General features: G+C 39.1%; 2 protein-coding genes and 1 long non-coding RNA gene across 4 annotated transcripts; 1 reads left to right on the plus strand and 2 right to left on the minus strand.

Moving 5' to 3' along the window:
- Window positions 1-4,989: 4,989 nt before the first annotated feature.
- Window positions 4,990-83,760, minus strand: TMC1 (transmembrane channel like 1). Its single transcript, XM_087717003.1, has 21 exons — window positions 83,699-83,760; window positions 82,819-82,932; window positions 57,970-58,020; window positions 56,794-57,103; window positions 55,534-55,671; window positions 53,632-53,722; window positions 49,540-49,621; window positions 48,176-48,282; window positions 45,635-45,733; window positions 34,197-34,339; window positions 32,580-32,724; window positions 30,734-30,928; window positions 21,104-21,283; window positions 20,251-20,403; window positions 18,805-18,933; window positions 14,979-15,046; window positions 9,290-9,529; window positions 6,340-6,465; window positions 6,105-6,183; window positions 5,898-6,000; window positions 4,990-5,237 (listed from the first exon to the last, which is right to left on the minus strand). Exons 2-21 carry the CDS (start codon window positions 82,919-82,921, stop codon window positions 4,990-4,992), a joined length of 2,790 nt encoding a protein of 929 aa, XP_087573129.1. The 5' UTR covers window positions 82,922-82,932; window positions 83,699-83,760.
- A 14,065-nt stretch (window positions 83,761-97,825) lies between these two features.
- LOC148045418 (uncharacterized) lies at window positions 97,826-106,659 on the minus strand. Of its 2 annotated transcripts, XR_015696722.1 has the most exons (3): window positions 106,106-106,659; window positions 103,408-103,593; window positions 97,826-98,751 (listed from the first exon to the last, which is right to left on the minus strand). It is a non-coding gene; the product is annotated as an uncharacterized LOC148045418 (long non-coding RNA). The 2 variants fall into 2 exon arrangements; XR_015696721.1 differs by lacking the exon at window positions 106,106-106,659 and having other exon boundaries at window positions 103,408-105,231.
- A 26,461-nt stretch (window positions 106,660-133,120) lies between these two features.
- On the plus strand, window positions 133,121-143,749 carry ZFAND5 (zinc finger AN1-type containing 5). The gene is made up of 6 exons (XM_014057387.2): window positions 133,121-133,274; window positions 136,664-136,820; window positions 137,037-137,148; window positions 137,491-137,591; window positions 141,444-141,569; window positions 142,131-143,749. Exons 2-6 carry the CDS (start codon window positions 136,670-136,672, stop codon window positions 142,277-142,279), a joined length of 639 nt encoding a protein of 212 aa, XP_013912862.1. The 5' UTR covers window positions 133,121-133,274; window positions 136,664-136,669; the 3' UTR covers window positions 142,280-143,749.
- The last annotated feature ends 430 nt before the right edge of the window (window positions 143,750-144,179 follow it).

The raw sequence follows: 144,179 nt of genomic DNA on the forward strand, positions 1-144,179 counted from the left end.
CAGCATAACTCTAGAACGCCTCCAGCAATTTCAACCAAACTTGGTACACAGATGACTTAATCTCTGGAAAAAATACTGCGGCAGTAGGACAACCCTAACACCCCTCTGTGTGGGGTGGTGGGTGGGTGGGTGGGTATTCCAGCATAATTCTGGAATGTCTGGGCTGCCAAAACAAAAAGAAATGAATTATATCAATAGTGTCAAATCACAGTACGTTTTGACAGTCATAGTGTGCATTAGTGTGATAATGTTAGGATACAGCCTGTTGTGCCTTAAGATGGCATCTACTGTACAGCACAGTGGAGTTGCCATGGTAATGGCTTCACGGTACTCCATAAGGGGACTCCAGCCTAATACAGAATTAGGATAAATAAATATCTGGCAGTGCCAGGTTATCGGCTAGTTATGTTATAATAACTCTACAATAAAAGTAGTAATGTCCTACATGGTTTGCTAGCCTCATCTACGTATTTTGAAAAGCTAACAATGTTTACAGTGTTTTGGTGAAATTGATATGAGTTCTAATTTTTCTTTTTCTTTTTTTATTGAGGCTTCCCAATTTTTTTATTTCAAAACTTTGGAGGATTTTCTGGATTCAGTATGATGCAGGACATGATACTTAGAAGAAAGGAACATCTGGAGTTAAAAATCCTCTCTATTCATCAAGAGTGTTTTGGAACCAATTCTCTGAAAAGCAAATTAAAATGCCTTTTTCCTTCTTCTTTTTTTTTGGCAGACTTGATTTGCATGTGTTTCAGACTCAAGTAGGCATGCATCATCCACAATCGTTTCTAAAATTGTAGAGTTCTGTTTTTGTTTGTTTCATGAACAATACAAGAAAGCAAAGAAAGAATGACTTTGTTTCCCTCTGCAAGCCAGGGAGCCCCAAAGAGATGATGGCAGATGGACACTTTGAAAGCCAGCAAACTCTCAGCACTCTCTTAGCTAAGTCATCATTGAAGTTTCATTGTATGGCAGCTTCAAACTAGCTTATACAGACAATGCTCTACATATGAATAGGTTATGTCCTGAGAGGTTGTTCGTAAGTCTGTTTTGTTTCACAGTCCAGCTAGCATAAAAAATATGTACCTTACTAGAGCTGAGGTGGTGCAGTGGTTAGAATGCAGTACTGCAGGCTACTTCCACTGACTGCTAGCTGCAGTTCAGCACTTCAAATCTGACCGGCTCAAGGTTGACTCAGCCTTCCATCCTTCCGAGGTGGGTAAAATGAGGACCCAGATTGTTGGGGGCAATAGGCTGACTCTGTAAAACCACTTATAAAGGGCTGTAAAAGCACTATGAAGCGGTATAGAAGACTAAGTGCTATTGCTATTACTATTACAGACATGGCAACATCTCGGTAAAACCAGATGGTGCCCATAACTCCAACCTTGAAGGTCTCAGTCAGGAGGTGGGAAAGGGTTAGTTGCTGATGCACCATGCACCAGAAACTAACTTTTCCACCTTCTTCCAACTTTCAGGTTCAGGCAGGTGTGTTTGTATGGATGAACGCTTACAACTCAACAGTTCACCAGTCAAGTAATGTCTGCATAGGTTCTGAACCATAATTACCAGCTTTGCAATGGTCTCATTTCACTGAGGAGGGGACAATCTATCTTATCTTGGAATGCTTTGCCCCCCTGCTAGAATGAGGCAATCAAGGTCCAAGGTTGAAGATTCCTGCCAAGGTTAAGACCATGAAGGCCAAGGAGTCTTTGTTTGTACCAAGTGGTGATGAGACAGTTAAGGAGTATCTCGAGGTCAATTGAAATGAAAATGGAAAAGATCATTCCACTCTGTACAGGTGTGCAGAGGGCAGAAACAAACAGGAACAAAGTATAACCTTTTAGTGATTGCTTGCTTAATTCTGCACTATATACTGAGTCGTTACTTGAAACGATAATCTGATAGAGAGTTCTATGCACTAAGGGGAAAAGATACTATCCAATTTATTTTCATTCGTCTTCCAGTAGAACGGCCAGCCCTACATAACTGGGATATTTTAACATATATATAAATTAACTTACATTGGGGTGGGCAATAAGGTAATCAGACTTCTGGAGACCAAGTTGTTTAAGGCTATAAAAATCAAAAAGGGCTGTGAAGAGCGCTGGAATAATCCCTTTAAACTTGGCCTTCAAAACGGCAAATGCAGATCAGTGGTTTATAAACTGATCCACGGTAACCCAAACTTTACCTATGCAGGTGATCCTCAACTTACAACCACCGTTGGGACCAGAATTCCAGATGCTAAGCAAGGTGGCTTTAGAGTGAGTCCCACCTGATTTTATGGCCCTTTTTTCATGTCTGGTAAATGAATCACTGCAGTTAAGTGAATCTTGCCATTGTTAAGCAAATCCAGCTTTCCCCATTGACTTTGCTTGTCATAAGCCAGCTAGGAAAGTCACAAATGGCAATCACAGGACCCTGGGTTGCTGCGACCATCAAAAATACATGTGTCAAGCTCCAAGGCCTGGGCTTGCCATAGCAGGGCGGGAAAAAGTGTTAGATAAGCTCCCCGTTGGGAGAGCAAGTGCATTCAGAGAAGCGTTGTGAGAGTTGTGTTGGAGAACACGCAAACCAGCATACAGAGACACTGCAGTTTAAATATGCTTTTACTTTCATGGAAATAGAGGTATCAGAGTCCATCAAACAGTCCAAGTCATACACAGACATAGACAGTCAGTCATCAATGTCTTTCAGTTAAGGGATAATCCAAATAACATAGTCCATAATCATACAAACAGCCCGGTACTCAAAGTTTGCTAGCAGTTGCAAAACTTACAATAGCTCACGGCACTTTCTAACAGCCAGCTTCCAAAATACTCAGATCAGATTAGCCCAGCATCTAACAAACAGAGAGCTAAGAGTCATTCTGGCTCCCTCTTATGGACGATTGAGGAAAACAGCAACCAATCACATTTTACAGTATGATTTAAAGAAACAGGTATAGCATTGTTACATGATTTATATATTGCCAACCCAACCGTTACATTATATTCCTAACAAAGAGCACGGGTGATGGGGGGTTTCAGGACCACCATCACTGCGACCACCGGTGATGGGGAGTGTTGAGATGGCTGCAACAGCGACAGAGGTGGCCCAGCTGTGTGGCATGGAGGCATGGCGTGGATGGCCACTCCTAGTCACGATAGGTTCTGTGGCCTCAGCAGCAGTGGAGACAGCAGCAGGGCTCAGCTGTGATGCGTGGAGGTATGGCAGCATGAAGAATGCGACAAACAACTGTTCTGGCCCAACAATCAGCTGGGCTGGAGCTTCAGCACATGACAATCACCAGGGCAAGGCCAGCGCAGGGAAGAGGCTTGACTTGCCTACTTAGGGGCACTGGATGCTCCCAGTACTGACTTTGCATCTAACAGACTTGCTAGCAGACTTTACTGATGGCTGTTTTGCTGCTGATGACCTCACTGCATGCCAGAATCTGGCTGAATAAGCCCAGTTTGCTTCCTCATGTGTGTGGCATTTTCCTACTGTGTCAGTCCAGAGCTTGGACTCTTGAGAACATATCAGTTGCCAAGCAACCAGATTTTGGTTTTGGGATATGCTGCAATAGTCATAAGTACAAGAACCGATCATAAGTCACTTTTTTCAGTGCCATCATAACTTTGGACAGTCATTAAATAAATAGTCACAAGTTGAGGACTACCTATACATGATGGAATCAAAACTGCCTTGACTGAGCGGGAAAGAGATCTTGCAGATACGGTGAATTCCAGAAATAGGGACCTACTCTACCAAAGATAAATTCCATCCTTGAGATCATTAGGAAGGGAACTGAAAACAGAACTATTCACAGACTATTGCCCTTCTGCAAATCTGTGGGGAGGCAACATTAGGGACTGTCTCCTTCTGTTCACTGCACTTGAAGAGACAAATCATAGATCTGGAAAATTTGCAAAAAGGGAACCACAAAATGAGTATAGGCTTTTTCTACAAATACATTTACAATGAAGAGGGGAAAGGGACACACAAGAGAGCAGGCTAAAACTAGACATAGCATAGATATAGTGATGTACATAATGGTTTTTTGCTTCCCAGATTGAAGCTCAAAGATCCCTGGAAGCCAAATGTAAGGAAATGCCAGTTCAACTGAAATATTGTTGCTGCTGCGGTGGTACAGTGATTAGAGTGCAGTACTGCAGGCTACTTCTGCTGCCTGTCGGCTGCCTGCAATTTGGTAGATCAAATTTCACAAGGCTCAAGGTTAACTCAGCCTTCCATCCTTCTGAGGTGGGCAGGGGTGGGTTCCAGCTTCCACTTCCGGTTCGCTCAGGGACGCGCTTCGGGTGCATGCACGCTTTGGGTGTGTGCATGCGCAGTAGTAAAAAAAGAACTTATGCGCATAAGCAGAAAACAAGATGGCGGCACCTACAGTGGTGCCAATAGAACCAGTTCAGGGGCGTGGCAGGCCAAGTTACTACCTACTTGGCCGAACCGGTCCGAACTGTTAGGAACCCGCCTCTGGAGGTGGGTAAAATGAGGACCCAGATTATTGGGAGCAATATGCTGACTCTGTAAACTGCTTAGAGAGGGCTGTAAAAGCACTGTGAAGGGGTAATAACTCAATAGTGCTATTGCTATTGTGTTCCCAATATGCCTTTGGTCCCCATTCTGGCTGGGGACTTCTAGGAATGAAAATCCATCTTACAGTTGCCACTTCTGAAAAACACTTGCTTAAATACCGGTAGCTGAGAAGCAGCAATAGGTGCATATTACCGCTCTCCCAAACAGGCTTGGGAGCTTCCCAAATTCATCCAGACTGTTTTCTTGAAAAACTGGACTAGATCTCTGGCTTGATCCAGCTGGTTTCTTCTGATACATTCTACGATGCTTCATTTAGCAATCTTAGCTGTGTCACCTCAGATATTCCTTCTGGTTCTTCCTGACGGTTAATACTGGATAATTACTCTTACTCACTTTTGAACTGCAGCATTGCATATATCGAAACATATTGCTGGAAAGTTTTTCTTATTGGTAATTTTGAGGTGATCCTGGTATCCTTGGCTGAAAGGTTCCACCGGGTGGAGTTCCAGAGTGGCCATTCATGCCTTTGCCTCGAAGTCCTGGTGCTTGTGTCACTGCTATGTGGGGGGGAGGTGTGGGTCCACCCCCTCGTCCTTTGCAGGGAGGGGAAAGGTTTCCATTGGACACACCAGATCTTTCTTCCTGCTCTTGAGGTGATTTCTTCTTAGACTCCTTCTCTGCTTTGTTTTTATCTGAAATGGTGTGGGGAAGAGAATTGCTGGTTTTTAAAACCCAGAATACGAATGTGAATTCCTAACTAAAGCCCTTCCTAAATTCTCTTGTGGTTTCTTGCAGCATAAGTTAATGAGGACCAGAATCCACCACCAGCTTAAACCACAGGTGCAGAATCTGTTTTGTCCTTTTAGTGTCACATCATAGACACTTTAATGTCAGAACAAAAAGTAAATATAATTAAAATGAAATTAATTAAATATATTAAACACAATTGCCCACTTCATGTGTACTGCATAAATTTGTGCCCCTTACTTAACAATATATTTTATACAAACACACACACACACACAAACACACACACACACACACCTATACCTATACCTATACTACTTGGCCACCACAGGTGCTCCCAAGACAAGTCATCTTGAACTGGCCACACCAACCCTGGCCATGCCCACCCCAGCCCCCCGGTGGCCAAACACAACCCTGATGCAGCCTTCAATGAAATCGAGTTTGACACTCCTGGTCTAGAATGATGCTGCTACCCTTACAGGTTGGCTTCTGGAGTTTCTGCTTTGGGGCAAGATGGACCAATGGGAAATAATGATAAGGAAGGAATCATTCCACAGAAAACTACTCAGAATAAGGGCAGGAACAGATTCCAAAGTGTTCCTCACCTTGGGCTCCCTTGGGATTGTTCTGAGTCTCAACAGAGACTTCTTCATTGTCCTGTGGTTGCTGAGCTTTTTGCTTGTTCCTCCTTTTGTTTTCTTCTGCTTGCTGGGAAAGAAGAATAAAAAGGAAGATCTCACAGTTAAATCACAGATAGAATCTCTGTCTAGCGAGCAAAAAGAAAATCAGCCCCGTGTCTTCGACCTTCTTACATTTTGCAATTTCTTCTTGAGCTCCAAATTCATAGCCTGATATCCTTTCGATGTAGCATTGAGATAGTAGATGCTCAGCCTAAAGTGGGGAAAGCATATATTTTATGACAGTCAATGACGATGACAATGACACTGGTATAACAACTGTCTTCAAGTTGAAAAGATAAAGTTTAATTACTTACAAAAGGAAGGGAGAGAATAAACATTCTGACAGGAGAAAAAAAGTTGTACATACACCATCAGAAGAATGAAAGGTAGGATCACACCAGGGTTGGAGACCAGACTGAAAACCTTCTGAAACCAGGAAGGGAAATCATGCTCCAGAGTTTCTCCGATGACTTCAAACATTCTGGTTTTCTCACTATTAACAGAAATAATACAGAGAGATGTAAATAAAAACCAGATGAAGACTGTTTCAAATTAATACCAAATAAAAAGAAATGGCATTTATAATAATAGCAATAGCACTTAGACTTATATACCGCTTTACGGTGCTTTACAGCCCTCTCTAAGCAGTTTACAGAGTCAGCCTATTGCCCCCAACAATCTGGGTACTCATTTTACCCACCTCGAAGGATGGAAGGCTGAGTCAAATTTGAGCCTGGGGAGATTCGAACTGCAAAATTGCAGGCAGCCAGCAGGCAGCAGAACTAGCCTGCAGTACTGCACTCTAACCACTGTGCCACCCGGGGCTCAAAAATATTATTACATCATTCTGGATAGTTGTTGGATACTAGTGTGTTAAGGAAGAATCCTGTCATGGAGACTTTCTTCTAACATAGGAATTTGTTGAAAGGGGATAACCATTTTAGCACAAATTTGGCAAGAAAAACAGCATTTTAGCTGTTACTGGTTTGTATGAATCTTAGATTACATATTTCAAAGAAATTTGTGGAAACTGTAGTCTTTGTTTGAAAGAGTTCCAGTTATGAACAACCCATAATTTTAGGAAGCAAACTATTCATTATTTAATAGTTGTTGTGGTCAAAATAATTGCTCCATATAGGTCTGTAATGGAGAACCTATGGCACGCATGTCAAAAGTGGTACACAGAGTCATATCACTTGGCACATGCGGCGTCGCCCGTTCTTCTTCCAGGTTTCTGGCACACAGGCGCTCATGACAATCAGCTGGCCTTCGTGCATGTGGTAATGCTGGAAACAGGAAGAGCAGATCTTCTGTTTTCTGGCATGTGCATGTGCGCTGGGCAGCTGATTGTCGGGCATGCATGCGTGCCAGTAACCAGAAGAATAGCTGACTGATGTACATGCGCGCGCCGGAAACCAGAAGTTCATTTTCTGGCACACACATGCCCCCTGGGCAGCTCCTCTTCCAGGTTGTGTCCCAGACTAGCGCATGCGTGCATGCACTCCCTTTTTGGCACTCAGTGCGGAAAAGATTCGCCATCACTGATATAGGTGAAAAGTGGGACAGTATAGTGGTTAGAATGCAGTATTGCAGGCAAATTCTGCCCACAGCCTGAAGTTTGATCCTGACAAGGCTCAAAGTTGACAGCCTCCCAGCCTTCCAAGGTGAGTAAAAGGAAGACCCACACTATTGGGAGCAATATGCTGACACTCAGGAAGTACTATAAAGCACTATGAAGCAGTATATGTGCTACTGCTGTTATTTTCAGTTTGGATTTCTCTCTATTCATCTATTTATCACTGTCTCCTAGGGCTAGGAAACAGGCAGTGGCAAATCACTTCTAAAATCTTGCTAAAGAAAGCCCTTTAGGGGTTTAGCCAGACAATTTCCAGGAATCAACACTGACTCAAAGATGTGTGCCCATAAACACACTTTCCCACACATGACTATGAAAAGTGCATGGAACATTTCTGCAGATCACCAGTGATACCAGAGGTCAGAAGAGTACTACAAATTCTTACAGCTAGGAGCACCTAGCCTTCAAACATTGTCAAAATCCTTACATAGACTTTTTAAAGAAGTTCATTTTTCTAAAGGCAGGGAACTCTAACTCTGTGACACCGAACAACGATATCAACATTTCTTTTCTCCTGTCAATTTTAAGATAGATACTATAATCTTTTTTCTCAAGTTAAATCTTTTCTATGTCTTCTAAAACTGAGGAAAAAGCTTATGAGTCTGTATTGTGTAATCACATATTACACTGAAAATTGTACATAAGAAAAAGCCACAATGATCTCTGGGGTCAGCTTGACAAATCTTTCCCCTCTTGTAATGATTTTTATTTTCTGTAGCTTGTTAAAACCAATTATACAAAGTATTATTAATAATATTTCTTAAAAGGCTATACTAGCAAGTTAACAAATACTTGGAGCCTGAATACAACTGGTGTGTAACCGAAACTAGTGGTGGGATTCAAATAATTTAACAACCAGTTGTCTGCCCTAATGACCAGCTCTATAGGCGTGGCTTGTGATTGGGTGGCGTGACCAACTCAATGTCACATCCAGGGTGCTTTGCCTTAGCTGTAACAATGTAATAAGGGTTAACTGGAGAGGCAGTTTCTGTAAGCAGGGCAATAAAGATTAGGTTAGAAACAATACGAGAATGTTTCCTTACAGGATTAGCCCTGTAAAGTGGGAAAAAACAAAATGAGATTTCTTCCACAACCCTTCTCCAAACTTAACAACTGGTATTCCCGAATAGGTGTGAACTGGCTGAATCCCACCACTGACCAAGACTCTTTTAAAGTGTTTGGAAATCCTTCAATTGCCCTTATGATCAACAACCAGAAACCCTCCACTTTTTAAAACTAGTTGTAATTTTAAGAAAATTATATGTGCTCCCATAAAAACTATGAAACATAGACATAGATACAAAGACCCTGAAGCCAAATCTAGCAAAATATCCTAACTATAATATGCTCTCTACTACCTCTGATTTTTGTTTGTTGGCTTGTAGGTGTCCTTTCCAACAAATAGATGGATTTTATATTGTAAGCATGATATCCCCTTGAGGCTGGTAAGCATCAAGAGAAATTTTGCTGAGCATGTAGGTACCCATATATTTTCTGTTGAAAATCAAAGGTAACATGGTAACTCAGACATGTAGGTTACAAACTTCAATGCATTTTACTCCTGGATTCTAATAATGTAATAAGAACTATTCATCTTGTAGGAATCTACCCAATATTATTAGTTATCTATTGATTGGTCCCATATCAGTTAATGAAGAAAAGGATACTTGAAGCAATAGACCTGAATGGACCACAGTCAAATGATGGTGGGATGGATACAATGGTATAGACAACGGGTAGAGTAGAGAGGAATAGAATGAACAAGAGCATCGCCATGTAGAAGTTGTTGGATCTTGAAGCTTTGAAGACTCTTTCATGGGGAACATTGCAGCACATCACAGCCCAACACTGAAGGTACATAGACGTATGGAGGCGGAGAACATTGATAGCAGGAAGACATGGTGCATAAAAAGAACCCATCCTAGAAACAACAATAAGGGCAACAATAAGGGTGACCAGATTACATACTGGTCACAAATGAGCTTTTGTGACCTTTCACCCCTTTCTCTGCTTACTGACTTGCTTACAAAACTTACAAGTGTGAGTCTTTCTTTTTTCTGGATCACATGTACTTGATCCACCAGAGTGGGGAAACAGAGAATGCTACACGTCTCATCTCCTAAGAAGGTATATCTAAGACGACCAAGAAGAAGGGCCTTTTCTGTGGTGGCTCTCTCCCTATGGAACATCATCTCTACAGAGAAAAGATTGACACCCTCCCCCACACACACACACACAATTCGGACACTCTATTGCAAAGCCCTGAATATCTGGTTCTGCCAACAGACCTGGCGAACCCAGAGTGGGATGGATCAAGTGGCTTATTTGATTGACTGATTGTTGCTTCCAGGGGAGGGGATTAGTGCTTTTTATTGTTTTTTTTTAATACTGAGTGTTTTTTTAAAAAAATCTTTGTAAGCTGAAAATGAGTTAGGGATCCATATAAATTTTCTCAATAAAAAATTAAAAAATAATCTTTAAAAAAATAAAAAAATAAAAAATAGTCTACTAATCTACATTATTTTATTTGCCCTGGGATTCTTTTCACAGATGCTGTTTCCAATGTTGTGATATAAGGTGATTGATTAATACACTCTATACTTATTATCTCACATGCAAGATCATGTTTTTATTCTAAGTTCAGTTGACTTAGATGAAGTCCTTTTATTATTGTCTAAGATATTTTAGATTTTGTGATTGAAATAAATGAATGGAAGGTTCAAGCAAATAAATAAAAACTGTGTTGACGAAACTGGCCATGCCAGCTTTTTGTTAAACAATGACATTTTTAAATTGCTTTCACACACCACTATCCATTCCTGCACATGGAGATTTCCAAGGATCGTAGCAATCAATAGTGTGGACAAATTAATAGGAGTTGTTCATTTTCAGAAGGGGTAAAGACCTGAAGCTTAATTTCAAAATATCTTGGAATTGTTTGTCTTGGCAACCCACTAAATCGGGAGAAAAAGAATAGGGGAGGAAAATAAAGGAAAGGAAGATAAGATGAAGAAGAGGGAAGAGAGGGAAGTTAAAAAAAAACTGGCCAAAGAAAATAAGAAAAAGAATTCATGGGCCACAATCACTTCCAGCTCTGACTGGTCTACTTGAAGCTTCTGCATAGGAGAAGAAAATTAAAATAAAAACCTAGGGTTTCAATGCATGACTGCCATCTGGACCACCAATCATAGCCTTTGAGAATAGCCGGCTCCTCTCTCATTAAGTACCATTATGTAACACCTGACTGAAATTAGAAATGAATATGGTCTCTGATAAAAATAGAAAGGTGTAACAAGAGCAATACACTCCACTTTTATTTATGGCAGCTAATACAGAGAACCAGCAATGTTCCTTGAGAAGGCATATATTTCAGTCAATCGCTACAGGTAGCACATTGATATTTGTAACATGGTTAAATTAAACAAAGTGGTGTTTGCTCCTTTTCTCTCCTGTGTCATGTGGTAATAAAATTGTGCAAAGTAGACTGAGATCTGACAGAGCTGAAATACCATTCCTCCACAAAAGATGTGATGGTGAGGAAGGACACTAGACATTCGATTTTGACATAATTTTTGAGGGGGTCCTTGGTGCTCTCAACTTGATTTATCTGACCTTGGCCCTGATGATGTTACTTAGTTTGGTACAGTGGTGTGATTCAATTTTTTTACTATCGGTTCTGTGGGCATGACTTGGTGGCTGTGGCATGGCTTGGTGGTTGTGGTAGGGGAAGGATACTATAAAATCTCCATTCCCTCCCCACTCCAGGGGAAGGATACTGCAAAATTCCCATTCCCTCCCCATCAGAAGGGACTTGGGAGGCAGAGAATAGATGGGGCGGGGCCAGCCAGAGATGTTATTTACCGGTTCTCCAAACTACTCAAAATTTCCGCTACTGGTTTGCCAGAACTGGTCAGAACCTGCTGAATACCATCTTTAGTTTGGTAATGAAACATGTGCAAGGAAACAACCAATCTCAGATATCACAAAGCACCCCGCATTTCAATCCTGAGCTACAAATATCTTCCTGTATGACTAATTTTTTACTAGACATTTAGTAAAATTCAAGAAAATAATCACCTTGTTTCAATAGTTAATGCCTAATTTTGGAAAACAGATATAAAATTTCTTGTCATGAATATGTAGCCTCATAAATCATAAGCTTGATGTCAGAATATTGGGGTCCCTTATGTTGAGCGCTAAAAAGACAATAATATACCTCACTACTTCTTTCTAAATGCATTGTCTGAACAGCATATAGGTGAAGTGTCTCAATGGATTCACAACAGCATCAATGCTCATTACAATTTAAGAAGGTCTGTGCCGAATTGGTCTAGAAGTGATTGATGGGATTGCTAATTCTGGCTGACCTATTACAATATTAGTATATAATTGTTCAGTTGCTCAGGGAATTTAGCAGTTCACCATCCAGCTTCTCTGGAGGATGTGAACATTCTGAGTTTAAGTGAGGTTAAAGCAAGCCAAGGCAGCCCAAGTCCTAAGGCACATACTGCCCTTAGTTTAACTTCGTAGAGGATGGTTTTGGACGACCTTTGGATGTGAGCAATTCAGACCTCTAACAAGACTGGCTAATGTCAGAGGATGTCAGAATGTGAGAAAAAGGGGCGGCCATAAAAATGAAAAGGTCAGGAAAAAAGGTAATTGCATTTATAGGTAGTCCTAAACTTACAACCATTCATTTAGTAACTGTTCAAAGTTACAAGCGCCTTGTAAAAAGTGACATATGACATTTTTCAAACATACGACCACTACAGCATCTCTGTGGTCATGTGATCCAAATTCGGACACTTGTATTTATGATGGTTGCTGTGTCCTGGGCTCAAGTGATCACCTTTTGCCATCTCCTGACAAGCAAAGTCAATGCGGAAGCCAGTTCACTTAACAACCATGTTATTAAGAACTGCAGTGATTCACTTAACAACTGAAGCAAGAAAAGTTGTAAAAGGGAGTTGTAAAATGGAGCAAAAAATGGAGCAGCATCACCCGTTCATCTTCCGGGTTTCTGGCACGCATGCGGGCATGACGATCAGCTGTTTTTTCACCTGCTGGTCTTCCATTTTCCACCATCCAGCTGATCGTCACATGTGCATGCACATCAGTAACCAGAAGTCAAGCTGTGCAGTGCTCATGCACATTCTAGGAACCAGACATTCATTTCCTGAGACCGCATGCCCATTAGGCAGCTTCTCTTCCTGGGTGCATCCCTGACACGCACGTGTCCTTCCTTTTCAGCCCTCCGTGGTGAAAAGGTTTCGTCATCACTGACCTATAATATATTTGCTGCTTGTTTTAGACCTGCTTATCAATAGCATGTAGCATGCCCACAATAAATCAGGCTAGAAAAAGATTACTACTCAGTCCTATGAAAGCTCTCCTGGGTAAGTCTACTTGCCAGGAAGGAGAGTGGGGATGAAAATCCAAGCTCAGTTTACTTTCTTATGTCTTTTGCCAATATTTACACAACTTGGTGAGTGACATCCTTCAGAGGAGATGGTCCACTTTCCTTTGAGGTTCTCCCTGAACTAACAGAGTCTACTAATGTTCTAGTGAAGTCTGTCTTGACAAAAGAGACTTTGTGTTATAGCCCAAACCTTTCCCTGTGTAAAGGAGCAAAGGGGGAGATCTGCCAATAGGAGAAAATATTTGTAGCTCAAAATTGAACTGTAGGGTCCTTGGAGCTCTTTGGATTTGGTGGTTCATTTGCAGACATTTCATGACCCAAATAGGGCACGTCACCAGTGCTAGAAGAGAGTTCTGTTTGCTCTCTTTTTATATAGTAGCGCAGTGGCGGCTAATGTTTTCGGCACTGAGTGCCGAAACTGGAACTTGTGTGAGCATGCACCAGAGCACCAGAACCCAGAAGAGAGCAGCTGACTGGTGCGCATGCACATGGCAGCCAGCTGCTCTTCCAGATTCCAACATGCGTATGCGCACCGGACAGCTGGTCTTCGAAGATGAGCATGCCAGAACACAGAAGAGAGCAGCTGGCCAATGTGTATATGCACAGGAACAGCTGCCTGGTACACATGAAGAGCAGCTGGCAATGCCGCTCATGCCCACAAAGACGGCTCTGCGTGCCACCTCTGGCATGCATGCCATAGATTCGCCATCACGGCACTAGTGACTTGCCCTTTAAGTGTGTGTGCGGACAGAGTGTTCTGGAGATTCTTGATATATACTCCTTGATAAACAGCAGCCTTATCAAGGAACCACCAAGAACATTCCTAGCCACAGTGACAGAACAAGCCACTTGTCCTAATAAGAGAGCAAATCCCACTTTCTTCTAGCACTGATGATGTTATCTGGTTTGGTAATGAAGTGTCTGGGGGGGAAAAACCAACCAAACTCAGAGAGAACCAGGGACCCAACAGAGTAGACTGTTCTTCCTAATTTTCATTTCCATTCTACTGAAACAAATGGAAAAGAATCGTGTTGGTGAAATGACTGTAAAATCTAGAGCAAAGGATGGGTAGAGTAACCACAACCAGACCCTGACAATCTGGAAGCATTAGGGAAACATCAGAGTTCTTGTCACCCAGCAGGCCTCAAAACTCTGGTCATTGGGCTCCTTCCCATGGTGGTTGCTATGGTGGGCTTTGAAGTCTGGGAATCATCTTGAAAAATGATGCAATTATACCACATCATTGTATCTACTGAGTTCCTAAGGTTTTACCCTCAAGGGCCGAGCAAATGTCAGCAACAGCACTGGTTATAAACTATTTATTAATCATTGCCATGAACATTGCCAGTCACATTCATAAGGCAATGGAAGCACAGAAAAGTAAATCACAGAAGGAAGAAACTCCATTTCTAGAGAAATGCTGTGACCTCTGTGTCAATTCTTTGGAACAAAATTAATGTTCCATTTTCTAACTTCAAGTGGTTAATGAATGAAAACAGTGGTATTAAATTACTTGGAAGGAGAAATGGCTTTTGTTTGAAAGATGCCAACCAATATCTTTCTAACTTCAGAGGCAGAACCAGATCTTGTGCCCTGTTCATACTAAGTTACTTCATCACACCCAGCAGGGAATTTCAGATCCCACAAAAGTCAAATTGGCACCATGAAATGGAGACTCCAAAGCCAGATTACAATTGTGATTGCGTGCCCATATCTAGAGACTGAACAAACAATTCACTCTCGTGTTACAATCCTATTCCCATGTTGTATTCTCTACAACAGGGGTCTCCAACCTTGGCAACTTTAAGGCTTGTGGACTTCAACTCCCAGAATTTCTCAGCCAGAAATTCTGGGAGTTGAAGTCCACAAGTGTTAAAGTTGCCAAGGTTGGAGACCCCTGCTTTACAAAATCTTTTTGGGGGATCTTTTGCATTTCCCAAGTTGCACTAACCAGATCATGCCTTGATTGAAGATTAGACCAAGCACATTTCCACTAATGTCAAATTCTGAATACGAAGGCTAAGAAGAAAGAACAGAAAATTTTCTTAGATTTGTACAGTAACACCATTTAGGATGATGTGAAAAGCAAAATTATTCCACCACAGTTGTTTCGCATTAGGGTTTCCTGGTGCCAACACATATTGTTGAAAAATAGTTTGTCCCCCGAAGGTAGACATTTTAAAGCCGGATTTTGCATTATGTTGATAGAACTGTTTAAGTACACAGACTTCTTTAAGGTTCTAGTTTTAAAAAACTAGAAACACGCTATAAATATATTATTTATAGTTTATAGAGAGGCTGTCAAATAAGTCAATCAAATATTACAATTTCAAAACAGTCTTCACCAGGATTGCTTGAAGGATTTGAAGCCGGGGGGAGGGAGGCAAATGGCAGCCATAATAGTACAATGGACGCTGTCTTTGTGGGCATGTTAGTGTTTCAATAGCGCTGTTGTGGCCCTTATCTTTATGATATTTTTGGACACCTCTATTATTAAATGATGTGGATAAAAAGGTGGGGACATTCCCCCCCTCCATATCTACCATGCAACAATGTACAAAATTGAACGCCGATGCATCTCTCCTCAGTGCATTGTTTTTTTCCTGAATTTCTCTAAAAACTAGTAATGGCTTCCCTTTTAACCCGCTTTAAGATCAATCCATATGGGATGCGGTGGCTCAGTGGCTAAGACGCTGAGCTTGTCAATCAGAAGGTTGGCAGTTCAGCGGTTTGAATCCCTAGCGCCATGTAATGGAGTGAACTGCCTTACTTGTCCCAACCTAGACGTTCAAAAGCATGTAAAAATGCAAGTAGAAAAATAGGAACCACCTTTGGTGAGAAGCAATGGTGAAATTCAGATATTTTTACTACCAGTTCTGTGAGCATGGCTTGATGGGCATGGCAGGGGAAAGATACTGCAAAATCCCCATTCCCTCCCCACTCCAGGGCCAGCCAGAGATGGTATTTGCCAGTTCTCTGAATTACTAAAAATTTCCACTACCAATTCTCCAGAACCTGTCAGAACCTGCTGAATTTCACCCCTGGTGGGAAGGTAAGAGATTTCCATGCGCCTTTGGAGTTTAGTGATGCCGGTCACATGACCACGGAGACTTCTTTGGACAGCGCTGGCTCTTCAGCTTTGAAACGGAGATGAGCACCGCCCCCTGGAGTCAGGAATGACTAGCACATATGTGCGAGGGGCACCTTTACCTTTTAAGATCAATCCATAAGACTTATTATATTCAATCCAGAAATGAACTGGATCAATCCAGAACCCATTTAGCATTTCAGGTTTTATTAAAAATGGGTTTGAATAAGAAAAACATGTAAATAATCCTGACTAGTTATCACAATTTTCTAGAAGAGGCTTCTTTATCTTTCACAAATCCCTGATGAATAAAAAATAAATAGAAAGAAATAATGGGTAAAGCTCCATGTTAGAAACCAGGAGATGGTGACATCTAGTCCTACCTTAGACATGAAAGTTGCTGGGTAACTTTGTAACAGTCACCTGTATTACCTCACCTCACCTCACAGCTTTGTTGCTGTGGGGAAAGTAGGAGGAGGAAGGGATATTAAGACATATTTTCTACCCCAAGTTATTTATAAAAATAATAAAGGCAGGATAAATGTTTTTTTTTAAAAATCCACAAATGGAGTTTTTTGTCAGCCTACAATTGAAGTGTTGGAGATATAAAAATCCTTCCACCTGCTATATCTTCTTGTCACCCAGATTTTAAAAACACAGAATCCAAACAAAAATATTCTTTGTTTCTCAACTTTGGCAAGTTTAAAATGTATGGACTTTAACTTCCAGAATTCTGCATTCTGATTGACGAATTTTGGGAGCTGACATCCAAACCTACCCAGGACAAACACCTGCCTATAATAAACATAAAATATTTGCCTAAACTCAAATATTTTTTGTTGGTAGATCAGAAAAGCGCATGCTAATCCCTCAAATGCCCTGCCAAAAACTGAGCAAAATGTACCGATGTTACATCTCAAGTAAGGAATTAAGCTGATTATCCTTGATTCATTTGGCATCATTAAAAAGGAAAAGCAGCAATAGTTTTATGCAATATGTATTTCAAAGAGTGAAATGAACATAGTGCCTAACATTTGAAATACAAATTTTAATTTCCAGAAATGGAAAATCCTACCGTTTGCTAGTAACTTGATGATCTAGGAGCCCTTAGAACAGGGGTGTCAAACTCACGTCATCACGTTATCCTTATCTGACTATTGGGACTCTTTCCCTCTTTCCTAAACCGGGGGTGGGCGTGGCCAACACGTGACGCATCCAGCCCATGGGCCATGAGTTTGACACCCCTGCCTTAGGAGAATCCTAGGCAGAACCTAAAATTATGATAAAACCCTGTATTTCCCCTCATATTAGTTTGTTAGCCTATGATTAAATATATATTCCACCACATGAATGACAACCATTTTCTCCACTCTTCTTCCTCTTTCTTTTATTCACCTTTTGACTATCTTGCAGGACAAAGTGTTCTGCATTGGGGTGTTTGAACATTAATACATTAAGAGAAGAGTTATCTCACCATGCCAGTGATGGTTAACCTTTTTGTCACCGTGTGCTGAAACCCACACCCATAATGCAATGCTCGTGTGACACCCCCCATAATGCAATGCTCGTGTGGCACCTCCACACCCCTGTGCATGTGGGTGTAAGCCCACATATTCCCCCCGCACATGTGTGCACGACCCCCCCATGCCCCGTTTTGAGCCTAGTAGGCATCCCTGCAGCCTCCTGGGACCAAAAATGGGCTGCGGGGGGCACGCTCCCCCCGTCCCCATGCGTGCATGTGGGACCTCCCCCCCCCCACTTCGTGCATGCATGGCAGAGACCCAAAAATCAACTGGCTGGAGAGAAACACACATGCATGCATGGTGGAGTTGGACTGGGGCTCGCATACCCACAGAGAGTCCTCTGTATGCCACCTGTGACATGCATGCCATAAATTCATCATGGCACTATGCCATTCTGAAAGTTTCCAAAGAGATCCTGCTGGTAAGCTCAGTGTCAAAGTACTGCTCCAACAGTTATATCATTTATTTTTTCTTTATTTACTTATTTGCTCACATGGAAGTCCATTTTTTTCCAGAAATACTGTCCAAAGCCAGTTTGGTCTAGCAGTTAAGGCACCAGGCTAGAAACCAGGAGACTATGAGTTCTAGTCCTTCCTTAGGCATGAAAGCCAATTGGTTACCTTGGGCCAGTCACTCACTCTCTCTCTCTGTCTCAGCGCAATCCAGCCTCACAGGATTGTTGTTGTGGGGAAAATAGGAGTAGGAAGGTATGTTTGATGTGTTCGCCACCTTGAGTTATTTGTAAAATAATAAAGGTGGGATATAAAGAAATAAATAAAAATATTGAGATGAGATTCATATCTCCGTATGCAATCTGAGCTTAAATCCTTTTCTAGTAAAAATGTAAAATTGGGAGGCGGGGGGAGCTTCAACTGACATTAATACAAATGTTTTCCTTTCTCACATTCTTCCCACCAAAGGAAGTTGAATTTGTTGAGCATAGGAATGAATCTGGCACTTTTAAGTCAATGGTACAATATAAAACTCTTATCTCAGCCTGTAAGGTACAATAACATTTTTCCTAATGTTCTCATAATACGTAACTCTTTCAGAAGGATTTGTCTTCACAGCCCCAGCAAAATTTGTTTTCGGCCACCCAGTCGCTTGCAAGATGAAAGGCTATGTAAATTAAACAAATAAAATAAAGTCAAGGTTCCCATACTTACAAAGCCATATTCCAAGTCCCAACACCAGCAGTGATTGAATACCCTGACAAAAACGGCTTTTAGGAAATCCCCAATTAAAATTGTGATGTAGGTTGTCACAGTGTCAGAGATTGTTAAACGCACAAATTCCTGCAAGGAAAAAATGTTTTCTGTCTTTATTTAGGAAAAGAAGTGAAGAGCATTATTTTTTTCGCTGGACTGATCTGCTTCTGTCTCCACCCCCCATTTTCTATTTAAGTCAGGGATATCCAGCCTTGGCAACTTTAGGAGGTAGATTTCAACTCCCAAAATTCACCAGCCAAACATGTGGTCAAGATTGGACATCCTTGATTTAAGTAAAGTAGTTAGCTTGAATCTTACACATGTGGATTTGGTTGTTGGTGCCTACAATTTATTTCTTATTTATTTCCTGAGTTTCCACTGAAATTTACATACAGTCATGTAGCACTGCAAGATCAAATTGAATTAATAATACATAAATAAATTAAATAAATACATAAATAAATTAAATAAATACATAAATAAATTAAATAAATACATAAATAAATTAAATAAATAAACAATGCTAAAATTGTTATGTGGCCTGGAGTAAGCAGACTCTTTCGGAAAAGTTCGGGAATACAATTTCCTTATGGCGCTATACTCTCAAAAAATGGATTCATTTATGGCAGTTTAATCTTCCTAGATATATTAATACATTGATATGCTCCCCAATTGTAAAATTCAAAGGTGGCTGATAGAGATAACCAAAGAAGAAATAGAATTCAAACCAGAACTATTTCTTTTGGGAATCATAAACAATAAACATAACAAGGGGATAATCTACTTAATAATACATATTATGATGTTTGCCCAAAACTGAAAAAACAAGGAAATTCCACAAGAAGAGAAAGTAATTAGGAAAATTCTGATTTGTACTGAAATGGATAAATTGACATGGGAATTAAATAACAAAGACAAATCAGAATATTATAAGATCTAGGATAAATTTTATCGATGGTTGGAACAAAAAAGAAAGACCCAAAATAAGCAATGACTAAGATTTATAGAATGGAGATTAGAATTATGTATGAAATCATAACAGTGAAAATGTATAAGACAAGAACAAAGCAACATGGGTAGAAATACAATATCCTTATATTTGTAAATACTGCATAGACCAATTGTAAAAAAGCATGGTGGTTATAATATTTAACTTTATATTCTAGTATGTATGGCAAAGACATTGCCAGGACGGTTACACTGTGTCCAATGTTTTAATGTGTTTAATAAAAAACTTTTTTTAAAAATGTGCTCCCCAATTGTATTTTCCTTCTCTTGCTGTTCAGCACCACCTAAAGTGATTCCACCAGGGACATTATGAAAGAGTTGCGATAGAAACTTACAACAGCAGAAGCAACTAATGGTAAGCAAACAAACATGATTTCAATATGAGACCAGCTTTACCTGACCAACCATGGTTTCCCAACAAGGACCTCTGGGAACATCTGCAGGGTTGACTTGAACAGGGGGAGTTGTGATGTTTTCTGGCAGGGTTCCATTGTACAAACTAGCTAGCCAGATTGTCATGTTCTGTTTTACAATCTTCTCTTCTTCCAGCTAAAAAAAGAAGACCCGTTTTTCCCCTGGATCACAAATTCTATTAATTAACATAATTCAGAGGCAGTGTGGGGGGAAAAACTGACTATAACATAGAAAGGAGAGGCAATTTGGAGTGATGGTTAAGAATCACATTGTAACTGCTCTGACTAAGTCTGGTGTCTGATTACTGTTTTGAGTTAAACCAGGTATAGATATATTGTTTACTGGAAACATGGGAACTATAAGCAGTGAAATCTTGGGGAAATGAAATGCGAAATTACATTTCACCTACATCCAGGAAATGATGCATACATTATACTGTAGCTGAGAATAATATTTCACAAACAGAGTTTGGTTCCAGAAAGCACATGATAAGGCATCAGAAGACTGCTATTTTTGCTACGATTAAGATCAGCTGTCTAGAAATATAATGTATGTTTAAATTACTTTTATAAACATTTGAATGCAAAAGCAAATATATGCCCCTCAGACAATAAGAATTATTTCCTCTTTAGCAACTCAAAATCTAAGATATGATATTTGTATTCCAGCTCAATTTGGTCTGAATGAGTTGCAATTAAAGCCAATAAGCCTTAACTAACATTCCATTGGTCTTGATGTGACATTAATAAATGTATCTTTCTAACTTCTGAAATTCAAAACATCAGACTGGAACCTCTTTCTAGAAAGCTGAAAATATTAAAAGCAAAATACTTGCCTTGAGATTGATTTCATCCATGAGAGCAATAATGAAGGTGTACAAGTTGCCCAGAAAAAGAGCGAAGATGCGTCCCAGCTGCCACCGTAAAGCGATTCGGGGATGATAATTTTCAAGGCTGCTGATGACATCAAATAAAGTTGGACAGAACATTCCTAGAAGTGACATGACCATGTTCACCTGGGGAAGGGGGAATAAAAGTTAAAACCTGCAATATAATATTTACATCCTACTTTTGCAGCAATAAATATTAACTTTTTAAAGAATAAAGTGTAACAAAAAATAGTAACCGTATTTATCAGTATTGTTATTTACCCTATTGTCTTCTACGCCTTCTCTTTTCTTCACCATTGAAAGGTGAAACTCCCAAATAGTTTGCCAGAGAATAACAAGGTTCGGTTGTAATTTGTAACCAAAGTAAAGCATTAAGAGGTCTACCAGTGCAGATACTAAAAAAAAAAAAGTTTTTCTTTTTACTATATAAAAGACGGTAAGACAATGATGGACCCTAAATCATCAGATGAAATAACTTTGGAAAAAAGTACCTATCTGATCTCATCAGATAATCAACTGAATCACTCCATCAAATCTTTTATAGTGATCAAAGAACATCAGGCAGGTAATGAAACTTCTACCCATAAACTATAACTGTGGGTCCGTTACCTTCCAAAAAATAGTATTAAGAAACAAGAGAATAAGTCATCAAATTCTTCTATCCTTGGGTCTATTAGTTCAGATAGTCAAATTATGAAAAACACACATACATGAGAAATTCATAAAGTTCCCACTTGGTTTCTTTTAATTTACAGGTTTTATACACTGGAGAAGTCATTTCCACACTTGTAACTTACAACACCTTCATAGCATTAACCTGTCTTTAAAGCCTGTCTGTAGCATTGCATAATTGTTCATGAAATGCATTTTGTCATGTTTTGGTCAAGTATTATTTTGTTTACTTAATTGCATTATTTATTTGGGGGGAGGGAATATATATTTTATTTATAAACTGTTTTTCTTAGAAAAAGAAAAGCCCAGTGCAATAAACTATCATTTTAAAAATAGGCAAAGATAACGTTAAAAATTTAGCTATGAAGTTTAAGACAGAACACCAATATTGAATAGTTTTCTTTTGGGGATTATTCCTAAATAAAAATCTACATTTTTATTTTGAGAAATAAATTAATAAAAACAGATTCCGCTAATCAATAGATCAATTATTACTGGCAGTAAGATAACAATTGTAAATAGATTTCTATTCTTTACAGTATTTTCTCCCACTGAAGAAGTCAAACAAACCGGAATAGGTTCAGAAAAGGTTGATGATCAGGCATCCAGAAATTAAGTTTGGTGAAGAGAGATTAAAGGACTATGAGAAGAGATGAAAGTGCACTTAGATACTATTTAAATGCCAATTCAAGGCTGGTTGTTTATCATTCTAAATTAATTGTCATGAGTAACATGAAGGAAGATCTTAATAGAAAAAAAATCTTCCTAACAGAAAGATCTGAAATAATTCCCAGAAAGAGGATGGACTTCCTTCCCCTATAGGTTTGACAACTCCAGTTGGGGATTTTAAATTTGGATTCCCAAATTAGTAGAGGATTATTTCATGGCTCACATTCCAGTGCTTTGATTTTGTGAATTAAATCCTTCTTCAAACCTAAAGCTTGAATACAGGTAATCCTTGATTTACAACAACAACTGGGATGAGATTTTATCTTGCTAAGCAAGACAGTTGTGAGTTGTGCTCAATTTTATGACCTTTCATGTCACTGTTATTAAGAGAATCACTGTAGTTGTTAAGTGAATTACAGAGCCATTAAGCAAATTCCACTTTCCCTATTGGCTTTGCTTATTGGAAGCCAGCTGGGAAGGTTGTTAATAGCAATAGCACTTAGACTTATATACTGCTTTACAGTGCTTTAAAGCTCTCTCTCAGCAGTTTACAGAGTCAGCCTATTGCCCCCCCCCCCAACAATCTGGGTCCTCATTTTACCCATCTTAGAAGGATGGAAGGCTGAGCAACCTTGAGTCTGGTGAAATTTGAACTACCAAATTGCAGTCAGCCATCAGCAGAAGTAGCCTGTAGTACCGCACTCTAACCACTGCGCCACTGTGGCTCCTTGGCTCATACAAATGGCAATCCTATGATACTTCAACCAATGTATAAATAGATGCCAATTGCCAAATACTCAAATTTTGATCCTGTGACTATGAGGGTGCTATGACCATTGTAAGTGTGAAGACTATTTGTACATTTTCAGTGCTGTAATAACTTCAATCGCTAAATAAATAGATGCAAATTGAGGACTGTCTATAAGTGATACTGAAATTTTGCACATCTAAGTATAATTATGAATTTATAGGCAAGGCTGAGATTACAGCCACATTATACCATTCTCCAATATTCAGGTTCCATAAAAACACTGAAATTTATCTGCTTGCCATTATAATGTACCTTAATTAAGAATTAACAGCTGTATATTATAAATCATGCATTCAAACTCATACTGTGTGCAGTAATAAAAACCTTCTCAGACATCCCAGCTGCAACAGAGAATAATTAAAAAAACCTACCTTTTTGAGTAAACCTATTTTGTTTCTGCATAATTAGTGTAATAATTAAGAATTATGTGTTTATTTAGTTATACACTTGCAGGAAAATTTAATATAAGGAATGGCAGGATTATTCAAGTTTTCAATTCACATATTTGCTAGTCTATTATTCCTTTCTGTGACACTAATTCAATTTGGTTTCTCTGTTTTTCCGTTTTAAAAAACCCAGCCTAAATATGACAGTTTATATATGATGGATATAAAAAGTAAAAAAAAAGAATCTAACAATGTCAAACAAGGAATGAATATACATACATACATAGATACATACATACATACATATGTTATATTTGTGCTGATAAATAAATAAAGGGAGACTAGTATAGATCTATTTCAAGCTATTTAGCTCTCATCAGCTAGCCATACCCTTACTGGGATTCGAACCTGTGGTGTATTACATCTTAGGCAGACGTCTTAGCCATTAAGCCACAGGTCCTCCTCCTTATCAGCTGAAGCCAGGGAGGAAGGTATATATTTAGTGTCACAACCCCTGGTATGCCCCAATTATGGGAGGAAGCTAACTGCTTCCATTATCTGTCAATCGGCTCGTCACAAGAGTCCATCATGACAGAAACCCAATATTTTTACTATTGCCTTTGTTATATTTGTGTTATATTTGTGCTGATAAATAAATAAAGGGAGACTAGTATAGATCTATTTCAAGCTATTTAGCTCTCATCAGCTAGCCATACCCTTACTGGGATTCGAACCTGTGGTGCATTACATCTTGGCTAAGTGTCTGCATAAGATGTAATACACCACAGGTTCGAATCCCAGTAAGGGTATGGCTAGCTGATGAGAGCTAAATAGCTTGAAATAGATCTATACTAGTCTCCCTTTATTTATTTATCAGCATAAATATAACACAAATATAACAAAGGCAACAGTAAAAATATTGGGTTTCTGTCATAATGGACTCTTGTGACAAGCCGATTGACAGATAATGGAAGCAGTCAGCTTCCTCCCATAATTGGGGCATACCAGGGGTTGTGACACGAAATATATTATATTATATTATATTATATTATATTATATTATTATATTATATTATATTATATTATATTATATTATATTATATTATATTATTATATTATATTATATTATATTATATTATATTATATTATATTATATTATATTATATTATATTATATTATATTATATTATATTATATTATATTATATTATATTATATTATATTATATTATTATATTATATTATATTATATTATATTATATTATATTATATTATATTATATTATATTATATTATATTATATTATATTATATTATATTATTATATTATATCATATCATATCATATCTGTACATGTACATATACATATACATATACATATACATATACATATACATATACATATACATATACATATACATATACATATACATATACATATACATATACATATACATATACATATACATATACATATACATATATATATATATATATATATATATATATATATATATATATATATATATATATAGTGTCTGTGTGTGTTCCAGCATAACTCTGGAACACCTTGAGCAATTTCAACCAAACTTGGTACACAGATGACTTACTCTCTGGAAAAAAATACTGTGGAGGTAAGACACCCCTAACACCTCTGGGGGGGGGGTTTCTGTTAAGATACAACCTGTTGTGCCTTAAAATGGTTTCTACTGTATTGCCGTAAAATTACTTCTACTGTACAGTGCAGTGGAGTTTCCATGGTAAGGGCTTCACAGTACTCCACAAGGGGGCTCCCTCTGGTAAAGGGGAAAATCCAACATTAGTAATTACATTTGGTCCCGACATTTTCCCCCTATAAATAAATACCCAGGTAACACTAGGTTATCAGCTAGTTGAAAATAAAAGACAAAACAAGATGATACCTAAAATTTGTCCATTTAAAAATTTGCCTGAGACAGTCTAGGCAGTTCAGTATGAATTGGAAATATCCAATCCACAACAATCAAAAACAATTCTTTGTTTTAGCCGAGCATACAACATTTAACTGGCATATTTATTTCTCAGTTGTGATGAATCAAGGCAATCTGAGGAGCATTTGATCCTGGTAAGATGAAAAGATTTACCTTAGGTGAACCCAAAAGCATTGTTTTTCATTTTGACACACTGTTTTTTCCTGTTACATTCTGTTTTAAAATCCTTTCTTGCTCTCAGCTATAGGGAGTGATAAATAAGCAAGACCATTTTAAAATCTCCTACAAAAACTTAGAGATTTTTAATTTCTAACCATTCTTTCAAATACCTGATCTGCAGCGCTATAATATAAGAGTCACTTTACATATAACCAGAGGTGGATTCCCACCAGTTCGGGCCGGTTCGACTGAATAGATAATAACTTTGAGGCCTGGGTCAACGGAATCGGCAACAACCCAGGCCTGCCATGCCCCCAAACCAGTTCTCTCGACAACGACACAGGTGCCACCATCTTGTTTTTGGCTGCTGCACATGCGCAGAAGCATTGTTTTACTACTGTGCATGCACACATATCACACATCAAGCGCACACAGGGGGCGTCCCTGAGCAAACTGGCAGTAGCAGCAGCCAGAACCCACCCCTGCATATAACATTTTAGAGGTACATACAAACACTGATATCTTACAAAAGCGATTTCTGTCTCCTTGTAACTTACACGTAATGTGCCTCAGTTACAGCCTTAAGAGGGATGTGTGGATTAGTGATCTGTGTAATGTGCATTAGTATTTGTTCATTCTTACGTTAACTAATGTTACACAAAAATTTTCTTAGCACATTCTATTAGCAAACTTTTCCCTAATATCCTTTTTCCAGAACAACTTTGCCATTTTTTTGGAGTCATTTTTTTGTCTACATTGTTTTTATAGCCCTATATAATTCTAATCATTAAATCCCCAAATCAACATTTCATTTTATTTTATTTTTCTGTCTATAGAAACATCTTATGAGACTTTGCTTTTATGAATGATAGCAGCAGTGGGACTTTAATAATTCAATTTTTGAGCTAATAAATATCTTGAGAAACAGATGTTAGCAGAATTCATTATTTATGTGTTTCTGCATAGGATGACAAATTACATTCTGCTGGTTAAACCACTTCACTTGAAAGTAATCTCTTCAGTCCCCAATGCTGTGCATATGTTCAGTGTTTGTATTAAAACCCATTTTATAATGATTTTGAAACTAAGTAACTTTACACTGAACAGGCCTAATGAAGCAGGATTATAAACCATCTTTGCAGTCAGATTTGGAAGGGCCACTAAAATCAAGTCGTTTTGCAATAGTGATATATATTTAATTCAAATAGGAAGCATGGACCCAAGTCTCACATGTAAAAGGAGACAATTGTGTGAATTGTCTTTATTTGTGATCCTCCAAACCAGGGGTGGTACACACTAGCCTTCTCTACAGATTTGCAAATGTGAGCGTGCATGCACACACTTGCTTCACTCATCCGCATTGCCTCCATGTATGCTCAGATCCTTGTGCGCATGTGCAGATCCATGTGCGCATGCAGATCCTTCCGTACATGCACTTTTGGCAAACAATGGCCTAAATGGGATGCGATAGAACTGGGCATGGGTGGGCAAAGCCATCCACGATTTCTGCTACCAGTTCGGCCGATCCGGTCCAAACTGATAGAATACCATCTCTGCTCCAAACCATGTTTAGAGAACCATTTGAATGAAACCAGGATATAAAGTTAGGATGAGTGATACACAGTGGTGGGTTGCATGTGGTACGCCCCGGGACAGGTATACCAGAGCCTGCCCGGAGTACCTGGTACCGTTCCGGTACAGTGCTCCAGAGGGCCCACCCATCCGCCCGAGTTCCTTACCATGTTTTCAAGCTTTTGGAGCTTCCGCGCACGTGCACTCTGCCAAGCAAATGGAGTGTCACAGGGGCTTGCAGAAGCATCATTTGCAGCTACAAACGATAGGGTGGAAGAGAGCCCAGAGTGGCAGTCACCCACCTACCCTCCTCCCTGCCCCCGCCCCGTGCAGCTGGAGGGCCATGCTAGGGAAGAGGCCATGCTTCCCAAACTTCCTGCCCCTCTCACTCGGCCAACGGGTGCCAAAAGCTGCCGCTGGGAACGCCGCCGAGCGAGCGCTTCCTCAGCCAGGGGACCGCAGGAGCCGCCGCAGCCACTCCCCGGGGAGGACCTGAGCACTCGCCCTCTTCTCCCTCACGGAGCATGCGCGCGCCAGCCGGCGAGATGAGCGGGCCTCCACTTCAGGGCTCCAGTGGCAGGACTTTAAAGTCCCGACCCGGTCCCGCTCTATGGCTAATGCCGCCGGGGGCCTGCCACCACTTTAAAGCCCCGGCGGCTGGGCTTTAAAGTCCCGGCACCACATCCGCCATAGAGCAGGTCCCGGTCCCGCTCTATGGTGGACGCGGCGCTGGGGCTTTGGCAGGGCTTTCGCGCTTGCCTCACCGGCCATGAAGCTCACTGCACGTCTCTGGTTGGATGTATCTTTAACAACCTTCCACCCATTACTTTTTGTCCTTCCCTCTGGTGCTTTGCAGAACAAGTCAATCTTCTCTTCTCTGTCACAGCCTCTCAAGTACTGGAAGAGGGTTATTATGTCCCCCTACTTCTTCTTCATACTTCATATCCCTACTTCATGTCCAAGTTCACCATGGATTTTCATAGTCAGGAGCCTGACCTTGTTCTGAACTTATGCTTATTTTACTCACTCATAAAAGTATCAATCAAACTACTTTGGTGGTTTTCTTCTCAGCCTTGCAGCTCAAACATAGATCTTCACAATACTTCTTTCCCTCCTTCCAATCAGCTCATACACGGTATTCCTGCAACATAGCACTGTTCATTGCAGAGAATTCTTGGCCATTTTCTGGGACTCTGGAACCAGACTGCTCAATTCCCACAGACTCAAGATCTTGTTATCAGTAGTTTCATAATTCCACAGTCGTAAGCAGGGGTGGGTTCCTGCCAGTTCTAACCTCTTCCATAGAAGAGGTTCCACAAATCTACAGTGCCAGTTAGAACCAGTTCCAGCTCCCTCCCCCCGCCTGTCTGCACATCATCAAGATGAAGAGTGAGAGGAGGAATTGTGGAGTTGAAGTCCACAAGTCTTAAAGCTGTCATGTTTGAACACCCCTGGGTTTTTTTTTCTAAAGGGTTAGGAGTGCAAGGATCTTGTAACTTGACAGCTTTAATACCAGAGTTCCTGAGCCAACATGACTGGAGGAGGAATTCTGGGAGTTAACGTCCACAAGTCTTAAAGCTGTCAAGTTTGAACATCCCTGGAGTTTTTTTTTTCTAAAGGGTTAGGGGTGCAAGGATCTTGCAACTTCACAGCTTTAAGACTTGTGTGCTTCAAATTCCAGAGTTTTTGAGCCAACATTTTGGTTGCTAAGCAAGAGTGTTGTTAAGTGAGTTTCACCACATTTTGCAAGTTGGCCATTCCCACCCAGTCACATGGCCAGCAAGCCACTCCCACCTGGTCACATGGCCAGCAAGCTACTCCCACAAAGCAGGCCACACCTACAAAAGAGGTTCTAAAAAATTTGAAATCCACCACTGGTCGTAAGCTAGAACAGAACTCTTTCCCAAATAAGATGAACCAACTCTAGTCTTGCACTGAAGCAAGACCATCTATTTTGCATATTCTGGATTCAGAATCTAGATTAGTAATAGACAATCTAGTAAAGGAGAATATTTGTAACTCAGGATTGAAATGAGGGTTCTCTGATCTTGGTCGTTTTCTTGCAGACGTTTCATTATCCAAACTAGGTAACATCATCAGTGCTAGTTCAGACTGCAAGAAAACAACCAAGATCAGAGAGCACAAGGACCCCTCAGAAAATCTATTATTATAACATTGAATAACTCTGAATATTAGAGTTGTATTGTGCAACTCTTCCTAGATTCTGAAAAGCATTTCACAGTCCTAATAATATCAAGCATAGTATATATATATATTGTGGAAATCTCGTGCTGTAATCACCAAATATTGCATTCCAAATCTGACAAGTGCATCTGTTCCTCCCCTGCAGTAGCAGATCTGTTATACGGTTGGATTTCACATTTGACTGAAATGTTGTTGGAAAGCCCAACAAATTTTGCAATTGCATTACTTCAGCACAACTGAAGCGACAGCGTTACATAGAAACACTGAGTATTTAAGTGCAATTTTCACCCAGCTATTCACCAAGATGATAGAATCCATCCATCCTAACTTAAGTTATACATATTTCTCACTGAAATGTATGGGACTTTGCAGCCCTGGATTATTTTGTTCTTTTCTGTGAAAATTAAACGTGAGAGTATCGTAGAGGCAATCCAAAACCTCTTATGAAAAAATCATTTCAATAACATTATAATTACTTTATGTCCATTCTGAAAAGAAAAAGTAACAAGCTATGCAAACACATACATCCTGAAGCAGCTAAGTATAAATGAGGGTCAAATTGTGACATAACAGGCATCTTCTCTTCTCCAAACATAAACTGATATAATTTATTTATCAGTACACTCTATTCTTCTGATTTAATTGTGTTAGACTAATAATAGTAAATGATCTCCTCTTCAAAGTACAGGAAGTCTTCAACTTATGACCGCAGTTGAACCCAAAATTTCTGTTGCTAAGTGAGATGTTTGTTAAGTGAGTTTTGCCTCATTTTACAACCTTTCCTGCCATGTGGTTGAGTGAATCACTGCAGTTGTTAAGTTAGTAACCCAATTGTTAAGTGAATCTGGCTTTCCCATTGACTTAAGGTCACAAAAAGTGACCACCTGACCCCGGGACACTGCAACTGTCATAAGTGTGAGTCAGTTGCCAAGCATCTGAACTTTAATCACCTGATCACAGGGATGCTGCCATGGTCATAAGTGATGAAAATAGTTGTAAGTCACTTCCTTTAGTGTTATAACAGTCACTAAATGAACTGTTCTAAGTCAAGGACTACCCGCATTAATTTTTTCCTGCATCATTCTAGCTCTCCTAATCACATTTGTTTTAGAAAACAAAGCGTGCTAGTGGAACGCACTTCGTTCCTCTCCCACCATCCATAGTTTTCAATGCCTTCTAGAGCAAACTTCTGGGATCGCCTCACAACGAAGTAAATAAGGTAGCCGCTCCCAGCCAAGGTGCACAAAGCAAAGAAATTAGCGAGGACCCTCAGGAATCGAGTCAAGTGGATGTTCTCTTCTTTCCGGCTCTCTTGTTCCTCCACAATGGCTTCCTGTGCTTATTTGACACATTAAAACAAAAATAGTACAAGTAAGCAAATGGAGAAGAATCAGGATACCAGCCAAAAAAAAATCTACAGACAGAATATGCTTTTTGCTCTTCTGTACATTTATCTTTATTAAGGCCATGCATGTTGCACAATTATTAAAAGATGCTACCAAGTACAAATTAAAAAGCATGGACATTTTCAAACATCCATGAAAGTAAATATTCACTATAATACCATGAAAATAATATACAAGGGAATCCAAATATTAAAATTAATTGACAAGACTATATAACTACTTTGTGAATGAAAAACTAGAAGGCTTAGGCACTAATTACTAACCTGCTGAGCAAGTCTATATGTAGATGTAAACTGCAACTACAACTCTACACCTTATCATTTTACCTGAAAGGTTTGGCTGTCTGAAATATAGGTCAGACGTTCTTCAGGTAGGACCAGGGGTGGGTTCCTGCCAGTTCTAACCTCTTCTATAGAAGAGGTTCCACAAATCTACAGTGCCGTTTAGAACTGGTTCCAGTTCCCTCTCCCCGCCCGTCCGCACATCATCAAGATGAAGAGCGAGAGGAGGAATTCTGGGAGTTGAAGTCCACAAGTCTTAAAGCTGTCAAGTTTGAACACCCCTGGGGTTTTTTTTCTAAAGGGTTAGGGTGCAAGGGTCTTGTAACTTACAGCTTTAAGACTTGTGTGCTTCAAATGCCAGAGTTTCTGAGCCAACATTTTGGTTGCTAAGCAAGAGCGTTGTTAAGTGAGTTTCACCACATTTTGCAAGTTGGCCACGCCCACCCAGTCACATGACTGCCAAGCCACTCCCACCCAGTCACATGGCTGGCAAGCCACTCCCACCCGGTCACATGGCCAGCAAGCCACTCCCACAAAGCAGAAGAGATTTTTAAAAAATTTGAAACCCACCACTGGGTAGGACCAAGAGTGTAAAAGTCAATTCCACAGTAACATTAAGCATGTAATATTAGAACACAAGGAATGTTAGATGTGTCTACTAGAAACAGTCAAAATTACCACTTCCTTTGCCTATGAAATGCAGAAAAATCCAAACCAGCTCCCTTGTTGCCATTACATGCTATTATTGATTGAATTTGGGTCAGTTTGAATTTGGGACAATATTGAGTGGCAATAAGTGAGTTGGGCTGGGTTTTTTTTTCTGAATTTCATAAATACGAAAGTGGGATATCTGGATGATTCTGGTAGACCCATTTAGTATTCTCTGTTTGTAAAATTACATGTTTAATGTTATTGTGGAAATGAATTTTACATTTCAGATAAAACAATGAAATGACAAAGTGCAAAAGTGTATGTTTGCATAAATGTGTTTCCATAGCTGCTCAGCAGGTTAGTAATTAGTGCATAAGCCTTCTAGTTATTGATTCACGAAGTAGTTATATGGTCCCGAGGAGGGGAAGTAACAAATAAACAGGATGATCACTATATTGTGTCTACTGAATTTCTACAGTAGTTGTCAGTAACACAATTAAGATGGCCTTGCTACTGACAGATTCAGATTTTGATTTCACAGTAATATATATAGTAATATATACAATAATAAGGTAATATCACTCTTGTCAGTAAAATTCCATTAATCTCACTTGATTACGCTGAACAAACTGTGAGCAAAGATTACCTTAAAGCTAGTAGTTATGGATGCAAATTTATTATCTGCTGTTTCAGGGTTGCCAATCAAATAATCCCAGCTGGTGAACATTTTCCAGCTAAAGTTAAAACTTGTATCATCTCCCCCACCATCATTATGTGCGTTCTTTGCCATTCTGAAAAGATCAAAAACAGAAGTGTGGCTTAAATGATTTTTTTCCCCCAAGAAAAAGAAATGGTCTAAACGTCACTTTCCAACACTGTGATTCCATGATAAATGATTTCCACTGTAGAGATTTAGGTAGGTGTCATATCAGCTCCTTCCATGACTATCCTTTGTTTTCTGATCTGCTCCAGTGGTGGGTTTGTATCAGTTTTACTACCGGTTTACTTGTGCATGTGCTCTCTCTCTTGCATGCACGTGACGCTTCTGCGCATGTGCAGTAGCGTCTGGCCACTACCGGCTGCCATTACCGGTTTGGCCGAAACTGGGCCGAACCGGGAGTAATCCACCTCTGATCTGCTCGTGCAAAAATAGAAAAATAAGCAAACACGAAACACACAAAATTTTTAATTGCTTTACTGTCTTTGATGAACTTATCAACAAGCAGAAGAATGTAAGGCGATTTACTCTCAAGTTTCTGTAACTATAGATCAAGATTCCCCATGGCCAGATGGAAAGTTAACATGTACAGACCAGGGGTGGGTTCCGGCTGCTACTACTACTGCTACTGCCGGTTCGCTCAGGGATGCACTTCACGTGCATGCACAGAAGCAAAAAACAAGATGGCAGCATCTACAGTGTCACCAATAGAACCAATCCGGGATCATGTCAGGCCAAGTTACTACGTACTTGGCCGAACCGGTCCGAATCAGTAGGAACCCACCTCTGGTACAGACTATATGTTACATGCTAATTCAGGGGTATTTCTTCTTGTTATGCCCTAGAGATTGTGCTGCAAGGTTTTCTTTTTTAATAACAATTACTAAGTAGCAGCTACCTAGCAATCCTTTCCTGTGAGGAATTTAGTAGAGGGGGGGGGGACTTTTCAGGCACACAAAGAAATGTGGCTGATGTTTATAACATGGTGGTTTTTTAAGTATGGTTTCTATGTGAAATTGCTTTTTATACTTTAATCCAGTAAGCAATGGATATGGAACAGAATGAGGTACAAAACCTAAAACTTGGCATTGGGAGTTTCAATTTTTCTCTGAAACCTACAGCTCTAGGCTCTACAAACTCTATGATCCTATACAAAAAATATTCAGCCGGCAAGGCACTCTAAACCTCAAATTCAAACATTTAGTCTTAAGTTAATATTCAACAAACCAGTGATAACTACAAACAGATTTTCACAGATTACCTTAACAGGGATTAGAGGTTACGAGGAAAGAAATTTACATACACTGCAAGGTAGATGAGAAATACTTAGGATGTCCCATTCCTACTTATCTGACTTTATGACTTTGGAAATAGCCATGTCTCCGTCTACCTAGCTTTCTAGAATTGTTATGAAGCCACAACAGAATGAGATAAAAAAAGTGTTTGCTGCCTGGGAGCCCAAAACGGGATATAAATGTAACATATAATCACCTGATTAATCATTAATTACCTCTTTTTAATCCTTCTGAAATACTAGAAACTTACGTCCGGATGACCACCATGAAACTATAAGCGATGGTCCCAACACCAACCAAAAAATATGAAAGAGGCATTCGGAATTTCAGCCACCCAATTGTTCTCTGGTTATTGTAATAGCCGTAGAAAAGCACCGAATATTGTGCAAAGCCCTGGAAAATTAATGGCAAGAGTTCAGAAAAGTATATTTCATCAGAGTTGGGCAGAGTTTATCTTAGCACAATTTAATTTGTTTTAAATCACCACATCTCAATCTGGCACCATCCAGAAGTGTCGGGACTACAATTTCCAAAGCTTCCAAGTTTTGGGATACTTTGGGAGATGCAGTTCTAAAAGAACCTGAAGGCAGAACAAAGAAGCAAAGGATGGAAACTAATCAAGGAGAGAAGCAACCTAGAAATAAGGAGACATTTCCTAACAGTGAACAATTAATCAGTGGAACGAAGTTGTAGGTGCTCCATCACTGGAGGAGACTGGCCACGATTTGTCTGGAATGGTGTAGGGCGGGGGTGTCAAACTGGTGGCCCATGGGCCAGATGCATCACACGCAGGTCACCCCTACCCCAGTTCCGCAAAGGAGAAAAACGTCACGATATGTCACGTGACAGCAATGTGACCCTGTGAGTTTGACACCCATGGTGTAGGGTGCCCATGGTGCTCGAGCAGGGATTGGACTAGATGACCTCAAAGGTCCCTTTCAACTCTGTTACTCTGTTTCAATACACAGTCTAAGCCATATGCAAAATAATAGCTGCAGAGCTTGACCCAAATATTTATTGCATGTCGTGATTCAACTTCTGGAGTTAGTTCTGGTGATAACTTAGAATGTGAACCTTTAAGAAATCTTTGTATTCATCCTGGTCCATTAACTTTCTTCTGCCTACAGATGACCTCTTTTCTAAATGAACATTCTGCTATGTATAAGAAACTATCCTCTTGGGCCCGTTATATCACACAGTCACACAATAGACTCCCTTGATCTGAGAGTATTTTTGATTGGGCTTAAATATTAGGAGAAAGGAAGCAGCAAAGTATGTTAAGACCAAGGGCTCTATAAATCAAACCCAGCATTTTGGAACCCACTAGGAAAGCAATTAAAAATTCGGCATATTAAAGCAAAGTCATCAAGAAAATAAGGAAGCAACTCCACAGTGGGATTGAAGATGTTTTGCAAAATAAGAGGGTAAGTGTCCAATCAAGGATTGCAATCAATGGTGGGTTTCACATTTTGTTATCACCGGTTTGCCCTGCGTGCCCCCGCTCACTTCATTTGATTCTGATCAGCTTAAGGTTGACTTAGCCTTCCATCCTTCTGAGGTTGGTAAAATGAGGACCCAGATTGCTGGGGGCAATATGTTGACTCTGTAAACCGCTTAAAAAGATCTGTAAAGCACTGTGAAGTGGTATGTAAGTTAAATGCTATTGTTATTCCTAATTAAACAATGTCATCTATCAGAACCATGAAAGCGTGCCTTCTCTATAGCATGTCTATCCTCAGGAATGAGATTTCCCTGGAGATCAGGATGGGACCAATTGTTATTTAGAAAAGCTGTTCCACCAGGCATTGATAAGGTCAAGTGAGATCCCTTTATTTTTGTTTCCATACAAGTTTGATAAATGAATGAATGAAATATGTGATCAGATCTTTGTTTCTCCTACTTTTTGAAGGTGTCTAAAGAACATTCAGCTGTGTTCCTTATTGAAACACATTTAAATGACTTCCACTTCATCCTTTCATAGTTTCCTATATTTTTCCAGTGTGAAACCTTCCTGATTGCACCATGTGACAGAGTGTTTTTAATTCCTACCAATATTGAGAAGCAACACATGCCAACTATTGTATGTGGCCGCAATTGTTGATGCAACAATATAGATAAAAGAACATATGCAAAGAGCTTCTCGCTCAACATCTGCGGATCATAGCTTCTATTTTAAGCCACGATTCCATGCCAATAACCCTGTTGGTGTTTGCCTCCAATTAATCTCTGCTTGTTATGAAATTAGGAGCTAATTTTGATGCAAATCTTTTCCTCCTCAGGGAACCGATGTGGCAGAGTTGCAATGGACTGTGGGTTTTACATGAAAAAATATGTAAACAAATTACAATATCGCTGACAGCTCCTGTCTGCAATATTCTGGTGCTCTTCTTTGGCTGCATAGATAAAACCGAGCTCTCTGGAAAAGGCTGGAAGGGATGAAAATAAAGAGGTCAACCAGCAGCAAGGTGGAAGAACTCAGTTGCAGTGGTGATGGATGCACGAAAGGGCAGGTTAGGGACAGATCATCATATGTAAAAATAACTATGTTGTTATTAAAAGTCAACACCAGTGGTGGGATTCAGTCAGTTCACACCTATTTGGGAGAACCGGTCGTTAACTTTCTAAGCAGTTCGGAGAACCAGTTATTGGAAGAAATCTTATTTTGTTTTGTTTTTTCACTTTACAGGGCTAATCCTGTAAGGAAGGCGGGGAGGAAACATTCTGGTGTTATTTCTAGCCTAATCTTTATTGCCCTGCTTACAGAAACTGCCTCTCCGGTTAACCATTATTACATTGTAATAGCTAAGGCGAAGCACCCATCGATGTGAGTGATGTTGAGCTGGCCACGCCTACCCAGTCACATGACCACTGAGCCACGCCTACCCAACTGGTCATTAGGGCAGAGAACCAGTTGTTAGATTATTTGATTATTTGAATCCCACCACTCAACACCAACATGAAAACATAATCAATCAATCAATGACAGAACATGGTTTCTTGAGTATTACATCGACTCTACATTTTTATGTATTAAGGAAAAAAATCCTATTTCTGTTCCTCTACTTCTGTTTGCTCTGCTGCCCTCTTCTTCTTGTTCCCAGATGAACTAAAAATGTTGCATTGTAATTTCAGAGTTTCTCTATTTTCCTTCTCCTTTTCATTCATTTCTATTTAATTGAAGCACATCTGGTGCACACCCATAAAATGCATCTGAGGTTATAAACAACAATACAATACAATGCAATAATCCTGGAGAAAGGAAGACTATTGCTATTGCAAAAACTGCTTTATTCAGTTTGAACAAATGCACGTTAGTAAATTTGAAGGTGGTAAGTCCTGACAATTAAGAACGATCTAATAGCAATGTTAATCTATGCCTGCACTCTGTTTTAAAATATTAAACATAAACAAAAATCATTAATTCCATTAGGCTGCAGTAAAATATAAATGTAATGCTACTGTAAATCTTTCTTGTGTAGTTATTTTACTGTATGTCACTCAGAGTTGTTGCAGAGTTCAGCAGCCTAATGAGCTAACTAATTAATATTGATAAATGACAGCTGGATCGTTCTAAAACTATCATATAGATGTATGGTCTGGCTTAGAATGATGTGTGAATCCAGCCACCATTGTTTAGAGGCAAGGATTCTGACTCAACAATGGAGATGAATATAATTTCCTTGTGAATTTTTCAGCAAGCAGCACAATTTTCTTCTGCTTCCTCTCTGGTTTCCTACATGATATTTTTTTTCAATTTGTTTGAGAGACAGGAGAAAAGGAGAAATATATGACACTGGGTGGCAGCAACCACCAACATTTCCATTCTTCTGTCTGTGTCTGGCTGACGAGCCTCACAACATTTTAACATCTACCATTAGTAGATTTTATTGTAAAACATCAGACAAACTCTAGGAGTTCTCTAGTGGCCATCCAGATTTTTGTAGCCCAGATATCGTGCCTCTAAGCTATGCCCTTAAAAAGTCACATCATTGTGAGCTCATCTAAGTCCTGATTCTGCCTTGGCCAGGAACATAAAATAGAGTATGCAAGGGTACACACATTACCTACAGCCATGGTTCACTCAATCGTGATGTTTACACAGCAGGCTGTACACAAGTTATAAATCAGATTATCAGAATGCGATGGATTACTCACACAGCATGATAAAACAGTGGCAGATTTGTCATAATACCCTGAACCACTAAATAACCTGATTGCAGTCTGGTGTAGCGTATTGTATAAATGCAACAATAATATCATGGATATATTTTATAGTAGGATGATCTCCCTGCATTTTCCCCACCATATTGGGCCTACAAAACCCAAATGACTCCTAGATGGCAGCAAAGAGAGAGAAAACTCAGATCTTTACTATTTTTATTGTTCATCTGGATTGTTTCAGCCCAGACCTAGTAGGCCTATCACTTTTTTTCTGATATGCACTTTATTATTTTTATCAGTTTTTTATCCCATATTTTTAATATATTTCAGTCAACTCAATGATCTTTGCAATCATATTATAAGCAACTGCATTTTCTTTGCTGATGATGTAAAACTATTCAACACTATCGACAATGCTTCTACCCTACCCTTGACTATGTGTCAGAATGGTCAAACAATTGGCAACTTCAAATCTCAACCAACAAATGCTCTGTCTTACATATTGGCAAAAAAAATCAGAACACAAAATACAAGCTGGATGGATATGACCTCATAAATGACCCCCATTCTGTCAAGGACCTTGGAGTACTCATCCCAAATGATGTGAGTGCCAGAGCTCACTGTAACAGCATTGCCAAAAAGGCATTAAGAGTTGTTAACCTAATCTTACAAAGCTTCTTCTCCTGTAATATTGAACTGCAAACTAGGGCATACAAAACTTTTGCTAGACCAATTCTTGAATACAGCTTATCTGTCTGGAACCTGCACTGCATATAGGACATTAATACAATCGAACGAGTCCAGAGATATTTCACGAGAAGGGTCCTCCACTCCTCTGCTCGCACCAGAATACCTTATGCCACCAGACTTGAAATTTTGGGCTTAGACAACTTAGAACTTTGCCATCTTCAATCCGACATAAGTGTAATACATAAAATTATCTGCTACAATGTCCTACCTGTCAATGAATACTTCAGCTTCAACCACAACACAAGTGTACAATAGATACAAACGTATGGTAAACTGCTCAAAACTTGATTGCAGAAAATATGAGTTCAGTAACAGAGTTGTCAATGCCTGTATTGCACTACCTGACACTGTGGTTTATTTCCCAAACCCCCAACACTTTAACCTTAGACTGTCTACTGTCGACCTCACCCCGTTCCTAAGAAGTCTTTCAGGGGTGTGCATAAGGGCACCAGCGTGCCTACCGTCCCTGTCCTAATATTCCCTTGTATTCATATTCATTTCATGTATTCATAATCAACAGATAATTTATATATTTTCTAATTTATGCTTGATGAAATAAATAAAATAGCAGTAGTAGTAATTCAAAGCTGAATGCTAGAAACATAATTAAAGCCATTAATACATGGGCAGTTCCAGTGATACGCTACTCAGCTGGAATCATCAACTGGACTCTGGCTGAACTGGAAAACATGGACCGGAAAACACCCAAACTTATATACCACGCTTTACATCCATGAAGCGACATTGACAGGTTGTACCTGCCAAGAAAAATAGAGGGCAGGGGGCTATTGCAAATCCATCAAACTGTAGAAGAAGAAAAATGAAGTTTGAATGATTATGTGAACCAAAGTAAAGAAAAATTGCTGCAGGCTGTGAAAACGGAGAACAGCATAAAAACAACAGAAACAAAGGCAGAATATGAGGAAAAAACAGCTGGATGACAGATTAATTAGATGGAAAACCAAAGCTTTGCATTGACAGCACTTGAAAAACATTGAAGGAAGATGTGATGACAACTTGACATGGACATGGCTTAAGATGGGAACTATCAAGAAAAAAACAGAAAGTTTAATACTGGCTGCTCAAGAACAAGCACTACTAACTAATGCCATGAAAGCGAAGATACAAATATCCACTGACAACCCAAACTGCCAACTTTGCAATAACAAAGTCAAAACTGTTTCATATTTAATATGTGAATGCAGCAAAATTGCACAAACTGATTACAAAGCTAGACATGACCGAGTTGCTAAATTAATCCACTGGTCATTATGTAAAAAAATATGATTTACCTGTATCCCAAAAGTCATGGGAACATAAATTGGAAAAAGTTATCAAAAATGAGAAAGTGAAGATCTTGTGGGACTTTTGAATACAAACGGATCGTAATTTGGAGCACAACACGCCAGATATCACGGTTGTAGAGGGCTGAAGTGTACAGTTTATTGATATCGCTGTTCCTGGAGATGCCAGCATTGAATAAAAAGAACTAGAAAAAATAATGAAATATCGCAACCTGGCCTTCGAAACTACACAGCTGTGGATGAAGCATGTAATACTGATATTCATTGTCATCGGGGCACTTTGCACCATGTCGAAGAATTTTACAAGATACATCAATAAATTGCAGCATCCTGCAATAACACCAGTGGAACTGCAAAAAACTGTGCTACTCGGAACATCTTATATTTTAAAAAGGTACTTTGTTGATACCTAGGATGCTGGCAGCAAACCGTATCAACCATTAGCACTAGTCACTGGTATTTGTAATGCATTTTTGAATGTTCATTTGGCTGAGTTTCACATTTAATGAATAAAGATTATTATTATTATTATACAATTGTATCACAGCGGCCAGTTGTTTCGCCAGATTTGGCATTGGTTACTAGTCGGGCTCCACCCAGGGGCCTAGGACGTCATAACGTATTTTCATAATATGCTTGCAGATCCAAGCAGTGGGACTTTTTGCTTTTGACTGATGGTGATTTTGTCAATTTTTAACTGTTTCAAATGTAATTCCAGTGCTTTTGGAATAGCACCCAGTGTGCCAATTACCACTGGAATTACCACTGCTGGTTTGTGCCATAGTCGTTGAATTTCGATTTTTAAGTCCTGGTATTTTGCGATTTTTTCATGTTCCTTCTCAGCGACCCTGCTATCACCTGGTATTGCGATGTCTATGATTGTGACCTTATTTTTCTCAACCAGTGTGATGTCTGGTATATTATGCGCCAGTACTTTGTCCGTTTATATACGGAAATCCCACAAGATCTTGACCATCTGATTTTCGGTGACTTTTTCAGGCTGATGTTCCCACCAGTTTGTTGCTGTTTTAATATTATAATTTTTGCACAAATTCCAATGGATCATTTGTGCTACTGAATTGTGCCACAATTTATAATCAGTCTGCGTGATTTTTTTTACAGCAGCTGAGTATGTGATCAACAGTTTCATCAACTTCTTTGCAAAGTCTGCATTTGGCATCATCAGAGGATTTTTCGATTTTGGCCTTAATGGCATTTGTGCGGATAGCTTGTTCTTGCGCAGCCAGGATTAGTGACTCTGTTTCTTTCTTTAATCCACTTGTTGTTAACCATAACCAAGTTTGTTCACTGTTCACTTTATCTTTTATTTTTTCCAGAAATTGGCTGTGCATTGCTTTGTTCTGCAAACTCTCCATTCTTGATTTTATCACATCTTTTCTGTATTCTTGTTTCGTCTTTGGGGCCTTCAGTAGTTTTTTGTTCTTTACTTCGATTAATAGATGTTCTTGACTTTCTTTTAAATAATCAGCCAGTGCATGTTTTTCTTCTTCAACTGTTTGCTTCACTTGGATAACATCAAGCATGGAGAAGTAAAAACTATTGTCAGGGGAAAGTACACCAACAGAGTTAGGAAAATTTTGAAATCTAAATTGAATGGTGGAAATACAATCAAGGCCATAAATACCTGGGCAATACCAGTTATAAGATTCACAGCTGGTATAGTTAACTGGACACAAGCTGATTTGGACATTTTGGACCGAAAAACTAGGAAACTAATGACAATGCACTACAGTTTACATCCACGTGGTGATACTGATAGACTGTACCTGCCCCAAAAATCAGGTGGCAGAGGATTATTACAAGTGAAGCAAATAGTTGAAGAAGAAAAACATGCACTGGCTGATTATTTAAAAGAAAGTCAAGAACATCTATTAATTGAAGTAAAGAACAAAAATCTATTGAAGGTCCAACAGACGAAACCAGAATACAGAAAAGATGTGATAAAATCAAGAATGGAGAGTTGGCAGAACAAAGCATTGCATGGCCAATTTCTGGAAAAAATAAAAGATAAAGTGAACAGTGAAAAAACTTGGTTATGGTTAACAGCAGGTACATTAAAGAAAGAAACAGAGTCACTAATCCTGGCTGCGCAAGAACAAGCTATCCGCACAAATGCCATTAAGGCCAAATCCTCTGATGGTACCAAATGCAGACTTTGCAAAGAAGTTGATGAAACTGTTGATCACATACTCAGCTGCTGTAAAAAAAATCATGCAGACTGATTATAAATTGCAGCACAATTCAGTAGCAGAAACAATCTACTGGAATTTGTGCAAAAATTATAATATTAAAATAACAACAAACTGGTGGGAACATCAGCCTGAGAAAGCCATCGAGAATCAGATGGTCAAGATCTTGTGGGATTTTCGTACACAAACGGACAAAATACTGGCGCACAATACACCAGATATCACACTGGTTGAGAAAAATAAGATCACAATCATAGACATCGCAATACCAAGTGATAGCATTGTCGCTGAGAAGGAACATGAAAAAATCGCGAAATACCAGGACTTAAAAACCGAAAATCAATGATTATGGCACAAACCAGCAGTGATAATTCCAGTGGTAATCAGCACACTGGGTGCTATTCCAAAAGCATTGGAATTACGTTTAACACAGTTAAAAATTGACAAAATCACCATCAGTCAAATGCAAAAAGCCGCACTGCTTGGATCCGCATGCATATTACGAAAATATGTTATGACGTCCTAGGCCCCTGGGTGTGGCCTGACTAGTAATCAATGCCAAATCCAGCGAAGAAACTGGCCGCTGTGATACAATTCTGTTGTGATAATAATATTGTGGCAAATATGTGTGATATTCCTTCCTCCTCCTATTTTTCCTCACAACAACAACCTGTGTGGTGGGTCAGGCTGAGAAAAAGAGTGGTTGGCCCAAAGTCAGCCAGCTTTCATGCCTAAGGCAGGATTAGAACTCACAGTCTCCTGATTTCTATACCAGCACCTTCACCACTACACTAACTGGCTCTCACAACTTTACAACTTTCCTGGAATACTATACATTTAACATAAAGTTCCTATGGCTGTTTCATTTTTGTGAGAAGCTCCTTCTGATTATAGTACACTTTCTTTTTCTCCATTAATTTTCTAATAACTTTATTAAATTCCAACATCAAACATTAAAATATAATGTAATATAAAAGGAAAAGGGAATTTAAAAAACAAATTAAAAGTGACAAAAAATTATACATCAAACAAATTCATAATATCTTGCCAGTGCCTTTCTACTTGATTCATGAATCAGCATTTTTAAAAAGATGCTCTTTTTTTAGTGACAGCTTTGTATGGTTGTTGGATGAATACTTCCCTCTGAAGATTAACACCAGGATTTCTGAATTTGGCCTGGAGGAATTCCGCAAGCTCTACATTGTAATATGCGACTTTCAAACTGATTGAAACCGGTATCTCAGTTTTACAGAAAACAATGTATTAGTAATGGTGTGAACAGCATGCGAGACTGATTCTCCTGGGATTGTGCTGTTATTTAGCGTATTTAGTGGCCAGTAAAGCATTTGGAGAAGACATACATACATACATACATACATACATACATACATACATACATACATACATACATACATACATACAACATATAGGGAGATAATAATTGTTCAGGGTGAGGAGTTTTACATTTCCTAGCTTGCAGATGTGACTTATGAATTCTCCTATTCAGGTATCCCTGAGTCTATAAGCTCCTTCTTCGGTCTCTGAGGTAACAGAAAAGCTTGCTGATCTATTTTGCACAAGGTTGTATCATCAATATAAGTAATAATGGAAAGAAGGGAGGGAGGGAGATAGGAGAGAAAGAAAGAAAGAAAGAAAGAGGGCAGGGGAGGGAGGGAGGGAGGGAGGGAGGGAAGGAAGGAAGGAAGGAAGGAAGGAAGGAAGGAAGGAAGGAAGGAATTGATGCTTATTGGGGAGCATGAAGGAAGGTCTGCTCTTGATAACATGTGGCTGAAAAAATAAGGTTGGAATCAAATGTGGAAAGCGGCTGTTTCCTAAACTGGGATATGGAGAGGGGGAGGGCAGGCAGCTTAATTCTCTGGGCCTGACTACATCACTTTTTACCCCTACTACTGATAGGGAAGCAGTGGCCTGCATAGACCCATCACCCTTGTTGCATCCAGTTGCTTACCCTCATGCCCTTGACCCTCGTGCATCCTAGCAGTGTCAGAAAGGATCATAGGTAACTGAGGAAGAGGAAGCCCAGAAACACAAGTAACATAAGCAAGCCAGAGCTAGGAAGACCCCAATGCCTAATCATCCAAACAATCCCCCAGAAAGACAAATGTGGAGCGTCGCATCTGAGTTGGTGGGGTCACTTTTACACCTTGCAAATACTTCATTGCTTGGAAGGTGTTGCAGTTTTTAATTCTGATGGCAAAACACAGGAGAAAGCTGCTGACTGAGTCAGAGGCTTAGCTCAGCTACTGACCACAGGCTGGTTTTCAAAAAGGACAGGCTGTAGCAAATACTACAGAATGTATGAGAATTGTACATCTCCCACACGCAATTGCTTCCTCCAGCCCTGCTGCATCACAGTCATTTGGACTCTCTAATAAGTAGCTTACTGTTAATCCCAAGGAGTTACTTGCTAAAAGTGAAAAGACAGGAGTGCAATACATGATTAGAAGCTGAGCTTCTCTCTCTCTCTCTCTCTCTCTCTCTCTCTCTCTCTCTCTCTCTCTCTCTCTCTCTCTCTCTCTCTCTCTCTCTCTCTCTCTCTCTCTCTCTCTCTCTCTCTCTCTCTCTCTCTCTCTCTCTCTCTCTCTCTCTCTCTCTCTCTCTCTCTCTCCTTGCTTTCTTTCCTTGTGACTGTCACTTTGCAGACTGACAGGCAGAAAGGACCAAATGAATCCTACAGAATCCTTCTGCTCCTGAAGCAAATCTCCCTGGAGAGTTTTTGAACATCATGAATTTGTCCTGGAGCAATTCACGAAGAAGTCCCCGGAATCTGTTTTACAGCACATCAACTTAATAAATATGAAATGAAGTGAGGGGTCTTCCATCTTCATTATTCATATAAGAAAACTGTGACAAATCAGTCCTGGGTTTTTGTGGTTTGGGGGGGGGGGGGGTTGTGGGCGGAGGTTATGGAAAAGTTCCACTGAATCCCATTGGGGACCATTTTTATTCTTGTTCCCAAAATGGTTTTGAATATTTTTGCTAAATTGAGTTAAATTTAATATATATGGAATTAACAACCCTTAGAAATTTGCCAATGTTTCAGTTTTACATTTTCCACAAGGAAATAAAACCAACACTGCCTAGTTTTTCCCAGTCAAATATTCTCCAAACGTTGGGAAACCATTCCCAAATTACTAGTCAGCTTGTCAAGAGGCCAGAAGAGCATGCTGAGTGTCATCCCACATAATGAGAATGAGATGATTGCCCTAATGTAGCACATGATTGTAAAATTGTCTACTTACACTGAAATCCCACAAAGTGGCAAAGTTCATAGCACTTGCTTCCTCTGCTCTTGGCACAGTTTTTCTAGGCAAAGACCCATATGCCTTTCCCATCAATGCCTGCATGCGAAAACAGGGAGAATGGTTCCCATTATACTCACATGAATAATCCAATAGCGATTGAGGTTCATTTTTTTTATTGTTCCAATATGTTGGAAATCGGAAACGTTACATGCTGGAAATGTAATATGAAATTCAACATGTAAAATCATTCACCCATTATGTCAATATCATCTCAAATATTCATGAAGCTTAGAACTATTGGTTTTGTATTGGGGAAGAAGAAGATTGCTATCATCACTTTTTTTTAAGCCAAGGAGTTTTAGGAGACAAGAGATCTGAGCCTTAAAGTATCACAGGAATTCATCTCACTGTTGGACTATTGTAATGCACTCTACACGGGGTTACCCTTTATGAGTATTAGGGAGATGTAGAATGCAGGATAGTCCTTGGGGCCACTAGTGTGGCCCATATTACACCACTCTTAGCAAACTGCACTAGTTGCCAGTTTGCTTCCTGGTCCAATTTAAGGTGTCGTTTCTTATCTTGAAAGCCCTTCATAGCATGGGTCCAGGTTATCTGAGAAACTGTCTCACCCCAATCAGATTGCCTCATTCCCCCCCCCCCCACATACACACATATACTGTGGACCGTGTCAATCAAGGAATTCTGGCTGATGGAATCCAGGAGAAGAGCCTTTTCTGCCATAGCTCTCATCCTCTGGAATATCATGTCCCCACCCTCAGGCTAGATCACCTAATCTTTGGGCCTTCCAAAGGGGCTTGAAGTTTCTGCTAACTGGCCTGGGACCCCCAGAGTGGGGAGTGTCATTCTGGAGGTGGTTAATGGACTAAGATAACACCTCACCTCTTCCCTGTGTGCATCTTGCTCCCTTCCTCCATATCTTTGTCAATTTTAAACCAAACTGAGTGCTATTATTTATTGTTTTAATGTTTTACATTGGTGTTTTATTAATAGTAAACTGCCTAGAGGTGGGCAGCATATAGGTTCAATAAATACATAAATAATAAATAAATAAATTGAGGTTGTTAAAGCATGGCCTACAAAACAAAGATATGGAGAAATCTATAAAGTTTTCTCATAGGAGATGTATATCAGAAAACCTTTGTTAACTAGGAATTATTTAGCACTTTTATATCTGCCCCCCCCCCCTAAAAAAACCATCTCATTTTATATCTGGTATGTTCTCCAAATGCAACATCAGACTCAGTCAACACAGCCAAAGATCAGGGATTTATAGAAATTGTAGATCAAAGTTATCTAGATGACTATAAAGTCCACGTGTTGTTTTTTCTTGGCATGTTGTCTGGCTTAATTGCAAGATCCACTTGCACTGTATTTGCCCAGTTCTCACAGTGAGACATTATTATAATGTATGATGTGATGAGGGGCTTTGTTTTCCAGCCAGTTTATTGTATAACAGATGCTGAGGTTAGAACGGTTTGGGGTTAAAGGGAATGACTGGGCCCAATGTCAGGGGAGGGCTGCTATGGGTTCGCCGGGTTTGGGAGAACCTCTAGCTAAGATTCTGCAGAGTTCAGAGAACCTGCAAATCTCACCCCTGGCTGGCCCTGCCCACCCCTCCCCTCCCAGGAGTCTCCATGTGGCCAGTTTTGCATGCCAGGTAAGTACAGGGCCTGCGCAGAGGCTAAGGGAGGGCAAAAAACGGCCTTCTGGAAGCTTGGGGAGACTGTTTTCATCCTCCCAGAGGCTCAAGAAAAGCCTCCAGAGCTCAGGGAGGATGAAAATGTGTCGTTCCCCCCCCCCCATCATGGTACACAAGGCCGATTAGGCCACACCCACCATGGCCATGCAACCGGGCAGAGAACCCTAAAGAAAGCTAAAATTTTTGAAGCCCACCCCTGCCCAAGGACATCAAGAAATGACCATGCCTAAGGAAGAATAAGAGAGACTGCCTCCTGGCGATTATCTCCCAGAGACCGATTAGATCTCACAGGTTAGGTCTCCTCCGGATTCCATCTGCCAGCCAATGCCGGCTGGCGACTCCCCGGGGGAGAGCCTTCTCTGTTGCAGCTCCAGCCCTCTGGAATGACCTCCCCATGGAGATCCGGACCCTTACTACCCTCCCGGCCTTCCGCAAAGCCACCAAGTCCTGGCTGCTCCAGCAGGCCGGGGGGCTTGTGAAACATCCAGCCCCACGGAAATTGTGAACGTTGTGTCTTTTTTAAAGTGTTGTCTTTGTCTATTTATCCCCCTTCCCTTGTCTGTTGTGAGCCACCCGGAGTCCTCCGGGAGTGGGCGGCATACAAGACAAATAAAATGAAATGAAATGAAAGTTGGGATTTTCCCCTCCTAATCCAGCTTTTTATCCACTGTGCCTCGTTGGTTCATGGGCATCTCACTGTTAAAACTGCCATAAAAACCATTACTGTGCTAAAATTAAACAAAAACAGCAGAGTGTCTTTAACATAACTTAAATCAGAGAACCAGGTGCACATGGAAATGAAATTGTGCTCTCACCTCAGGCACCATTACAAGACCAAAGGTCAGCCCGAATAGTACTATATTTATTCCATACATCCATCGCAAAAATATGAAGTAAGATGCAACCGAAGAGCCAAAATGACCTGTGAAATATTCAGATAAAGGCAGGTAAAATGAAAAAAAAATCTGTCCTTTAAAGGAGAATAACCTGATTAAATGTTTAAGTGGATTTAACAAATTGATATATCAGCAAATAACATTTTTTCCATGAATATAACGTTTTGATATGATAAAACCCACAGAAGAGTACAAAGGTAGGCTTTATATGATAAGATTTGGGCAGAATTTGAGAAAAAATAGTTTTCAGCATCCTGTATAGAAAGACTTATTTTTAAATAAAAACTGTGGAATAATAGTAATTTTAAACAACAGAATATAAACTTTAGAAATAAAATTAGCAGATTAGGAAATTAAGATTAACAAGGTAAGAATAAAATTATAAATTTAAAAGTGTATTCATGTGCACAAAACTATTCAGCTATAGCTATAGTAATGGAAGCACAGATTTACTGTCCCTGTATTTATGTTAAATAGAGTTTTCACATATACACCATCCTTTTCTTTAAATTTTTAAGCCTTGTTATTTTGCTTAATTCTATAAAATCCCAGAGGATCTCCAGGAACATGCACAAAATTATTTCAAAAGGATAATTTCTGTACAAAAATAAAGCCAAAATGTCATAGCTTGCATTAACTTTGGTGTAAATAGTTCTTCTGGAAAGACTGATTTGTTATTTAGTATATGGTTAAGACACCAGTCTAGAAACCAGGAGACTGTGAGTTCTAGTCCCATCTTAGAAACAAAGCTAGCCACTCTCTCGCAGCCCTAGAAAGCAGGCAGTGGCAAACCACTTTTGAATCCTGTCAAGAAAACTCCAGGATTTGTCCAGGCAATTGGCAGGAGTCAAAGACTGTTTGAAAAGCAAACCCCCAAAAAAAAGAAAGGAAAGGAAAGGAAAGGAAAAGAAAAGAAAAGAAAAGAAAAGAAAAGAAAAGAAAAGAAAAGAAAAGAAAAGAAAAGAAAAGAAAAGAAAAGAAAAGAAAAGAAAAGAAAAGAAAAGAAAAGAAAATCTTTAACAGAAGGTGATTTTTGAAGAAGGCAATTTAGGTAGGAATCAGCAGTGGAGGAATAGCATATTTGTATTAGTACAGGCAATTAGCGCAGGCAATACTGACCTGGATGGAGCAATAGGCTGATTTTTTACAGGACATCTCCTCAAATATTGATGGAGAAGAATATACTTTCAGGAAAACTTTTTTTCCCATCATATATGATGCCCAGCAACATGCCACTTATTTTTACCAAATGGGTGAGGAGAGAAAGGGCATCAGTCACTTACTTTCAATTTCTTTTATTTTCATTTCCCACGGTATACAGGCTGTTCTAAAATTCTCAAAATCACGCTGAAATTTCATCCATTTCTGAAAGAAAGATCACACAGTGCTGTAGCCCATTTGAATAACAATGGAAAGCAAAGGAAATGAGGGGAACAATGATAGTTATACACTCTCTTCCTATCTCCATAATGCATACACAATCCATTTGTCAGAATAGCTTTGGCAGTGATGTCTTTAATGTCTCTGTACATTTCTGTTTCTTTCAGAATGAAACCTGAACACCTCACCAAAGCAAGCTGCCATATTAATTAGAAATATTATACAAATAGTTTCAGCCTATCTGTGTACAGATAGTCCTCAACTTACGACCACAATTGAGCTCAAAATTTCTATTGCTAAGTGAGAGTTTTATCCCATTTTTCAACCTTTCTTGCCACAGATCTTAAGTGAATCATTGCAGTTGATAAGTTAGTAATCCAGTTGTTAAGTGAATCTAACTTCCCCATTGACTTTGCGTGTGAGAAGGTCGCAAAAGGTGATCACATGACCTAGGGACACAGCAAAGGTCACCAACATGAACCAGCTGCCAAGCATCTTGATTTTGATCACATGATCATGGGAATGCTGCAAAGCTCATGCCTGTGAAAACAGTTATAAGTCATATTTTTCAGTGCTGTTGTAACTTTGAACGGTCACTAAATGAACAATTGTAAGTTGAGGACTTACATCTATTATGAAAGACACCTAAAAGCAGAAAGTTTCTGTGCCCTTTCAGTACCAATGCCAATACAGCTTTGTTCCTTATGCCATCCGTCTGGTAAATGTGCAAGATTTGTTTCTCTTGCCATGTACATGTATACATCCAAACTAAACTATGTTGTTTCTCTGTGTCAGATAATATATGTGGGCACATGCATAATTTTGTATTTATTTATTTATCTTGTCATGTTTATGTAGTGTATATTAGAGATGGAGATCCTTTGACAGTTGTATGCAACGTAATTTCATTTTAATGTATGCCGATTAGTATGCCAATTCAAAGTGACAATAAAGTATCCTAATAATAATACCTAATAATGCCTTGTCAGAATATGAATGTTCATAGACTGGAATAGACATGGCAACAGGTCTCCAATGGGGGACTGTTTGGTAACAAGTTAGCCAATGAGGGTGTTTAGAAGCTGAAACAGTATTTGCTGTGTGAGCAACAAGCAGACAGCAAGGAGCCTGGGCGTGGCTTAGGTTAACTTCAATACTAAAGCTTCTAGTCTGTGCTGAGCTCAATACTAGTCTGCTGCTCTAAACTGAAACAGAAACTGTTCTCTCCTCTGCTTGTGTTTGCTTGTATTCTCTCTACCACGTTGGAAAACCTGCTTTTGGTATTGTGTAGGGTGACCAAACGTACTGATTTCAGCGTGACAAGCACGCTTTATAACAATTTTTCCCGTGTCCCTCCGCCTTTTAAAAAAGTCCCAATTTTCTGGCTTCATGTTGAAAGCCCAGTGGATTTGCTTAAGAAATCCTAACCGGGGCAAGACAAAAGACACCCTGTCTAATCCCTCTCTCTCTGTGTCTCAGTACTTTCATTGAAGATATTAAAACATTAAAGCAACAAAATGGACCTCCCCCACCCACCCCGCACCGGTCGCGTTTACCTCATTTTATAAGAAAAAAATGATCTAGTACCATAGAGCTGCAGGAAATGGCTAGAGAGGTCGCCAGTGTTACTTCCTGGATTTTCCAGAGGGGAGGGGCACGGAGGATGGAGGACTGCTCCAAAATGGTGGAAAGTTTCTTTGAAAAATATTGACTTGGAGTTTCTGCCTGCTTGTAAGTGTGCTGGGTTTTTTTCTTTTATTTTTTAATGCATTTTAAAATAATGTAGGTTTTTAAAAATGTGCAGCTGCTGTTTTTTTATTCAAAACAATATGTGATGTGCCATGAAAAAATCATTAAAAAAAAACCTGAAAGAACAAAAGGGTTTTTTTAGGGTATTTTCCTGATCAAAACTATAATTGTTTCTGCATGACACCCTTAATCACAAATACACTTCATTCTAAATAGTTTTATTTCCTTTATTATATGTGATTACTCAAGTCCAAAAACTGAGTTAATTGGATAAACTCAGCTCCACAATTTACTAAATATTCAGTTACAGGAATTTCATGTATAGTATGCTGTCTCTTAGGGCTTATTGAACATAGGAGAATAATATGAGAGGGATTTGATGTAAAATAAGCTCTTTTAATGAATTCAAAATCAACGCAGCAGACAAGACATGGGAGTGAACATAATACACACTTTAACAATATATTTTTTTCTTTTAGCCATCAAATACTGCAGCAAGTGTGTCAGTAATAATAGCAAGAAGGCATAGGATTTTCCAGCCAGGTTAATTTTACTTTTTTATGGTTTTGATGCTGTATTTAATTTTATCTATATTAGAAACTTATGAAGGCTGTGCAACATTTTGAGGTGATATAGAGTATGTAAAGGCATGAATACAGTAGAACCTCTGGTCACAACCATAATTCGTTCCATAACATTGGTCGCAAACTGATTTGGTCATGAATCAAACCTAATTTTGGAAATTTGGCGCTTACAAAAAAAATGGTGCAGAAGGGGAAATCAGCAGCGGGGGGGGGGAGGGAGGAGAATGTGAATATTTTGGTCAGAAGTGTTCGTGACCAGAGGTTCTACTGTATAACATCTTCACTTAAGACTTAAGATTCACTTAAGATATAATATCTTCACTTAAGATTCACTTAAGAACTGTGGCAAGAAAGGTGGTATAGTGACCAAAGTTACAATGGCATTGAAAAAAGTGACTGATGACCATTTTTCACACTTAGCGACCATTTTCACACTTAGCGACTGTTGCAGCATCCTCATGGTCACGCGATCAAAATTTTGATGTTTGGCAACAGATTCTTATTTATGATGGTTTCAGTGTCCTGGGGTCATATAATCACCTTTTGACAAAATCAAATGGGGAAACCAGATTTACTTATGTTACTAACTTATCAGCTGCATTTATTCACTTAAGAACTGTGGCAAGAAAGGTGATATAGTGACCAAAGTTACAATGGCATTGAAAAAAGTGACTGATGACCATTTTTCACACTTAGCAACCATTTTCACACTTAGCGACTGTTGCAGCATCCTCATGGTCACGTGATCAAAATTCGGATGTTTGGCAATAGTTACAATTTATATTTGTAAATTGTAGTTATGTTGAAATAAAAAAAACATTACAATACTATTTTTGCGTTGTATGAAAAATTTTGTTCCTCAGTATAAAATTTTTAATCAAACACCACCACCACCCCGGTCAAAGGTGTCCCTCTTTACCAATCTGAAAATCTGGTCACCTTAGTATTGTGTCATCTGTTATATTATATATAAAGAGAAGTTAATGAATCCTGCTGAATCAGTTACCTGTGTGTGCTTTCTGGATGTGATTGCTGCAACAAACTCTAACATACCTTTCATCACCTGAAGCCAGGTAGAGCTGGGCCTCTATCAAAACATTTGAACTGACCTATGCAGCTTAATACACTTTATTCTGTAAACATTTCTTTTCTTATTCCTAGCTAATTTACTCTGGATGAATGTACTTAAAACTGCAGTTCTAAATGCACATTGAAGTACCTAGTGTTAGTGATCTTCATCAATACTTTGCACACTTCTTAGTTGGACGATTTACAGTGTGATTTCACACAAACATCATCAGAATTTAATATACTAATATTTAAGCCCTATCAGCTGAAGAATGGAACTTGCTGATCTAGTTTCTTTTCTTTTACTTTATTTTATTTACTTTATTAAAAACATTATTTTTATTTTACTTTATTCCTTCTTTTTCATAAATATTATAGATTGAGAACGCCTATGTCTTCAAAATTGATTGCAAAACCAGGATGGTGTTTTGCAGTATTTGTCTGATCTTGCTCTTTAAAAAAAAACAAGGCTAAATGCAATCTACGTGAAAATGGAGCTATTTAGCCTAAAAGAGGCATCTAGGGAGATGGAAGTAATAAGCTATTTCCATTGAGCTACTTCACAGAGTTTGAATAAGGAGAAATTAGGCTTACTTTCATCATCATCACTTTATATGCATAAAACTTCTTTCCTTTGCCTTTCCCGAGAGCCCCTTCAAATTTTTCCACAAAACGCTGGGCATCTCTAATCAAGTTTTTAAAAGAAAGAAATACATTGATAAATCAGAAATAAAAACATTGTTCTATTTGTTAACATGCTGAAACCAGTAGAAATCAGGGCAAGTGTACAAAGAAGGAGCAAATGCCACACTCACTCGCATTGATGGAGTTATCTAGTTGGGTAATAAAAAGTCTGCAAGCAATAACCGAGCTCAGAGAACACCGAGGATTCCACAGTTAAAAGTACTTGACCAGAGTTCCTGACAAGCATGTTATGACATGTATGTACTTAGAGCTGTACAGGAGTGGGCTGCTACAGGTTCACCCGGGTTCAGGAGAACCTGTAGCTAATGTTATGGCTGGTTCAGAGAACCTTCAATCCCACCCCTGGCTGGCCCCATCCTCCCCTCCCACACTGATCTGCCGCTTCCAGGAGTCTCCATGCTGCCCATTTTGGATGCGAGGCAGGTACAGGGCCCACATGAAGGCTCGGGGAGGGGGAAAACGGGCCTCCCAGAAGTTCCAGAAGGCCAGAAACAGGCCCATTTCTGGCCTCTAGAAGGCCTCTGGAGCCCAGGGGAGGCAGTTTTTGCACTCGCAGAGCTCGAGGAAAGACTCCAGAGCCTGGGGAAGGCGAAAACGCACCCATCCACCCACGCTGTGGTGCAGGAGGTCGACTAGACCATGCTCACAATAGCCATGCCCACCACGCCCACGCCCACTCAGCAACCAGGCAGAGAACCCGTTGCTGAAATTTTTGAAGCCCACCTCAGCAGCTGTAGACCTATAAAGCTCCCTGAATGCCTTGTAACATTTGAAATTGAAGTTCTGTGAACAAGCCATTGAACCAAAATGTTAAATAACACCAAGTGTCACTTCAGCCACTTGCAAAAGCATTTAAGCAAAAATAAATAAATAAATAGAACCCAGGCAACCTTAGACAGAAATGAGGTAATGTCAAAAACACAGGAAATATGGAAGTGGGTTTTCCATAAGCATGTGTTCAAGGCAAATGCTATATAACCCATGATGGAGTAAAATGTACACTCTCAGTTAGCTCATGAAAGCTTTATTAAATTAAAGGAACTTTAATCAAATTACCAACACACACTACATCAAAGTTTTATTAGCCCATGCATAATTGTCCTTAAATGGCTTGGCTTAATAATTAATTGCAAGTGTAAGGTTACAACTCCCCAAGCATGTGGTGTCCAGTACTGAGGCTGTTTCAGTGTTGCCACAGTGAGAATGAATTACTCAGCTTAAGAGATCACTGCTGAAGATTTGAATAGGTGGGCCAACTTTTCATGAACAGGTCAAGAGGGATTCAGGCATTAGCTGAAATCCCACAAGTGAGAAATGTCCTATTGATATTGATCAATTTTAACTTTTCAGGTCACCTTTTTACAAATATTGGATTTTCACAATGCCAGTCCTCATAGTAGCACCCTTAAGGTATGACGGGAACATAATTTAAGGTAGATATAAGTTCACCTTTTCAGCAGCCTGGTTAGGTCTTAACAAATGGTAGCAGCTTTCTTAACATGTTTTGGTTTGGATATTAAGCAGAGTCAGGCCTGGTTAATGCTGGGTTGGGAAGCTTCCAAGGAATAGCAGAGCTGCCTAGACAGTTGTCAAGAAAAACCGCATGCCCAGGGAGTCACAAGGAGCCTCGGTTCAAAAGAGTGTCTACATCTTATATTTTACCATTTCTATTGCCCCTAAGTGTGTAGTGAATTAAAAAACCAATCCAGATCTATGGGAAGAAGAATTTAAAAGCAATTGGAATTCACAGCTCAGACTCTAGGTTAATTATTATATAAATCAAGACCCTACTTCAAGACTTTCAGTTTCTTTTTCATATTCCAAGGCTTGTTTCGCAAAGTGGAAATCAGCTTCTTCTTCTCTTCCACAGCTTCTTTCAACTTGGCCAGTTCCTCCTCTGTCATTTCCTCTTCAGAAGTAGAATCTGAGCTTTGGGGGACGGAGAAAGAGAGAGACCAATCTTAAGGGTATAAAAAGGGCGAGCTCTTTCCTGAACATTTATGAGAAGGTGTAGAACAGGGGTGTCAAAGTCAAGGCCCTGGGGCCGGATCTGGTCTGCAGGGTGTTTAGATCTGGCCCGCGGGGCCACCCTGGAAACACTGAAGAACCAGTCCACAGTGCCTCTGCCAGTGAAAATGGAGCTCTGTTTTAACTGGCAGAGGGTTGCAGGAGGCAGTCACAGCCAAAAACAGAGCTTAGGAGCCCATTTTCGCTTGCAGAGTGCTCAGGCCAACATGAGTGACATAGAGCAGGCCACACCCACTCTGGCCATGCCCATCTTGCCCCCTCCCCCTGAGGTCATACACAACCCTGATGCAGTCCTCAATGAAATCAAGCTTGACACCCCGATCTAGAAGTAGCTATATATTGCTTAACTTTACTAGCTTTCTTTGTTATGTGGTAAAAGAACTTCCATTGGCCAAATGGGTAAATTCTTAGTCAGCAGATGCAAGTCTTGAATATTGATAACGAACAATGATAATGAAACCAACCTCAAGGTTGGGGAGAATAAAATGTATTAATTTATTACATATTGCTTTTCTTAAAAATACATTGCACTTGCAATATTTCCAACTTCCCTTGCAACAAAACCGAAACCAAGCAATCTTGAAGAAATTGAAGCAACATTCTGAAAAATTAATGAGAAAGCCAATTTTCCCATACCTACTAAAATTTAATTTGGGTGAATTTTAATAGACGTGCCTCAGTCAGTTCTTATCTGTAAGCAATGTTGCTTAACTGAGGGATACGAGGAAAAAGGGGACTTCATGACAGCAAATGCATCATTTTCTTCATCCTATTTTATGCTAAACTTGGACAGCCTTCATGGCTGGAAATTTGAGAAACTGAAGTCTCAGACATATAGAGGGATTTCGACTGCTAGCAGGGGCAAAATACTATAGAGTAAGAATTATGTATTTGTCACCTTCAGTAAACAGAATGATTGCTTAACTAAAAGTCTCAGGTTGTTTTATAAAGAACAAATACCGGTTAATCTGTTGACTGAGATAATAATAATACTACCAAGTACTATGAATAAGAAAAGAGTACCTTGATCCTTTTCTCTTCTTATCTTGATTTTTCTTTTTCTTCTTCTCCTTCTTCTTGTCCTTGCTTCTTTTGTCCTCATCCTCTTCATCGTCATCTTCCCTGGACTCATCCCTAATCTTCTGATTTTCTCTGTTCTTCCTGGTCTTGTGGGCTTCCCCCTCGGATTCACTGCCTTCATTCCCATCTTTCCTCCGTCGTCTCCTGTATCTTCTCCTGCGTTCTGCAGCCGTCTCTTCTTCATCCTCATCCTCTTCCTCGGTTTCATTTTTCTTTCTTTTTGATGCTTTTTTCTTTTGTTCAGACTGTTCCTCTTCATAGAAAAGAAGATAGAAACACTTAGCTTAGTCAGCACAAAAGGAACCTGGTCCCTCTTCTGTCCTTCATCTCAGATATAATTATTATTTTCCCATTCCATGAATGCATTGTCTCATAGACATTCGTAATACAATAATTGAAATATAGCTCCCACAATTTCAAGGGTGATCATTTTCTAAGAACTCAGCTTTATTGTCACACATTTTAAACTACAGCATTTCAATCTGAAATGAGATACTATTACCAAAATAGCAACTTCATAATTTAGTTAGACTGACTAAGCTAATATTTTTCTCTAGAAGGATTTATATGAATTCAGTGTTCAACTTCATCAAACAGTGCAAAGCACTGGTGACCTAAATGATACCTAAAGTATGACTCTGATGACTTTGTTCCCAAACTGAGCAATACATTCGGTATTTACTCAAAACACGGTCAATACTATAAACACTGAAAGCACCTATGTTTAGAAATGATTCTCTCTGTTCTCTGCCCTCTTCCCACAATACAGTGACTCACAAGCTACTCAACTGCATTTTAGCTTAGCTTAGTTGTGAGAACCCAACCCATGTTTATGCTTAATACATCTTGCAAATCCCAAAAATTAAAGATATGCAGCAGCAGAAATCACAAGTAAACCAGTTTTAGCTATCTTACAACATGCTTATAAATTTTAGATACTATTTCACCCTTCTCCAACCAGAAAGCTATCCAAATATGTTGCACTACAAATCCTAAAATTTTCCAGTCACGATTGCTGGAATTGATGACACCTTTAGCATCAACACATATGGGAGGTTCAGGAAAGGCTGTGTCTAGAGCTGAAGATGTTCTCCATAACATACGTTTTAGAGTAGTTACCTTCTTCACTGTCAGTAGCATTGTCTTCCTCATTGTGTCCTTCAATATCCACTGTGGAGAAAAAGCAGATATCGTACACTGTGAAAACTGTGTGATCAGTGACATCTTTTTGAAAGAAGAAGATACATTTTACACATATCAATTGTTATGTACACCTATGAGTTTAGAAGTGGTTTAATTGTGAGCAGAAGATGGGCTCAGTAAAATGGAACATGTTCACTTTTACTGGGAATGCCCCATCCATTCCGTGGATCAGAAATCAATAAAGGTGGTGAAGAACTGAAAACAAGATGCTTCAACTGAAGACCCACTGAGGATGTCACATAGCCTGATGATGAAATGGTGGAAAGCTAGATAACCAGTTCAGAGAACAAACCACCAACAACAGATACAAGTTTCCCTGTCAATCACAGAAGGCTCTCCTCTCTTTTTTGACAAAAAGCAACAGCCAACCCATAGATCAGGCACTACAGCTATTCCATAGGGCTGGGTCAGAGCTGCAGTAAAGTAGGAGTATGGTTTAGCCTAGAGCAGAGGTGTCCAAACTTGGCAACTTTAAGACTCATGGATTTCAACTCCCAAAATTATCCAGCCCACATAGCAGGCTTGCGAATTCTGACTGCTGATGTCTTAAAGTTGCCAAAGTTGATCATCCCAGTCTAAAGGGAAGGGCTGCCCAGTGAAGTGGGCCTCCTGTCTTACTACCCTCATCACTCTGCTAAGTAGTGATGACAGAAGTGGGGAGAGAAGTCTGTTTGCCCATTAGGTCTCTTTTGTGAATCAGCTGGGGATTGGAGAGTCATTGGTGCAGTGGAAAGCCCAATTAAAGAATGGAACCTTCCAGAGTCAAGAGCAAAATAATCCCGGGAAACAGTGCCCAGAAACCAGCAGGGAAGCTCCCTGCCTCCAGCAACCTAAAGCAGCCAATAGGAGCACATTATTGTCGAAGTGTTGTAGATCAGGCGTACCACAAAGCTTTTTCTAGAAGAAGAGAGAAAGCACTGACTAAAGCTTTGTGTTTTCCCTCTCTTTTAAGGTTCTTGGAAGACCAACGCTGGAGGGGTGAGGTCACAAGTGTTAAGAATTGAAATTTAGGTTGGTTTGTGTGCATTTTTAGGAATTTTGTTTTTGAGCTGATTTTTTAATTATCCTTCCTGTCATAAAGAAAAGTGCAAATGGTTCACACCAAGGATGTTACATGCTGTATTTTGTCTAATTGATCTGGAGAACTAATATCATGGTGTGTTCAGTGGTGAGACTGAGCAAATAACAACTTCTATGAAAAAGCTTAACAAAGAGAGTATAGACCAAAAGCTCTACTGAGATCCAAAGGAATTTGAAAGCCCTGAACCAAGCATAAAGCCACAAAGGTGTGGCTTTTTTTGCAAAGAAGTTTACTAATAAGCTAATAATTGAAGCAGAATCGGATCAAGTCCTTTCCACAACCAATGAGGGAAGAGTGAACTCCAAGACTGATAGGATGTTTCCTGCTAATAAATAGATAACAAAGGAATATTTGGTTGAGGAGAGGAAATCCTCTCCTCATGCCAACTCCAAGGCTAACAAAAAAAAAAAAAAACTTCCCAGAGGAGATGCAGAAAGAAGCAGTTTGAGAAGGTCTCCAATAGGTTCAAAAAAGAAATGCTGAAATCACACCAAGAAGAAACAGAATTTGCTGCACCCAATGGCTCAGAAAGAAAGAATGTTCAATGCAAAAAGCCCATGGGTCCAAGCAAGGTCAGTGGAGAAAGAGAGAGTGGATTGCAAGAAGATGTTTCAGGGATTAATGAGACCGGTAGGACTCAGAGAATGAAAGGGGAAGAAGAAGAAGGATTCCCAGGTGCCAGTTCTGTCCTTAGGGAAACTCCTGACTACATTAAGATTCCCCAGTTGCAAAAGAGAAAGAGATTGAATCTTCCTTTGTGATTTTGAGTGGGTGGTGATGGTGTATCAGGTACTGAGTGGCCCATCGGACTCTCAGTCTGACTGGAAAAGAGGTTAAATTTAAATTGGATCAAAAAAAAGTACAAAGGGAAAGGGGTACACCTTCTCTTCCTCGAAGCTGCAATCCATACTCAATTCCAGCAGTAACCCATGACTGCTGTTAAAAAATAATAGTGGAGCCCAACCGTTCCATGTGGTATTGACTTTGGCACTCAGATTGTTTTAGTTGCACACGTGCAGAATCATCTTTCTCTAATAAAATTTAAGATGTCTACATTCTTTCAATCATACTATGTTCCATTGCTTTCCCTTTTCTCATCATCTGAAAGAAACCTAGCCCACCTGAAAAATGCAATGGCGCGCATTTTGTCGGTTAAAATAAATATTTGATTTAACAGCATCCTTGCTGATTTGTTAAACCAAGAGTGGAAGGAATGTTACAAATCATGTAAAAAACAGAGTCACAGTTTTTTTAAAAATTTGACAGCTGAATGAGAGAGAGGGGAGGGAGGGGGGAGAGACACATACATATATTGTGTGCATACAAAGCAGAACTTCTTTCTAGAAAGTCAGTAATATATCAGCCATTTGTGGGGGAGGATGGGGGGGATTGGGCTATAAGCTTTCTGTTGGAAGCAGTCATTGGTCTCATAAATAATTATTCACTGGAGAAGAGCCTAATGCTGGGAAGGATTGACGGCAAAAGAAGGGGATGACAGAGAATGAGGTGGCTGGATGGAGTCACTGAAGCAGTCGGCATGAGCTTAAATGGACTCCGGGGGATGGTAGAGGACAGGAAGGCCTGGAGGAACATTGTCCATGGGGTCGCGATGGGTCAGACACTATTTCACAACTAACAACAACATCATAGACAATTAAAATCTTTGCAGTGTTTCACAACCTTGGCAATTTTATGATGTGTGGACTTCAACTCCCAGGATTCCCCAGGCAGCGTACTGCTTTAGAGAGATGAGGACAAACACCTTTCAAAAAAAAATTCTCTGCTAGAATAGGGCATTATCTGTTATTAGCAATAATGCCTTCACTAGTGTTCCAGGAAGACAATTTTCTTGGAAGTACTGTATTCTAAAGCTAATGGAATGGCTGCACAATGGGTTTGAATGAGTTAAAGCTTGCAAAACGATATGTATTGCAAGATACACTAAAGCAGTGGGTTCACCTACATATACCTCTCCGTGCGGAGTCCAGTGACGTGCGGTGAGGTTTATGGCTGGTGAGGCACTGACACAGTGGTGGGTTTCATTTTTTTTTAGACTTGTGGACTTCAACTCCCAGAATTCCACAGTCAGGCACGCTCAGTTCCGATTTAAAGTGACAGCATTTGTTTTTCTCCTTTGCGAAAAAGTTTCCTTCGTTCTTTTTCTTCTCCCTCTCCCTCCTTCCTCCCTCTCTCTCTCCCTCCCCCTCTCTCAAACAGACACACGCACACAGGGAAGTTGGATTGGACTATCTCTCCTACCCCCTTCTCTCTCTCACTCACTCTCTCTCAAACAAACACAAACACAGAAGTTGGATTGGATATATTTTCCAAAGACTTGAAAGCAGCTCCTCTGCCATACCCCCCCCCCATTCCCCTGCTGCCTTCCAATCTGAGCCTTTGATTGCAGGCGGAGCCACGTTGCCTTTTCAAACTTGTAATCAGTGAAGCTGGACATATAGTTTTATCCAGGTGTATGTGTGTATGTGTTTGAAAAGGCAACGTGGCTCTGCCTGCAATCAAACTACACTTGGGGAGGGATCTACACTTGAGGATGAAGTTTGAATTCCTGCCCCTCCCTCCGACCCACACGTACCTTTTCCAGCTGTTTCAGAGAGGATTTCAACTCTGCTCTTGCCTGTCATCATGAAAAGAAAAAAAATGTAAAAGGAAAAAGGCAAGAGCTGAGGTCAGACTGAGCTAGTTGCTGCCAGGGGCACCGTGGATGACTCTGCTTAACTGTTTAAAAAAGCCTCTAAAAAAACACCCTCTACAGGAGGAGGCAGGAGAATGATGTGCCTCACCTACGTCAGGAATTTTTAGACTTTTAACCCTTGCTTAACTCTGCTTGAGTGATCATAAAACGCTTAAAGTCAGACTAGATGAGGCAGTCATTCTCCTGCCTCCTCCTGTAGAGGGTGCTTTTTAAAGGCTTTTTTAAACAATTAAGCAGAGTCATCCACGGTGACTCTGGCAGCAACTAACTCAGCCTGACCTCAGCTCTTGCCTTTTTCCTTTTACATTTTTTTTTCTTTTCATGATGACAGTGGTGAGGCTCTGCCTCCCCTGCCTCCCCTGACTGCACGTCCCTGGTGGAGTCCTTGATGCTCTGAGCTTGATTGTTTGCTTGCAGACATTGCATTACATTATCAATGCAAATTTGTTCCCTGTTTATATATAGCAGCTTGCCCTGCCAGTTTTGATGGGAGATGTTTTGTTTCCCTTGATAGGTCTTTGATTCGAATATCATCAGGGGTGGGCTGCTACAAATTCGCCCAGGTTCGGGAGAATCCATAGCTAACATTATGGCTGGTTCAGGGAACCTCCAAATCCCAACCCTGTCTGGCTCTGCCCATTCCGCCCCATGCTGCCCTGCCCTGCCCCTCCGAGGAGTCTCCACACAGCCCGTTTTAGATGCAGCCCATTTTGGATTCAGGAGCCACGTGGAAGCTTGGGAGGGTGAAAAACGGGCCTCTCAGAAGTTCTGGAAGGCGATAAATGGGCATGTTTCTGCCCTCTGGAGGGCATCCAGAGCCTGGGGGAGGCAGTTTTCAGCCTCCCACACACTCGAGGAAAGCCTCCGGAACCTGGGAAGGTGAAAAAACCTCCCTCCACCATGGTGCAGGAGGCCAACTAGGCCACGCCCACCTAGCAACCAGGCAGAGAACCCATTGCTGAAATTTTTGAAGCCCACCCCTGAATATCATTAATCATTTCCCATTCCTACCATTTAAAAAAAAGATACTTCAAAGCCTCTCCTTTTTCCATCATATAGAAAACTAATCAAAGAGCAACCGAAAGAGAGACTTTTTTCTTTAATGGCTCAAGAAGACAGTTGTAGGCTATAATGATCTCATACATCACCACAGCAGTTGTGATGGTCAGTAATGAGTAGAGATTACTGACATTTCTCTTCTCCCAAAGGTGAAAGGGAAAAGGAAAGAAAACGACTTGTGGACTTCAACTCCCAGGATTCCCCAGCCATCATGGGTGTCTCAGCATGGCTGGCTGAGGAATTCTGGGAGTTAAAGTCCACAAGTCTTAAAATTGCCAAGTTTGGAGACCCCTGCTCTAGCTCATTCTTGTCAAATAACTAATTAAGGATGCTCCAAGTTCTGAAGGAGAAACCAGATCAGTAAATGTTCCCAAATCTTGTACATACCAATTGTACAAATTGGAATGAATGTTCACAAGGAAAGATTAAAATCTACCATTGGACTGAGGCAGGGGTGAAATGCTACCAGTTCGGACCAGTTCACCTGAACTGGTAGTAAAGATGCCAGTGGTTTATCCGAACCGGTAGTAAAAAAAATGCCTTGACTTTTTTTTCCTGATGATCAGTTGTGCCACATGATTTATATTAGCTAGAAAGCAGGATTTAACTAATCTAAATCCCATGGCACAGCGGATCCCCCCCCCCCCGCTGTTTGCTTACCCGCCTGGACGTCATTTTGACACTCTGTGCTACCAAACAGTAGCAAAGGTAAGTAAATTTCACCCCTGGACTGAGGGGAGTCATTTTGGTTAGGAGATACCATATCAGTATCCTTGGGAAAAGATTAATTGCCAGGGCTATTTGTATTATTTCTGCTACTAAATTTATTAAGGATTTTAGAAATAGGGCAGAGCGCCTTGGGGACAATTTGCCAAGATCCAGGTGAAATATGGAGCTAATTCTGAGCCAGCGGCAAAGGAAACAAGGCAAAAGCTAAGGCAGATGAAGTTCTGTTGCAAGGACACGATTACATCTATCTTTCTCTTTGAATTTGGTTAAGTAAGACATACAGGAAAGTAAATTCCATTGAACCCAATAAGTATGCAGTCATAATAAGCATGCTTGGTATTATAGTCAATTAGTCTCAGATATTTCACAGCTGCAATAAACATTCTGAATTTCAGTTAATGAAGACAAGACCAGTGTGTTGTTTACCAAAAAAATAAAAGTTAAAAATTAGAGAGAGAGAAGAAGAGAAATTCATCTGAGGAATGTGAATGTTACTCTAGACTGTTTAATTAAATTGAGTTTAGGCACAAGTTTTAAAGTTTTTCTGATCCTAAAAATCACTGACATTTGTATAAAAAAAGCTGATGCTTCAGAAAGAAGAGAATCTAGTACTGAAGCAAGAAAATTCAGAATCACTCTTCCTCACAATTTATTTTTGGAATTAGCTACATAACATTTACATGACAAAGTATATGTTTTCCTTCAAAGAAATAATTATTATTGAATGTAGTATGAGCCAATGTTAATTTGAATTATCTTTTTTGTTATTTCATTGTATTTTTGGAAAAAAATATAAGAGGTGGATAACACAATTGGATCAAATGCAAGTGATGAAATTTGACTGGATAAACAACAAATCTAAAAAAGCAAAAAATGGCAAAACATTTCATATCCATTTTCTGTTGAATGTTGAGTTGAAAATGCTTGGTTAACACAGTTGAAATCCTTAAATCCTTAAAAGAATCCTTTACACAATACATAAATCAGTCCAGTAAATTCTACATCAAATTCTAAAACCCAAATTTTAGATGTGGCACAATTCCCTATATAAGATTATAATCCAAGAATGATTCCCAATGAGAATTAAATTCTATGATGTGTCTATTTATTTTTTAAACAGAGAGTTATTCTAAACATTGAGGAAAGTCCCACAATTTAGTTATCTTGACTACCAAAAGGGGAATCAAAGAACTTATCCAATAAAAGATATTTAAAACCTTACAGCCATTAACCTATACAATTTAATTTGGTGCATTTTGAAGGGATATACAGTTTAGGGAAATTTAGTCAAGATATCTTAGGTTGCAACGGGATTACAATTTTCAAAATTTGTTGCATTCTACATTAAATTATTTTCCAATACTGTTTAATGATACAGCAGATATGGTTTATATTAACCATACCAAGGGTGGGAAACACTGTGATTAAAATGTATGGTCCAGTTTCTCATGTATACTTTTTTCCAGAAAGGGTACATCTTCTTTTCCATAGTAGGCAAAATCCTGATCCCAACTAGCATAATTAATTTACATGAACAATTTCCTTGAAAACCAACTTGTAATACTATAAAACCAGATGACTTTCGGAGGAAAAATACCCTGCTGATGTTAGCATGCTGGAAAAACTAACATTTCTCCCCATCTCACGACTGCCAAATTGCATTGTTGTCATACAATATATACAAAGTCATGCCTGTACTGAGACTTCAAGATGAGCCCAAACTGTGTTTTTTGCTTTCTTCTCCTCTCTTAGATGGAACTGCTGCAGATGCAGAACAAGGAACAGCCATGTCGAGTTTTCATAAGCAAGGAGTGAGACCACCAGAATGAAAAGAGAAAGCCAAAAGCCATATGACCAAAGTAAGCTTCAGAGGCAAAGCAAGTTCTCTCAAAGAGACTTGGTGTCAAAAAGAAGTTTCCATATAACCTGCAACACACCAGGATTACGGAACTAAAGACTGCAGGAATAAGATGTATAATTAAAATTGTCATTACCATTACTTGGGGAGGCCGTTGGCTTCTCACGTCTAGGCATAGTGACTGTATTTCACAAGAGTGGTTGAGCTGCTGCCTGCATTGGCAATGATCAGGATAAGTAGCTCAAGATAAAGTGTCTCGCATATCAACATAGTTTTGTCTGCCAGTGAAAGGGTCCTACTGCAATTTCATTCTCTGAAATTGAAGAAGGGACTAATTTCCCTGGTCATTCATTTTTCATGAAAGTTTAGTTTATCATTTAAGGGCAGCATAGAAGGGTCAAGAGAGTTGAAGGGTTTCTCTCACCTTGTTTCTTTCCCACTCCCCTCAGACAGAATGAGAATACTACTTCTGCTACGGTAGGAAAGTTTCTAGAAGTTGGCATGGAAAAATGTAGCAAATGATACGGCTAAGAATTCGCACAAGAAAGAATCAAAGGAACTCTGAAGGCATTTCCTCACTAGCATCTTATAGTGTCTTCTAGAGTTCTCCAGTCATTGTTGTGCCAAAATAAGAGCCCAGTAATTAGACAGGCTTCATATCACTTAAACAATAGCTGGATGATGCTGTAAAGACATTGTAAGTCACTAGTGGTACAAGAATGACCCAGAATAAGTTAGAACAGTTTTTCTCAAGCTGATTTCTCATGAGGAGGGGGGAACTCAATGTCATCACAGGGAAGCTTGAAGAAATATTATGATTTAAATATTAAGTCTTGATGGACTGTGGCCATGGTTCATGGCCACAAAAGCAGTGGTGAAATTCGATTTGTTTTTACTAACGGTCATGTGGGCATGGCTTGGTGGGCATGGTGTGGCTTGGTGGCCGTGGCTTGGTGGGCATGGCAGGGGAAGGATACCGCAAAATCTCCATTCCCACCCACAGGTGGTATTTGCCGGTTCTCCAAACTACTCAAAATTTTCACTACCGGTTCTCCGAACTACTCAAAATTTCCACTACGGGTTCTTCAGAACCTGTCAGAACGTGCTGGATTTCACCCCTGCACAAAAGACATTTAAAGAGGGTCCCAGGTAAAGTAAAGGTTGAGAGCTACTGAGCTAGAAGATCATTAGTTATAATGGTCTTTTTAATGGACTATATCTAGTCCAGCATAATGTCATAAATGCAGTACATAAAGATCAAAACAGGATTCCAGGCAGGGGTGGTATTCATTTACCTTCCCTAGTGGTTCACAAATGTAAGTGCATGCACCATGTCAGCACATGTGCTCAGCCTTCTGTGCATGCACTTTGACTAAAAAGTGCCTAAATGAGATGCCACAGAACCAGAGCGGGTGGATGGGGCCACCTGCGATTTCTGTTACTGGTTTGGGTGAACTGGTCCAAACTGGCAGAATACCACCTCTGATTCCAGGTTAGTGAAAGAGCAGATATTCTACATATATACAGAATGATTTAAAAAGAGCTATCGATGGAACTATTTTCCTAAAATCCAGTGATGTTATCTTAATTTGGTGCTCTCCAAAGGTACTGACATCGCAATCCAGAATTCCCAACTGGTAGCACATCTGTCGGGTTCTGAAAGGCTGCTTTGGGAATGCCACCAGACCAGGTAGGCAATATGGCAGAGATGCACAAATGTGTGGCTTCATTACAACTCTCAGATCTCTCAGCCATACTGGCAAAGCTGTTTAGAGTAATCTGCTACCAACATCTAGAGGATTACATATTCCCAATCCAGCAGTTTTCAGAGACAACAGCCTGACTCAATGTAAAACAGTTGACTGAGTTTCATTCCCCACAGAGAAGACTGGCAGTTTTGCATTCTTCCAGAGAGATTCAGAGCAAAGCCAGTGTATTCATGAAGCTGATCATGTTTAAACTGGGACAACACATTTAAGATTCCTAAGTAACCTAAACAAGCATATTGAAACAGCAAAAGAGCCAAGTAAAATCGAAATTTTATTTGATTCATTTTGATTTTGCCAAAATAAACCTTTCCCCACCACCACCACCACAGGAAATAAAAAAATAGCAAACGGTAATAAAGGCAGGATATAAAAATGAATAAATAAATAAATAGCAAAATTAAAAGATCAATCTATTAAGAAAAAATATATTATAAATGCAAACATCTTAAAAATTAAAATAGTATATATTAGCAAAACAAAAAACAAAAAAGCCTGTTTCTCTCCAAAGTAAAGCAAAATTCAATTTCCCTAGTATTTGATAGGAGGCAAAAATGCAGTGTCAATCATCTTTATTTCATGCTGATGCATATTTTTGATAGCTGACTTATAACTAAAATCTAAGTCCTATAGAAATGTACAGCATATTAATATCCAGTGACCGTCGCTTGTGGAGTACAAACAGTTCTAAGGTTATACTTGCTCAAACCTTCTTTCACCTCAAAGTAACCAAGACCACTTCTGGATTAGGCAAAAGAACATTAATTCCACTCTAGAAACAAGTTAGCAACAATTCTCTAAATTACAGAGTAGGTCCTGCAACCAGTTATACTATATCAGTGATGGCGAACCTTTTTGGCACCGAGTCCCCAAACCGGAATGCGCACACTGGAATGCCAGAAACCTGAAGACCAAGTGACTGGTGCGCATGTGCATGCCAGCCAGCTGATCTTTGGTTTTTGGTGCAACCATGCGCCCTGGCCAACTTGTCTTCAGGTTTTTGGCATCTATGCCAGACAGCTGGTCTTCGTGCGAGTCAGAGCGCCAGAAACTGAAAGACCAGCTAGCCAATGTGCATGTGTGTGCCAGCCAGTCTTCCAGTTTCAACACACGCATGTGCACCGGCCAGCTGATCGGTTTTCCGGTGCTCTGGCACAAACGAAGACCAGCTAGCCGGCCCTCACAAGCACACAGAAACTGGAAGACCAGCTGGCAACAGCGTGCATGCCTGCAGAGAGGGCTCTACATGCCACCTCTGGCACGCGTGCCATAAGTTCACCATCATGGTACCATACCATAAATGCTCAATTTATTTAGAGGATAAGGTTCTACCTTCCTGCCAGAATGTTCCTAGATGAAGTATAATAGCAGAAAACTAAAATGACAATTGACAGCCTGACAAAATATAGAATATAGAAAAGCATCTTTCTTTTCAAATTCAAAAGTGTGAGCCAGCTTAAAGCAGATCACACAGTCTTAACGTATCAATAGCAGCTGGGGAGAAGAAAGAAATTGCAGTTCAGTGGTCTAGACCAGTGGTCTCCAACCTTGGCAACTTTAAGACTTGTGGACTTCAACTCCCAGAGTTCCTCAGCCAACAAAGCTGGCAAAGGAACTCTGGAAGTTGAAGTCCACAAGTCTTAAAGTTGCCAAGGTTGGAGACCACTGGTCTAGACAACAGGCCACACTTTAATCCAACATTCAAAGGAAAGCAAAGATGATGCTAGATCAGTCCAGGGGAGAGAATTTGACACATATGGTGATGTTTACAAAATATTTCTGGCATCAGCCTATCTTTGGCAAGTGGGTTTTATTCAAGGACAGCCTTCAGTAAAGACCACAAGTGACAGATAGATAGGGTCATATGGAAAGAGGCAGTCTAGTATAGATCATCCTTGACTTACAATAGTTCATTTAGTGACTATTCGAAGCCACAAAGGCACTGAAAAAGTGACTTTGTATTTGTTTGTTTGTTTGTTTGTTTGTTGAATTTATATTGCTGCCTTTTTGCACATGGTGACTCAAGGCGGCTTACAGAATATAAAACATCATTTAAAACAATAAAACTAATAAAAAGGATCAAATAAATTAATATAGTATAATAAAATAAAATCACCTGCTACTCCCCACCCACCACTTACCCCGGCGACAGTAGATCACACAAGCCATTTAATGGGTACCATCCCACTCTGGGTCCCCCAGGCCCTCTGGCTGGCTTAGGTCTTCAGCACCTTCCAGAAGAATGTTAGAGTGGGGGCCATTCTAATCTCTGAAAGAATGATGTTCCAGACAGAGGGAGCCATCACAGAGAAGGCCCTTCTTCTGAGTCCCATCAGGTGTATCTCCCTCGGGGATGGGACCTGCAACATTCTTTGCCTCCCCGCTCTGATGAGTCAGATAGATGTGACCAGCAAGAGATGGTCCCTCAGATAACCTGGTCCCAAGCTTATGACCATTTTTCACATTTACGACTGTTGCAGCCATCCCCAAGGTCAAGTGATCAAAATTCAGATGCTTGGCAACTGTCCCAGTTTCATGTGATCCCCTTTGCGACCAACTGACAAGCAAAGTCAATGGAGAAGCCAGATTCACTTAATAACTGTGTTACTAACTTAACAAGTGTAGTGACTCATTTAACAACTGTGGCAAGAAAAGTCACAAAACGGGACAAAAATCACTTGACAAATGTTTCTCTTAGGAACAGAAATTTGGGCTCAATTGAGGTTGTAAATCAAGGACTACCCATAATAGGAATCAAAGAAGGTCTAGCTCTGATTTCCTCCTTCTAGGTTTGGAGAAGGGAAGATTGAGAAAGAGAGAGAAGAGCAAGCAAAAAATATTTTTTTTTTAATTAAATGTCATTTTCTGAACACATGTCTAGCAGGTGTTGCAGTTAGAACCAAGGCCAACAGGATAAAAAGATAAGGAAAACAGAACACACTGTCCTTTGACTATTAGTAATCATTAAGATAATAAGCAGACTCAGGAATTACCTTGACTTACCAAGGTTGAGCTCCAGCGTCAGTAGACGGTGCCTGAAATATGTTAATTAAAATTAAAGGAGTAATGATTAAAAAGAGAGGAGTAAGTGAACTGAAGATGCAGAGAGGTGTTTTTTTTTTACATTTCCCATGCATACGCAGTGTTAAAGAGCAGATGGTATGGCAAGATATTTTCATTTGTGGCTAAAAAATATTAACACAAATACAAACAAAAGGTACCGTATATATAAACGTCATTAAAACTAACAAAGAAAAAGACTAAACCAAATACACACTCCAGATACATCTAGACAGAAATTGCTACAGCTCATTTTTTAAATAATAAACTGAATCCTGACTACATGGAATCACATTGTCCAGTGTCTCCTTCAAACTGATAAAGAGTCAACTCAAACACCGAGCAGGGTCACATTTCATCAAACCAGGCTTTGATATATGATCCACAATTGTCTTTTTCAGAACACATAATGAACTTTTTGGCAACAGTCCCAGGCTTGCTGGACTGATTCTTCATAAATACCTAAATTCTAAATTTGTGGAATATAATTCAATAACTCACGGACATATTTAAATCATAATTTCATTCTAGGATCCAGTTTCAAGATAGTAAGAATATCCAGTCAATAAGCATCTACCAGGAGAGCCAATCAGGTATAGTGGTTAAAGTCAGTGGTGAAATTCAATTTTTTTTACTAGCGGTTCTGTGGGCATGGCTTGATGAGGGTGGCAGGGGGAAGGACATTTCAAAATCTCCACTCCTGCCCCACTCCTGGGGAAAGGTTATTGCAAAATTTCCATTCCCACCCCACTCTGGGGCCAACCAGAAGTGGTATTTGCAGGTTCTCCGAACTACTCAAAATTTCCGCTACCGGTTCCTCAGAACCTGTCAGAACCTGCTGAATTTCACCCCTGGTCAAAGTCCCACTTTAAGTACAATGCCAGCTGGGTGACTTTGGGTCAGTTCCTTTCCCTCAGCCCTAGTAAAGAGGCAATGACTAGCCACTTCTAAAACAGTTGCCCAAATATTGAAGGGACTATTCCAGGCAGTCACCAGGAGTCAACACTGAGTTGAAGGCACCAAACAACAACAACAACAAAAATAATCTGCCAAAAGACAAAACCAAAGTCTGTGCCTTCACATTCATTCTATTTCTAAAATAAGATCAACAACCAACATTTTTAGACATCCATTAAGGAGCCCACAATTTTGTAAAAAGTATTTTCTTAAAATAAATTAATCTGTCATTAAAACAGAATTGTTGGTTTAGTTCCTTTTTTAAAAAAGCTGTCTTTAATATGTTCAAAATCAGAATGGTTTCTTAGGCAACCAGCTTGTCTGGTCCAAACAGGAGCAGAACCAATGTTTTAATGGATCTGGTGTCATTCTACTATTTCTAATCTTTCAAAAATTGTAATAGTAGCTTTAAGAGTCAGTTGACTAAATATTTCCTTCAGTTCATACTTCCCAAGCCAAAACAAAATGTTACCCATCATTTAAAACTGATAGATTATTTTTAAAAAGGTCAGTTTTTCATAAGAACAGGATTCAAAGTTTAAATTCCTACCCAATTCTTGCCCAAATTTTAAATTCTTATTGCAATTGGGCCTTTCATGGTGATCATCAATATAATTTTAGTTCCAAAACAATGCAGAAGTTAATAGATAGGCTCAACTAATAACTAAAAATCAGGAAAAGTAAAACATGCATCTTATATGAAAAGCCCTTCATTTTTTACCATTTTAAAGGAAAAGCCTTGGAGATTTACCATTCCATAAACATTAATATCAGTAATTTGCCAATTTGTTAAAAGTATCTAATATAGATGTGCCTTTTAGAATACTCTTGGATTTTATGACATATTTTATGGCAGTCATGAAGCAAACATGGTAGTCATAAAGTAAGCACCATTGGCTTTTTTGAAAAAAACTGGAAGTAAATGCCAGTTTCCAGCAAAATTGTTACAAATTGCAGTCACATGATTGCAGGAAGCTGCAAATGGTCACCAATGCAGGTCAGTGTACAAAATATAATCATATCACTGCAACAATGGGAAATTGAAATCTGAGTCATACATATCTTTTTCTGGGTCTGGCAGAACTACCAATGGTCACTAAGTGATCAGTCATAAGTAGAGGACTATCTGTGTAAAGTCCTTGTTAAATTCTAGACATCTTTAATCTCTGTTTATATAGGTAGAATAATCTCATTAATCTCAAGAAGGACTAGAGTAATAAAATTTAATCAAAAAATACACTTAGATAGAAATATGTTTTGCTTCTGGTGCTTATTACAGAAATCTAATTAGTACCATTTCAAAGGTTTACTCTGTTTATTTATTTATTTATTATTTAGTTATTGTTTATTGTTTATAGATCAGATTTATTGTTTATAGATCAGATTTAGAAAGTCCCCATCTCCCTCATAAAGCAATTCTGGGCAGCATACAAATAGACATAAAAAATAAAAGCCATATATGGACATTATAAGAAGTAGTTTTAAAAAAAAGAATAAAACTTTTTTAGTTTACAATTCCAACAAGGAATGGCTGTTTTATATTTCTTAGAAAATATTGCTTTCTATTGCTGTAGTACTCTAAAGATCCTTCTCCCTTACTAATTTAGAAATAGCCACGTCATATAACAATAGTTATGAACTGTGCCATTCTTTTATTATAAAGGACTTCTGGAGTAGAACCATCCTTTCTCCACCCATGCTATAACAAGCCTCTCTTGTACTCTAATGTGGTCCTCTGTAAGGAATCATGGAAATGCAGAAATCCTTTAGCAATTCTGTTAACACTGAGTATTTTTGTAGTATCGCTTTCGCACACTTTGCTGATTCACTTCTTGTCTGTCTTAACTTCATGTCTAACCTCACAGATATTGACTACGTGAACTTGGAAAGAAATTTGGCAGCAGCCTGAAAACCAGGAAGTGGCACTAATTGCTGCTGTCTGTGGCCATGAAATAATCTTGCAATTCTATGCTCCATATCGTGACTCAGGGAAGGCGGGAGTTGCATCTCAACATTCTGGAAGAACAGAAAGTGATGGGTCATGCTCTGATCCGTATCTATTTGGGACACAGTCAGAGCTTCTATTTTGAACTCCAAGGCTCTTTCAGTTCCATTTGAAGTTGTCAACTGCAGAGAGACAGGGAGATGACCTTTGAGAAGGAATCCAGAAACTGTTAGGGTAACATCAGGTGCAGAAGAAGCATGTGCTAACTCCAGAGAGATGGGATAGTGTTGTTATTCCACCACGCATCCCCCTTCTCCAAGAGAGAGAGAGAAAGGAAGACATGGACAGACATGCAAGAATCTGTTATTATAGCCCTGTGATGGTGAACTTATGGCCCGCATGCCACAGATGGCAAGCAGAGCTCTCTCTATAGGCACGCAAGCCATTGCCCAGCTCAGCTCCACAGTGTATGCCTCCCACCGGCCAGCTGATATCCGGGTCTCTGCTGCACATACAGGAGACCCGTGCACATATGCAAAGGGGCAGGGGCGCATGCATGCGTGGGTTGGGGTGCATGTGCAGGGGGCAAGTGGCGAACGTGCAGGTGTTGGGGGAAGCACAGGGATGTGTGACATGTCCCCCCTGAGGCTGGTTTTTGGTCCCAGGAGGCTTCAGGGAGGCCTGCTCGGCCCAAAATGAGGCACCGGGGAGTCATGCACATGCGCTGGGGGACAGCAGAGCATGGGGGGATTATGCATACATGCTCAGGAGGCAGGCGCATTGCATTATGGGTGTGGGCAGGTGCTTGATTTTGGCACGCGAGGAGAAAAAGGTGAGCCATCACTGTTATAGTCTCTATCCATAAATTACAGGTAGTCCTTGATTTACAACCCTTTGTCTAGGGACCATTTGAAGTTATGACACTACAAACAAGTGATTTACGACCCTTTTTCACATTTATGACCATGGCAGCATTCCCATAGTCACGTTGATCAACATTTGGATGCTTGGCAACTTGTTCATATTTAATACAGTTGAAGTAACCTGGGATTATGTGATGTGATCTCCTTTTCTGACCTTCTGACCAGCAAAGTATGGGGAAGCCAAATCATTTTTAACAATCGTGTTACGAACTTACCAACTTGACAAGCGCAGTTGTTCACTTACAACCGTGGCAAGACAAATCGTAAAATGGGGCAAAACTCATTTAACATCTGTCTCGCTTAGCAACAAAAATTTGGGGCTTAATTGTGTTCATGAGTCAAGGGCTACCTGTACTTCCTGTGGAGCTGTTTCCCCACCTAATCTACCTTGAAGGACTGAGATTAACAGTATGTACATGATAGGGCTTTTTCATTATTATGTACTATTGTGTCCTGCTTTGATCAATTAGTCAAAATTGTTAAATAAGCATTGTGGAGAAGGGTGATTTATTAGACACCAAACTGTCCAACTTGGAAAAAATAATAATAATACTGTTCCCAGATATGAAGAGCACATGTGCTCTTGCTACACAATTCAGCGAGATCCCTGAACTTTAACCACTTCAAAACAAGGTTCTTCTAGTGAAAAACATCACCAATATCTCTCTGTGTCAAGGCAACTTTGGAACTGTCTCCTGTGTTTCCCTGAATTTTAGAGAAAGTGACCTTGTTTATATTTAATTTGTCAGAGATCAGATTTCAGCCAGTGCTTCTCAAATGTGCTTCTGGCATCTTACCTTAAAAACAAAACCAATCAAATGCATACTTATGCTGGGCTATGACAAAAAGCTATTTGCAGCTGATCTAAAACGCCAGTGTGGCTCTACAGTGTTTATTTAATGTTCCTGCCTATTAAAAAGAATTCTAAAAAAAACCCTTGAGGAGAATCCATCTGGGCCATAAGGTAGTTAAGTTGGAGATTATGATCAGCATTCTTAAAGCGAGAGTCTCTTCTGTCACTGTCTGGACAGCTTTCAATAAGTAAGAAGGCCAACATCTCCAGTTACTTCTTTCTGATGTATGGGAAGAATGGATGACACTGAAAGGTGTCTGAAAGACATAAGAGCCAATCATTACATTAAGCTGAGACAAGTGGAATAAAACCTGCCATCACAAAGCCACCACAAATAGAATCAAATAATAGAATAATTTGTGGCAGCATGCAGTTGACCTGCCTGAATTCAAAAGCTACACAGGTCAGGTGTCATTAGTACTTCCGAGAATTTGAAAGTCACAGGTCAGATTGAAAATTGCCACCTGTTTTCTTCCTCATTCCGAGAACTTCAAAGTTTTACGCAGGTGTGTCTGACCCATGACTCACTGGCTGCATGTGGCCCTGGATAGCTAGTAATACAGCCCTACAAGGTCATAAATTTTAATATTATTATATGATGTATAATACCATGTTTCCCAAAAAATAAGACAGGGTCTTATTTTATTTTGACCCTCGAAATAAGCACCTGGCCTTATTTTCAGGGAGGTCTTATTATTTTTGAGGGCAGAAGGCTGCTGCTGCTGCGTTGCAATTTTTTCAGGGAGGGCTTATTTTCAGGGGAGGACTTATTTTAGCGCATGCACTCAAAAGCCCAATTGGGATTATCCAGAGAGGTCTTATTTTCAGGGAAACAGAGTATGTATGTATGTATGTATGTATGTATGTATGTATGTATGTATGTATGTACACCCATGATTTAGAGTACATCTATAATAAATGAAAGCCAATATTTTTCTTTGGGGTGGGTGGAAATGACTGCAATTTTGCCCAGTGAAGAACAATGTTCCATTTATGTTATACTAGGTCTAACTCAGCAAACTGGAAATTAATCAAGAGCTAAGCCCACCTTCTTGATGACCCATGATGGGGTTAGAAAGCACAGACTAGATTTTACTAGTTCTCCCTTCATATAAATGAGATAGGCAGGGAGGATTTGGGAGGAAACAGAAGTGGACTGCTCAGCATATCTTAAGAATCCCATCAGGAGTATCGTATCAATGGAGGGAAGGTCAAAGAAATTAAGATAGTGGACAAAACTGTGCAATCAAACCTGCAATCCTTGTACATGGGTAGTGGTGGCACCTGCATGTGCAGAAGCGTCGCCTATGCGCATGCGAGAGACAGAGAGAACATGAGCAAACCTGCAGTAAAACCAGTACAAAACCACCACTGGTAAGAGGGATGTCAAACTGGCAGCCTGTGGGCCGGATGTGTCATGCGCAGACCACACCCTCTCCAGTTCCCCGAATGGGAAAAACATTGTGAAACATCATATGATGGCAACATGACATGGTGAGTTTGACACCCATGTTCTATAGGAAGGGAGCCACCATGAAGAAGACCCTTCTTCTTGGTGTTGCCAGATGAACTTCCTTAGGACAGGGGACCTGTAACATTTCCTGTCTCCCTGCTCTGTTGAGAATTAGTATTATTAATGTACATAAAAAGGAGAAAAGCTTCAATCACATGGCCATAACTGCCATCCTGACTTCTTTATAGCTCACCCCTGAGAACTGCAGTGCCATACCAAAATTAGGGTTTGCCACAGTTTATCTTTAACCCCTTACCTTAAGGAATACTAATGTACTTGCTTTTAAGATACCTTCAGGGCTAGAAACTGCCTGTATGTTACGACACTTAATCTAACTTTCTTGGCTTTGATTTTGGCATGAATGAAAAGGTGGAAACTTTGGGCCCCGAGTCAGAACTTTTTAATTGAAAGGAATTGTCAAAGGTTGTCGGGTATACTTTAGCGCAGGGGTAAGCAACTATGGTCCCTTTACAACCTGTGGACTTTTAACTCTCAGAATTCCTGAGCCAACATGTCAGGTCAAAAATGGGCCATAATTGCCCACCCCTGCTTTAGTGAGTCCCCTTATTAAAGTCAATTGTCATTGTCTCTGCATGCCAGTCCCCATCACGTGACCAGCTCAGTTTCCAAGGAGCCAAGGGTGGCCTTCCCACATTCCTAATTAAAAATCAATTTGTTATGAGTACTCTATTAAAACTGACCCATTCTGGTTGCCCCTCCAGAGAAGTCAGACGCTGAAGCATGGAGAAACTGAAAGGGCATTGAGTAAAATCACACTGTGCTTTTCTCTGATTTGTGCGAGGGAGTTGGGCCTTTTTTGCATAAGAAACGTTGACATTTTACAAGGGGAGGGGTCAACCCTTTTTCCTGTGAATTGGAATGTAATCGTGCATCCCTACTTTTGTTGTTTTACTGTAGTTTTTCCTCAGATGATTTGTTTCTATGTCCTAGGGATGAAACTAGGAGAAACATCTCCTCTCATTGGTATACCCTGTTTAGGCCTTCTTTTCTGTGGGAAAAGAAGACAAATTCCGCTTTTTGCTCTGGCTTCCTCATGGCATTCCTTTGGCATCCATATTCTTCTTCATTGCTAAATCAGAACAACTTTGGCTCAAAATTTCATTTTCCCTGTACTCTTATTTGCATCAGAGGGTTCAGCTGGAAAAAAAAAGATAGAGAAATGGTAGGGAACAAAACATGTGGGCAGTATTGGTATACACCCTTTTCATAGCTGAATTAAAAAGATCTAAATTTCCATTGCAAGTTAAATGAGGTTTTCCTGAAAGACATTTGCACTGCTTGTCTATTTAAGAGCAGCTTGTCTGCTTATTCATATTTATATTGTTTCTAATTCTCCATCATTCTGGACAGCTTATAATTAAGGGTTTTTAAAAATCACAAAGAAGGAAACACAAAAGGCTCCCCACACAAGATACAACCAAAAAGAAATCACCTATTCAATCCATAGATCCTGCTTCTCTTTCATAATCAGAATAATCTTTAATAGTTTCTCAGACATAGTTACAGGTAGTCCTTGCATACTGATGGTAATTTGGGCCTAGGAATTGTGTTGCTAAGTGATGAGGTCGTAAAATTCAACATCACCGGATAGCACTGACTTACAGTGGCAATTCCAGTTGCCATTTTTAGGCAAACCTGCAGTGTCCCATGGTCACACAATCACCGCTTGTGACCTCCTGCCGGTGTCTCCATTGGCTTTGCTTGACAAAAGCTAGCAATGAAGACTGTAAATGGCAATCATGTGGCGTGGGACATCATAATCGTTAGCCAATTGTTTAGCATTCAAATAGTGATAATGTGACTTTGGGAATGCTGCAATGTCTGTAACTACAAGGACCCATAATATGTGCCCTCTGCAAAAAGGTGCTTCTTCAACTGGACTTTCTTTGTTTTTCCTTGAAGACATTTCACTTCTCATCCAAGAAGCTTCTTCAGTTCTAACTGAATGGTGACAAGTGTAAGGAATTCATATTCCTTGAGGTCATCTGTCTTTACGACTCTCTGAGAGTCATTGAGGCCACTTAGAAGTTTATCTGTACTCTCGGAGTCACCTAAATAATGCAAATAGATGTGGAATGTTCTTGGAACTGCTGAAAGGACTGTGTTGTAAACAGGAGATAGATGGGTATCGTATCTTTCCCCCTCTGTTGAAAGAAGCCTGTTGAAAGAAGAAAACAACACACAGTCCAGTTGCCTCTTGAAAAAGCACCTTTGGGACAACCATGACCTGGATGCCTGAGAATCTCTACAGACACATAGGTGCCTCTCATTCAGTACTGTTGTAACTTCAGTCACTAAATAAGTAACTGTTAAATGAGGATTACCTGTATTCCAGAAGGCATGCTTCCTGGACCCCACAAAAGGCCAGTATCTAATCAGTGGGACCTAGAGTGTGCCCACTCTACCTGATCCTTCATATAGGGAATATGTGAAGAAAGCAATGGATATCTTTTCTGCCAGTAATTCATCAGACTGCAAGGTTCATAGTCAAGATATATGATAATATTCATGAGACAAAGCCTTATCAACTGCAGTGGTCCCTATTTTTCTACTTGCATTTTTACATGCTTTCAAAGTGCTAGGTTGGCGGAAGCTGGGAAAAGTAACGGGAGCTCACTCCATTACGCGGTGCTAGGGATTCAAACCGCCGAACTGCCGAGATTTTGTTTATTTTTAATATTAAATATTAAACAGATGGCGACAGATTATTCATTTAACATGCAGATTAAAAGGGTGAGACACTTTTAATTGCACACACATACCGTACATATACTGTATTTTTCGGAGCATCAGACGTACCTTTTTCCCCTCAAAAAAAGGGCTGAAAATCTGGGTGCATCTTATACACTAAATACAGCATTTTTTTGCCTCCCGAAACCCCGCCCTTTCACCAAAAGGGCCATGCAGAGCCTATAGAAGGCTTTCAGAGAGCTCCTGGGGGCTGGGGAGGGCAGAAATGAGTGAAAAATGGGCCTTTTTTTGCTCACTTTTGCCCCTCCAGCCCCCAGGAGCACTCTATAAGCCTCTAAAGGCTATGCATGCAATTTTTTTGACAAAAAAATGGGGCCGTTTTTGTTCGTTTGGGGGGGGGCATCCCCCAGGAGCACTCTGCAAGCCCCTAAAAGCTATTCATCCCTTTTGGGGGGGGAAACATGCCCATTTTTGTGAAAAACGGGGCATTTTTTGGACGGTTTGCAGAGTGCGAAACCTTTTTTAAAAAAAATTGCCTCTTCAAAACCTGGGTGCGTCTTATACGGTACATATATATAGAGAAAGAGACAGATATATATGTGTGTGTTTGTGTGTATACATACACACAGACATACACATTGTTTTGACTTTTTTTCAATTTAAAAGTATCTCACCTGCATGATAAATGGATTATCTGTTGCCATCTATTTAATATTTAACATTAAAAATAAACAAAATCTCAGTTGTAAAGTTTCTAAAACTTTGAAAGCACTTGCTTCTCGCTTGAAGAAAACGCTTAGGGAGAAGAGAAGAGGTGCCATTAATACACTTTTACTGTATAATCCTTCTGCAAGGTTTATGAGAGGTGAAGGGGTGGTTCCTATGAGCGCTATGAAAAAATGGTGGGAACTCTATTCATGCAACATGACACTCATCCAAGGAGAAGGCAACTCTAAAGTGTTTACACACACTGACTCACAACTGTCTCTCCGGTTTTGCAATAAATATAGCCCAGGGCTGAGGTGCACATGACTGACTGCGTGGCAGCGAATCCAGGAACAAGCTCTCCTTTTCTAAAAAGCCGTGAATCAAAGGAGATTGCCTAATGAAGGTAGCAATTAGGAACAGCCAGATTTGCAGCAGAGAGAGGGGGGGAGTAAAGGAAGCAACCGGGTAGTGGTTGATACTCCTATTTCTCAACCACCTTGGCCAACTGTTTCCAAATGCACCTGCCCCTGGGGCTTCCTAAAACTCCTCCTCTCTGATTTAAAAACAGCAAGAGGAACGACCTTAGCTGACCTGCTGGGACTACTTTTTTTTAACTTATTTGCTTTTCTGATGTGTCAATATTCCCTCCCTAATTACAACCTCACCTTTCCCTCCACGCAACACTAGGAACTGCAAAACAGTTGTACATTGCAGACAAACGCCATCAGATCTTCCCAGAGAAAGATGAAGCAAGGGAGGGGGTCCTTGGTGCTCTCTGAGCTTGGTGGTTTTCTTGCAGATGTTTCATTACCCAAACTAGGTAACATCATCAGTGCTAGTAGGGAGTGGGGTTTTCTCTCGATTTACCTATCCCAGTGGCTTGCACTCAAAGTGAAGCAGTCGTTCACATAAAGGTAAAGGTCCCCCTCACACATATGTGTTAGCCATTCCTGACTCTAGGGGGCGGCGCTCATCTCCGTTTCAAAGCCGGAGAGCCAGCACTGTCCGAAGTTGTCTCCGTGGTCATGTGGCCAGCATGACTAAACACCGATGGAGCACAAAATGCTGTTACCTTTCCACCAAAGATAGTTCCTATTTTTCTACTTGCATTTTTACATGCTTTGGAACTGCTAGATTGGCAGAAACCTACCAGTTCAAGTAACAGGACAAGTAACAGGAGCTCACTCTGTTATTCGGCGCTAGGGATTCAAACCACCAAACTGCCAACCTTTCTGATCGACAAGCTCAGCATCTTAGCCACTGACGCCACTGAGCCACCAGTCTTTCAAATAGAGTTGCTTAAAGCCTGCTTCCCAGAAACACCTGGTGTTATAGATCCTTCTTTGGGCCAAGGAACAATCAAATTCAATATGCCTACAGATGATCAGAAATAAGTTTAGAATATTCAAATAAGCGTCGGTTTCACAGAGAAGAGTCTTTTACATCATCAGTTCAGATAGGCACACCCCTTCCTGGAAGGATATCATAAAGCCAAATGTTGATAAGTTGTTTTCATGACTCACTTAAGCTTCTGTCTCAATCTGAGGCACACCTTTCATAATATACTTGTCAATGAATATGCCGTGAAACAAGAAACTACAACAGGAATCCCTGAAAACAAAGCCCAAAAGTCTATAATGCTTAAAACAATTGGGCTTAAAATTGGCATTTCTTTTCACAAAACAAATCTATCAAACCTTTCTGGGGGAAGGAATATATCTGTATGTTAGATGCAAGCTTCAAGGCCATTTGCCCCAGAAGCTAATACAATTTTAACATGACAAAGTTGAAGCAGGACAGATATTAAGTTGACAAACAAATTCTTGCTCAATGAAGAGTGGGAAAATATAGGAAGTCCTTGACTTACAACAGTTTGTTTAGTGACTGTTCAAAGTTACAACGGCACTGAAAAAAGCAACTTATTAACATTTTTCACACTTATGACAGTTGCAACATCTCCATGGCCACTTGATCAAAATTCAGATGCTGAGCAACTGACTCATATTTATGACAGTTGCAGTGTCCTGGGGTCATGTGATTAACTTTTGTGACCTTCTGGTAAGCAAAGTCAATAGGAGCCAGATTCAATGAACAACTGTATTAGTAACTTTACAACTGTAGTGATTGACTTAACAACTCTGGCAAGAAAGGTCATAAAATGGGGCAAAATTCACTTAACAAATGTCTCACTTAAGCAACAGAAATTTTGGGTTCCATTGTGGTCTTTTGAACTTTGTTCAAAAGTTTTCCCAAACTAACTGAAAAATCGACACCACTATATGCAGCTGCTGGCCCTTGGTTTATTAAACTACTTTGTTCTAGTTTTAAACAACAGGAAGCCCACTGTTAAGCAATTATTAAGCTGTAATAATATTAGTAATTATAACAATTATAACTTGCAATCAAAGTTTGGCCTAAAATATACATATATTGGCATAGCACAGTCCATAAAAATTTCACTATCTCTATTGAAGCTGCCCAGATCAGGAGACAGGCTTACTGGAAAACTAGAACCAAGCTTTATTGAGATAGATTATATTAACAGAATCTTTCAAGTCTGTTTTTCTTCCCTTCCCTCTACACCTTGGTGAATCAGGAGGAGCCAGTTTGAATCTCTTCCTAAAATCTCTTCCTTCCCCCGACTTAAGGAATGCTTCTGCCATTTTGTAACAGCTTCTGAATATCCTCCCCAAGACCATCTTCAAGATTCTCTCTACCAATCTTGACCCAAGCTTTCCTCCTGTATGCAAAGAAAAACCTAGGTCAGAGTCATGAACTACAGATTCACCCCTTCCCTCCCCAGTTAACTATTCCGCAAGATCACTAGACAAATCCTGCATTGCAGAGACAAAAGACACAGCCATGACTCCTCTTTCCTTTCATCCTACCTGGCAAGTCTTGCATTCCAGAAGTAGATGGAATTGGGGGCCCTTTCTTCCACCCAGGCTGTACCCTTGTCTGCTCTTGGGAACCCATCATGCTGGGAAACATAGACTCATCTTCTGTAAAGAGTTAGGAAGATGGCATTGATGGAGATAATCCAGGTTCATTGCCAAGGCAATAAGTGGTCAAACATTTCTGAATCCAGAATGTCCAGATGTTTGGAAGTAGGTCAGATAGACACCTCCCTAATTCAATGTATTATAAGAAGCGAAGAGGAAGTATAACATAATCAGACTTGTAAGATTCTGAGTTTTTTAAATAAAAGATTATTATTATTATTGTTGTTGTTGTTGTTGTTATTTAATACATATAACATACGTATGTACAAAGTGTTGTCCAAGTTTTTCACTTTTACATCTTCTTTTGTACATAGTCCATTTTACATCATAATTCTATTTCCAATTTCAGCTCTATTCTCTTTACATATTTTACATTTTAAACTTATTTTCTTCTTATTACGTAAACAATATCACTAATTGTCCCTTCAAAGTTATATCCAATTATCATTTCATGATTCCTCTTTTCATATACTTTACCCCAATGAAACCATCTAGTTATTTTTTTTTTATTTTTAGTTCCTTTTTCTTCAATTCTTGTTCTTTAATTAAGCCCTCTTTTACTCTCTTCTCTTCTCTTTCCTGGTCTGAGTGTTCCATCTAAATTTCTAGCTTATCCTAGCCATCTAAGATTCTGTTATTACAACCAGTCTTTTTTTTTAAAAGGTAGTTTCAGCCTTACTATGGAGAAGATTTATTGGTCTCCCCTACCTAATGGGGCTGACATCTTAATCTTGGAACCACAGTCAACTTGTAGCAGATCACTTACATGGAATTTGCCTCAAAATTGCAGAATTGTTGTACATGGGATGGAGTGTGGAAATCTGTTACATTTTCCCATGATTTCTCTAGTGCTATATGGCCTTTTCCAGTGACTCAGATAAGCCAGTAATTTCTCTTTAAGACTAGAATCCAAAACAGTTTCCAGGCTGTATTCTTCTTCTCCAACCAGCAGGGGGCAAGGGGGAGCTGTTTTAAAGCCTATGTTGGGTTGGCAGGGGGGGGGGGTGTCCTCCACACAAGTAGTGATTGATGGGAAACAGGATGAAACTTCATTGGTGCAGGCAGCTGCAGATGAAAGGCCACTGAATTTATTTGCTCAACCACTGGAATGGTGCTTACTGCAATGAACTTTGAGTCCAGCTATTTAGAGGATTAGTGAGAAGTCCAAAACTTTGTTGAAAGTCTACGGAGATTCTTTGTTGGAGGTTCTGCAATATTGGCCACACTCTTGCAGTCCCTTGTATACAGCTTTTTGCCAAAACTTTTAGAGGTGCTGACTAGTCTGCCTCTCCTGCAGGAAATCTCAGGCATAAGAAACTGCAGATTCAGGAGTTCTAGATGGCAAAATGTGGGAGGAGAAACCATGTTGCCTAAAAAGGAGACATGCCGATGAGTTGCGGTAGGCAAATTTTGCATGAGGCAACAGTTCAGTCCAATGTCTTGTTAATAATTAACGGAACACCATAGATGTCATCACAGAATCTGCCTTGCATGTTCCTTCTGACATTAGGAGCCAGATATTGAGAATATGACAAATAGGCTTCGGTGTTTAATAACTGGAAGAGAGCCTTCCAAACCTGGGAAATAAATTGACAGCAGTGATCACAGAGATGGTTCTCTAAGTTTGTGCCCCTAAAAATATGATCTACGAAATGTTGTGCTGTTTCCTGAGCTGACAGGAGGCCCTTGCAAGGAAGGAAACAAGCCATCTTTGTAAACTAATCCACAATTACTAGAACGCTAATACAGGGAGGAGATTAGTAATAAGATCCATGGATACACAGTCCCAGGGATGGGGAATTCAGAAGCTATAGCAAGCCAGCTGGCTTTCTGGGCATAGCCTTTGCTTGGCAACAAAATGACAGGATGAAATTTAGTCCCCGACAGCTACCCTCAGTTTTGGTCACCAGAGCTGTCTAACAACCGAATACAGAGTTATAAACACTCTTTCTAAGGCAGAGTTGTAACACTTCTTCCCATAAAGTAGGTGGGACAGTGACCCTCCTCCAAAGTGAAAGGCGAATAATCAATCTATGAAGGACCCTGGCATAATCATCTTGTCACTGCTCAAACCCGATCTCATCTACGAAATCCAGGCTGCCTCCAATTTTTGAGATGTTCTATCTAGGGGTGGGTTCTGGCAGGCACTTCTACTGGTTTGCTCATGTGTGTGCCACGTGCCCTTGATGCACATGCATGTGTAATGCGATTAAAATTGTTATGCACATGCACAGAACCAAAAAAACAGATGGTGGCGCCTATGGCGCCACCCAGAGAACCGGCAGGGGTGTGGCAGGCCTGGGTTGCTGACGTTTCCAGCAACTCAGGCTGTCAAACCACTACCAGTCCAGCCAAACCAGTCCGAACCGTTAAGAACCCACTACTGGTTCTGGCCTTGGGAGAAAAACAAAGCTGCAGAGTTGTAATAATGTGATGACGGACATGAGTAGCAAAGATCATATTCAGGTTTATGCAGTATAGCTTCTGGAACTTATTTTGTGAGCCAGATATACACAAGAAATTACAAAAGAGGAGAGAAAATATGCCCATCTGATCTGCCAAGAAGTGAGAGATTGTGTTAGAATAACTGCAGGAATTGGGTATGTCTCATTTAATGAAAAGAAGGATTAGGGGTGACATGATAGCAGTGTCCCAATATCTAAGGGTTGCCACAAAGAAGAGGGAGTCAAACTATTCTCCAAAGCACTTGAAGGCAGAACAAGAAGTGATGGGTGGAAATTAATCAAGGAGAGAAACAACCTAGAACTTAGGAGAAATTTCCTGACTGTTACAGTAGAACAATTAATCAGTGGAACTAGTTGCCTCCAAAAGTTGTGGGTGTTCCATCATTGAAGGTTTTTAAAAAGAGATTGCACAGCCATTTGTCTGAAATGATATAAGGTCTCCAGCCAGGGAGTTGGACTGGAAGACTTCCAAGGTCTCTTACAACTCTGTTATTCTGCTATCTGCTATCTACAGTACTTCTAAATTTTTGTAGTCTGAGTGCATCTCTTTCGGGGTGCAGCTTCTTTCACAAAGTGCCTCCGTTGCTGGAATGTCAACTTTACTACAAGCAAGTCCATATAAAAGATATCATTGTTCTATTCAATTGGTAGGAAAGAAAAATAAGGCAAAACATATATGGCAGGAGATCATCACATTCACTTTCTCTGTCTGGAGAGTTGTTCCAACTGACATGCCTGCTATCAGCTTGTATTATAAATTGGTAGGTGGGATATAGATATTTGAGGAGCAGCTGTGAAGCTAAAAAAACTTTTTTAATTACTGAAATGCTGTGTCTTGACTAGACCATATGAACATATGACCTTTCTTTAGCTCAAGGCAGTAAGCTGATGTAGTGTGCGTCTATAGAGACTGGCAAAGCCCAGAAACTCTATATATCCTTCACATTTTGAGAAGATAGCCACAAAAGCATGGATAAGGTTTATTTGAATGATTTCAAATAGTTCAGTTGGGATACATCAAAAGTACATTTCTCCAATTTAGTAAAAAGCTTGTGTCTACAGAATCTCTTTAAGACATTCTGACATGAGCAGCATACAAAGAAGTGTCCTTTGAAAAGATCAGAATGTCACCTAAAATACCACTTATGTTTATTTTAAATATCATAAAATAAGGAGTCCTTGTTGCTCTCTGAGTTTGCTTGTTTTCTTGCAAACATTTCATTGTCCTAACTATATAATGCACTGATAATGTTACCTAGTTAGGATAGTGAAACATCTTCAAGAAAACAAGCAAGCTCATAGAGCAATAAGCACTCCTTATTTCAACCCTGAGCTACAAATATTTTCCTTTATTGATATCATAAAAGATTTTGTTCATGACTCCAGAGAAGACTGTTCCACCATTAACTAAGCCAAAAGCATCATTGTGCAATTAAGTATTCATATTCATGTTTCAACCTGATAAAAACCAAAAGTGCCTCTCATGTCCAACTTGAGAAAATGCAGTAGTATTCCAGGAGATTTGAAATAAGAGACCAAGAATAGTAATATCTAATGATCACTTTTCAATAATGATAGACAATCCTAAAGTGGGCTTCCAACTTCAAGCTGATTGTATTGTCACATATTAAAGTGAGAAATATGTTATTATTATCAAATACATGTGCAAAGACAGAGTATTTCTCTTGCAAGTTAGAACAGTCAGTGGGCTGAACGACCACGGGGAGGAGTAACGATGCAATTGACGTTGTCATTTCAGTGATGGGGAAAAAATTACTCCATGCTTCCAGTGCATATCTGGATTATGTAATTTTAGCCAATTAATCCCTAGCACAATGGAACCTGTGAGGAAGACATCACATAAAGGGACAAGGGTTTCATGTGATCTTGTATGGTCAGTTGCACAGTGCAAGTTACACAAATCCAGCTCATAGTGTCCGGCCATCTATTGATTCCACTAACCCTGGTTTTTCTAGGATACGATTTGATAAATTAAATCCTTATACTGTAATCTCATCTATAAAAGTAGCTGTATAAAAATAGCTCTCATTTCTTTAAGGACAGCGAGTTATATTTAGTCTAAATAAAAACAGAGTCTAAACAAAGAATAACAGCCCAATAAAATGAGTTAAATCGACTTTCAACTGTCAGAGTTCTTCATAATTTTCTGAAAGCCCCACTTTCAGAGGTCTTGGAAGAAAACCCAGCAAAGTTTGTGAAGGCTTTGATGTTGGTCTAATTTGAGGACTTGTGTCAGAGACAAAAAAAAACCAGAATCATACATTAGGCTAAGATGATTTTATTGTTCATGATTGTACATAAGAATCTGGTCAACTAACAGTCAGCATTAAATTGATGCTAGATAAGAGTCAACAGAATTCAAGAGGGGTTGGACTTAGAACATTTGTAGGAACGTAACAATTCTGGGCTGATTACTCTCTTGATTCCACCCACAGGCCCTGTCTTCTTTCTACAACTTTTGTGCTATGTCATCTGTAGTCCTGTGGGTGTAGCATTTCATAGAGGAATCAAAGGTGTGAATGTTAGCTCTGCAAGATTTGGTAATTCATCTGAGAATTCTGTAGTAAGATCATAAACCCAGGTCTACCTTCTCTCTTTCTTTCCTGGAGCAAGAAGACTGAATTGTTCTAATGTGCATGGGTTCCTGAGAACTGGATTCTGAGAAGGCTATCAAGAGAAGGACTATGGGAAAAGAGAAAATGTAAAACCAATTCCTTTTGCCATTTCTCTCCTACCTCAATTCTATTACTATGCAACATTGGAACAGGTCTTTCGAATGATCTGGGATATCTCATCTCACCAATTTATCTCATCAGCAAGTCCTTCTCAAAATTCATAAGACCTACCTAAATCATTCCACTACACAGTGCATCTCTGACAAACAACTTTAAATCTGATGTGTACACATGCATGCAATGCTGGCTGAGCTAAACATCATCCTAAATGTTATATGAATTGCATCATGGCATTTCACTTAGTTTATTAATTATTGGTAAATGCTGGTATTGCAATAAAGCTGCAGCAAGTTTATTCTGCAGACAGTGGGGTGCCTTGAAGGTCAGATGCCATCTATACAAACAAGGGTAAAGTTTTCTGTCTCTTTTAGGAGAGAGTATAAAACTTGCAAGATTGATGTCACCGCTTCAAGGTTGTCCAGATGAGGAAATTGTCTCCACAAGAAAATGAGATATTAGCAGGGTTTATTTAGTTATTTATTTGAATGTATTATCCACCCAATTCCAATGGTATTTTGAAACTTTGATTGTGTTTTTCCTTTTTTCTCTATTTTACCTTAGTGAGAGAAGGAAGGACAACTCTTCCTTCTCTACTTTTCTACTACTATCTACTTTTCCAGAATGCTTCGGCCCTTTTTATTTTTGTAATGGCCTCTGAATAGTTCTTTCAAGGCCATCTCCACAGTCTCTCTACCGTTATTTATCCTTTTGTTCCTGTTCTCTCTGTATTAGCCACAAATGCTTCAAAAATACACAGTATATTTTGGTTCACATATCACACTAAGCAATAATATAGCTTCAGCATGTCATCTGAGCCCACCCTAATGACTTAGCATAATGTCTGGCCATTGAAATATAGAAGAAAACTAGAATCTTATGTTTTATTGTTGTTTAATCTTTGGGATTTTTCTCTTCTTTGTTCAATTTAAAAGGCAGAATGTTTTCAAATTTCATTAAATTTAGTATTCTTTCTTACCTAAAATATCTATGTAAAATGCATATATGTTATAACTGCAACTTATAAACTGCCAGTATTTTAAATGAATAAAGAAGGTTCAGATTGACACAATTTGAGCTGTATATTTGGAAGTATAAATGCAATAACAGCCAAATAACTTGCCAGTATTATAAATTCAGATGTCTGACATTCAGATGTCAGATGATTTGAGAGGTCAAACAGAATACATTAATTAGTTATACAAATGTAAGTTTTGCTAGTTGGGATTTAAGGAAGTTTGAAGGGCCTTTCTAGCCAGAAACTATATTTATTTAGCTTTTTATAGAGCTTGCATTTCTCTTGTACTTAGGAATTCTCTCTCTCTCTCTCTCTCTCTCTCTCTCTCTCTCTCTCTCTCTCTCTCTCTCTCTCTCTCTCTCTCTCTCTCCCTCCCTCCCTCCCTCCCTCCCTCCCTCCCACCCCCACCCCAGAATAACAATGAGAAAATTCCTTAGCTTTGGGGAAATAGCCTTTTTCCACCCACTCCAATTATACTGCAATATGATGCAATCAGCATATTAAAATTGCCATTTGGTCCAGTGTGTTGTCATAATTATTTTTTTATGGTACTTTCATCCCTTAAATAATATTGCCCAAAACAACATACTCAAGGAATTCTTTGTTCTTCAGTCATGGCATTTCTCTAAACTGTACCACATAATTTAGACCAATGCTAAGGTATCACATGTTCCTCAAATGTCAAGTTATCCTGAAAAAAACAATATTTGCGTCTCTCTCTCTCTCTTTCTCTCCCTCTCTCTCTCTCTCTCTCTCTCTCATAAAAGGGAATTTGATCACATGCTTGTAGTTGCCAAGTTTACTTTTTAACCCCCTTCAGATGATTTAGCAACCTACAATTAAATTATAGAACAGTTTAAATCATGCTCCCATTGAATAAATGCTCAGTCCAATAAGGTCACTGTCAAATTTTTCATTTCAGATTCTATAATATTATGTCTAATATTCTATAATATTAGATTCACGGCTGGTCTCCACCCTTGTTTTTGGTAACAGTAATTGAATTCTAAATTCAATTCTGACTTCTTTAAATGCTTGCTTCTTTATTTCTCCCCTCAATATCAGGGTTACAAACTGAACTTTTGACCTAGTTTGAAGCTCGTTTCCTTTCGTTGCTAATTCACAGGATAATCTCTGAATCTTCCAAAATGTACTTTTAAGTGACCATGTTATATTCCTCGAATCAAGTAAAATGGCTGAAAGTTTCATTCCTTCTTAAAAAGATCCATCCTGGTTTTTTGTTTTGATTTTTGTTTCACTTGAGCTGTTTATTTTGGACAAGGGAAATTCTGCCCAGCTGATTGCTAGGTGGTGATTCATTGAATCAGAGTTTATTCACAATGCAAACCAGACCAGAGGATGTACTTTTCAGTTATGATAAATTAAGAAAAAATCTAGAATATGCAGGTAGGAAGATCAGAGTATTCTACTGCTCATTTTGCAAAGCGGATTTTCACTACAGCTGGAATCACTCAGCCTGGGTGGAGGTGGCAACTCTTGAAACTGTATACAGTCTGTTGCAAGGACTCTTGGCTGTTTCATTTTTATTTATTTATTTTGGCAGGGAAAAAAGTGTTCCCACATGTTTACAGCAGTGCAGGACAGTTGGTTTCTTCTCTGCCGTGCTCCTGAAATTGCTCTGCGACCGTGTCATGTTTCTAAACTATAATGTAATTTGTTAGGTTTTGGCTTAACATATTATGTAGTCCCAGCCGTTGTGGTTTGTAAATCTTAGTCTACTGCAGGGATGAACTCCACCCAGTTTTAGCCTCAAAGTTGCTGAAAGTCATTTGAGTAGTTTCCTGCTGCTTTTATGCTGAGAACATAATAAAACTCTGCTGTAAACCCTAAAAGTGTGTGTTAAAAAAGCAGAAGCAAAATCCTGTAATCTCCAGCAAACCTTTCTAGCTTATGATTTAACACACAATGCCTGAATCCAGTATTGAAACTCACTAGGCAAGCTACTGCTAAACCTTGGTGCAGAAATGCATGTCTCTTGCACTTGGAATTTCTCTGTTAACATCTTACAATCTTATCACCCTTTTCTCTAGTCCACAAACTCTATACTCTGCGCAGATACTGTAGACTTCTTTAAAGGGATGAGTCTAGTGATGGAATTCAAAAAATGTACTACTTGTTCTGTGTGCATGACTTGGTGGTCATGGCAGGGGAAGGATACTGTAAAATCTCCATTCCCATCCTACTCCAAGAGAAGGATACTGTAAAATCCCCATTTCCTCCTGATCAGCTGGGACTCGGGAGGCAGAGAATAGATGAGGGCGGGGCCAGTCAGAGGTGGTATTTACCAGTTCTCTGAACTACCCAAAATTTCGTTATTGATTTTCCAGAGCTGCTCAGAACCTGCTGAATACCATCTCTGGCTGAGTCACGTATTTGAAATTAGCACCCCTAACTAGCACCCCTTCCTCAGAAGCAGAGCAGCTCCTTATGCGGCCATGCACAAGATCCCAGATTCAGCCTCTGGTGTCTTCAGTTAAAGCTCCTGAATGATTCTAGTCGAAATCCTGTGTTGCCAGTACAACATGAATCAGCTTCCTATCTGCCTATTACAAATCAAATGTTACAAGTACTACAATCATTTCCTGTTAGATAAAACACCTTGCGTCCTGAAGTTTTCCAAGTCAAATTGTAGTCACTGAACACTCCTGCTTAATGGATTGGTAAAAGGGAATTTTATCCATCTGCCTTGTCTTGTACCAGCTCCAACAGAGGACCTTCAGGCACATCATGGGAGACAATGCAAGGAGATAGGTCAAAATTATCTCACCTTTTTCTGCTTAATTCATACAAGGTCACTGGTTCTCTCAACATGAATTCTGAATAATTTAACTCCATGAAATCCCCACTTAGGGCTAAATCTAATCCTAAATCTAAATGTCTGCATTTTTGATATCTTACTGTATAATTTATAGCCCATCCTCATTTACAAGAAGTTGAATGAGTCACATAATTACTCCAGGTTTTTTGACGTTCTCATGACACTCTTCCATCCCTCATTGACCCAGTTAGTTATGTTGTGGCACAGAATTTATATGACGTGTCAATTGCACAATCATATTTGCAAGTCATTGTTTTGCATTGCGCTCAGCAAGCAATTACCAAATGTCATATCATGAATCACTAAGGTGGTCATCCTTTATGTAGTTACATATGAAGCAGATCTACTCAAGGTAATGGGACTTTCTTCTTAGTAGTCATACATGGAAGTGTTTTGTTACTGGCAAGTGGTCATATAGAATGCATGCATGTGTCATTGGTTTCATTATTTCTTCATCTCTCCTTCAACACATCACTGATGCTTCTTCTAAGTTTAAACTTTGGGATATGTCTTCATAAAGGCTTTACAAGTGCCCACATTCAGTCTTCTGTCAAATCCAAAATTATATAATGTAATACATGCAGCTCTTTATCAGGGCCATAGAGTAACTCCTGGGGGAAAATGTTCCCCTTTAATCCAGACCTACATTGCCAAGGTAATACTTTAAAATTTCTGTCACAATGGAAATTATAATTACAGATCAACTCCGGAGGGATTTGCATTTTCAGCCCATGCTATTCTGTGAATTCAACTAAAGAAAACAAAAGCATTGATAAAGCCCAACTCATTATGTGCCAAACGATTTTGGGATTTGTAACCCAAAAGAACTGAAGGGCAGCAAATTGGAAATAGATGCACTGAAGTAACTATATCCCATTAAGGCTCTCTTATCAAAATGCCTTCAAAGCAGGACCTGCTGTATTCTTTGCCCATTAAGGAAAATACTTTGGCAGATACCAAAGACTTGATACACTATGGAGAGAGTTTGGCTTAAGGATCAAAATGGATGAAGATCTCACCAAAAAAATACTGAGTAAACCAGAAAGTAAAAGAGAGCAAACCCAAGTTAACATCAGTTACAAATTGCCGGGGGACCAATTGCTTCCAGCCTTTGATGTTGTGGTAAGAGGCTGATATGATGGAGAGAGGCACACCAGACAATTCTTGTTGCTATAATTAGCCCTTTCTAATAAGGAGGTGAGTCATCATTGTAATTTGCCCGATGTCTTGACTGCTAGGCTTATTTATGGTTTATGATATTTCTGAAATAATCCCATGTTTACATGGTTCCAAACTAGTTATTTTATAATTAAAGTTAGCATTAAAATTGATGTGGGTTATTTTCAGGAATCTAGGAATAAAAGAGTTGAAATATCCCCTCTTAACACATCAGTGGTTAAAAGCCTTGAGGAATATTCATGCTTGTTATGAATATAAAAAGGGATTAATTCAACAAAAGATTTTGGTTTTGTTTTAATGTTTATTGGATGCTTTGGAAAACATGCATTTCAACTGTCAACTTTGTTATATAGCAGTCCTCGCTTTACTATCCTAATTGGAACCAGAATTTCCATTACATGCATCATATAATGCATGTACAATGGCAGTATCGGTAGTCCCAGTTGGAGTCACTAGGCAAGGATCATACCATTATTAGATGAGGACCTTACACTTCTACTGCCCTTCCACACTTGCATTTGCTTCAATTGCCCAACACAGAGCTCTCTCTCCCTATCTCTGCCCTTCATGCCATCCTGCACTCCATTGCCTATCCCTGCCACTTCCCCATCAGCCCCAGATAACTTTCTCAGCTTTCTTAGAATTGAATTGAACCTGACAAATTCTTCCTCTTCTCTATTCTACGATAGCCTAGAACAGCAATGGTGAACCTTTTTTGGCTCACGTGCCATAAGCGGGGGGGAGCGCAGAGGGGTCGTGTGCAGGTGTGGTGCACCCTTAATGCAATGTGTGACCCCCCCAGTGTACATGACAGGCATGACCCCCCATTTTTTGCATGTTTTTGTTGCCCTGAAGGCTCCGGAGGACTAAAAATAGCCCTACGAGCAAACTGGAATAGACTTGTGGTTTATTCGTTGGTTCATTTTTCATCCTCCGCAGCCTTCAGGGAAGCCTCCAGAAGGCCCCTAAAGGCTCCGGAGGGCTTAAAATAGCCCTACGAGCAAACCGGATGTCTGTTTCCAAACTTCCGGTTTGCCCATAGGGACAGCTTTTTGAGCTCCAGAGGCTTCAGGGAAGCTCCTCAAGCCTCCGGAGGGCCTCTTGGGGGCAGGGGGGTGTTTTCACCCTCCCCAGGCTCTTATAAAGCCTCTGGAGGGCGAAAAATGGCTTTAAAAAAGGCTGAACTCAGCTGGCCAGCACACGCATGTGCACAGGGCAGATGACAGGGCAAAGCCTCGCGTGCCTTGGCAAATGGCTCCACATGCCACCTGTGGCACACGTGCCATAGGTTCACCATCCAGGGCCTAGAAGAACAATTCTGCCTGGTCCTGAATGAATGGATGGATGGATGAGAGCTCTGCTTGGTTATCTCCTACAGCTAAGTTCACCTAATCTCCTGACACAAACAGCAGGCTTCTTGCAAAAGGCTACTACCACTGAATTTAGCATATGGATCTCCAGAGTGATGCTATTCCACAAGACAGGTGCTGCTGCAACAGAGAAAGTACCCTTTCTGGATCCAACAAGATGGCACTGTTGGAGCATGTCTTCTTTGATGGATCTTGTAGGCTGAGCAAAAACAATGGGAAAGAAGTGATCCTACAAGTAGCATGGCCCTACGCCATACAGGACTTTGTGGGCAACAATCAGCATCTTGAATTGCACCCAGCAGCCTACTAGGATCTACTGCAGCCCATGGAGTAGCCGTGCTATATGAATGCAATGAGAAATGAATCCATTGTAGACGAGCTGCCGCCTCAGAATGCTTTTCAAGGGCAGGCCTATGTAGAGCATTATACTAATCCAGATGAAAGCTGACTAAGGCATGAATCACCATGAGCAAGGCCTCTCAGTCCAGAAATTAGCAAAATTGGTGCACAAGGCAAAGCTGTGCAAAGGCTCCCTTAGTCATGGGTGCCACCTGTTCAAGCAGCGGCTGTCAGTCCAGGAGGATCTTCAATTTGTGCACCAACTCCAACTGAGAAATGACCCCATACTGATGATAGTGCACCCTGTGCCAGTAGATTACCTTGCCAGATGTCTCAGCAGAAGTTAAATGGCAGGAGGGAGAAGGTAAATCCCTGAAGCATCCCACAAAGCAGAGACCTTAGGTTCCCTAAAAGTGTTCTCAAAAACACTTCCTTCCACAACCAATCATTTGAAGTGGCCCAGAAGGATACCAGAGATCAAGGAGAGTTACGATGAATATATTAGCCCCATCCTGAACCTCTCAGAGGTCATTAGCAAGTTTGATTGATGCTGTCTGGGTTCTATAACCAGGCCTGAATCATGATTGAGTGATTCAGATTCTTCCTGAGCCTTCTGGAAGGAGCTGTAAACCAACCACCTACTTAACAAACTTTCCTAAAAAGGGAAGGTTGGACAATTGACAAATATTATTCAGCTTCATTGAATTCAGTAGCTCTTGGGGCAAACAACAACCTCCTTCAAATAGAATCATATCCTTCTTCAATGAAGTCATCACTGCATGGAGCCAACCAGGGGTGAAATTCAGCAGATTCTGCCAGTTTCTGGAGAACCAGTAGCAGAAAATTTTAGTAGTTTGGAGAACTGGCAAATACCACCTCTGGCTGGCCCCAGAGTGGGGAATGGAGATTTTGCAATATCATTCCCCCAGGAGTGAGGAGAGAATGGGGATTTTGCAGTATTCTTCCCCTGCCACGCCCACCACGCCACGCCTACAGAACCAGTAGTAAAAAAAAAAAGGAATTTCACCACTAGAGACAACCATTTGTTACCTCCTAGGAGACATTCATTAACCCTTGCTTTTAAATTCTAACACCTTGGTTATTTCTCAAGCTATGATCCAGATTCCATCTGTATAATTTCCAAGAACAAGTAGAACAAAAATTATGAGGTCACCCATATAATCATTGGCCTAGAGAGACCTCAGAGGTCTTCTACTCCAACCCTCTATTCAAGCTGGAGCCCACAGCATTAACATATAGGCAATGAAAAAATGCAGCTTCCTTTTCAGTCCTATCTATTCTTTGGTTGGGACCCGGATTGTTGTTGGGGGCAATATGCTGACTCTGTAAACCGCTTAGAGAGGGCTGAAAGCCCTATGAAGCGGTATATAAGTCTAACTGCTATTGCTATTGCTAATTCTTGGTTCAATAAAATAAACAGTTAAGGTAGCCAATTTTAGTTATGGCTTTCAGAGATGTCTTAATAGAGAAGTACCAAGAACAAAAAGGCAAAAGAGATTTGAGAAGAAGAAAGTAGTTTAGCAATTACTGAATTTGTAACAGATGAATTGCCTCTGGAAGAAAATCTCTCCCATTAAATTGCACATCAGATTAAATTGCACTTCAATTAATAATCAATTAATGTCAGAAACATTTGTTGTGGTTATTCTGACATATTAAGATAGGCAACACTATTACCAGCACTGATGAATCACTTACTTTAGCAAACAAATTGGTAACTTCTCATAGGCTGTTCTTCCTTTCTGCCTATTCCACGCCCCCACGTGTAATCAGAATTAATGTTGGTTTGTGGCATCATGTAGGATCCTGCTCAACTCATGGATCACAGTTATTGACTGGATTTGAAAAGGAAGCAGTTAAATAAAATAATCAGAGCTCACAGTTGTGATAAGAAGGGCAAAGCAGCCGTGACAGAAATACATCTACAGCTGCAGAATGACAAAGCTTTGGCTACAATATGGATCATCGGCATATTGTATTTGGGCTATGCAAATACTAAAAATTAATTTTGTGGGGCTAACAAATAGTTATCTAGATTTGTGCAGTCCACATATGGTATCCCTAACAGAGAAGAGGAAGGAGGAACAGAAATCTGAGGGACAGCATAATGTAAATTACACTAATTTGCCTGAAAAATATTTAGCAATGGGTGTACTGATGCATAATCACTAGTAATTTAGAAAGCACAAATTTTGGAAAGTGGAATCGAGACAGTAGATTTGTTCGGCATCCAAAACCCTTGGCAGTCAATTTTGGATGGCCACTTGCTGAAGAGAATGCTTTTGTATTTCTTCTTTTAATGCACTGGGCATGAAACTCAAACTCCACTAGTATTTGTTTCTGTTTTTTTTTATTGGATGATTCTGAACTCTTATCTAGTCAGATTTGATAGGTTTAGTTTGGGTGTGTTCCATTAAACCACTGACAAAGACTTTCCTGTCCAAAAACATTTGTCTGATAATGAAAAATTTAAGTCCGGAATTATTAGAATATTTATTACTGAGGTGTCATCTATAATCACTAGCCAATACAATAAAAGAGACTGCATAATTCTTTTGGATTGCACACAGGATATTTTCTCTCTTTCTACATATAATATTTGATATACATATATCATAAAATACTAATGTAATTGCTTCTAAGAACTATAGGAGTAACCAAACTGGAAAGTGACTAGATGTAGCTTCTGTGATGGACTTCTCACTTGACTGAAAATCTGAGTGATAATTATCAACAGGTCTGCAAAAAAAATTTTTTCGAGAGCTGTTTTAGTTATTCCACGTAATCTTTATGTTTTTTGGTGCGCTGAATCCAAAAATGACCTCCATTTTGTCATAGGACATCACGTTTCCTGACAATTTAGGTAACTATTTTAAATAAGGCAGTACCTCAAAATAAATGGAAATAGACTTATAAAATTAAAGTTTTATTACAATATTTTCATGAAAATCCTTTTTTGAACTGAAATGAGCTCACACACACACACTAAACTCGATTCTTTTTCCTTGTGAGGCTCCTCTTGGTGCTTTTAGGCTTGTGAGTAGCATCTGGAATGTCTCTCTGAAGCATCCAACAGTAGTCTGCCATCGTTGTAATGCTCCATTTTCCCTGGTATCTCCTTTCAACCTCTTTAATGTCTTGGTGGAATCGTTCACCTTGTTCCTCACTCATAGCTCCAAAATTTTCAGGAAAGTAGTCAAGGTGGGACTGGAGGAAATGCACTTTCAAACTCCTCAGGCAACCTAAAGCTTGAAATGTTTTCAGCATTCTTCCGACGATCTTTTTGCAGTGAGGATCTTTGTTATTGCCTAAAAATTTCTGTACAACTTCTTTAAATGCAATCCACCCTTCTTTTTGAGGATCCGTCATGGTATTGACAAACTCTTGATCAACTAATGCCTTCTAATGTCTGGTTCGACGAACACACCTTCCTTCAATTTTGCCTCCGACAGGCATGGAAACTTGGTGACCACGTATTTGAAGCATTCTCCATCTCTTGGAAGTGATTTTACGAATTGCTTCATCAATCCCAATTTTATGTGGAGAGGTGGTAGAAGAACTTTATGGGAAGGTACCAAAGTTTCTCAGAGGACATTTTTTTCACTGACTGTTAGCACCCTCAGCTGCCAACTCTTCTTGGTCCAGTGATTTTGTCAGTCTTGACTGTCCCATAGACACAGAAAACAAGGGTATTTGGTATACCCAGCTTGTTGCCCGAGCAGCATGCACAAGACCTTCAAGTCCCCACACACTTGCCAACCATGGTCTTCATATTTAAGTTTATGAAGAACCAATTCCAAGTTTTCGTGGGTTTCCTTCAAGTGTACAGAATGACCTAAAGGTATGGAAGACACAATGAGAGAAAGGAAACAAGACAAGTTAGAAAGGTCAATTTATATATTTATTTGATTTATATGGCCACCCATTTGACTGAGGAGTAGGAAAATGAATAGCTGTGAGAATGTGGTGTTTAGGGCTGTTGTGGAAGACAAACCTTTCAGCTATAATTTACTCTGGACCTCTGTCAAGGGCTTTCTAAGAATGGGATTGAACAATCAACATCAGAGGTATCCAATCTTGGCAACTTTAAGACTTGTGGACTTCAATTCCCAGAACTGAAGTCCCCGGATCTTAAAGCTGCTAAGGTTGGACAGCCCTAGTCTACATAATCACCAAGTCATTTTTACTGTTGAGTTTATGTTTTACCCCACCTATCCTTGAACTGGCAGAAAAGAGTAGTGGATGTGAGATTTTTTGTCCTATTACCAATCATACTTCCTGTATTGCTTCTGTTTCAAGTCACTGTCATCATCTGATATCTGTCCAAGAAAGTGATAAAATGTATTTTATATACTGTGAGGTAACCCTTGGATGTTTTTAGCATAAATACTACTTTAAGAATAATTCAGCTAAGGATGACTGAAATCTGCCTCAGTCTTGGTCTGGGAAAAGATGAAGTCAGCCTCATGGGAATATGGAAGAAGAAAAATGCTGTAACACCCAAAGAAAGATTCTTAATGTTAGTATGGTGTTAATTCAAGGACAACAAGGATTGCATGATATCTTCAAACATAAAAAATCTTTGAAGTTCAGGAGGTCAAAGGTACTATAAAAAATTAAGAATCTATGGTATAGTGTAAATCACTTCTGTTTCAAACTAAAGCTTTCCACTTGACTGAGCTCAGGGGAGAAATTCAGCAGGTTCTGACAGATTCTGGAGAACTGGTAGCAGAAATTTTGAGTAGTTCGGAGAACCAGCAAATACCACCTCTGGCTAGTCCCAGAGTGGGGAGGGAATGGGGATTTTGCAGTATCCTTCCCCTGCCACACCCATCAAGCCAAGCTCACAGAACCAGTAGCAAAAAAAATTGAATTTCACCATTGGTTGAGCTAGGAACCTATAGAAATTGAATGAATAAACCAACTAACTGTGAGGGGATGTAATTTAAAACTTCACTAACATTTTTTTCCCCAAAGATACCCCTATAAAAGATGATTCCAACAAGCTGCCAGCAGTCAGGTTGAATTTTGTCATATCATATTCAATCCAGCTAGGAAGTTGTACCATGATTTCTCTATTCAGCTTAGCGCTACAAAAATAGCACTAGCACTTAGACTTATATACCACTTCATTGTGCTTTACAGCTCTCCTTAAATTGTTTACAGAGTCGACATATTGCCTCACAGCAATCTACTTCCTCATTTTGCCAACCTCGGGAGGATGGAAAGCTGAGTCAATTTTGAGCCAGTCAGGATCGAACTGTTATCAGTCAGCAGAATTGTCCTGCAATACTGCACTCTAACCATTGCACCACCAAGACAAAAAGGTATTTGGGGGGTGGGTGTCTTCCCATCCAAACACCTCAAATTCAGGAATTAACAAACCTTGTTCCAATTTTAAAATACAAGAAACAGCAGTGGAATCACAGAGGGTGACTAGAGTGGACCATCTGAATCTTTTTCATGTTTTGCCTCAGAGTATTACTCCACAGTTTTCTAGAACATGGGAGATAAGTGAAAGTCACTGAAGACCAGAGGTGGGTTCCTACCAGTTCGCACCTATTCGGTAGAACCGGTTCGTCAAATCTGCTGAACCGGTAAGAAGAGGTTCCACCAGTGGACCCGGAAAGCAGGCCACACCCACAGAAGAGGTTCCAAAAATTTTTGAAACCCACCACTGACACAGAGAGAGAGAGAGAGAGAGAGAGAGAGAGAGAGAGAGAGAGAGAGAGAGAGAGAGAGAGAGAGAGAGAGAGAAAGAAAGAAAGAAAGAAAGAAAGAAAGAAAGAAAGAAAGAAAGAAAAAAGAAAGAAAGAAAGAAAGAAAAAGAGTGAAAGAGAGATGAAAGAAAAAAAGAAAAAAGGGACAGAGAGACAAAAGGAAGGAAAGAGAGAGAGAGAGAGAGAGAGGGAGAGAGAACACATGGCCGCAAGCCACTCCCACCAGGTCACATGGCCGGCAAGCTACTCCCACAAAGGAGGCCACACCCACAGAGTAGGTTCCAAAAAATTTTAAAACCCATCACTGCTGAAGACCAAGGCAACATTGTTCAAACCTAGCCACCAAATCAGAAATTATTTAACAGCAAAACCCTACTTTCTTAGTGACCCTGGCTAAAATTACGAAGAAAGGTTTATTTTTATCACCAGTTCTATATCTGTGTACATGAAATTCCATGGGAGGCTCTTTCAGGGATAGAAAACCTGAATTATATTTATATGATACTTAGTTATAGTTAGTTATAGTTTATTAAACTTGTATGCCGCCCTATTCCCGGGGGGACTCAGGGCAGCTAACAAACCAAATAGGGAAGGAGGGCAATACAAAGAAAACAAACAAGACAAAACAAAACGCAAAAAAAAAACAGATTAAAAAACTCATCAACAGCCGCAACAATTCGAGTGGGGCTGGGAACTCATCAGCCCCAGGCCTGCCGGAACAGCCAGGTCTTAACAGCTTTGCGGAAAGCCTGAAGGGTGGTGAGGGTCCGAATCTTCACGGGGAGATCGTTCCAGAGGGCCAGAGCAGCCACAGAGAAGGCCATCCCCCGGGGGGTCGACAGTCGACATTGGCTAGCTGATGGAATCCAGAGGAGGCCTAATCTGTGGGATCTAATTGGTCGTAGGGAGGTAATTGGCAGGAGGCGGTCTCTCAAGTACCCAGGTCCAATACCATGTAGGGCTTTAAAAGTAATGACTAGCACCTTGAAGCGCGTCCGGAGTCCAATAGGCAGCCAGTGCAGCTCATGGAGGATAGGTGTAACGTGGGTGTACCGAGGTGCACCCACAATCGCTTGCGCGGCTGCATTCTGGACAAGCTGAAGTCTCCGAATGCTCTTCAAGGGCTGCCCCATGTAGAGCGCATTACAGTAGTACTTGGCATGGAGTCAGTGTTTGGGCAAACGTATGAGCAGGTTTTCATGATTACATCATAAAATATGATGCATAAGATCACAAAGCCTCATGAAGTGAATAGTAGAATAAGATTAATGCTGAAGAGATATACTCTAAAGTAACTTGGAGGCCTCTACCTTTTGTGTCTTAAACTTTATAAAAGTCCATGTTGCTGAGTCCATGCATTCCATAATTCATAATATGGTTTTGCTCTGGCTTAGTTGTTACAGTATATGAATTCAACTTGTTATTATGGGGTAAGGTTAAACATACAAATCCAACAAATTCTCATTTATTCAATAAACTATGGCTAAACAGTAACAGAGAATTATAATTCAGCTATTCATTTGCACCATGCTAAAAGGACTGGCTCCTTTCATAAGATTTTTGTTTGTATATTATATATAGCATTATATATATTGTAATTGTAACTGGTTACAATTCTTTCTCTGAAACAAGGCCAATTTGGTAAGCGTCAGGCAGCAACTAAGCCTAACCATTGGACAGATTTATTCTTTGCATACAAAAGCTCAAAATCTCTCCAGATTTCAGCTGCCTGCAAAGATCTCACTTGAGAGGGAGGTTTTGCTAAGTTAAAGTGTGTTCCTTCTACAGCTGCTGCTTCTGCCTCCCTTCAACTTTACAAGTGTGACATAGCAACACTTTAATAACAAACAGGTGGGAGTCATGCAAATTATGCTAATTAAAGTCTACCAGGCAGTTGAGCAACTGGTCTTCCCCAGTTCTTTTGTTGTGTGTTCTTTCAGGATCCTGCATAGTGACGCGAAGTAGCTGGCAAGTTCTTTTTTCCTTATTTCTTTGCAATGCAATCTGTAGGCATTCATTGAAATGGCAGCGTCCCAAGAAAGATATGTATCCCAGGGGAGAGTCTCAAAGAATCTAAACTACTAAACTAAAAGTGGAAAAACTGCCCAGCCTAGTAGTTCAGGCACGAGACTGAATGCCAGTGATCCAAACACAGGCATTCCGACTTCAGAGTTTTCTTTGTATGGGAGTGAAAATGCTTCCCTTCACTGGTTGCAGATCTCTTGGCAATCGATTTGACTAGATCATCCTAAATTCTAATGTTTATTCGTGGGAATTATTTTATTTATATATTTTATTTTGAGATCGCATTTTATCTTCATAAAAATCATCCCGTACAATTCATCATTGAGTAATTCTTTCTTGCATTCTTTATCCAAATATTTTAATTAAATGAAAAACTTCTGAAATGTTGTTTAAAAAAGAAAAGAAAAAAAGAAAAATTATAGAAACCTGATTGTTTTGCTCTTTCTTTTCTGCCTCTCTCCTATTTTTATTTATTCCAACTCCTCCTCCACTACAGGCGTAGGACACTAGTCATTTTTATTTTCAACCAATTTTTGAATAATCTATAGTAAATGTTTGCTGTAAGATAAGGTAAAATTATTAAGATAAGGTAAAATAAGATAACATTTATTGTCATTTTTTTACTGTGAGCATATTGACCCACATTAAAAATGAAATTCTGTTGCTGCTCTCAAAACAAAGTATATATATTTGTGTGTGTGTGTGTGTGTGTGTGTGTGTGTGTGTGTATCTTACCTATTACTTACCCCAGTTCCTGCCCACTTAGCAGTTCAAAAACATGCAGATGCAAGTAGATTAATAGGTACCACTTCGTTCGGAAGGTTACAACTTCTGTGTGCCTCAGCATATAGTCATGCTAGGCGCATGGCCGCAGAAATGTCTTCAGACAACCCTGGGTCCCTTGACTAAGAAATGGAGATGAGCATCTCCCCCTAGAATCAGACATGACCAGATAGGAGAACCTTTACCTTTTATACTATGTGCGCTACAAATATTATAGCAACTTTTTCAATCTGCTGCTTTCCATATTGTTCAAATATAACTTTCGTAATTCCTAGACGCATAATCAAAGATCATTCAGCACTGGTCCTATTGGCTTGCAGATGACAACAACTGTCATCCTTTACAACTGATGAGCAGTAGGTAATTCAAAACTGCTTTGTATAGTATATCAGGCCACACTTGTTTGATATGATGTCTCCTGAAGGTGATTTGCTCCTGGTCATTTGAGAGAACTATGCCTTGAGAAGTGAGATCAAAAAGAAATATCTTTAATTTAAGTTCTTAATTGAGATTTATTTTTATTTCAAAAAATTGTGAGGTTTTTAGGATCCTCAACATCTAATAAACCTAGCTTTCATTAAGCTGACCTCCCGAAGTCTCCAGGAAATATTATAGGCAAACTTTTTGTTCCCAATCACAGCTGATAATGAGATTTTAATGTGTTTGGAAGGAGGAAGAGGAGAAAGAACATGCTTATTTAAGTAGCTTTTGGCTACTAACAGCATCCAGGGCCTTGCTATGCATCAGCACAAGAGGCACCAATTTATTCACACATCCAGGACATAGGCTCTCTCTGTATCTCAGGATGACTAAACACACACAAAGCCAGAAGACATTATTTTTCAAAGGGATGATATGAAATAGTTCTCTGAACAAAATGTTCCAAACCTGGGAATTTTAACGGCTTTCATTTGCATGTCACTCTTACTCCAATAAATATGAACACATTTGCTTTGATGACAAATGGTACAAATATCTCCAAGGCTCATAGCCAGAAGATAAATGAAATGAAATTGATGTACCTACCCTCAGTTATATTCCTGCTCATGTAAGACAGAAAAACATACACGAACAAGTTTTCTTATCTGTAGCCAGGGCACTTTTAACACTCATTTCAAGGAGCCCAGAGCTATTGCAGGATTGGAACCAATGAGATTTGTCATATTGCCCTTGCACAAGCATACATCCAGACTCTGTACAATTAAAATAATTGCATTAAGCACTAATATAATAACCTGGCTGATCACAAACAAATCCGCATGTGTAATACAAGTCACACACACACACACACACACACACACACACACACACACACACACCAATGCTCCCGTGATACCATCTGTGTCCTGGTGGCAGTGTGATGCAAGCAGTGAAATAATCAGTCTGCTCAGAAATCCCCGAGAAGGAGATTTATCTCTTCCCCAGCTGCTGCAAAAGAATTAAGATGCAAAAGAAAAGCATTCCTCCAGAACCATTACTCATAGAGCTAGAAATCAACATTTGTGACAGCAATATGTTTCAGAAGAGGGGAAAACTGATTTAGGTGTATAACATGTTGCTCAACAAGATGGTCAATGATTTCAGGTGCAGATAATAATGGGAGAGAGATGGAGGAAAGGCAATTCTAGTGATACTCCAAGCTCTCTCTGATACATTGACCATCGTAACTCATTGATGCACTTACAAGAACTAAGCCAGCTCAGATAGTTTTGCCCTTAACCCTTCTTTTGCCCTTAACCATCATTGGAAAGCTTTCCATTTGGCTTTTCAAACTGTCCTGTGGAATCCTGCAAGATCCCATTGTCTCTCCCATCTTATTTAACATCTCTGAGAGGCAACTGGGAAGGATTATGCATGGGATCATGGCTCCCTGATGTCAATCATCTCTATCTGCTCAGACTGTTGAATGGACCTCAATGGCTTCCTGGAGTATCTCAGAGTTCTTATATTGTTGGCTTTTAATAATTTGTTACTTGGAATTTTATTGGATCTCATAAACCACTTAAAACTCTTTTAAAAAAGAAAGGATAAGACTGATCTACAGACATACATTAAAAAACAGCATCACTGTCACTCAGGGATAATAATGACTCAATAGTTAAACATGTTTTATGCAGAGAACCTAGTGTGATCTAGTACGGTAGTTGAAATAGTGGCTTAGTCCTAGAAAGAGCTAGATCCAAGTCTAACCATAGTCATGGAAGTTCACTGAATGGGTTTGGTCCAGTCATTACCTTCCAATTCATGCTATGTTATGAGATGATTGGTGAAGGAGGCAGTACAAAATACATCACATTGACCTCTGGGAAGAATTAGGAAATCCCATTCTTATTAGGAAAATAATTAAAATAAATTATGTAACAAACAAATCCTAATGTTTTTGAAAATGAAAAACAGATAAAGGGGTGGGGGGATTGGCTGCCTGAAATTCTGGAGAATTGCAATGAGAATAGAGAACAACAGGTTAGGTGAACAGATAATTTGTACCGATATATTGCAAGACAATTCAACTCTTCCTGATCCTATTATTTCAAAATTACTGTTATGATTTTGAAGCATTCAACACATACAGGCAGCAACAGAGAAGTCATTGCAATTCATTCTGAGATTTAGATATACACACACACATATATAAGCATATATTTAGAAAACTACTGTTACCAATACTTGTTGCAGTTCAATAGAAAGTAGAAAGTTTTCAAAAAAAACTTTCTGTTTACCCTTCTGGTTCCTTCTAATCAGGCAAAGCTGAGCTGCTGTTTAAAGTCCATTCTGTAAATTGCCCTCTGAAAACAGCTCAGCAGCCTTGCAAAACAAAGCTGACTCTGCCTTGATGAAATGTGTGCACTGACATGATGCAATGAAACCTTGTAACTCCAATTTCTTGGGAAATACAAAAGAGGGAGAGGGAGGGAGGGAGAGAGAGAGGGAGGGAGGGAGCACTTTCTTATATTTTTGGTTTTCCTCCATCACTGTCCAACTGTATGGTCACATAGTGGCATGAGGTTTTATCCCAGGAGGATTTTCTGTGCACAGAAAATGAAGCACTAAAATGAATGGGAATGTTACTCCTTGGATATTGAATCAGGATGACACAGATAACCTATGAAAACACTGTTTGCTTCATATCTCTGTTTACATGTTGGTTCCAGAGAACAAGATGACATACAATGTTCTTTATTGAATCTAAATGCTCTTGGCTCTTGTCAGTAAGCAAATAGAAGTCTGCCTAGAAGATTCACATACTGTCGCTGCTAATGAAGTTCTCTGAAGCAGAGTCAAATAGTAGCAAACTAATATAGGTATTGACTTTATCAATAGAAAGATGTAATGAACTAATGAACTGAATGCTCCATTTTCTGCCCAAGTCATGATTCACTCATCCTTTACTCTTTCCCTACTTTTTTATTCATTTTGTTTTGAAAACAAAACAAAATCTGCCCCAATTGAGTAACTTTTTGCAAATGCTGATGTGGTCAAACGCCTTTAAACTACACTGTAACAGAAAAATAATTTGTGAATCAGACCCAATTTCAAGCATAAACTTGTAGATTAAACTACATGAATCATCAACTCAAAAATACATTTCCAAAAAGCCAAACAAGTCACTATCTCAAGGCAGACTCAATGGTTAAATACATATTGCCTAATAGTTTTTTTTTTAGAATGTCTGAGATGTATTGCTCCTTCTGATGCATTAAATTATTGTTCTTAAAGGAAATAAATAGAAATAAGTATTTTAGCAGAAATGCTCCACATTTAAATGTAGCACCGCAACATTTTTATGGAAGAAATCATTTAAGTCACTACATCTTATTTAGTTGAAAGATTCATATAGAGAATCATTAGTCTTTGATAAAGAGAGCTTTGATCACTACTAATGGCACATTACATTGCTTTGCAGCGACCACCAGTATCATACCCAATACTTGTCGAGATCTACAGTGCCTGATGATCACAACTTAGAGCTGGCATGCATGCACTTTCTCCTAAAACCTCTGACATATATGTAGGACATCAGGCATTGTTTAAGGACTTTGTTCTCTCGTTTCCCTACAGAAAGAATCAAAAGAAGTGAAGAAAAGCCGTGACAAAATGACTCTTTCTGAACAACCACTTCGCAACAAGTCATATCCCATCCCTTTTCCAAAATTAAAAAAAGGTCAATGACAAATCATGATGGGGTTTTGGTTAGGTTTTTCTGCTTAACAACAATGGTGGGTCCCTGTTCAAAGATCAGGACATTGTGTTGATACATAAAGAAGTCAGATACCTGAAGCTTTCTCTTTTGTCCTTTTGTTCTGTCCTGTAGGTGTTTTTTTGGATTAAAACTGCATTGCCCTACTAGACTATCGAGGCATCATTATTTCAGGGGGGGAATTGATATAAAAATGATGTAGAAGAAATAATTCTGAGCCAGGTTTAAACTCTGGAAACAATTATTAAAAGAAAAAAAATATGACTGGTAGTCTTGTGGTTGATTATATAGCCTAGTACTTGACATTTTTTCCTACTGTTTGAATAAGTTGCTTTGTGGAATCCTGAACAATCTGCCACAAAACATTCAAGGAACCTTCAGTTACTGTGAAAAGTTTGGCCTTTTTGTTCCCACACTGCTGTGAGCATATATATGCTGGATTTCACTCTTTATGGATTCATTTGGAATAAACAATATTTAAATAAGCATGGCTGTTTTTTGTTTCGCAAATAATTGAGGGCATTATCAAGACCATTTTGCTTGCAAATATATTCTGCTAACAGCTCAGCTGCTTCACAGAAATACGTCTTGCTAATTTTAGTGGCATTTACTATGCAGTTAATGTGTACTAAATTGCAATTAACAGAGAAACAGCACCACGTGGAAATGATTTCACCTTATACAACACAGAATTTATTCAGCAAGCTGTGGTCTGGTTTGCAAAGTTAGTTCTGGGGGAAAGTAATTTTGAAGAGTCTTTGGGTAATTTTCAACTCAATCTTCTTTTTAAAAGTATTACGGATATTTTCAGATTAAAGCTCACCTTCTCTAAATGCTAAAGAAGATAATTCCCATTTACAATAAATAACTGTAAATTGGTCTTATCACTGATTCTTTAATTTTAAACTTTTCTGTACCTCTCACAGGCACCTACAAACAACAAGAGGAAACAAAACTGTAGTTTTATTGTGATAAATCATAATGCTGCTTATTTAGTTACACAGTCTATTTTAGACACCTCCAGCAATACACCATCTTCCAGGAAAGTTTAACTAAGCCCTTATGTGAATGGAAAAATTCTTGATATTTGACCCATACCTTCAGTATAATTTTTCTATCTTAGGGAACATTTCTGGCCCACCTTTTATATGCTCTTTGGATAGTTGAAGGTGGCTATCATGCCTTCCCATAGGCTTCTCTTTTCCAAGCTAAATATAAACAATGCCTTCAACATCAGGGATCTTTATTTTCTCTTCTGAACACACTCTATTAATATCTTTTATTGACAGGGATCACTCAGGGAAGAAGAAAACCCTCTGAAACCAAATTTGGGAACAAAAAAGATTATTATGTGATTTTTCTGGGACTATTTCATTATCCTGCTATATGCAAAATATCTGCCTTTTTCCAGAGACTTGGGGGGAAAAGCCTGTGCAGTTCTCCATTAGTGGGATACCTTTGTATAGTCATCGAGTCAGAAAAATGGAATCAGAGTATAGCAGAGGTACATAAATATATACCAAGGTACATAAATATATACCATACTAAAAAGACTGTTTGAGTTTTCTAATAAACAACCAACTTTTGAAGGGGTGTTCACTAATAATGGTCTTAAAAAGTTTAAATAAAACACATTATTGATGGGGCTATGAGGGAGATATTTGGTAGTGCTAAGCCAATTATAGTATTAAATAACTATTTCAGGATTTATTTTAAACTAAAAAGATAGACCTGATTTAGATTTAGAATTTTACACTCCATATTCTGTGAACATATGCCCACAACTGGGAGCAGTGACAATTTTTAATCTTTTATTTTAGCTCTAAAATCATAATGCCTCAATGAAAAATTATAGACTAAATTATGAAGCTGGAGTAAAACAAGAATTAGATATGGCCTTATGGCCTAACTAGCTTTCAAAATTACATTCCAATAATGTATGGATGGATGGATGGATGAACAGAGAGACAGATACATATTGTCTGCCTAGCATCTGTACAATCCGAAATGACACACAATTTATTTCTGATTTTCTTAGAATTTTATTCTGTTTTTCCTAGTTTCATTTTAATTTTTTAAATACATGTTTATTCCAAACCTAAGCAGATATTTAGTGGTTTGGATCCAACATTCTGCTGACAGAAGGCCCTTTCAGGGGGAGGCTAGACAGCCATCTGCTGGAGTCCTTTCATTTGCATTTCTCCAATGAACCATTGCAAGTTAGACTCAATGATTCCATTTTTCTGTCTCAATGGCTCCATTAGAAGGATTTTACTATACAAGGGTATCCCACTCATGGATTTTCCATTCCTCCTGAGATTTCTTGAGAATTACAGATTGGAGGTCGTTCCAGGAAAGTAGCAGGTATGGGAAAGAGGAAGTGGAGAAACCATCTTTGCTTTAATATGTTAATAAAAATGTCATAAGCAGAATGCCTACATTGGAAATTCCAACCCAAAATGTATTTTTATAATTTTAGTTTTGTAGGGTATTTAGGGTTTTGTTTTGGGTGGTTTTTTTTAAGTTAGGCTAAAACAGAAACACATAATCTGAATCACCACAGAAATAATGGTCCACCTCTACAGTTTACTATTGACCACCAACATAAAAGATCTATACAATTCTGTACTATAAAAACTGTTCTGCAACCCAGCTCAGCAAATATCTTTATAATATTTATACATTTGCAACTGGGAAAAAAATTCTATTCTAAATCTTTATGAAGATTCTGGATTTTGTGATGGAATAAGAATTAAAGACTTTGATCTAAGGCACCCAAATTTTCCAATGATGACAATGAGTTACATTTAACTTCCTTCTTTCCATTTAAGAGGCACTCATATCAATTCAGAAATATTGTTCTGCCTATTGAAATTCCTATTAAGCTGAAACAAAATTAGAAAACAAAAAACTGCCAACACCCATACAGCTGTTGTGAGGTGCTCACGTAAAAAAGGCACATAAGTTTTCACACATTTTCTTTTCAGAGATCAGCTATGATTTCTTCTTACAGAGCTGTCATCTGGCTATATGTCACAGGTTAATAACGCTACTGATCGGTCTTTGACACATGTGAAATAACTGCTGACAGCATCCAAGCTTTAAAAATGTCACCAATTGGGCTGGCACTGCTTTCCTTGTTTTGGTAGCAAGGCTTGATGGATGGAATATGACTCAGAGAAATTAAAGACAATGTAGGTCTGTTATCTCATCCATTTCATCTTTCTGCCAGATCAAAAACATTCCTTCCAGATTATTCCCTAATGCTTGTCTAGACCATTTTTAAAGACCTTGGAGAGGAGAAACCATCATTTTCTTGGCAGTCTTCTCTACAACTTTAATGGATATTACTATTATACAGCTCTTCCTCACCGCAGTGGCAATATGGTCCTTCACAGCTCCTAAGTAGTGCTGTCACATACAGTACTGATCTTCATGTCTTGGCTGTGGAAAGTATTATGACTGATCTCATTGTGGTGATATAATCAAAATGCTGTAGGTCCTTATTCAAAAAGGTTCAGGAAAAAGCACATCCTTTTAGCAATAAATATTGTGCTCACTAAGCCTCACACAGAACATTAAATGCAAACATTCCAAAGAATTCTTACTCTGGTGCTGTTCTTTTGCAAATGAAATGTTCGTCTGTATCTATGTTAAGCAAGTGTGAATATGAAAGATGTTCAAAGTGCTTTGTTTTTCATTGTAGCTCATTCTACCTTTATTGTTTGGAGTAAACTCAGGTGAACTCTGTCCTGATTCAAGGTGATCTAATTAAAAATGTCTTTAAAATGTGAGTGTTCTTTTAAGATATAGGTACATGACAAAGTATTGTGAAGGTATGAATGTTAATATTATTTTAACATTCATAGTACCACAATACTTTGCCTTTGCCATGTACTTATACTTTAAATATCACATTTTAAGACAATTTTCCAGAAGTTTGTCAATTAAAATCCTTAAGATGGATGGCACTATTCTCAAGATGGTTTCCATATATAGATTTGGGGGGAAACCACAATTCACATAATAAAAATTGCAAATGGAGCCCTTTCACCCATGGTGAAAGTCAAAGATAGCAGCAGGTTTTCACAAATGCAAAGGGGTGGGGAGAAGGGGGGGGCTTCCTTTATTTAGATAGCAAGAGCCACAATGGTTTATTCATTAAAAAGTTAGAATGATTCAACTTTCCCATCCGCTACATAATCTGAGTAACTTTAAGGTAATTGTTTTCTCTCTTACCAACCTATCTCACAGAGTTCCTGTTGTGGGGAAAAGAGGAGGAACAAGCACAATGTTTATTGCCTTGAACTTCTGCATAGAGGGAAAGATATATATTTAGTAAAAAATATTATGGGTCCTATCACCAAGAAGATGTGCCATTAGGCTCCCACCCTCATGACCTCATAAATGAGAAATGCATGAAGCAGCTCCTCTCGGGATGAAAACCTCGTGTGAGCTGGTTTTGGATAAGAAAGGAGATCCTGCAAGTCATGTAGTTTTTGAAGGTTAAAAAACGCCACCTTGAACCAGCCTGGAAATCAACTAGGAGCTAAGGAAGCAAGCTCAACATAGATGTAACTCTGCTGAAGCGACTTCCTTTGGCAGCTGGCATGCTGTGCTTTGAATCAACTACAGTTTCCAAATTGCCTTCAAATATGGCTTCAAGTAAAGAGGGCTGTACTAATCTAACATCAAATAATAACCTATAAAATAAGCATACTTACCTTTGCACAAAGAAACATAATGCAGAGTAATGTCAAAATTATTAGCCATAAATGTCTCAAGATGTTGCATTCATTTCATCCTTAGCTTTTGACTCTCCCGATAATTCACCCACACACAGCAGACCGCCTTAAATGTGATTGTATCTCATCCCACTTGTGCATGACACTAAACAGTAGTGTGTCATGCTGGTTTTTCCCAAAATAGATAAAAAACTAATAATGTCAATTTTAAGTTATCCCAACCATAGACCCACATAACTCCTCATATATGGAATAGATGAAATAGGTAACATGTATTTTCTTTTTATGCGATTATATGTAAAAAAAAGAACTTAATGAAAGATAAATATGCCATTTGGCATAGGAAAATAAAATGTAAATTCCAAGGATGTATATATCTACTTACAGAGAAATCAAACATCACAATGCTCATAAACATCAGCGTACCAGGTGAAATCAAGATCCCAGTGGTGAATTATATCCCCAAAAAGGACAGAGTTGAAGAAATATCTTTGGGGGGGGGACCAGGGATAAATTCCAAGTGATATATGAAACAAACAACTAATCAAAATTGATTGTCCTGTACTTTTTGATGGATGACACCACAATGAATTTAAAAATTCATATATTTTTTCAAACAGACCAATCCGATCCTAACTTTTTTCAAGGTTTGGAACAGCATAAAGACCTTTAGTATGTTCTTCTGGATGAGTGTTTTCCTGGTACTTACGTGATTATACTTTGCTGTTTTGGATTGTAGGGCTTTTTTGCATATATTAATGTCTAATGTGAACACCCAGTCCCATTATGTGCAGAGTTCCAGATAACTACTTTATTATATTCTGCCTCTAATACAGGAATTTCCCAGTCTGACATATTCCTGGGAACAATTAGGAACCAAGAATTTAGGGGGAGGGGTCGGCCCTAGCTCTTTTGCAATTGCACAGTGACTCCAGGCTAGCTGTGTAATTGATCCTTCCTCCCTACCAGGTGGGTGCTTCTCAACAACATTTTGTTTTATTTGAATGTTTTTATTTGTATTGTTCTTATTGCCACACTGGATGGGAAGGATATATAGATAAAATAAATAAATAATTCAGTAAATTAGCAAGTTGGGCTGAAATATAAATAAAGCAGTCTGCTTTCAAAATTGGAATATATAAGATAGAATGTTGTAATTTACTGTTGTATTACTGTGTTGCAATTCATATTATAAATGTTAATGGAAAGTCAAATATTATCTATGGTATGCAGAAAGTACAACTGCATTGCAAGTTGTAGCTTAATCCATAGAATCATTGATTCAAAAATCATCCTTATAAAGGCATTTTGTATTACGCTTTTTGCACAAGGAACCATCTAAAATATTGATTGGCAGATACATTTATTTTTTCTCCATGCACCCCAACATTTTCACAATGGCTAGCATTGCATTCAAGGAAAATATTAAAAGTGCCTGGATATCTAACCCAAAATAAGAATCTAACTAAAGCTAGGCTTTGAGTTATCATCTTATTTTTCCATATGATTCCATCGGAACAATATTTAAGGTACTACCAGTAAAATTATAGAACAAGTTACAATATAATAACTCATCTTTGTAAGCCCAAATATAAATACATAAGATAGGCCATTTATTGTTTCCACATACTTTGATCAATATTCCTGTCATGGTTACTGATGACATGCATATAAAACAATATTTGGACTGGATTGGGTACACCCCTATCATAACTAGGAGAGTTTAGGGTGGTGTAAAACTAATTTGTAATGCGGAGGTCATGGAAACCCCTTATGGACTTTTTGCATAACAATGAAAAAAATGAACTTGTGATTTATGGTTTGGATGAAATATAAAGGATAGCTCATAGGAAGAAGAGTAATGATGTAACTTTGGAGACAGAGGCTAAAATATTACTTTATTTACAAAGCTACTTATTCATACCTTTATAGTCTTTTTTTATATCTTTTGTCTACTTTTTTGTTCTCTTTCCTTACTGCACTTTTAGCTTTTTCTAGTTTTTTCCATTTTTTTAATTCTCTCTGGTCTAATTTTTTTTCTTGTTCTTAAACATTTTAATGAAAATTATATAAAAATTGAATGCAGGGGTCATTGCTAGCTTTTTTATTATTAAAAAATATTCTTGCTATAGTATCATATGAGCACAGAAGGTTTGGGTCAGGCAAAGCAAAATCCCATTATATGCAATACAGTCAGTGGGACTTATACATAGTGTAAGTAATTTAATATGACTGAACCTGATTATGAACTCAAAGCTTCAAATGCTTGGAGTTAAAAGTTATATGGTATTATTTTGTGCTGCATATTCTTATAGTAATATTATATTATTATATATTATTACTAAGATTATACATAAACATCCACCCACACATATGTATGTATGGGTGTGGGTGTATATATGTATGTATATGTGTATAACATTCTTTATTTTGAAATTCGAAGTATCTTTTTAATATAACATGGATTACTTTTATGTTTGTTGTACTGTATAAACTTTAGGATACAATAATATTCCGATGACCTGGCAAACTAAATAAGAAACTTCCAACAGTCTACATGAATGCTACCTTTCTGCTGTCAGTGAAAGAAAGTTATATAACAGTTTGGCTTTGGGGAAGGAATCCTGCATGTCATTTCACTGGAATTTAAGAGAAAGAACTATGCTTTTGGGATTAGCATCACCACCTCCCTTTCTTTCTGCGTTTTGCTTTGTTTCAAATAACATTATTAAAAACACAGCATTTGGAAAATGTTCATGATGTTTTAATCCAAAGGTAATTGTCCTGAGGCATGTAAAAAAAAAGCCTAAATAATGAACCAGAAAACTCTACCAAACCCAGACATGTGAAATAACTAAGTAATATAAACTTGGCATAAGATATAACAGGGTGAGAAGGTGTGATAATAATATACAATATGGGAGAAATATGAAAGGAAGTAATCCATGTGACATGCAGAACTGTTTTTGTTACAGTGAATTGGTTCTCATTTCCAGGTATCTCACAATAAATAATTATAATGGCAGGGAAAGTACCTGGTGGCACAGTTGGATAAGCAAATAATTACCACCTCACTCACACTCACGTTGCTGAACAATTATGAGCCACACCAGTGGTGATATGAAACATACCTGGATTTACATGATTAGATATTATTTATTAAATTGCATGCACTGGGTGGAGTACATGACATATATTTAGAAATAAAGTTGCACCACTCTAGGGTGGACAATCTATGTGTTTAATGGTAATTGTTTTACTGAAAGACATATGAAATAATTTGATTGACTACACAACTTGAATCCAAATGAAATGATAATCTTCCATACATCATGCCATATATGATGATCCAATACTTAATACTGGGCTAAAAATATATCAAGCACATATATTCAGAAATATATAGAGATGCAATCAGAGAATTCTTCATAAAAAAGAACACCACAATCTTTTTAGTATTATTCCAATGGGAAATTAAACATGTCTGCAAAGAAAATTAATGACATCTCAGTGACTTAACAGGTTGGAGAAATATATTACACCGCCCTCCTTTTAATCAATGTTCAAGTAATAAATGGACATTAATGATCAGCATCAGCTTGTGGTATTGGTAGGGAAGTCCTAATCCAGTGGTGGCTAACCTTTTTGTCGTTCTGTGCCAAAAGCAGATGCATATGCACCAGAGGTGGGTTCCTACCAGTTTGCACCTATTCGGTAGAACCGGTTCGTCAAATCTACCGAACCGGTTAGAAGAGGTTCCACCAGTGGACCCGGAAAGCAGGCCACACCTACAGAAGAGGTTCCAAAAATTTTTTAAACCCACCGTTGGTCCTTGGATATGATTATTCTACACTATCATGCTCATATTTATAAAACTCAGTGCCTCTGTGAAAGATAAGGATGACTACTGCGTTTGTGGTGCAATCAGAACATTGCGGGTGTTGAAGTTGTTTTAACGCAAACCAAAGATGCCTTTTAAAAAACAAGTTTACATCATATTCTTATGCATGCCAGTGCTGTGTGTGAGGTAATTTAAGGTGGTTCTGACAAGTGCTGTCGGCATCTTCATATCCGGTCACATGGGTGGCAAGCCACTCCCATCCGGTCACATGGGTGGCAAGCCACTCCCACAAAGGAGGCCACACCCACAGAGTAGGTTCGAACAATTTTTGAAACCCACCTCTGATATGCACCCATAATGCAATGCACACCTGGACATCCCCCCGTGTGCCCCATGCATGTGCATGTGATTCCTTGTGCCCTTTCCCAGTGCATGCATGTGCAACCCCCATGCATGCATTCCTCAAATCTTATGATGCCCAGTTCAATATCTCATATTATTTTCTAGTTTCCTGAAAAAAGAAAAGCACTAAAAGACAATAATACATTTTAAAATACTATGGTATTGATGCAAAACAGTGCAAAAATATCCTTCCTTTCCCTCCAAATAGAATAGTGGATCTAATCAATTAAAAATACTGTTAAAGAATATCACCGATCCCACATCTCTTCTTCTCCAAATAGTGGCACTGTATTCTCATTTTCCCCTTTTTCAAAGTATGGGGAGATACTACAGTCAAAAATAGGGAGAGGGAAGATAACTGTGCAAGGAAATCAAGAAATAAAGTACCAACCTCAAGAGGTCGAACTCTCGGAATGACCAGAAAAGGAGACAGGCTAGTGATTGTCAACACTTCTGAAACACACCTCTGATGATAATGACAACAGATCGGTTGTTTTCAGCTATATACCAATAGCTGAAGACAATAAGACAAAGCATCTTATTAAAGGCAGATAGTAACTTAATACTACTTTTATTCCAGGTGATAACAATTTTAATTCCATTGATATGTGAGAGTGAGTTGAAAGCAATTGTATAGGCCAATGGGGAAAACTGATGTTGTCAAGGCATGATTATGTTGTTAATATGAAAGTGATGGTAGGACCCAAGTCTCCTTTTGGGTCCTTCTTTTATTTTTTAATTAGTACAGCAACTTCAAAGACACCTCCTACATTATGTGAAAAATTCCATAAACCTTAAGTGTCAGACTGTCAGAGGTTTATCTGGCCTACGGTATACCGGAGCCTCTGATTGTACATGTATTGACTTCAACATGAGCTTAAGGGAAAAATATTGTATGTAAAATATTGAAGATATTTCAGAGGAATATTTGCTTCCAGAGGATACAAGATCTCTTTTGACAATCGTGGAAATGAAAACTTGACAGGTACAAGTGCAGCAAAAAATTATACAAATGTGGAACAGTGCTTTTAAAAACTACTGAAGTCACATTAAGGCCATATTAAGTCTTTGTTCTGGGAAGTAATTTTGAGCAGTTTTTATAGATTATATTGAAACCTGTGCAAAAAAAGTATATGCCTAATATAGGAAGCCACCCCTCATAATTTCTGGCATATTTACGTTTATGGGGTCTAAAATAGTTCCAAATTACAAATGTTATCAGAATAAATCCTCCATGAACCAGGTTTGAGTAAACAAGTTACCATATTAGTAATTTATTTATTGCCTAATCTTCCCTTCCCTTCCTTATTTCATAGGTAATGGTTTTCTTTTTACCCATCAGTCACTTTTATGGAATACCACGAGTTTATAACCAAGAATATTTCTCCAATAACCAATGCAATTTCTTCTTTCTTCCCCTTTTCTAATATTGGTAAATTTAAAGGGAAAATGGTAACTTCCCTCTTCTTCTGATTAGATCTAAACACAATTAACAATTTTTTCCTTGTAGAGTTTACAAAATCTGTTCAAAATGTCTAATGTCAAGAGTAAATCAATAGCATGCATAATACTAGGTAGCATCAGAGAGCATCATTAGCTAAATCAAACATAATGGCAGCTTTCCAAACATTAACATATTTTGTGCCTGTTTCCTAGACTCCATGGAAAGCACTTTCACATCAAGATGGAACAATATGTTTTTTGCACTAAAGTCAAGACCATAAATAAACAAGGTGCTGTTGGGAATCTTTCCCATCCTCTCATTGAGGTTTTCCATTTTTCTTGACAGCTCTTTTGTCAGCTTGATTGCATGAATTGGGTATGTCAAATTTAATGAAGAGGTGACATCATAGTAGTGTTCCAATATCTAAGGGGCTGCCACAAAGAAGGGGGGGGGACTGACAATCTATTCTCCAAAGCATCTGAACGCAGAACAAGATGCAGTGGATGAAAACTAATCAAGGATAGAATGAGCCTACAACTAAGGAGAAATTTCCTGACATTGAGAACAATTAATCAGTGGAATGACTTGCCTCCAGAAGTTGTGGGTAAACCCAACATTGGAGGATTTAAAGAAGAGATTGGAAAACAATTTGTCTGAAATGTCGTAGGGTTTCCTGCTTGAACAGGGGGTTGGACTAGAAGCCCTCCAAGATCCCTTGCAACTCTGTTCCTCTGTCATTCTGCTGTGCAAATCATGTTTTCAGACCACTCCTACTATTAGTTTGAGATACAGAAATGTTATAGCAGACAGTAACATTATTACCATTGTCAGAATGGCAGGTTCTGTTCAACATTTGAATACTATAAGGTCAAAAACAATATTTCCTTGAGGAAAAGATGTAAGGCTCATAATGCTGCTCTAAAGGAATAGAAATCAGTAATTAGGGTTCCATGCTTGAAAATGTACAAATGCAGACACTTGCACAGACAGGGTTACAAAAGCTGATCAAAGAAGAGTTATTACAGCAAGTCCTTGACTTACAATCATTTATTTAATGACTGTTCGAAGTAATGGCATTGAAAAAGTGACTTGTTTCACACTTACACCCATTGCAGCATTTCCATGGTCATGAGATCAAAATTCAGGCATTTGGCAACTGGCATGTATCTATGACAGTTGCAGTGCCCAGGGTCATGTGATCAACATTTGTGACCTTCTCAACTAGCTTCTGACAGGCAAAGTCAAAGAGGGGAGCCAGATTTGCTTAACAACTGGATAATTCATTTAACAATTGCAGTGATTTGCTTAACAACTGTGGCCAAGGTGATAAAATGGGGCAAAACTCACTTAATAACTCTTTGTTTAGCAATGGAAATGTTGGACTCTATTGTGGTCATAACTCAAGGACTACCTGTATATGAATAATTGTATCACTGAGAAGGATTTAAGTATTACATCAAATGAACTGTCATCCATTTATAATAGAAGAGGGTGGTATGTCAAACTGCCTTCCATGGCAAAGAAACCAATGAACTAATTTTATAGTCATTACAATCATTTTATCACCAAATTTGTATCTTAGTATAAATCCACACAACTATTCAAAATAAAATATAACAGAAATCATTAGTATGTAAAACTATTCTCCAACTCACATGACTTTCATAAGTTACTTCATCAGCAAGTTAATGAAAACTATGATAGATGCATCCTACTCCTTACTGAAGTGCAACTGTTTAGAACAAATGTCTAAACATATCGACATATCCATTTTAATGTTAGCTGTGAAAAGATAAAGCCAACATTTCAAATTTTAACTTCACAAAAGTACATATTGCTAAGCTATCATAACATTCACACCGCAGCCTGTTTCCAACACTTCTGCTATAATTTTCATGATTAGACCATGCAAACAAATTGTTATTTGGTAGATGACACAAAATATTGATTGGGCTGTGCAACTGCCACCTTAAAAAAACAAAAGAAATTTAGGTGGGCTGTAACTAATTTGCCTAATTTGTCAATTTCTTTTTTATCATCATTCTAAAAGACATGAGGAGAGAAATAACATCACTGGAAACAGGACCTTTTCCCAATCTCTCTTTAACAGTACAAGCTGTTCATTCCCATCTCAAATGCCAGGAAATTTAGTTTCAGATACTGTTCTGTGACTTTTGAGTTAATTGCTGCTGAATTTGGCATGCACTATTTTAGTTCTATGTCAGAACAACATATTTACTATCATTCGATTATGCCCAATGTATTTTAGTGTATAGTCAAATCTATGCAAAATACATTGCTAATTATTCTGTGAATTAAATGTAAGAAGTAGATAATTTCCCCCACAATATTGGATTTATCCACGGATGCGGTTCCTTTGCTCCTCCAAGGCTGGATGATCTTTTCTGCAATAACAGAATTTAATTTACAGCATAAAATAAAGAGAAGGAACAAGGCTCTCTGATATGACCCACAGTGAGGGATGCTGGATGTTGTAGTTCAACATCCAGGATTATAGGTTCTTCATTCCTTTATAAAAAGCATGTATTGTGACATTGTAGTCTCCTACGTTTTAGTCTACCTTCAAAAGCCCAAACACGGAAGATTGGTACTCTGCAGAAAAACATGCTTAAAAACTCTTCAGGTAAGTCCTCAACTTACAACCACAATTGAACCCAAAATTTCTGTTAAGAGAGACATTCATTATATCAATTTTGCTCCATTTTATGACTTTTCTTGCCATCGTGGCTAAATGAATCACTGCAATTGTTAACTTAGTAACACAGTTAAGTTTGCTTGTCAGAAAATTGCAAAAGTTGATCACATGAGCTTGAGACATAGCAATGGTCATAAGTATGAACCAGTTGCCAAGCATCTGAATTTTGATCACGTGATCATGGAGATGTTGCAAAAGTTGTAACTGTGAAAAATGGTCATAAGTCATATTTTTCCAATGCCGATGTAACTTTGGTCACTAAATGAACTATTGTAAGTCAAGGACTGCATGTACTGTGTTTTAGGAACGGCTGGATTCATGCAATCAGCAGCTTTTAAATTTATGGTCTACAGGAGGGGTGCCAAACTTGCGGCCCACAGGCCAGACCATCATGTGCTGGCCCCACCCCAACCTGGTTCAGCGAAGGGGGGGGAAGTCCCAATACGTCACATGATGACGCTGTGACAACACGAGTTTGACATCCCTAGTCTAGAGAAACTGGCTAAGATTAAATTCTTTGCTTTTTACTACCTTACTCTTGAATGCATTGAATCATATTCAGTGAGAAAGCACAGCCTTAGCAAACTAATTAAGAAGAGATTGCATATGCTGAAAATTCAAGTGGAAAAAGAAGTTGAGCAAGGTACAAGGAATTAAATGGTCTCTTTTCTCATCTCATTTATATTTTTATTCAGGATACAAGATAGAATCCATACTCTGATATTAAAAAACACCAATTACAGGTATTGCCAGACTGATGTTAACTCAGAATACTTCCTATCTTTCAACAGATTTATAGAAAGGTAGAAAGCAAGAACTATGATTACAGTTTCTCTGCCTGATTGTTCACGATTAATAAGAAGTAGCATATCACTCTTACCTTTGATCACTTAAGCTTTGGCATTAAAAATAGTATGTCTTGTGAATGAATTTTGTTTCAAACTGTGACATTCACATACAGATAGTTCTTGACAGACAACAATAACTGAGCCCAACTTTTTCATTGTTAAGCAAGACAGTTAAGTGAGTTTTGCCTCATTTTACAATCATTCTTGCCACAGTTAAGTGAGTCACTGTAGTTGTTAAGTGAATCATTTAGTCATTAAGCAAATCTGGGTTTTCCCCATTGACTTTGCTTGTCGGAGGTCGGCTGGAAAGGTTACAAATGGTGATTACGTGACCCCAAGACAACGCAACTGTCATAAATACATGCCAGTTGCCAAGTGCCTGAATTTTGATCATGTGACAATGGGGATGCTGCAATGATTGTAAGTGTGAAAAACAGTCATAAGTCACTTTTTCAGTACCATCTTAGTCTAAATGGTCACTAAATGAATGGTTGTAAGTCGAGGACTATCTGCATATAAAAATCACTATTTTTTCCTTTCAATCAGTATTCAAATTTCTCTATTTTTCTATTTATTGAGTTCTATGATATAGATGTTAAAGATACTGTACACTCATAGGCAGAGGCAAAACATTTGACTATTAGCCAGTATTACAAGTATTGTTTTCCTCATAAAGGAAGTTAATTTTCTCCTCAATAGATTTAACATAACTTCACAAAAACTATCCTATGAAACTTATAGCATTCACACTAGGCTGCACAATCATGTCAACTTTATTTTACCAGTTCAATTACAAATAGATTGTCAAGCCTATCATACAAAATTCTATTTCATTATGTTGTAACACCCTGAAAGCTGTAATTTCACATCTACATCCCTGCCACTTTCAAAAGAATTCTGAGACAACATTCATAAGATACCTTACATTAATCACATTTAATTTTGAACAGCTGCTATTACCTATTTATTGGTACTTTCATGCTACCAGAGGATTTATGACTATTCAAAAGCTTCAGTAATAGTTATATGAATCTATTTCATATTTGATCCAAACAGTGATGTGCAGTGAGCTTCATGGCCGGTGAGGCAGGCACGAAAGCCCCGCTGAAGCCCCGGCGCCGCATCCGCCATAGAGCAGGACTGGGACCCGCTCTATGGCGGACAGCACCAGGACTTAAAAGTCCTGCCACTGGGGCCCTGTCGCCACTTTAAAGCCATGCCCCCAGGCACTGACTGCTCCAGCGAGGCTTCCAGCTCCATCCCGGCAGGCAGAGAGGGAGGACTGGAGGCAATGGGCGGGCAGGCGGTGAAGCGGGGCTGCTCGGGCGGCTGAGGCTTGGCCGCCCCTCGTCCCCCAGGCTGGCTCTGCTGGTGCAGTGGTGCTGCTGAGCCCGCCCTCCCGTCGCCTCCAGTCCTCCCTCGCCCTCTCCGCCCGCCGGGATGGAGCTGGAAGCCTCGTTGGAGCAGTCGGTGCCCAGGGGCATGGCTTTAAAGTGGCGGCAGAGTGGGCACCGACTGCTCCAATGAGGCTTCCAGCTCCATCCCGGCGGGCGGAGAGGGAGGACTGGAGGCAACGGGCGGGCGGGCTCAGCAGCGCCACTGCACCGGCTCTATGGTGGACAGCACCAGGACTTTAAAGCCCTGCTGCCGGGGCCCTGCCGCCACAGAGGCTCGGCCACCCCTCATCCCTCAGGCTGGCTCTGCAGGTGCAGCAGCGCTGCTGAGCCTGTCTGCCAGCCCGTCGCCTCCAGTCCTCCCTCATCCTCTCCGCCCGCCGGGATGGAGCACATCAAACATGTCCCGCTGAATGGCCGGCCCAGAAGGCATGCCGGCACTTTTAAAAAATGAACAATGAAAAATAAAAATAAATGTGCCAGCCCAGGCGCCAGCAGAGGTGGGTAAAAACACACACATACACACACACACAATAAAAACAAATTACAATTACTTACATTACAAATAATTTTGAATTCTTCCCCCCTGCCCTCTCCCTCTGACCCACATACCTTCCAGCTGCGTCAAAAATGCAAGATTTGGTCTAGCCAGGGCCAGGTAGGCTAGGATAGTTGCTGCTAGATTCACCACGTGGATGACTCTGTTTAAATGTTTTTAAAAAGCCTCTAAACAAAGTGCCCTCTGCAGGAGGAGGCGAGAGAATCACATGCCTCATTTGCATAAGGAATTTTTCGCTTTTTAACCCTTACTTAAGTCTTAAAAGGCAAAAAATTCCTTATGCAAAGGAGGCCCATAGTTCTCTCGCCTCCCGCTACAGTTAGCACTAAGCAGACTCAGACTTGGAGTCTGGCAGCAACTACCTTGGCCTTTTAAATTATTTTAAAAATTCTTTCCTTTTCCTCATGAGACTGGTGAGGCCCCGCCTCCCCTGCCTCCAATGACTGCACGTCCCTGGATCCAAGACCCTAAAGGAGGAAGAGAGAGAGAAATAGAGACATATTCTGGCACAATTAAGGACAAATAGCAATTCTTATCATGACCAGGAGATTTTTTCCCCAGGAAGATGAATTGGTTGATTTCTCAACTGAGCTGAACAATGTTCCTACCATCCACCTGTCCCATTGCTACAGTCTATTTAAGTAGCCATTGGATGATGGTAATCACAAGAAATGTTTGATGGAAGTAGTCACTCAATGGTCACTTAAGCCAAAATATTGATATTTGTAAGGAATGAAAATATTAGATTGCATGTTAAGAAAGAAACCAGAATGTATACAGGATTTATATCGCTGCTCAATGTTGCATTCCAGCATTCTTTTGTTCCTTCTCAGTCTTTCAGTTTCCTTCTGTGTAATCTACAGAAAGGAAAGCAGGATTTTTCCAGAACTTCTGGAATTTTCCAACTGCCCTATCTTGCCTAAGGTTTTAGTTGTCCTGGAAAGATGAATGGAAAAGAAACCGTTTACTGGGTGACTGGCAGCCTGTCATAATTGAGACCAATGTTTCTCCACCTTGGCAACTTTAACAAATGAAGAGTTCAACTCTCAGAATTTCCCAGCCAACATTTTAAATAATTAACAAAATTGTAATATATTTTCTGAATTGTAAGATGCCCAAAGTCAATGAGATGGGCGTCCATAGAAATTGAACAAATAAATTCCCACCTAACACATTTTCTTCACTGTTTATTGACAAGGCTAGCCAGGAATAAAACAGAAACTGGGCATGTTTAGTGCATTTTTAGGAATAGTAAATACAGTATTGACTTTCAGAGATATTCTGACTTTCCACCTTATAGAGCAGTTAACTTACTCAATGGAACCATAAGATGCCAGATGAGTAATATTCACTTCATTCAAAAACATATTATGAAAAGCAAACTTGTATGTTGGATCTCATTCAAGAAAACCAATGTATTACATGTACAAAGAACATCTGTTTAGAATGTTCGGGTGTGCTTCATTTTTTAGCTTGAATAAAACTGCAAACCCTGAAAACTTTCTCCAAGTTCCAGAGACATACCAGCTCAAACTATGACCACTGCATCAGTTAACCTACATGTCTTTGGAATTTGGATCAAGTAATCTACACCTGTAAAAGTAATCTGGCCCATCAAGCACAAAAACAAAGCGGGAATTTATTCTCACTAAAGTTTGGAGTCGCTCAAATCTTTGAAAGGGATGCTTTGTAATATAGAAGAGTGTGTGAAGCACCAGTCCTTGAATCATTACAGCACCTGTGTCGTTCTTAGCTGATGCAGCTGTTCTCTAAACTGCTATAATGTTCAGTGACTTTCTTTGCTAGAAAAAGTAAATATAGTGCAAGACACCAGGCCGGGCAAAAGGTACTCTCAGTTAGTACATTCAAGTTATTTTGATCAAAGATCACAAACACCCCCCTTCCCAAAGTAAAATAACTTGCAAATACTAACCATTTAAAATCTGCCAAAAGAACCCATATGAGTGTATTACTCAATACAGTCTAAGGTCAGTCATTTGCTGATACTGACAGCAGCTGTGGTCAACTCTGCAACACTACGCATAACAAGTGTCCTTGTGTGATAAAAAAAATAAGTTAACATAAAATTTCTGTTTGACCTGGGTCACACAAAGAACAAGAGTTTTCTTTGGCTATCATTATAAAAGGAACAATGTAGCCATATGTGAAGGATGAATTAAGCTATGCCAAAAGTGCAAAGATAGGTTTGGCATGCTGCAGGGACTTCGCTGAATTTCCCATATAAAAGTGCTGAGGGTGAACTGCCTAAAAGACTTCCTCTGATTACTGTAAATTGTACAAAATATAGAAAATCTACAGAAGCCCTGTGGAGAAACCTTTCCGTCAAAATGCTCAAGACCATGAGGACTAAAATTGGTCAGACAAAGAAAATGCTACTGTAAGAAATCAAAGTATACCCTCGCTTGGTTAAAGATGTGTATCAGAATTGGCTGGAAAGCAGTTCTGCCTCAGTCTGACATCACACAGTGATAATGAACATGAAGCACTCAAAATGCTTAAATATGCCTTGTAAATGCAGATTATCAGTATTAATTTCAGCTACCTCTATAATCCCTCTATTTAATTACATGAAACAGACACAAGCATCTAATTGGCTACCTCAGTGTTTCTCAACCTTGACCACTTTGAAAAGGGTGGATTTCAACTCTCAGAATTCCCCAGTCAGCCTTGCTGGCTAGGGAATTCTGGGAGTTGAAGTCCATCCATCTTAAAGTGGCCAAGGTTGAGAACCACAGAACCACATAATATTTCCTTCCTATCAACTTTTCTCCATCATTTTAGATCGGAAATAGCTTTGCATTAACAAATAAAATACGGTAGACAATTTAGAAGGAACTGTGCAATTGTATAGATTACCATAAATGTGTGAAATTAGGTATTTTATAGAATGCCTAGGTCTAGGAAATCTATAGAATGCCAAAAATGGGACAAAGCTGAAAAGCTTAATATTTCACACATTTTCTAGGTAATCAATGCAATGCCAAAAGGCAAAATGGCAAAATACTATTCTAGACTTCCTTGTTGAAACAAGGTAAATACTGGTCTTTTTCTGTGGGTTTTTTTTTTGTTTCAAAATAGCTATAGGATAAAGTCCTACACTTTATCTTGCATTTCTTTTCTCATCTTCAATATATATCTAAACCTAACTGTACCTCTAACCCTTTTCATGACTCTCTTTTCATACTTTGCCTAAATCGTTCTTGGAATTCCATATAATGCCTAGATATTATATACAAAGGCTAGGGAAGGTATATAGCATATTAAAATAACATAGACATTTCATACTTTGCCTAAAAATGTCATACATTCTATAGATTTCCTGAACAATGGCAGGTTTTCACATATATCACATATAAACAATTGCATTAAGCAACCCTGAAAGTATGTTTTCAGCTGAAATTATGCAATATGAGATATATTGAGATACTGGTTTTTTTTAAAAAAAAATAGATGAGTAACCATCAAAATTAAGTTGGGTATTAATTTTATTTAATTAATGTATATAGTTGAAACAATGATTCTGGGTGGTGTAAAACGGCAGTGCCCAATCTTTGCAGCTCTGCAGCCTGACGGCATCAGCACTGGCAATAGGGGAGGAGAAGAATCATTTTCCACACAAGCGCACTCACCTGCTTGTAGAAATATAGCTTTGCGTATTAATATGCTCACTCGCCACTTCTACAAATGTGGCTGTGTGTGTGCATGACAAGCTCAACAGTCTTTTCCACGCTCTGGTTCCCAACAGGTTGTACCCCAGCACTGGGCTGCAGCCCAGAGTTGGAGACCCTTGGTGTAAAAGATTAGAACAATGGCTACAAACTACTACCCATGATGCCCAAGGTAAACGAAAGGTTTCAATCAGAAAAATCACATCTACAATGGATCTCACCTAACTCTAGGCCAACATCTGTGGAAACAAAAAGGTAACAAGATTAGGACCATCCAGATCTTGGGGGTGGGAACTGTTCCACAGGGCAGGCACTGCCATAGAGAAGGTGCAATTCCCAAGCTTTAAAAAATTTACACAGTTTAATGGAGGGAGCCCAGGGCATGCCTGCTCTTGTAGATTGGATAGGCCAAACAGAAACAATAGATTAAATAGCCAGTTTCCTCGAAAATGGGACCTCCTGTTTATTAGCCAAATCAGGCTTTAGAGCGCATGCGCTAAAATAAGCCCTCCCCCAAAAAATTGCAACACAGCAGCAGCCATGAGGTGACCACGCTCACTGCCTTCTGCACCTCAAATTGAAAATAAGGCCAAATGCTTATTTGGGGGCGGGGTAAAAAAAATAAGACCCTGTCTTATTTTCAGGGAAACATAGTTTATACAGGCTAGAAAAGTAGCCTACCACTAAGACAGGGGTGGGCAATTAATTTTTCCAAGGGGCCACATGAAAAACTGGGAGTATTGTGGAGGGCCAAACTAATAGAGCTGAGGGTGCATAGGCAGGCACTCATGAACATATGTAAATTGGGGAAAAATAATCACCTTCAAAATAAAAGAAATCCATGTACACTAGACAGGGACAGGCAAACGGCCAGGTGTGGCCTAAGGGGGCATAAAGTGCCCACATCTACTCTAAGGCATACAGGATTTATAAGTAAAAAGCAGCACTCTTGAATCACACCTAGAAAACTACTGGAATGGAGGGCATCTCATGGTACAGTGTTATATGAATGTAACAATAAATATTAACACCTGTCCATAACATTGCATTCGGGACCAGGTGCAGTTTCCAAAAGCTGTAGTAAAGGAAAAGATCTTGGCGAACCCTTTGATCTCAGCCAGGGGCTCCATGAGATATTAAACAGGAGCGGCAAAAGAGTAGAGTCTTGAAGCACTCCTTAAAGTAGGGAATGTGGGTACCACCTTTCTCCCAACCACCACAGCTATCCCCAATGAAAGGAGTTATACTAGCATGGTGCTTCCCTCTTTGAATTCCCTAAGCCAGGGGTGTCAAACTCGATTTCATTGAGGGCCACATCAGAGTTGTGTTTGACCTCAGAAAGGCATGGGTGTGTGGGCGTCGACAGTTCAATATCACTTGTGTTGGGGTCACCTGTGGTGGCCAAGTGCTAAGGCAGGACTTCCCTCTGACGCTCCCTCATTATCATTATAATCTCTTTCCTTCCTTCCCTTCTTTTTCCTTCCCTCATTTTCTTCTATCCCCTTTCATTTTTCCTTCTTTGCTCTCTTCCCATCTTTTTCTTTATCTTTCCTCTTTCCCTTTCCTATCCCTTCTTGCATGCTCAAATGCAAAAGGGGAAACATTTCTCCTCTTTTTGTTTTTAGTTTATTTTGCTAGCCCTCTGCCAGCGAAAACAGAGTCCAGGAGGGCCGTGTGCAGCCCCCCCCCCTCCTCAGGGCCACGTTTTTGGCCACAACAGCTTCCTGCAACCGACCCAGCTCCATTTTTTGCTGACATTGGCGCTGCAAGCCAGTCCTTTGCTGTTTCGAGAGGGTGGCCCCACCGGCCAGATCTAAGCGACCCACGGGCCTTGAGTTTGCCCTAAGCAGCCCAGAAGATTATAATAGTTGATAGTAACAAAGGCCACAAAGAGAGGGTCAAGATGGATGAAGTACTTCCCATCCTTAGCCTGCTAAAATCAATGGAAATCTCCTTTCCCCTCTTTGAAAAAGAATATAACACAATGAACTCTATAATCTTTATGTATTTGTTTTACCACTAGTTACAGATTTGGGAAGCTATCTGCCACTTAGAGTCAGTTAATTGAAACAGCCTATAAGCCCCATAAATAAATTTAATACTACAATTCTGAGCAGAGATCTTCAGCTTAAAATGAATTTTAAAATTAGACCCTCCAGCTCTGTAAACTGAAGCTTCTAACAACAGCATTTAGTACAGTATTTCATGTTAACAAAGTCTCCTATTCAAGCTTTTTTCTTGTACAAGAAGGATAAAGCTCAAAATGATACAGAAGTCATAAAATTATATAATGAAGTTTTCAAGACGGGAGATTAGAAGAACAAAGAAATCTCAATAAGAGGCAATGATCAAAGGAGAGCTTAAGTAAAAAAAATTCTACCTGCTACACCCTTATAGAATATGAAGGGATTGGTTGATTAGGTAACTTGAATTTATCCTGTTATATTGGGCAATGAGTTACGTGGTTACGTGATCAAAATTTGGATACTTGGCAACTGGCTCATATTTATGATGGTTGAATTGTCCCAGGGTCATGTGATTGGTTTTTGTGAACTTTTGACAAGAAAAATGAGTAGCATTTGGCAACAGCATTTGGGGTTCAATTGGACCACCTGTACTTAATTACTAGGGCAACATATTTTCCCAAGTTCTAGGAATAGTTTTAGACAGTTCAGCCTTAAAAACATGCCTTTTTCAGCTCGAGCAGAACTCATAGCTACAGGTGACCACAGTAGTGGTTACACATATACACCAACCAACGTACATGTTGATTTTAAATATTGGAATAACTAGGTAGATCAATCTTTTTCTTGAGGTTGACACCCAAAGAGAAAATAAGCCTATGAAAAAAGCTGACGTACAATTTTTAAAAAAAGTTATAGTTTCACCAATTCCAGGTTATTTTTAAAAAGCAAGGCAACATTTCTTTTTGACAGGAGAAATCATTGCAATGAATGAAACAAGCAAGAAACAAAAGATTGAGGAATTTTGTAACTTCTAGCCAATGTGCAAGGAAAATGGTTTATTTTATATAACTATTATCCTATTGATGAGCTTTTAGGAAGAAACAAAGCTATAATCTAGACAGGAGTTTAAGATAAAGGAAATAGATTGCGCTGCATAACTGATTTGTAGTATTTATTTTGTTGCTTATGTCATTCTCACTGATGGCAGTAAAACATATTCCGTGCTCTCTGAATTCTGAATGAATGAAAACAGTGGCCTGTGAACATTTATTTGCATCAACTGCAGCTGTTCCCAGCATTCCTTATCTTTACTAGATTACTATAACATACAAGGCTCAAAATTATAGGATATGAATTTTTAATAGTAATGATTCTGATACGTAGAATGTTAAAGAAACCTTAGAGAATTATGTTAAGATGAATAATAATGAAAGGTAAATACAGCCATAGCTTGTCTATTTACTGAGAAATAATACTCAGCTAAATGTGATCTTTGTGTAAACATATAACAGACTACAGAAGTTACAAATTTTGGGCCTGGATGTTTTCAGGACAAAATGAGTGGAGCACAGGGAGGGGGCAACAATCTTAACTTTTGGTAACATTTTTGGATCCCAAATCTTTAGATTTCTAGGTTTCACCAATTATTCAATCTGAACATGGACACTACAGAAAAGTTTTCATTTGTAGTGACTTCAGCTGGCCTATCCTCTGAAAATGATTTTCTTCTTATCATAATTGTAGTGAAGGTGCCCCATTCTGTAAAAATGCCAGATGAGTGAGTGAAAGAGTCACATTTATATCTTAACCATACAAGCTTATTTACGTTAAGGACTGTAGGATTTTTCTGGCCATATATTCATTGCAACACTGGGAGACCAACACACTGAAAAAGTTGGGATAATTATGAGACTGCAAAATAACTTTGGCACCAATTTCAACTTGTCCCTATTTGAGAAAAAGGTCTTGCTTTAAAAAGCTGTATCATGTGATAATGATCACTGTTTTCAGCCAAGTAGGATAAAAGTCATAGCTTCTAGCCAATCATAAAAGCCAGAACCAAATGATTTATTAAGACCCATGAGGCTTCTTTTGGGGTAAAGATAATCATTGTCATTGTCATGTAGTACATATTCATGATGAAACATTTCACGACATCACAAAATATTTCTCACAAATACTAGCACACCACACAAAAATTTCCAAAATGGAAATGTTTCTAGTAAATTATAGTAATCTATTCATTACTATAAAATAATACAGAACAGAAACAACCAAGATATGTTAAAAATTCATGCATTTACTAGTATGCTCTTTCTCCAACTATGTTTAGGAGGAAAAAGGAACTCATTCTGCCTGATGAGAAACCACAACACTAAGCAGTGCTGTTGCACAAGCATAATTCCTGGATTATTTCATAGAAACAGTCCTGTGGATATAGCCAAACCTCCATGGGAGTAGGGGAGCAGACAAAGCATTTAGATGTTACAAAAGTTGAAAGTCATCCATCCAGTCTAAAGAAGGACTAGAACTCAGTCTCCTGATTTCTAATCTGTGGTCTTAATTCTTATGCTAAAGTGGCTCTCTAAATTATAAACCAAGATTTGAGGTCCCCAGTTATTCTTTCTTATTCCTTTCTTCTTAACCTGTAAACATGAGAGAATAATGTTGTGTTAACAGAACTGTAAACATATGGCAAGATTTAAATATATTAATCTAAAATACAATTTAAACTAATTGCTGATCAATTGTTCATAAACTAAATATCAATAAAAGTGACCATAACTATATTGGATAGAAAAAAAATCTATGTCTTAGCCATATCTTTATTAGGACCATTTTTTTAAAAATGAGATTAAAAATGTGCAGGGTTTTAAACAATTCAAATTTCTTGTTCACTAGTCCAGAAATCATCTAAAAGAGAGGGGACGAAGAAGATCCAAAAATGGGGCCGGATAGGCTTACAAATTGAAGGCTTTCCTCATTTTCCTTTGTGGTTCTATTTCCCAATAAGCGCTAGGGGAATATGCAACATGTCCGGTTCTGATAGCACAAGCCAACCTTTTGTCTTTTGATTTCAGAGCGCATTGGAAACGACAAGGAACTGCCCGCGCTAACGTCGTAACCCCAGGTTAAAAGCGAGCAACACTCCCGAAGGATCAGCTTTTAATCCGTCCCCTCTCGGAGTGCTTTTTTCAGATCCGAACCCAACTGGCCTTCACCCCCATTCCCAATCCCTCCGCCTCCTCGCGCTCGGCCGCGCTTCAGCGAGCGAGGGGGGGCGTGGAAAGGAGAATGACGGTGACGTTGACACTGACTGTGAACTATGAGGAGGCGCTTGCGCCGTCGCTCGTGTACACGTCTCCAGCGCCCCTTTGGCTAACTGCTTTTTTTTTTCCTTCCCCAATGTGCACAGGAGGGAGGGGAGAGGAAGGCGAGGGGGAGGGGAAGAGCGAGGGAGGGGTTGGAATGGTGACGTATCAGGCCGCCCTTCCTCCTTTCTGCTCCTCCCTCTCGCCCACCGTGAGCGACTCCCATCAGGGCACAGCCAGCGCGCCCGCGCCACTCAGCCCATTAGGAGCCCGGCGGCCGCCTACCTTTTTCTTCACCCGGAGCGACCGGAGCTGCCCGCGCGCGCGCGCTTTCTTCCTCCACGCTCGAGGGACGGTTTGTGCGCGCGGGAAGTGGGTGCGTTTTCATCCAGGCCCGGAGGCTCGCAGCAGCGGCGGCTTTACCGCCGCCATTATCACCAGCGCGCGACGACGAGGAACCATCTTCGGCCCCCCTCCCCTCCCTTCCTCGCCGTGTCTAGCTCCGCGCAGCGGCACCAGCAACTCCTCCTCCGCCTCCGCCTCCTCTTCTTGGAACAAAGGAAAGAAGCGGCGGCAGCAGCGGCGGCGGCGGTTGCTGCTGCTGCAGCTCCGGGGACCCTCTTCCCGCTAAAGCCCCAAACAGCGGCGGCGTCTCCTCCCCGTCTCTCTTTCGGCTCTTCCCTTGCAAGTCGAAGTATCTGGGACGCCGAGCGACGGTGAGTGGCCTTTCGTTCCAGGTGCGGGGCGGGCGGGGGAGGTGGATGGTGGGAGATGAGGAGGGGGCGTCGTTCTCCGTCTCGCCTCCACAGAGGAGCGAGAAGAGGCGGGGAGGGGGGCGCTTGGATTAGAGGGGAGGTCTCGCCTTCCGTGTTGCGAGCCGCGAAAACTGAGGAGGGGAAGAAAGAGGGGGGGGTGCTTTTTCGCTTTGTTTGGCCAAGGAGGACGGCGGGGCAAGGGAGGAGGACAAAAGGGCCGCTTGTTTGCGTGGCTTGTGGAGGGGTGGAGGGAGCGAGTGAAACTGAGGAAAAATATGGTTGCTCTTTCTTTCTGTCTGTTCGGTGTCGGCTGGCGAGGAGGCGGGAGGGCAAAGTCACTGAAAGGGAGAAGAAGAAGTAGTGGCGGAAGGGGAAACAAAGAAACTGGAAGGGAGACAATGGGCTTCCTCGGCGCGGAGTGGGAGCAAAGCCTTCCTCCCCTTCCCGCCTTTCTTCTTCGCCTCCCCCCCCCCAATCAACTCCCGTCCCTTTTGCCTCAGGGCCGAAACCGCCTTTGGGAACCGGGGGTGGGGAGGTCGTTGGTGTGCGTTGCCCCGGAGCGCGGAGGACGACCGCTTGGTTTTTCCCGGGCTGGCTCGGCCTTGCCATGACTCAGTGGTTTTCTTTCACGAGGCCCCTCAGGCCTCGGTATGTGCTTGTCAGCTGGGTGGATGTGGCTTGGGGGGGGGGGAGACGATGAGCCGGAGCGAGGCCCCTGCCTCTTCCCAGCTCCTCTGCCCATCCCCTCCCGGTAGCTCAACCAGGAGAGTCCGCCCTGACCGTCATCGTCGCCTGCCATCTTCTCCCATTTTTTTTATTTTGGTCGGCGCGTTTGGCGTCCCGGAGTCCTTGGCGCCCGAGAGCGGCTCCGCTTTTCTTTTATCCGCTGCCTGTCTCCCTCCCCCTCCCCGCCGCCTCTCGAAGCGCTGAATTACTGGCAGCGGCTTCTCCTTTGTTTCCTCCGACTTGGCCGGTATCCATTGTGCCACTACGAGAAAAAAAAATCCCTGGCTCCTTGTTTTCTGGTACTCTGGGTCCCCCCCTCCCTCCCCAAAAAGCTTCAGGATTTGCCTGGAGGCGCCCTTCTATCCAGGGCCTCCGAGTTCAATCCCCAAAGCGCCTTGTTGCTTTGTAAAGTTAAATGCGTGTAGACGAGCTGAGCAGTTGCGTGCCATAAGTGATGCAATTTCTGTGGGAGTAATACTGAATTAGTAATCACGGTTTTTCCTTTCATTACCGAAGAAGTTTCATTTTTTTCGTGTTAAGTAATCGGAGGGCTGTTGAGTTCATTCTGTGACTTCTTCCTTGTGATAGGAGTAACTTTTTAAACTATTTTTTATTTTATTAAATTTTTAAACATGGAATATACAACTCTTGGTTTCATGGTACTATCTACCATTCTGCGCCCTGGAGTTTTACAACAAGTATTGATGGAGTTCTTGTTGATAATTGAAAGTAAGGTTGAACAAAGAGCATGTTTATTTTACAATGTTGGACAGCAGGAACCAAACTTTTATTTTAAAAAATAAATCAACCATCGGATTTTTGTAGCCCATGTTATTGTAGGAGTGGCAGAAGAATTGCTTATACCACTGTAACTAAATTAGTTTGGCAAATTCTCTAATTGTTGGCCTTGCCCATTTTTTTCTTTAATGCTATTATGAATTGCCCTATAATGGAGTTTTTAAAAAAAACATTTTAACTGAATACATATTTTGCTGTTTTAATTTTGTGAGCTGTACTGGAACTAGGCAGCTTTTGAGATAAAAATAGAAGCTGATTTCAGAGGCCCCTGTTGACAGGGTTTTATCTGAGCTTCTAGCTCAGCTTGTCACATTGCAGCCTTGTGACAAGCGGAAGCTAATGCGCTCCCCCATGTGACCTTAGCTTCTGAGGAAAAACTAAAGCTAGAGGACACACATGAGGTGGTATTAGAAACCAGCATTCTAGTTAGACTAAAGGTGTAGAGCATATTCAATAGCATGAGATTATAAATTCCATGCCAAGTGCCAGTTGGAAGCTATCTGAAAATCAAAACTGTCTTTATTTCATTTAGCATCAGTTTTCAATTTTTATTTCATTTACTCATTCCCCATTTTTTGAATATTTGTCCTGTTGCTTTTTGGACAATTTGAACTGAAATAGCATTATATGGAAAAGAGGCTATGTTTTTTACAAAGATGCAGTACTAAATATATTGGATTGAATAGGCTAGTATTAAGTTGATATCTAGTATGCTTGATTTAAATTGTGTCAATTTTAGATGTGGTTTACAAAGCAGATTATGTTTTGTAAGTTTCATGCATTGTTTAAAACTACAACCTGAATGTTTTAATTGTGGTGGGAAATCTATCTGTAAAGAAATAAAACTACTTTGGAAGGCTAATAGATGTTTTCTTCCACTTTTTTCAAACATGCATTTTAAAATATGTAGATTTTGATATACTGAGATGTCTTCGCCTTTTTAGTTATTTGGGGAAAGGATAAATATAATTCCTGCCAAGTTTTGTTTTGAACTTTAATAAAAGTGAAAATAGGTATAAGAAAGCAAACTTCATACCTATATACACATATAATAATAGTCTTATCTTCCAGGTTTTATAATATCATAGTGCAAATTCCCTATCCATAAATGATACATAAATATTAATAAACAATATTAGTCTTGCAAAACATTTCAGTTTGTTTATGGGATTGTGGTAGTGTTTTTGTTAATGCAATGCTTATGCTAAAAACAGGGTTGTGCATCATTATATTATTTGCATAAACTCCACTCTTCCTTCCCATAAACCTATATAAAAGCAATTTGAAGTCCATTTAGTAGTTCAGGAATTTTGGACTTCAGTAAACAACATAATTGTCAGCGGAATATGCAGTTACAGGCACATTTGTGTGATTATGCCATAAGGGTAAGCCATATGCACCTGCACATTCCATTTACTTTTGGTTTTTTAGGATGCAAGCAGCATTCCCATTTATAGAAAAAGAATCTTAGGTGAGGGCTGAACTGAGAATGGCTTTAGGCTGAAAGGACTCAAATGACAAGCAGCTTATTTTCTTTTAGCTTAACTCACAGCTTTTAACAATTGAGAGTACCTACTAATTTCTCCATCCACCTGCCTTTGGACAGAAAAGATTGTTTCTTCTTCATAGTTTACAGACTTCAAATATATACATTTTCAGTCCTGTCCCATCCCTGTTTATGATAATCTGCCCTTTCATGATGATATATATATTCTACATTTATGCAAACAGCCAATTGTGCCATTTTAGCATTTGTAATAACAATTCTATTTGAATTATGAATGTATAGCAACTCCTAATTAGGTATCCTTTTGCTCTGTTTACAGCACAAGATGGCTCAGGAAACCAACCAGACCCCAGGACCCATGCTGTGTAGCACAGGATGTGGATTTTATGGGAATCCTAGAACTAATGGAATGTGTTCCGTCTGCTATAAAGAACATCTTCAGAGACAGCAAAATAGTGGCCGAATCAGTCCAATGGGTATGTTTTGGAGAAACAAAAATGAAATACTAAATGTCAATAGAGTACATTTCAGAAATAGCTGGAATTAATATTATACCATGCTTTTCCAAACTTTGAAATGTTTTTCCTTAAACTGGATTCATTAACTATAGTTAGAAAGACCTGGAAGCATTTAATAACCATTTTGCTTGCTTAAACATTCTAATGTATTTGTTCCTTTTTTTTACTACCCAGGAACATCAGGTGGTTCCAATAACCCTACCTCAGATTCTACATCTATACAGAGAGCAGATACTAGTTTAAACAACTGTGAAGGTGCTGCTGGCAGCACATCAGAGAAATCAAGGTAAAACAAAAATGTTAAATTGTGCTTGAAATTACTTAAAATGTTTTTGTTTTATAATTGCATTAGAATCTGCTATACTTAATTAATAGAGGTAATACTTAGTCTATTTTTGCAGTTAATCAGAATTATAATGATGAAACGTTTATAATAATATCTTGGATGACTATAAGAATAGATTTTTAAGGTCAGTTGTTAATAATTTGTTATCAAAATTTATTATCAGTGGGTTCAGTAATTCAGTTACCAAAAAGAGCTGAAGTTGTTAAAAATCTTAGCTTTATAAAAATTCTAGTCTTCGTAATAGCACTAACAAATTGCTTTCATTTTACTGAATGCAAGCAGAAATGTGCCTGCTGCCGCCTTGCCTGTAACACAGCAAATGACAGAAATGAGCATTTCAAGAGAGGAGAAAATAATTCCGAAAACAGAGACAACAGAGCCAGGTATGCCTCTTTAAAAGTGACTTCAGTGCAGTTAGTACAGTGGGACCTGGCACGTTTAAACATCTAAAATCAAGGAAAAAAACTATAATATTTGATATTTGAACACTTCTTACACAGTTAGCCCAGCTATGAGGCAGCAATCTAGCCAACTGTGGTGGATCTCAGAAAGCTAAGCAAGGTAGGACTTGGTTGAGAGGCACCAGAAAATCCCAGGGTTGTAGCCTAAAGTATGAAGTCCAAAGGGGTGGGTATGGGGGAGAGGGGTTATTGGAAGAAGAAAGTGGCAAACCACTTCCAAATAGTTACCAAGAAGAATATATTGTCACAGGGTCAACTCAGTTCAAAGAAAACTTTATTTTTACCTTATATATTTAAGGGGGGAAACACACAGGAAACTACCAAAATGTTATTAAATCTTTGAATTTTCTTCCTATTAGGAAGGAGTAGCTTAATTTGCTAATCAGATCAACAGCTAATAAATTCAGTAGTCAAAATAAACCAAAAACCCCATGCAAAATGTTTAGTGTGTTTTAGAATTGAATACATCTGCTATGGTTACATTACAAATTTTGACAAGTTCCAAAAGTTCATTTGTAATATCAGCAAATTTACATTCATTCAATCATACGTATGTATTCATTCATTTTCATATCCATACTCTGCTCTTTAATCAGTTTTTTAAGTGGGACATTAAATGTTTTTATCAAAGCTTATTTTAATCATTCTTTTGTATCATCATGGTAAATAGTATTTGTAGAGTAAACGTTCTGCAGTAAATGTTTTATTTAATGTATGGTGCAAACCCCCATTTTTAAATATATTAAATTGAATATAGCTTAAAGGGAAAGTATTGCAATAACTTCATGGTTTTGCTAGCAATTCAATAATAGGAAGAAATTCCTTGACTACTTAAATAGTGTTTTGAAGGAATCATATAATATGGGAAAGTTTCACATAACATTATTAGATATGGTAGAAGGGGATACAACTATATAAAAAGATAGGTGTATTTCAATATAGACAAAAAACTATACAGGTAGTCCTTAGAGCAGTTCATTTAGTGACCGTTCGAAGTTACACCACCACTGAATAAAATTACTTATGACCATTTTTTAACATGACTATTACAGCATCCCCATAATCAAAATTCAGACACCTGACTGAGTCATATTTTCATATTTTCCTTTTCTCAAGTTCTGAAAATTAATACTTTATATGGTTACTTGGCATAAGTGGAAGCATAAAGTGAGAAATACAATTAGGCATTTTACTTGAACATTAATACCAATACATTTCTTAAAAATGAAGAAATCCATGTTTAGATAATAGCAGCTTTTTATAACAATATTTTAAGATAATCAATCCATTCATAATTATGGCCTAAACAATCTCTTTTAGATATATATCAAACAGTTTTATGAGCAACCAAGTTATATATAAATTTAATTAACTCACTATATCTGTAAACAAAGGTTAATTAAAATTTGCACACACCCCATGTTCTAATCAACAACACATTTTTCCTCCATACATTATAGCTTACACCCCAACTGAAGTTGATTGCACATTAGATATTTTCATGAATTATGTATAGATATGATAACTTAACCACATTGTTTATATTCACTAATATTAAATGGATGGTTAATGTGGACATACTTATTTTATTCATTTGAACTTTATACTCTCCCAACACTTTGAATTATAATTCTCATGATTTATTATCACTATTTGTGTTAGTTGAGTCATATTTTTCTGCAATATTTTGTTCACATATTTAATAATTGAAACATCTAAAGATGTTTCCCAATAGTGTCACCCTTGACGCACTTTATCATAAGGGTCAATTTGAGTTGGATATGAGACAAAGTAGCTTTGAGGTAAAAATCAGCTCACATGTATACCTATTAATAAACAACATTATTCATCCTTTGTGACCTTTCTTAAAAAGGAAATAATTTTTTTAATATCCAATCCTGTCTCAGCTCAAAATTCTAGAATGATTTGACATGACTTTATATAATTATGTGTAAAACATTTCTACATCATTAAAAATGACTACACTGGCAGTATAATGGCTGTTTTAGTTCAACATTTAAATTATATCTATTATGTCACCCTGTAGACGTTTAATGCATATTTTAGTTAGCTCAATAAAATAAACTATTATGTAGGCAATACCATAAGTGAAGGAGATAATTGATCTCTGGAAAATGGCAGAGTAGTCTCTAGTTTTTACTTCCAGTTTATCCATACAATTGATTATAGGTCTGCACTCATCCTAGCTCTGTATTGAAATAATAGCAACATCTCTGTAACACACATACACATTTTCAAATGTCTATTTTTAGGTGTTTATTCTGAGCAAGTGTAAGCTGTTGTAGCTGCTATGGGAAACTGATGAAGGAAAGAAAGCTACGTCAAAGCATTTACGTTCAATAAATATTTTTCCAAAAAGGTGGCATAAGTAGAAATTAAAATGCTGTAATAACTCATAAATATTACTATCTGTTTGAGAACCAGGAAAATGTTAGCTTTCCAAATAACAGAAGATCATAGTCTCCTTTCCCTCCATTATTGAAAATGCTGATTGGGGTGGATAGAAGTTAAAGTTAAACACTATTTGAATGATTCTCCACACCTGTTCTCTCATCTCCCAACATGTATTGCTAGACTGTGCAGAACTCTGAATCCACTGGTTTAGCCATTACCACCAAAAATCTTGATTCTGATTCTTGGTGCCTTTGATAAAGCTCAGTGTTGGAAAAGTTCTTCGATTTCCAAAGTAGTTGTACTCATTTATTACAAGATTGTTTCAAATTGTCCAAAGTATTAAAACAACTCATTATATAAATATTCCTCAAGATAGCTTGAAAAAAGAAAAATGGGAAAGAGGACAAAAATAACTTAAGATTGGTTGTACACCCAGTATCTTCACGAATGTTTTTCACCAAATAATTCTTATGGAAATAATTGTTTCAGTATTAACATTGTCCATGAAACAACTCCAGCCAATGTTCCACTGCTTCAAAACAATTGTGTCTTCATATGACAAAGATAAATGAGGTATTGGTTTCAGGGTGCTGTCCTGCTATTGCCCAAATAAAGAATGCTGAAGACAATGGTTCTTAATATCCGAGTACAAGGAACTCCGAAGCATTCTGTGTTTTTTTCTCTGAATCATGCTGGACTGACTGTTCCAAGTGTGGTCTGGCTATTTTCTACAAGTTATTTCTCTGGGTTGGAAGTAGTTTATGGTGTTTTAGACATAATATTCCAGATTGAAAAACAATTCCCAAATCTTCATAGTAACCAATCTTGACAGAAGTTTAAGTGTGGCTTTTTAAATTCTTGTTTGCAGTTTAACAGTAATTGCATTAGAACCACAACAAAAAACTTATTCTGAACACAGAGATAGCACCTAGGAAAGTCAGTGATTAGTGTTCAATAATAGTAGTTTCATCCTATGTTTAGGTAATCACTTTTTCCTTTCATTCCTGCATCACACATCTAATAGCATGGATGAAACTGGTCCTGCTACAGTACTTGATAATACACATTTTGCAAAAAGTAATAGAAAATACAAGTCTTGGCACTCAAAGCAACATAATTTTAACAGTCAAGCTTTGCTTATGGGGCAGAAAAATTTTGTTTCAATCTCAATGAAGTTCTGGAATACTGGTCTTTTGTTTCATATCTGAAACTCTGGAAAGTTTCATGTTCAAATATCAAACTTAAATAGGAATATTTTGTATATCCTATTTAATAATGGAGCATTTGAAAAGGTGATGGAGATGAAAGTTCAGATTAAAGCAGAAATGTATATTTAACCAATTTATGTTATTCTTTTAGTGGTTACACAACCAAGTCCTTCAGTTACTCAACCTAGTACATCTCAGAATGAAGAAAAAACACCTGAAATGCCCAAACCAAAGAAGAACAGATGCTTTATGTGCAGAAAGAAGGTTGGACTTACAGGTAGGATACTACAGTTCGTTTTGTCCAGCTCCTTTTTTTAAAGAATGTACTGTAGTTTTCGGAGTAAAAGACCTTTTTCCCCCAAAAAAGAGGCTGAAAATCTGGGTGCGTCTTATATACTGAATACAGCATTTTTGGCCTCCCGAAACCCTGCCCCTTTTGCAAAAATGGCTGTGCATAGCCTTTAGGAGGCTTCCAGAGTGTTCCTGAGGGCTGGGAAAGACAAAAATGAGCAAAAAAACTGGCCGTTTTTTGCTCGATTTTGCCCCCCAGAAGCACTCTATAGACCTCCTAAAGGCTATGCATGCCAAAAAAATTTTGACAAAAAGGTGTTGTTTTGGGGAGGTCTGCAGAGTGCAAAAACTTTTTTTAAAAAATTTGCCTCTTCAAAATCTTGGTGCGTCTTACACTCTGAAAAATACGGTTTTTGGGAAACATTTAAACGTCTTTCAGAGAAGACAAATATTCTTAGAGGATAAGAATAGATGTATTGCTTAGAAAGATAATGCCTTAGTTATAAGACTTCATAATTTACTTCAAGGTTCTTCTGTGTTTTCACAGGATTTGACTGTCGATGTGGAAATCTGTTTTGTGGACTTCACCGTTATTCTGACAAGCACAACTGCCCATATGATTACAAAGCAGAAGCTGCAGCAAAAATCAGGAAAGAGAATCCAGTTGTTGTGGCTGAAAAAATCCAGAGAATATAAACTAACCTACTTGGTGCAAAGACTGACTTCCTTTGTTTTTATTTTAAAATATCCTAGGAAAACATTAAAGAGCAGATGCATGGCCATTTTCCTTTGATGTTCTCCAGAGTTTTACTTTAGTTTGTCTTATTGATTGATATTTTAGGATATTGTGGGTGTTACAGGCAGAATTGGATAGATACAGCCCTTTAAAATGTATACGTGCCCTCCCCAAAATGAATGAAAGAGTAAGACCTGCATTGGAAAACAGACATGCGCAAAGGACAGAGTTGTCTAGTTCACATGTGCCAAACAGATGCATAAAATCTGCATGTTTGCAGCAGATTTGCCTTTTGGGATTGTTGATAGAGGTATATCATCTTTGAATAGTGCTAATGTGCCTGTTTGATTAAATGATACACCAAGAAAAATGAGTCTACTTTTACCATAGTTAACCATAATCTTTAATTTCCACACTTCATTGTTTTAAGGCTGAACTGCAGAGGAGCCAGTTTCGAAATGGGTGTGTTCAGGTGCCATAAACTGCAGTTTAAGATTACCTTCTAGAAGATGTAATCTTTGGAAGTGATAAAAATTGTTCAACTGTTAACTAGTTCTTGAAGGAAACTTTTTTTCAAAATTTTATGAACTAGCCTACAACAGAAGACTTGTCTGCTTCTTACTCTGAAGTAGCTAAATACATTGTGTAGCACAATGCAACAAGAATTGATTTCAGTTCACAAAATAAAGGCTACATTTTTGATAAAAGTTAATCACAGCAGCTCTTTCAAATAAGCACCTGCATCTGATGAACCTAGTTTGCAAATGTATTCAAGCCTTTAATTTTTTCATATGCATCTTAAGTTGAATGTGTTCTGGTTTGAAAAGAAGGTTAGCCTTTAATTTTTTTATAGTTTCCAAATGTAGTGAGATTGCACCCTTTTGCATGGAGAAATCATACCCAATATGGCTGCTGTACACTTTTAAGTGGTACCTGGAACCACTCTGAGGGGCTGCTTTTATCATTTTAATAGTATTTGGGTGTAGGACTGTAGTGTTCTTGGGTGTATTGCATGGGCTGCATTATCTACAGCATTGTACAATAACAACTCTAGAAAAGGCAGTATACTTCACTGATGCTTGTCTGGTAATATCACTTCTGTGTTATAATGGAAGGGTTTTTTGTGATGTATGAAACTTGTGTTTTTTATATAAACAAGTACAGTTTAGAGTAGTATAGTGGTAACGCCTGTTCTCATTTGTAAATAGTTGTGTATACATAGGGCACTACTTCTGATTTCTATTGCAGTGTTCAGTCTTAGTTTTCTTCATTAAAAGCATCAGGTCTTTGCTTTAAATTTTGTCCTCAGTTGAGTTATTAGATAAGCAAATGTGTACAGATAGTTCATATTTATGTATTGCACATAATCATGCTACCCAGCATCTATGCTATATTGTATTATGTAAATAATAAAATCATGTACAGAGGGATATAGTTCCTTTTGTGATGGTTCATTGGCATGGAAACTAATTGAGTAATGAATGCTTTGCTGTTGGGGAGGAAGAGGTGTTTGCAATTTATTGCTCAAGTTTCTAATTTGGGGATTTAATTACAATAGTATATATGTTTCTCTGCTTGCTGAATTTTTATTTATTGTTTCCACTTTCAAAGATCTAGTCAGGTGAGCAAAGTCTAAGCAGGAATATATAGATACCTGACAGAACAAAAACAACTATCATTATGATTGAAAGGGGAAATGTCTTACATTCTACATGTTTCTCCAGTTTTGGCAGCAATTCTCTGGGCCGTAATTGCAGCCGTTGATGATTCACTAACTGTGGACGTAACTATTTTGTAGCTTGAGTAATACCTGATGGTTTGAACAAAGAAATGGAAAGGTAATTTATATTGTATGTAATA

Source organism: Thamnophis sirtalis, unplaced genomic scaffold, assembly GCF_051295495.1.
Source record: "Thamnophis sirtalis isolate CommonGarterSnake01/CBP01778 unplaced genomic scaffold, rThaSir2_p1.2 scaffold_5, whole genome shotgun sequence".
NCBI lineage: Eukaryota > Metazoa > Chordata > Lepidosauria > Squamata > Natricidae > Thamnophis > Thamnophis sirtalis.

Bases quoted from the DNA above. Each gene is read 5' to 3' on its own strand.
- TMC1 (XM_087717003.1), bottom strand. From the start codon at position 82,921: ATGTTTCCCAGCATGATGGGTTCCCAAGAGCAGACAAGGGTACAGCCT. The intron at 30,929-32,579 runs GTAATCTTTGCT...AAATAAGCACAG, and splicing joins CCATAACTACTAGCTTTAAG to GAAGCCATTGTGGAGGAACA. The intron at 5,238-5,897 runs GTGAGGAACACT...ACACCATTTCAG, and splicing joins CAATCCCAAGGGAGCCCAAG to ATAAAAACAAAGCAGAGAAG.
- ZFAND5 (XM_014057387.2), top strand. From the start codon at position 136,670: ATGGCTCAGGAAACCAACCAGACCCCAGGACCCATGCTGTGTAGCACA. The intron at 137,592-141,443 runs GTATGCCTCTTT...TTATTCTTTTAG, and splicing joins AACAGAGACAACAGAGCCAG to TGGTTACACAACCAAGTCCT. The intron at 141,570-142,130 runs GTAGGATACTAC...GTGTTTTCACAG, and splicing joins AAAGAAGGTTGGACTTACAG to GATTTGACTGTCGATGTGGA.